Raw genomic sequence first — 122,068 nt, forward strand, 5'->3', positions numbered from 1 at the left:
AGCTTTCACAAGCTGTCACCACTACACCTATTCATCTACCTGCGATTTCTCCCCCACGTGTGCACTAGATTCTGTCCTATGTTTGATTTAAGGATGTCCCTCCAACATGTTGGTCTTTTCTTTCCTGCATCATCACTTTTTCTCTCTCTACTAGATCATCTCTGTCAGCATAGACACAAACCCAAACATACCAAAAATCTCTTTTGAGTCCCCCTTTTTCCCCTGCAGCTGTTGGCCTTAATCTCTTTTCTCCTTTACAAGAAAACTGCTTGAATTCACCTGTAAGATAATCACTCCCTCCATTCCAGAGAAACTGCCCTTGCAAGATTTCCCATGACTGTTGTAACTAAGCCAGTGGTCTTTTTCTCAGTGTTCAGCAGCATTTGGCACAGTTAACCATTGTCTTTTGGAAATTCGTTTTCTCAGTGCCACATTCTTCTGGTTTGTAGGGGCAGGAATGGGCACAGAGCAGGTTTTCTATGATTCCGGCAGAAGGGGTAAGGGAGGAGAGAGTCCTAAAGAGTCCTGTAAAGGCAGGACTGGATACAGTGCAGGTTTTCTAATCCCATGCAGATCGGGTAAAGGAGGAGTCAGAGTCCTCAGTAGTTTTGCAGGTTTTTTATTTGGGGTTCACCAGGCATATGACAGGTAGGGGTGCTGGCTGGGGGGCTGGGAGGCTGGCAGGCCTCCCAGCCCCCAGCAAGTCTTCACTCTATCTGGGCTCTCTAGCGTTCGTTCTGCTGCTTCTCGGCTTCTCTTTCGGGTTCTGCTGCTGCTGGCTGGGGCTGCTCCCGTCCCCCCCGTGACGCCGCCCTTAAAAGCACAGTCTTAGCTCAGCTGAATCCCATCTACCTATGCCCACACCCTACTCCAGGTGCCCGCCATCAGGCATGCATTCAGGACAAGGATCCATCATCTATCCTGATGGCGGAAGGGCAGAAAAGCCTGATATTTTCTTTACCCTACAGTCCACCCCCTCAGGGTTTTCTGCCATACAGTCTATACATACATATACAATTTTCTAAGCAAACAAACAATGCAGCCATGGCCCACAAAAGCAAATACATCAAATAACAAAATACAACATAACAAAATACAACAGAACACAAGTCCAGGCAGGGCACCAACCAAGTGCAAAAGACAATTATTGGTACCAGCAGATGAGCCACCAAATCTGCTGCCGAAGGCACTGCTCATACGAGGGAGGGGAAATCACACACGGCATCTGCTATAACACACCAGGAGCCGTCAGGCTTCCTGGCCTTCTCTGGCTGTAGTCTCGGCTACAAGGCACACACAGCATCCACCCCCAGGATGCACTAGCTCTGGGATTGGCAATTTTATTCTGTTGGGGGTAATCGCCAACCCTCAGGGTTTCTGTCTGCAGTCGCTCCAACACTCGGCCTTCATGGCCACCCATGCGACTCGCAGACCCCTGCACTCAAGCCAACCCACTGCACAATCACATGGGTCGGGATCCAAACTCTGCATTCGGCTTGGGCTCCACCCCAAGCCACGTTCCCCACCCGTCCCCCAAGGACAGGTTCCTCAGCTCCTCACCCTCACTCAAGAATGAGCAGGGCATCACCCACAGGTGATTTTACGAGACTCACAGGGCTTCAGCATACCCAGGCTGCTTAACAGCCGCTTTAGGGCTTCTCAACTTAGCATCAGTACCAGCTTTTGCCACCTTAGTTGGCTTTTCTCCTCCACCTGGCCACTGGGCATACACAGGCTGCTTTTGGCCATCTAGGCCCACTGGCCACCCCAGATTCTCAAAAATAAACATAACCTGCTAAGGTCCTCCGCCTTCTGGCGGGATTGTCAGTCCAAAATCATCAGTTAATCAGTCTATCAGTCCATTGGCCTCTCCCTGCTTCAGCAATGGCCTGCTGCCTCAGGGGTCATTGGCTGGTCCTTTCCGGTGTCGTTGGCTGGTCCTATCCGGTGTCGTTGGCTGGTCCTTTCCGGTGTCTTTGGCTGGTCCTTTCGGGCGTCTCCTTCACGCCAGGTCTCATCCTGTAGCTCGTGGACGTATCCATCTTCTATACCGCCATGGTGCCTCCAGCGTCGTCACAGGCAAAGTCTGTTCTCCTTAGTCCCTCCAGGTCTTCGGAGGGCTCCAATACCCGTCTGCATGGATCTTGCCGACTTACGCCAATTGTAAGGGACAGGACTGACCACAGTGCAGGTTTTCTGATCCCATGCAGATCGGGTAAAGGAGGAGTCAGAGTCCTCAGTAGTTTTGCAGGTTTTTTATTTGGGGTTCACCAGGCATATGACAGGTAGGGGTGCTGGCTGGGGGGCTGGGAGGCTGGCAGGCCTCCCAGCCCCCAGCAAGTCTTCACTCTATCTGGGCTCTCTAGCGTTCGTTCTGCTGCTTCTCGGCTTCTCTTTCGGGTTCTGCTGCTGCTGGCTGGGGCTGCTCCCGTCCCCCCCGTGACGCCGCCCTTAAAAGCACAGTCTTAGCTCAGCTGAATCCCATCTACCTATGCCCACACCCTACTCCAGGTGCCCGCCATCAGGCATGCATTCAGGACAAGGATCCATCATCTATCCTGATGGCGGAAGGGCAGAAAAGCCTGATATTTTCTTTACCCTACAAGTCCTCAGTGGCTTTTGCAGGCTTTTATTGGGACTTACCAGGTACACGGCTGACAGAGGTACTAGGGGGCCAGGAGACTGGCAGGCCTCCCAGCCCCCAGCAAGTCTTCACTCTGGGCTCTCCGGCTTTCTCTTGTGGCCATTTCTTCTCCGCTTCTTTCGTGGTTCTGCTCTCTGCTGGCGTCCCTGTGACGCCGCCCTTATAAGCCTGGCTCAGCCCAGGTGAATCCCATCTACCTATGCCCACACCCTACTCCAGGTGCCCACCATCAAGCATGCATTCAGGACCACAAGGATCCATCATCTATCCTGACGGCGGGAGGGCAGAAAAGCCTGATACTTTTTACCTTACCCTACATGGTTTAACATGTATCTCTCTCCCCACTAAATCAGTATAGCTCCATGGGAGTTTCTGCATCTGGACTCTGATATGCTAGACACATATGGCTATTAATTACTTAAAATGTGGCCAGTGTGACTGAGGAATTGAATTTTAGGTTTAACTTAAAATTTAATTTTAATAACCACATGTGGGTGGAGACTATTATACAGAACAGTGCAACCCTGGATATTAGGGTTCCCAGGACTTGGTTCTTCCTTTTCTGACTACATTCTTACACACTCTTGGTAAATTATCCAGTTCCATTGCTTTCCACACCATCCATATGCCAATAACCCCAAATTATAGAAATGTATTGCTCCAACCAGATCCTACCTCTAAGCTCCAAAAGAGAATATATAATTGTCTATTTGACAGTTTCACCTATATGTCTGGTAGAAATGCCAAACTTAGTATGTTCAAAAATGAGCTCCTGTTATCCATCACCCAGACTGAGAACTTTGAGTCCTTTTCAATCTTTCCTATCTTAATAACTCTGAATTTTCAGCTGCTCACAAGTCAAATATTTTGGAGTTATCTTTAACTGTTCTCTTCTCAATGCCCCATCTCCCCATCCAGTCTATCAGAAAATCCCATTTACTGTACCTTCAAAAGATATCTGGATTTTAACTACTTCTCAGCAGTTTCACTGTCAACATTCTAATTGATACCACCATCACTTCTCACCCAGATTATTTATTTATTTATTTATTTTTTTTTTTGCTTTTTTTTTTTTATAGAGGCATGTTTTATTTATTTATTTGTTTGTTTGTTTGTTTCGTTTATACATGCACTGGGTACAGTCAGAAGCACAGGAGGGTGAGAGAATTCACTAGAGCCAGAGCGGGGAGCAGAGCAGGCAGAAGGACCGAAGTACACTGCTGAGGGGAGCAGCGGGCGGCAGGAGAGGTCTGCGCACCATGTGGGACCCTCCTCTGGTGGCCGGGGAGCAGCCGGGGATCGAACCGGCGCCGCAGAGGCTGCGGGCAGCTTCGCAACCCAGCACTCAACCGCTGCGCCACCGGGGAGGCCCTCTCACCCAGATTATTGCAAACGCATTATAACAATTCCACGTTTGCACTGAACCTTTGTTTAGTTTGTTCCTAGAAAGGTAGCTGTAAGGTAAGTGGAAATTGCCAGGATTTTCTGCCCTCCCACGATCGAGCATCTAAGATCCACGCCTGTGGGCTTACACACGTGCCTGATGGTGGACGCCTGAGTTTTGTGGGTATGTGTAAGTGGGTGAACCTGGGCTAAGAGGCTGAGCATATAAGGGTGGAGTCATGGGGACACCAGCAGTAGAAGAAGCAGAGACAGCAGGTAGCAGCTGCAGTGGTAGCAAAGAAACAGAGGCCACAAGAGAACAGAGAGAGCCCAGAAATAGTGAAGATTTGCCAGGGGGCCTGCCAGCCTCCTGGTTCCCTGGCCCCCCTGACTGCTGTGTACCTGGTTGCTGCACTACAAATGATATAGAAAGCTCAACAAAAGCCTGAAAAAGCCACCGAGAGCTCCAGAACTCTCCTTTTCCCTTCTGTCCAGATCATAGAGATCCTGGTCTGTGCCTTGCTGGCACTACAGTAACCAAAATGGATGTAGAAAAAAAACAAAAACAGGGCCTCCCTGGTGGTGCAAAGGGTTAAGCACAGCATTGTGAAACTATCCACAGTCTCTGCAGCACGAGTTCGATTCCCGGCTGGCCAGGGAGCTACCCACATGGAGCAGCAGACCTCTCCTGTCTCGCCCGCTGCTCCCCTCAGCAGTGTACTTCAATCTGCCTGTTCTGTTCCCTGCTCTGTCTCTGGTGAATCCTCTCACCCCCCACACCTCTGGCCTATACCCCTGTAGGGGTCAGGAATGGACCACTGTGCAGGTTTTCTGATCCCATGCAGACCGGGTAAAGGAGGAGTCAGAGTCCTCAGTGGCTTTTGCAGGTCTTTTATTGGGATTTACCCAGTACATGGCAGGCAAGGGTGCTGGGGGGCCGGGAGGCTGGCAGGCCTCCCAGCCCCCAGCAAGTCCTCACTCTATCTGGGCTCTCCGGTGATCTCTGCTTCTGCTTCCTTTCTTCTCTCTCGGCTTCTCTTTCGGCTTCTGCTGGCGTCCCCGTGATGCCGCCCATAAAAGCCCAGTCTCAACCCAGGTGAATCCCATCTACGTATGCCCACACCCTACTCCAGGTGCCCGCCATCAGGCATGCATTCAGGACCGCAAGGATTCCGTCATCTATCCTAATGGCGGGAGGGCAGAAAAGCCTGATACCTTTTACCTTACCCTACAACCCTAGTTCTTGTATGCATGAATAAATAAATCTTTAAAAAAAGAAAAAAACAAAAACAGCAGAGTGCCAGAGTGCTTCCTGTGACCTAAGAGCCCCTACGTGATGTGTCCTGTTATCTTCAAAACTCATATCTTCCTGTCCCGCTCATCAATGTGCTCAAACTATCCACTGTTTTGCATCTGCACCAGACCTGTTCCCACCTGTGTGGTAAGCAAAATGGCCAGGTGTTTACACTGCTGGCCTCTCTGGATATCACCTGAGGCACTGATTGTGCTAATACAGGAGGTGCTTGCGAGTGTGGGTGCGGGGCACGAGTGCCTGATGGTGGATGCCTGCAGCATGGTGTGGGTCTGCGTATGTGGGCACACCTGAGCCTGGAGGCTGAGGTTATTAGGGCGGTGTCACACAGAATGTCAGTGGCATAACAGCTAAGAGGACATGTGACTACAGACAGGCAGGACCACGTGATGACACCAGAGAAAGCCTAAAGAGTAAAGATCCTGGGCCTCCCCGGTGGCGCAGCAGGTTGAGCACAGCACTATGAAGCCGTCCGCTTCAGCCCCTGCAGAGCGGGTTCGATTCCTGGCCTGCCAGGGACAGTCCCACATGGTGCATGTAGGGTAAGGTAAAAAATCAGGCTTTTCTGCCCTCCCGCCATCTGGATAGATGAGGGAACCCTGTGATCCTGAATGCATGCCTGATGGCGGGCACCTGAAGTGGGTACACCTGTGCTAAGACTGTGCTCTTTAAGGGTGGTGTCACGGGGACACCAGTAGAAGCCAAGAAGCCAAGAAAGAAGTAGCAGAAGCTGAGAACGCCAGAGAGCCCAGATGGAGTGAAGACTTGCTGGGGGCTGGGAGGACTGCCAGCCTCCCGGCCCCCCAGCACCCCTGCCTGCTGTGTACCTGGTAATCCCAGTAAAAAAAGCCTGAAAAAACCCCTGAGGACTCTGACTCTTCCTTTACCCGGTCTGCATGGGATCCTAGAAAACCTGCATCGTGTCCATTCTTGCCCTTTACAGTGCGGCAGACCTCTCCTGTCGTGCCTGCTGCTCCCCCGCAGCAGTGCTTTCTGTCCGTCTGCCTGTTCTGTTCCCTGCTCTGTCTCTGGTGAATCCTCTCACCTCCCACCCTCTGGCCTGTACCCCAGCTCTTGTATAAATAAAAAATAAAATCTTAAAAAAAAAAAAAAAGAGTAAAGATCCTGCCAACCTCCTGGCCCCCGGCCTCCCTGTGCCTGGTTGCTGCACTGCACCACCTTAAGGTCCTTGTTGCATTCCTTTTCTGGAGTGCTCTCTGGGATATCTTATAGCAAGTTCCCTCTTCTCCTTCAGGCCTTCCCTGGCCATTCAGTCTTCCTAAATTTCACACACAATCCCACCCTGACTATCCAAATCTCCCTTCCCTGCTTACTTTTCTCCTTGGTATTTATCACCACCTATCTAACACGATTTCATTATCTGTTGCCTTCCTTACCAGAATGCGAGCTTCACAAGGGCAGAGAATTTCTTTTGTTGGGTCCCCCCCCACCACCACCACTGCTATAATTTAGTGTCTAGAGCAGTGTCTGGCACAGAGTAGGCTCCACATGACTAAGAATTGAAAAATATGGAAGCAGAAGGAAGGGACAAAGACAGGACATCTATAGTGGGGTGTAGGGTAAGTATCAGGCTTTTCTGCCCTCCTGCCATTAAGTTAACAATGCAGTCCTGAATGCATGCCTGATGGCGGGCACCTGAGTAGGGTGTGGGCATACGTAGGTGAGTACCCCTGGGCTGAGAGACGGAGCTTATAAGGGCGACAGCGCAGAGCAGAACCACCGAAAGGGAAGAAGCGAGAGAGCAGCACTGGCAGAGAAGCAGAGACCATGAGAACGCCAGAGAGCGTGTTACAGATTGGCCGAGGCCTGGGAGGCCAGCCTCCTGGCCTCCTGGCACCCCTGCCCTTGTGTGCCTGATGAAATCCCAATAAAACCTGAAAAAGCCATCGAGGGCTCCAGGACTCCTCCTTCACTCGTCTGCTCAGGCCATAGAGATCATGCCCTGTGGGCTTCCTGCCACTACATGGGGTCTCTAGCAGCAGGATGGCACAGGGAAGGACCTTTATGACCTGAGCAGACGGGGTGAAGGAGAAGAGTTCTAGAGTCCTCGGTGGCTTTTGCATGCTTTTATTGGGACTTACCAGGTACACAGCAGGCAGGGATGCTGGGGGCCTGGGAGGTTGGCAGGCAAGTCTTATCTCTCTGGGCTCTCCAACGTTCTCTTCCAGTCGTTTTCTCTTTTGCTCTGCTGGAAGCTTTGCTGGTATCCCCATGATGCCGCCCTTATAACCCCAGTCTCAGCCCAGGTGAATCCCATCTACCTATGCCCACACCCTACTCCAGGTGCCCGCCATCATGCATGCATTCAGGACCACAGGGATCCATCATCTATCCTGATGGTGAGAGGGCAGAAAAGCCTGACACTTTACTCTCCCTGCAGGATCACACAGGCAATGTTTGTGTCATCAGATTTGTTTTCTAGGTGCTGCATCAGTGACACTGCTCTCCAGAGCCATATTGGAGTGTGAGGCCAAAAGGAAAAGTTAGTAGAACTGGTCCTATCTTTAAATTTTCCATATTTTGTTCATTATGGGTATTTTTGCATTCATTTTTGTTTTTTAAACTATTATTTATCTTGATTGCTGAAGATTGTGGATAAGTCCTTAAATTTTGCACTTGAGGCCAAGTGACACACCCTAGTCCTGGCTCTGGCATTTTTTTAAAAAATATCTATTTTGGCTGCTTATTCAAATTTTTTTTTTTAATATTAAATTTTATTTTTATATTCCCCCATACAATTGCAAACGCCCCATTCTGACCCCAATCCTTCCCCTCCCGCCCCCCACCCCCCAAAAAGTGTCTCTGGTTCATAGTTTTTGTTGATTTTGATTTTCACTTTCTTATATTCATTTTCCTGGTCCCTTATTTAAGTTTTCTAGATTCCTGCTATGAGTGAGACCATCCGGTATTTTTCTTTTTCTTTTTGGCTTATTTCGCTGAGCATGATCCCTTCCAGCGCCATCCATGTTGCTGCAAATTGCATGTGTTTATCTTTTTTGAATGCTGAGTAATATTCCATGGTATATATGTACCACATCTTCTTGATCCAGTCATCTATTTTTGGGCATTTGGGTTGTTTCCAAAGCTTAGCTATTGTAAACAGTGCTGCTATAAACATAGGGGTGCAGGTGCTCTTTGGAATTGATGTTTCTGTGTCCTTTGGGTAAATACCTAGGAGTGGAATTGCTGGATCATATGGAAGCTCTATGTTTAGTAGGTCCAGAAATCTCCACACAGCTCTCCATAGTGGTTGGACCAGTTTGCACTCCCACCAACAGTGCAGAAGAGTTCCTTTTTCTCCACATCCTCGCCAACATTTGTTGTTGCTAGTTTTTTTAATATGTGCCATTCTCACTGGTGTGAGATGGTATCTCATGGTAGTTTTGATTTGCATTTCCCTGATTACAAGTGATGTTGAACATTTTTTCATATGTCTGTTGGCCATTTGCATTTCCTCGTCAGAGAAGTTTCTTTTTAGCTCTTCTGCCCATTTTTTGACTGGATTATTTTCTTTGTTGTTGCTGAGTCTCATCAGCTCTTTGCAGATTTTTGTGATCAGTCCTTTATCATTAGTGTTGGGTGCAAAAATGTTCTCCCAGTTGGTGGGGTTTCTCTTTGTTTTTGTTATTGTCTCTTTTGCTGTGCAGAAGTTCTTTAATTTGATGTAGTCCCAGCTGTTTATCTTTGTCTTCACTATCACTGCTTTGGGTGATGTGTCTGTAAAGATGTCTTTGATGTGCAAATCCCATAGTGTTTCGCCTATATTTCCTTCTATGTATTTTATGGTTTCAGGTCTTATGTCTAGTTCTTTAATCCATTTTGAGTTGATTTTTGTGTATGGTGTGAGGTAGTGGTCAAGCTTCATTCTTTTGCATGTAGCGACCCAGTTTTCCCAGCACCATTTATTGAACAAACTTTCTTTGCTCCAATCCATAGTCTTTGCTCCTTTGTCAAAGATTAGTTGACCATAAATCTGTGGGTTTATTTCTGGATTTTCTATTCGATTCCATTGGTCTGTATGTCTGTTCTTGTTCCAATACCATGCAGTTTTGATGATTATGGCTTTGTAGTATAGTTTGAAGTCTGGGAGTGTGATGCCTCCATTTCCTTCTTTTTTTTTCAGTAGAGCTTTGGCTATTTGGGGTTTTTTGTGATTCCATATGAATTTCATCAATAATTGTTCTATTTCTTTGAAGAATGCCATTGAGATTTTGATTGGAATAGCATTGAATCTGTATATTGCTTTTGGTAGGATGGCCATTTTAATAATGTTTATTCTTCCAATCCATGAGCAGGGGATGTCTTTCCATTTCTTTGTGTCTTCTTCTATTTCTTTTAACAGTGTTTTATAGTTTTCTTTGTATAGGTCCTTTACCTCTTTTGTTAGATTTATTCCCAAATATTTGATTTTTTTTGTTTCGATAATAAAAGGGGTGGTTTTTTTGATTTCTTCTTCTTCAGATTTATTGTTTGTGTATAGGAAGGCTACTGACTTTTGCGTGTTGATTTTGTATCCTGCCACTTTACTGAATTGATTGATGAGTTGCATTAGTTTTTCTGTGGAGATTTTGGGGTTCTCTATGTATATTATCATATCATCTGCAAATAGTGATAGTTTGACTTCTTCTTTTCCTATTTGGATTCCTTGGATGTCTTTCTCTTGTCTTATTGCTCTGGCTAGGACTTCCAGTATTATATTGAAAAGCAGTGGTGAGAGTGGACATCCTTGTCTTGTTCCAGATCTTAATGGAATTGCTTTCAGCTTTTCACCATTGAGAATGATACTGGCTGTTGGCTTGTCATAGATGGCCTTTATGATGTTGAGGTATGTTCCTTGTATCCCAAGAATTTCAAGGGCTTTTATCATGAATGGGTGTTGCACTTTGTCGAAAGCTTTCTCAGCATCTATTGATATTATCATATGGTTTTTATATTTCTTTTTGTTGATGTGTTGGATAACGTTGATTGATTTTCGGATGTTAAACCATCCTTGTGCCCCTGGAATGAATCCAACTTGGTCGTGGTGAATTATCTTATGGATACATTGTTGGATTCTGATAGCTAAAATTTTATTGAGGATTTTTGCATCAGTGTTCATTAGGGAGATTGGCCTATAGTTTTCCTTTTTGTGTTGTCCTTATTCGGTTTTGGTATTAGTGTAATATTGGCTTCATAGAACGTGTTTGGTATTGTCCCTTCCTTCTCAATTTTTTGGAAGAGTTTGTGAAGGATAGGCACTAATTCGTCTCTGAATGTTTGGTAGAATTCATTTGTAAATCCATCAGGTCCTGGGCTTTTGTTTTTGGGGAGGTTTTTGATTACCATTTCAATTTCACTGCTTGTAATTGGTCTGTTTAGGTGTTCTATTTCTTCTTTATCTAGCTTTGGGTGATTGTAGAGTTGTAGGAATTTGTCCATCTCCTCTAGATTGTTGAACTTGTTTCCATATAACTGTTCATAGTAGTTACTGATTATTCTTTTGATTTCTGCTGTGTCCGTTGTGATTTCTCCTCTTTCATTTATGATCCTGTTTATTTGTGCTTTCTCCCTTTTTTCCTTTGTGAGCCTGGCTAGGGGTTTGTCTATTTTATTGATTTTTTCAAAGAACCAGCTCTTGGTTTCATTGATCTTTTGGATTGTTTTTTTAGTTTCAATTTCATTTATTTCTGCTTTGGTTTTTATTATTTCTTTTCTTCTACTGGTTTTGGGTTTTTTTTGTTGTTCTTTGTCTAGATCTTTGAGCTTCGAGATTAGGTTGTTTCTTTGAGTTCTTTCTTGTTTTTTGATGTGAGCTTCTATTGCTATATATTTTCCTCTTATTACTGCTTTTGCTGCATCCCATACATTTAGAATATTGGTGTCCTCCTTGTCATTCAATTCAAAGAATTTTTTAATTTCTTCTTTGATCTCCTCGTTAGTCCAGTGGTCTTCCAGTAGTGTGGCTTTTAATCTCCATGAGGTAGGATAGTTCCTTGCCTTCTTTTTATGATTTATTTCTAGTTTGATGCCTTCGTGGTCAGAAAAGATGGTTGGTATGATTTCAATCTTGGTGTATCTGTTGATGTTTGTCTTGTGCCCCAGTATGTGATCGATCCTGGAGAATGATCCGTGTGCGCTTGAGAAAAATGTGTACTCCGTTTTTTTTGGGTTTAGTGTTCTATAGATGTGTGTTAAGCCCAAATGCTCTAGGTCCTTATTTAGAGCTTTAGTTTCTTTACTTATTTTTTGTCTTGTTGATCTATCCATTGTTGATAGTGGTGTGTTGAAGTCTCCCACTACGTATGTGTTTTCTCTGATGTCTGTTTTCAGAGAGGACAACAGTTGTCTGATATATTTTGGTGCTCTTTCGTTTGGTGAGTATATGTTAATGAGTGTTATTTCTTCTTGAAGTATTGTCCCCTTAATCATAATGTAGTGACCATTGGGGTCTCTTTTTATTTTTTTGAGTTTGAAGTCTGTTTTATCTGATATAAGTATAGCTGTTCCTGCTTTCTTTTTTGGCCCATTTGCTTGTAGGATTGTTTTCCATCCTTTGACTTTGAGCCTATTTTTATCTTTTGTAGCTAAATGTGTTTCCTGGAGACAGCAAAAGGTTGGGTTTTGTTTCTTAATCCAGGCTGCAACTCTGTGTCTTTTTATTGAAGAGTTTAGTTCATTTACATTTAGAGTTAATATTGATATGTTAGCATCTGTATTTGCCATTATGTTTGTCTTTCCTTTGATTTTATTTATTCTTTTAATAACTTTTTTTTTTTTTTTTGGTCTTCTTTCGTTGTTATTCGTCCCTCTGAGGTTCTGGCTTTAGGACTCCTTGTAGTATTTTTTGGAGTGGGGGTTTAGCCGTAATGAAATTCCGGAGTTTCTCTTTGTCTGGGAAGGTCCATATTCTTTCTTCATGGAGGAAAGAGAGCTTTGCGGGATAGAGTATTCTTGGTTGGCATCTGTTTTCTTGGAGTCTGTTGACTATGTCCCTCCACTCTCTCCTTGCCCGTAGTGTTTCTTCAGAGAAGTCTGATGTCAGACTGATTGGTTTTCCTTTGAATGTTATCTGTTTCTTCCCTCTTGTCAGCTTCATTATTTTTTCCTTGTCCTGGATTCTTGGGAGCTTTACTATTATGTGTCTTGCTGTGTTTTTCCTTTCGTCGTGGAAGTTTGGTGTTCTTCTTGCTTCTTGTATATCAATTTTCAGCTCCTTCTTCGCATTTGGGAAGTTCTCTTCAATTATCTCCTGAATATTTTCTCTGTTCCTACATCTCTCTCCTCTCCTTCTGGAATTCCTATAACTCTTATATTTCCTTTCCTCATGGAGTCAGATAGTTCCCGAAGTCTTTCTTCATTCTTTTTCCTTCGTACTTCTCTTTCCTTTTCTGTTTTGGTTCTTTTTATTTCTGTGTCTTCAAGAGTACTTATTCGTTCTTCCATTTCATCTATTCTGCTTTCCTTGCTTTTCCCAGAGTTCTTTAGTTCCTCCATTAATTCTTTGATCTCCTGCATTTCTTTTACTTCCCTCTTTAGGGACTCAATTTCATTTTTCTGACCATTGTTTCCCTCTTTAGGGACTCAATTTCCTTCTTCTGATCTATCACTTTTTTAATCATGGCAATTTTAAATTCTCTTTCTGGAAGGCTCAGAAGTTCTTCCAAGTTGCTGTCGTTGCATTCTGGGGAGTGGTTTTCTTTTTGTGGTGTGCTTCTTTCCTGAGGAGTTGTTAGGTTGCGTGTGGTTCTTCTACTCCCTACTGTCTGTTTTCTAATTTGTCGTATGCGTTGGGACACTGTGTTGCTCGGACTGACTGACATCTTGGGTGAACTTCTCCGCTCCCCTCTGGCTCTTCCAGGAGCCATCTCTGTCTTCTGGGGGAGCTTTCTGCTGGTTTTAGGCAGTTTTTACTGAAGAAATGTCCCTGTTCTCAAATAGCAAAGCGGGATGCAGTCCCTGCGCCTCCGGTTTCAGGCACACTCTTCTGCGCACCCGGTCTGCCCCGGACGTGGGTGCCTGCTCCCTCTGTGGGCTCAGACTGCTGGTCGGAAGGGGCCTGGCGTGGAATAACTTCCCGGCTGGCCACTGGGTCCTCCAGAAGCCTTCTGCCCTTTTCAAGCAGTCTTAAGAAATTTCCTGTTTTATGGGGTGTTAGTGACTTTTTTTTCCTGGTCGCTAGGTGGCGCCAGAGATCTCTCCTATTGTCCTTGGGGGGCTGTTTTTCGCCTCCCCCCACCCCGTGGGACAGGGAACAGAGCGGGAATGGTAGGGTACACCTCAACAGCTTTGGGGTGCTGTGTCTGCCTTGTGCCCCACCGTCGTGGAGAACCCACGCCCCGAATTTTTGTGCCCCGGGTCTCAGTTCAAAGCCCTCAGTTCCAGGACGCGGGCTGTAGCCCAGTTCAGTGGCGCGGGAATGGCGCCTTTTTCACTGCTCCCGTGCCTGGGCGCCTGGTTCCTGCTTACTCAGGGGGGGACCTTCACCTCAGTGAGGACCTCCGCGCGTCTCCCCGCAAGCCTAGGTCGTCTCCCCGCAAGCCTAGGTCGCAGGTGCGGGGACCTGGGCAGCTGCGATCCCGGTCTGCACTTGCTTTTCAAGCGCGCCGAGCGCGCCGCTTTCTGCGCAAGCTTACCGGCAGCCCGGGCTGTGTGCGCGTCTCCCGGGGTCTTTGTTCTTCTCTAATGGCGCCCGGAGCCGTTCGCTCACCGCCACGGCGAATCCTGCAGGGTTCGCCTCAGCTCCCGTTCACGGGGTGTGGTGGCTGCAATAGTTCCTTTCCACTCCCAGTCCCGCTTGCTGCCTCGTTTGTTCTTGTTGGCCGTTTTGGTTTGTTGTTTTCCTCCTCTCTGCCGGTCGGAGAGTCAAAATTTTTTTTTTTTTGAGATTTATTTATACAAGAACTGGGGTACAGGCCAGATGTGCAGGAGGGTGAGAGGATTCACCAGAGACTGAGTGGGGAACAGAACAGGCAGACTAACTGAAATACACTGCTGAGGGGAGCAGTGGGTGAGATAGGCGAGATCAACTGCGCCATGTGGGTCAGCTTCCTGGTCTGGGATCAAACTCATGCCACAGTGGCTAGCAATATTGTAGAGTAAGGAAAAATATCAGGCTTTTCTGCCCTCCCGCCATCAGGATAGATGAGGGAACCCTGTGATCCTGAATGCATGCCTGATGGTGGGCACCTGAAGTGGGTACACCTGGGCTAAGACTGGGCTTTTAACGGCGGCATCACAGGTACGCCAGCAGCAGCAGCTGAAAGAGAAGCCGAAGAGAAGCCGAGAGAAGGCCGGAGAGCCCAGATAGAATGAAGACTTGCTGGGGGCTGGGAGGACTGCCAGCCTCCCGGCCCCCCAGCACCCCTGCCTGCCATATGCCTGGTGAACCCCAATAAAAAACCGGCAAAGCCACTAAGGACTCTGACTCCTCCTTTACCTGGTCTGCTGGATCTGAAAAACCTGCTCAGTGGCCATTCCTCCCTCTACAAATACTGTGATAGCTCTGAGACTTTAACCCCTGTGCCACCAGGGAGGCCCTAAAAATACATAACATATATATATATTTTTAAATAATACCAATGTTTTCTTTTTTTTTTTAATTTATTCATGCATGCAAGAACTGGAGTACAGCACAGATGTGCGGGAGGGTGAGAGGATTCACTAGAGACAGAGTGGGGAACAGAATAGGTAGTCTGACTGAAATACACTGCTGAGCAGCAGTAGCGACAGGAGAGGTCTGCCGCGCCATGTGGGTTGCTCCGTGGCTTGTAGGGATTGAACCCGCACTGCAGAGGCTGCGGACAGCTTCACAGCACTGTGCTCAACTGCCTGCACCACCAGGGAAGTCCCGCATTTTAAAAGGTGCATGAGACATGCAATCTTCTGATAGAATAAGTTATCATACAGGGCCTCCCTGGGAGGCACAAGGAGCTGTTCGCAGCCTCTGTAGCACGGATTTGATCCCAGCCAGCCAGCGAGAATCCCACATGGCAGACCTCTCCTGTCTCACACGCTGCTCCCCTCAGCAGTGTGTTTTGTCAGTCTGCCTGTTCTGTTCCCCGCTCTGTCTCTGGTGAATCCTCTCACCCTCCCACGCATCTGGCCTGTATTCCAGCACTTGTATAAAAATAAAATAAATCTTAAAAAAAAAAACCCAAAAAACAAAAAACAAAAACCTAAAAAAGAAATTGTTATACATAGTCTTTGTCACAGAGCACCTAAAACCCTTAATTTCCTGAGTGATAGGGCTGAAAGGAGTGTCTTTTGCTACTCAATAAGCTGCTTTTAAACATAGCTGAGTTTACAGTGATGAGGTGATTCTTGGTGGGCCCCAAGAGGGCTTAAGGATGCGGCTTGGTTACCAGAGGAGCCAGCCATGTGATTATAGAGTTGGGAATTTTCAGTCCCACCACTAATGACTAATGACATCACCACTGGTGCTTCCAGGTTGCTGAGGGCATCCACATGCCACAAGAGAGAGCATGCCGACTTCAGGGGGATGGAAGCTTCCGCGCAGAACCCTTCCTGACTTCATTCCACATACCGCTTCATCTGCCTGTTCATTTGGCTCCATAATAAATTGGTAGTATTAAGTGTTTTCATGATTTCTATGAGTTACTATAGAAAATTATTAAATCTAAGAAGAATGTGTCAGAAGTGTTGAAGGTCCAGGACTTCCAACTGGTATCTGAAGTGGGTTCACTTAGTGTCAAAACTTATTGGCAGTGTAGGATATACTCAGTAAGTCTGAAGAGTTGGAGAACAGATTGGGATGAAAAACACACATATATTTGAAGTTGGAAGTGTTGAGAGTAAAAATAAATGAGACACTGTAGCAATGTTAGCTGTTTTCTATGTCTTAATCTCATTCCATAAAATAAATTTTTGCTAATGATTTCATAACTTTGCCTGACACACATATAGTGTGAAAATGTCTGTTTTCTGGAAACAACTACAGGCAAAAAAGGGGGAAATTCCTCTAGAAAAGAGTGATTGTGCCATAGTGAAAAGAACTAAGCAGAGAAACTGAGTTCAAATCTTCACTGTCAATTATGCCTTTATGCTCGGGGGAGTTAAGGCCTTTCGCCTTCATTTCTAATGTAAGAGTTAAACCTCTAACTTGCAGAGTTGTAAATATTTGTAACATGTCATATAGCTGGTGCATAGTAAGTAGCTATTTTTTTTTACTGTGAGTCTATTGGAAAAGCAGAATAAATATTGTAGTCACTGCTTGTCCTCTCCGGAAACTAGAAGTGTGGTATGGTTTAGAGTTTCCTAATAGTCCAGCATTTCAAAATTTGGCTCAAAGGTTAATTGAGTTTGTTTTCACAACACTCTAATAAAATTGAAGCACTGCCTTTTGTCAGAAATAGCAGAGTCTCAAATGGACTTGCGTGTTTCCTAATACATAATCAGCACTCAGTTTCACACAAGGTTAATTTGGGGAGCTATTTTTGGAAAGTATCATACTCATTAAAAATTAGACAGTAGTACAAAAATATCAATACAGTATCCATTAAAGATGGTGTGCTGGTCTCCCAGGGGCCTTAGCAGGAAAGTCACATTGTTGAAAATGAAAAGAGTCTGTGAGACATTTTTGCTAATAGTGATCACTCTGAACTCTCACTAGATGGACAAAAACTGCAATCTGGTAATACTGATTGTTGAAAAAGATGTGAAGCAGTGGAGAATTATTATATATATATATATTTAACCTTAAATAGAAAAATATTAAATATTGAACCCTAGTTAAGGATCTGCTGGAGAGCTTAAGGGTAAAGTGCACACATGTCTACAACTTTTTTTCTTCTAGCTTATCATCAACAATTACTAAAAATTTTAATAGCCCAAATAGTCCTTTTCCATTAGTTTTTTTCCCACCACCTTCCCTTTGGTCCCCTTAGCCCTTTCTCTCCCCGTCTCACTTAAACTCAAAATCTCAGTTCAGTTATCGATGTCAGAGAAATTATTTTACATTAGCAGTTTTCTACCTTGTTTCCTTATATTATTGATGTATGTGAAATTGTCAGTTTGTGTCTTTCTGACTTCACTTTGCAGGGAATTCTCATATCTTGCTGAGAGTGTAAATTAGTACATTTGCTATAGAGAGAAATTTGGTAACACCTCAAATGTATACTGCAGGGGTAACAATTTTCATTCCCATATACATACTAAGATATATTCTTTCACATATGCTCAAGGAGACATATACAAGAATTGTATTATAGCATTTCTTGCATTGTACAAAAATACTGCAGCATTGCCTGCATTACACTTTCCTTTATATACACATACCACATATTTTTTGTTCTGAACTATTTCAGAATAAGCTGAAGATATCATGACCAAATAAGAAATTTGCAGTATTAACAATTATAAAAATAAGTCAAAATACACTATAAAGTTTAAACATTTGTATGTAAATAACAGAAAAGTAGGAAGGGGAATGATAAACACCAGATTTAGCTAAGTGCCACCTTGGAGATAGGGAAGGAAATATTATTTGTGGATGAGTGCTCAGAAGCCTTACCAACTACACTGATTTTCTTAAGTTATGTGTTGTGTACATATTATTAAACTTACCTTTTTGTATGACTAATATATTGTATAATATTAAAAAGCACCCATCTTAGTGAGAGTTTAAAAATATCAGGAGTGGATGTTCAATCTTACAAGTGTCTTTGTAAAATGCCATTTTACTTCAGAATCTGAGCATGGTTTCTGGTACATTTGACACACCCAATAAATGTTTATTAGATGAGTAAATAAATACTGTTCCTCTGTTAATCCTCCTATATCTAAGCCCTTTGACTTAAGTCAAGAAAAGTTCCCTTCGAAGTCTCCTTCTTCAGTGAACTGTACACACTGCCATAGTGTTTGGTATCACCATGAAGATGAAACCTAGGACTATTCTCTTCCTCTGTTTCAAAGATTCTCTTTATTTTCCGCATGTACTACAATTAGACTATTTATGTCCCGACAAGGAACTCATTTTATTCCCAGGATCTATTTCAGGAGCTGGTACATAGTAAGCTCTCTGGAAAAGCTTGCTGACTGACATTGAATGAGATGCCATTTACATATGTCTGATACAAATGAAAACAAACGGATTTTGAAAAGACTTTATTTTAGAATAGTTTTAGATTTACAGAAAAGTTGAAAAGATATTACCTTTCAGCAGTTTAACCTATTGTTAACATCTCACACTACTTTGGTACATTTGGCCCACAATAAAGAAACCAATATTGGTACATCATTATTTACAGAACTCCACACTTTATTTGGATTTCACTAGTTTTTCTCTGACATCCTTTTTCTCTTCCAGAATACTGATAGAGAGCAAACCTAGAGGAATCTGGTTGACCTGGTTGGTGAATCTACATCTGTACACTTAAGAATTCAGGACATGACCCAAAAACAGACACATGGGGAGAAACAGTAGAACAGGATTTATTTACATAGCAGGGAGTGGAAAAAAGAGGAGGGAGGGAGAGAGAGAGAATATGCATTTACAGGCTGACATGTGACTATATCTGTCCTACCCCAGATAGTATCTGCTGATGGGAGACTAATGTCCAAACTGAAGTCAAGTGTGGCAAGCTGGCAGCTTCTCCATAGACACTGTTCCTTACCAGTGGTTTAACTGCTAAAGTCAGCCCAAATGCCAGAAGCCTAGTAGCTTAATTGCCAAAAAAAAATTAATGGTTTAAATACCAAACCCCCAGCAGTTTTTAACTGTGAAAAGCCCCAGCTGCCTTTCAATTGCCCCAAACCCCAGCTCAGCCCTATTTCCCATCAGCCCCTGTTCAGGGGTGGAGTCTGGAAAGCTCCACTTTCTACCATTAATTTGACAGAAAGTTCTACCTTCTACTATGGAGTTGGCTATGAGTGCCACCCACTGGCTGGGAGGTTGCTCTTCATTGTTTCTCTTACACTTAGTCATGCCATTTCTCTAGTGTGTGACAGTTTTGCAGTTGCTCCTTGTTTTAAATGACATTGTCAATTTTGAGGAGTACTGGTCAGGTATTGTGCAGAATATTCACCAGGGTACAAGTGAGTTTTGGGTTTTGGGGAGGAAGACCATCTTTCTTATCATATCTCAAGGATAGTGTTATCAATGTGATTTATCATCGATGTTAACTTTGCTCATTTGATGATGTAGAGTTTACCAGGTTTCTTCACTGTTATGCTCCTCCCCAGGAGGTAGTAAGTATACAAATTATTATTATTCCTCTGTACTGGGCAATTTGTCTTTTCACTGCCATTTATTTATATTAAATGGTTTTTGAATACATGAATAACACGGCTCCAGAAACTTGAATTTTGTATTTTGAGGATTTCCTGAATCCCTGTTCACTTTCTCTCAAAGCTTAAATGGCAGCATAGCTCTGGGAGTTATTTGCCCACAAAGCCTGAACATTAACATGTCAATGATCATGGGGTAAGAAGAGGAAGTGACAGGCACCAAGGTGGTGGAGTGAGGGGCTTGTAGCAGAGGGTGCCGCACAAGTGGATGCTGGGGAGAGCTGAGGTGATCCCTGAAAACCCCCAGAACCCATGTACATTCTCCACCCCCAACCAGCTTTGAGATAGGAAGGTTCTCTGCACACAGCAGGACAGGACTCAAGGACAAAAATTTTGCAAGAACTATGCTGTTCCCATGGGCTGGTAAACAAGAGGATAAACCTGGTAATTCTAGGCTGAGACACCTGCTTCTATAAATTTCCTGGGCCCGCTGGTTTTCTTACTATTTTTCCCCAGCTTGGGCAACCCTGAACTATCTATTTACAGCTGATCAAATTGACTGTTAAGGAAAAAGTCATATACTTTGAGACCAGATTAGCTCAAACCCAAGCTGCTCACAGGCAGCCTCCACCATACCTTCACCTTGAAGATGGAAATGAGCACTGCACAACCACAGAGCTACATCTGACTGGTGCCCACAATCAACAACAATAAATGGATTTTAGTTAAGTCCACTCTCCTTCCTTTCTCAGCCTATAAATTTAATCCCTTTGTTCTCAAACCCCAGTCCTTCCCTAGGTCCAGACCCTCAAAGGGTGTCTCTCATGTAGAGAGGTCTCCCCAGGGCTCTTTTGGCTTGCTCTTTGCTAATCTGTATGAGCAGACTCCAGACTGCCCTCCCTGGTGTCTATGGAGTCCTCTTTTCAATCTTCTTTTTCTTTTCTTACTCTTTCAGTCTTCACCGGAGGCTCTTAAGATTCCTACTTTGATAAACTCATGCCATTCGCAGGAACGTGGATGGAGCTGGAAGGAATTATGCTCAGTGAAATAAACCAGAAGGAAAAAGAAAAATATTGGATGGTTTCACTTATAACAGGATTACAGGGGAACCAAATAAGACATCAATGTAAAAAAAAAATACTAACAGTACAAAACACAACAAAGCAAAAACAGACAATTGTAAATCAGAGACACCCTGCAGGGGAGGAGGAGGGAGAGGGATTAGAGGGAGGGAGGGAGGAGCACAGGGGACTGTGGTGATGGTGCACGGGTGCCTTGGGGAAGGAAATTCAATGGGGACTCAATCTGAGGGGGTGGAGGGTAGCAAATATTGTCTAAAAAACATTTAAAAATGATAAATGCTAAAAATTTAAAAATTAAAAAAATCAATAAAAAATAAATTTTAAAAAAAGGTTCCTATTTTGGATGCAAAGTGGGGCCCCTCAGTCCGTCCCTCTGATTCCCAAGGGGTGGCGCAGGGGAAAGTGGCTGGGTGGCCCCCGGCTTATCCGCCAGAGATGTTACAGGGTGCATTCGACTGCGAGCCCCGGGTCCTCCCCCTTGTCCAGCAGCTTCACAGACATCCCTTGGCCAATACACCTGGAAGACACAAATACACAAAAAAAGTTCTTGGCGTGGGCACTACCGTCCAGTCACCAGGTTTTGGCGAATTCCTTGCGCAACCCCCTGGAATAACAGGAGGAGCTAGTGGCAGCCGCCTCCAGCCTCCCGAGGGCGCGGAGATGTGATCCCTCGGGCGGTCAGCGCCGCGCGGGACAAACGATGGGCCGCAGGACGGGCCGCCCGCAGCTCCTGCCAGCCCCGGAAGCGGCTCCGCAGCCGGAGCCCAGGCCGCGCGCAGTCCGGCCGCCGAAGCCTCCCGGGGCCGAGGCGGCGGGGCGCGCGGCGTGGGCCTGGGCGTGGGCGTGGGCGGGGCCCTTGCGCGGGGCCGCGCGCGGGTGTCGGGAGCGCGGCGCGCCAGTGGCGGCGACGTCGGCGGCCCTGACGGAGGCGGTTGCTGCGCCCGGTGCTGGGGTCGCTGCCTGAGGCGCAGGCGCCGTGAACTCAGCCCTCCCCGGTGCTCCGCTCGCAGCGGGCTAGTCATGGCGACCGACAAGAGGCCGTTCCACCTGGTGGTGTTTGGCGCCTCGGGCTTCACCGGCCAGTTCGTGACGGAGGAGGTGGCCCGGGAGCAGGTGGACCCGGGGCGGAGCGCCCACCTGCCCTGGGCCGTGGCGGGCCGCAGCCGGGAGAAGCTGCAGCGAGTGCTGGATAGGGCTGCCTTGAAGCTGGGTAAAGGGGGCGGGTGGCGCGGTCCCCGGGGCCCCCTCCGCGGGGCTGACGGCTTCGAGTCGCGCGCGAGGAGCGTTTCCCCTCCAGGGGTGCTCCCCTAGGTGTCCCCAAGTCCCCAAGCCCGCCTCCCCTAGGAGGAGGAGAGCGACGCTTCCAAGGGTGGTGTGATGGCATTGTTTCTCCAACTAAATTAAGAGATGATATTTTAAAAATTTGAGTATCTCCTCCAGTTTGGCAGTCCCGCAGGCGAGAGTCCAGAACTTGAGTTTTTCATTGCTCCCTCCTAGACTAGAGCAAGGGTCCTTGGTATGATTGGAGATTTCTTGAAATTTGGGCGTATGAAAAAAGTAGAGCATTGGCTTGAGATTGTTTGCACGCTTTGTTTGCCTTGTGTTTTCAAGGTGGGAGAGAAAGCTTGAGAGGTTTACTGGTAAAGTCTTTGTGGTTTTTGTTTTGGGCTTCTGAGAATCCTGCAGTCTTTTTTTTTTAAGAGAGAAAAATTTACTTCTGAATGCCAAACTAAACCTTGCCAAATAGAACTACTCACTGACCCTCATGTGTGTCCCATATTTTTTGTATTGATACTTCTGGATCTGTGTTCTTCTGCTCCAAGAATTCTGAAATGACCTTTCACCCCTATCGCAATGTCAAGTGTTAACTATCCTTCAAAGTCTGGATCAAAGTCTATCCTTACGAATATTTACCCATATCCCAACCACTCCCTCTTCATCTATAAATTACTTCTCCCTCTTTGATATTTCCTCAAAGCACCAAGCTTCTGGAATTTAGTTTGTATTATCTGTCTGAGTCTCTCTAATTCATTCTCTCCTTTTTTTTTTTTAAATAATAAATTTTATTTTTATATTCACCATACAATTGCAACCCCCCCATTCTGACCCCAATCCTTCCCCTCCCGCCCCTCACCCCCAAAAAAGTGTCTCTGGTTCATAGTTTTTTGTTGATTTTGATTTTCGCTTTCTTATAGTTATTCATTTTTCTGGTCCCTTATTTAAGTTTTCTAGATTCCTGCTATGAGTGAGACCATCCGGTATTTTTCTTTTTCTTTTTGGCTTATTTCACTGAGCATGATCCCTTCCAGCGCCATCCATGTTGCTGCAAATTGCATGTGTTTATCCTTTTTGAATGCTGAGTAATATTCCATGGTATATATGTACCACATCTTCTTAATCCAGTCATCTATTTTTGGGCATTTGGGCTGTTTCCAAAGCTTAGCTATTGTAAACAGTGCTGCTATAAACTGCTTCATTCAGGAAAAAAAAAGTTTGTGTTTCTTTTTGAAGCCTCTACTAATTCTTTCAGCATTCGTCCAAACTTAATTTTTTTGAATGGTCTTTTCTGTGCTGTTCTAAGTGTTGGGGAGACACATTTTGAACATACATGCAGAAATCCTATGCTCATGTTGCGGGGAGACATCTTTAATTTAGCACTCAGTAGCCTGTAAATTTGGTTTTTAATTTTCCACCCCGGTCTCCTCTCATACAGACCAATGGCACCTGTTGGAGTTCTGGTTATACCACATTCTTTAATTTTCATATCATAATTCCACACAACTCTGTTTATGGTGGGAATATAGAATACTGTTTATAGTTATGTACAGAAGATACATGTAGGGTGGTGCCTCCTACAACTCCTTGTGCAGCTAATACCAAATAAGGAGTCTTGACCAAAAGCGTTTTGGCCTTTTTTATTTTTCCAAAAGAGAAAATTCACTGGACTAACTAGTACACCTTGTTACCTATTATTTGTAATGCCCTGATGGTTATTTCAGGGACTACCCCTTGACACATGGAAACCTGCATTACTCTGTTGATTCAGTTAATTGCAGTTATTTCTGGAGGAGCCTGAGTTTTCTTACCTAGACTATACTTTTGACCTCAGAGTCCTGTTCTCTTTATGTTACTGTTCAGGACAGCCCTTAACCCCCATAATTGCATCATATGTAATTGCTTAATAGTTGATGAGAAACTCCCTTTATAATTCTTGGCAGAGGAAGTCTGACTGTAATCTATTTAACATCCAACAGTAGTATCACAACCTACATTGTTATGTTAATTTTTAAAAAGATTGGTAACTCAATATTAACTCCATTTCCCCATAACCTTTTCCTGTTTTTTAATTATCTGGTTAAAAAATTTTATCTTTTGTTTCAGAGGGAGAGTTAGCTTTCAATATAATAAATTAGCTACCAGTGATTACTATAAAAAGATCTGGAAGATAATAACACTGTGTCAGGATTTGCTTAAAATAATGTATTTCTTATTTTAGGAAGACCATCACTGTCAACTGAAGTTGGAATAATAATTTGTGATATCAGTAATCCAGCCTCACTTGATGAAATGGCTAAACAGGCAGCAGTTGTCCTCAATTGTGTAGGACCAGTAAGTAATCAACCCTGCTTTGTGTCAGAACAAACAATCCATTCATTCAAGCTAAATCTGGAACACAAAGGCAGAGAACAGAAGAGTTGGTCAGGGCCTTAACCCCATATATATAGAGTATTTTCACCCCTTGAGGAGCATAAGGTATGAATATGGCCCAAGTCTCCTGAGGGGGGTGAAGAGAGAGAGAGAGACAGAGAGAGAGAGACACTTTCCATGGGAGTGTGTCTGGCTTGTTTGTTGCTTGCAGCTGTGGTTGCCATAGCTTTTTAACTGTAAACTCTAAAAAACAGTTGTGTGTGTACCCCTCATGTATTTTTATGTATTTATAAATTATATTTCTATAATTGCTGAAAACATGCAAAAATCGATATTAAAAAGGATTGATGATTAATTCCATAAATACTGAATATACAATGCTCTAATCTAGGTCTCTGGGACTTAAGGGTGAATACAGAAAATCCCTTGTGGAACTTATAGTCCAGTGGGGGAGATAGGAAAAAAAATTATAATGGTCAGAAGTGCTTTGAAGAAAAATAGAGCAGGGTAAAATGATTTAAGATGTTGGCACATCAGTCCCTATCCCTAAATGGATAGTCAGGGAAGGCTTCTGTGAGAAATTGACATTTGAGCAGAGACCTCAACGAAGTGGGAGTTAAATCATGTTGAGTATTTGAGGAGAAAGGGTATTTCATGGGTGTGGTGGGCAGGAAGAGACACTGAGCAGGTTTTCTAATCCAGCAGACTGAGTAAAGGAGAGTCCTGGAGTCCTCAGTGGTTTTTGCAGGCTTTTATTGGGATTTACTGGGTATATGGCAGGTAGAGGTACTGGGAGGCCGGTAGGCCTCCCAGCCCCCAGCAAGTCTTCACTCTTTCTGCACTCTCCGGTGTTCTCTCTGCTTCTCTGCTCTTGCTTCTCTTCTGCTGGCGTCCCCGTGATGCTGCCCTTAAAAGCCCAGGTGAATCCCATCTACGTATGCCCACACCCTATTCCAGGTGCCAGCCATCAGGCATGCATTCAGCATCACCGGGTTCTGTCATCTATCCTGATGGCGGGAGGGCAGAACAGCCTGATACTTTTTACCTTACCCTACAGTCCTCCCCCCCTCAGGGTTTTCTGCCAGTCTATACAAGTCATATACATTTCTCTTGGCAATAGAACACTGCAGCCATGGCCCACAAAAGCAAATGAAATATATCACAATATAACAGAACACAAATAAGTCCAGGCAGGGCACCAACCTAGTGGCAAAAGATAATTATTGGCACCAGCAGATGATCCACCACTTCTGCTGCCGAAGGCACTGCTCATGAGAAGGAGGGGAATCACTCACGGCATCTACCGTCACATGCCTAGGAGCCGTCAGGATTCCTGACCTTCTCTAACTCTGGTCTCTGCCACAAGCCACACACTGCATCCACCCCCAGGATGCACTCACTATTGGATTGGGGATTCTCTATTCTTTGGGGGTAATCGCCCAATCAGGTTTCTGTCTGCGGTCACTCCAACACTAGGCTTTCATAGCCACCAGTGCGACACACAGACCCCTGCACTCAGGCCAAACCCCACTGCACAAGCACATGGGTTGGGGATCCATGGATACAAGCTCCACACGCGGCCTCTCTTGGGTCCCCTTTTTGGCTGTGGGCTCCACCGCAAGCCATGCTCCCCACCCATCCCCCAAGGACAGGTTCCTCAGCTCCTCACCCTCACTCAGCCGTGAGCAGGGCATCACCCACAGGTGATTTTAAGAGACTCACTGGCCTTTAGCTTACTTAGTGCTTAAGCGCCGCTCAAGGCTTCTCAGTCTCAGCACCAGCTTTTGCCTTCTCAGTTGGCTTTTCTCCTCTGCCTCACTGCTGGGCAGTACACAGGCTGCTTTTGGCCACTGAGGCCCACTGGCCACCCCCAGATTCCCATCTCCTGGGGTTTATATACTATACCATCCACCCCCAGGATCCCCAAAACTTAACAACCTGCCAAGGTTCCTCCGCCTTCTGGCAGGATTGTCAGTCCAAGTCTATTAGTCCCAAGTCCATAGGCTTCTTCCTTTTTCCACATTGAGGAGCTCTGAATCGTGGTCCTTTTTTCCCCCAACGATTCTGCTCTGCTGCCTCAGGGGTCGTTGGCTGGTCCTCTTGGGCATCTTCTCCAGGCGAGGTCTCATCCCGTAGCTCCCGGACCTTGTCCACCTCCTGTGCCATGACGCCTCCAGCGTTGTCACAGGCTTTAGGTCTGCTACTCCTCAGTCCCTCCAGAGGTCTTTGAAGGGCTCTATACCCGTCTGCATGGATCATCTTGCCGACTTACACCAAACGTAGTGGGCAGGAAGGGCCACTGAGCAGGTTTTCTAATCCAGCAGACCGGGTAAAGGAGGAGAGTCCTGGAGTCCTCAGTGGCTTTTGCAGGCTTTTATTGGGATTTACCAGGTACATGGCAGGTAGGGGTGCCGGGGGGTCGGGGAGGCTGGTAGGCCTCCTGGCCCCCAGCAAGTCTTAACTCCTTCTGGGCTCTCTGGCGTTCTCTCGCATTCTCTCTGCTCTCCTGCTTCTCCTCTGCTGGCGTCCCCGTGACGCCGCCCTTAAAAGCCCAGTCTTAGCCCAGGTGAATCCCATCTACCTATGCCCACATCCTACTCCAGGTGCCCGCCATCAGGCATGCATTCAGTACCGCAAAGATCCATCATCTAACCTGATGGTGGGAGGGCAGAAAAGCCTGATACTTTTTACCTTACTCTACAATGGGAAAGCAAATACAAGGTCCTGCAAATACAAGTCTTGCTTCGCAAGACTGAGGAATGTGAGAGACCAGGGTGAGTAGCTCGTGTAACTGGGTCTTAAGGGCGAGAGGTAGAAGTTAGACTGTAGAAGTACTCAGGATCTAGGTCACATATGTTCTTACAGGTCAAGGCTAGGATTTGAGTTTTCTGCTAAATACAATGGTGTTATTGAATGGTTGAAAGCAAGGCATGATCTGATTTTGAAATTCCTTGGTAAGGAACAATAGGGAAAGGCCCAAGCAAGCCCAGCATGGGGTGATAGTGGAAGAAGGGAGAAGTGTTTGGATTCACAGTCTATTTTCAGAGTCGAAACACCAGCTTTTGTTATTGTGCTGATATGAAAGGGATACTTTGGCATGTATCACAAGGTGAATGTTGGTGACTTTTACGCATCTGAGAAAGCTGTCACAATTGGCAAAATGTTGGAAAGCTGAGCATTTAGAAAGTTGTTGTAAAGCATGTTTTTATTGAAAGCAAAAAGTTTTTTTATTAAGTAAAAATATTTAAATTGCTTAGCGTTATTCTTAACTAGCTTACATTCTATTGTTTGTTGATATAATCACTCTCATATATACTCTCAGCCTACTCACTTGTTCTTCCCTCTCCAGTACTCTGAAAATCCCCCTGTAACCTTGTTATTCTAGAACTGCCTACTCCTCGCTTGATAGGAGTAACCCAGTGCGACTGGAGAAAAATGCATCTCCATACTGCCAGTCCCACTTTGAATTTGTGGTTAACAAACCTCACATGGGATCTCAGCACCTCTAGCATTTCTGGTGCATTTCTCTGGGTTATTCTCTATTCTACTCCTGAAACAATAGTTTCACAACTTCTTTTTTGTCACATTTTTAGTATCCCACCCATCTTTCCTCATCCTTATCTGATGATTTAATTTCTTTCTTCTTTTTCTACGAAAATAGAAACTGCCAGAAGCTAATTTCTTCATATTGACCTCCCTGCACTGTACCCTAACTCTGCCTTACCTCTTGTTTTTTTTTTTTTATTATTATTTTTTATTTATTTATACAAGCACTGGGTACAGTCAGAAGCGCAGGAGGGTGAGAGAATTCACCAGAGCCAGAGCGGGGAGCAGAGCAGGCAGAAGGACCGAAGTACACTGCTGAGGGGAGCAGCGGGCGGCAGGAGAGGTCTGCGCGCCATGTGGGACCCTCCTCCTGTGGCCGGGGAGCAGCCGGGGATCGAACCGGCACCGCGGAGGCTGCGGGCAGCTTCGCAACCCAGCGCTCAACCGCTGCGCCACCGGGGAGGCCCATGCCTTACCTCTTGTTACAAGGAAAAACTGCCGTGCTTATATTGGGTGCAATATCACACACATTCTTCTTACCAAATTTTCCCTCTTGACTAGATTGCTTCTGTCATTATACAAGTAGGGGATTATATCTTCCATCTTTAAAAAAACTTCCCTTAATTCCACATGTCCCTCCAGTGAATCCATTTTTATGTGCCTCCTTCGTAAAATACCTTGGAAGAATTCTCTTACTTCCTTATGTCCTATTCTAACTTAAACTATTCTTAGACTTTTATCCTCACTACTTCAATGAAATGATTCTGTCAGTTTTAGTTGTCAATTCTCAGCCCTTCTCATACCTTTTGGTAATTTTTCCAGTCTCTCACTTTCTTTTCTTGGTTTCTGCATTCTTGTTCCCTCCTGGATTCCTCTTGTCCCCCAGCTTTATCTCAGTCTCCCTTGTTCAATTTCTTTATCCTCCAGAAAATGCTAGAGGCCTCTGAGCTCAAGCCTTAGAAACTCTCCTCTGTTTACACTCTCTGGGCCAGTTTTAAAAAATAATTGTTATGGTAAAAATATACATAACATAAAATTTACCTTGTTAACCTTTTTTAAGTATATTCTTCAGTGACATTAAGTATATTCACAGTTTGTGAATCTTCATTATCCCAAACAGAAACTGATTGGCCAGTATAGGGTGAAATCAATCTAGGCTGAGAATCAGCATTAAAAAGAAAAAAAAACTTGGGTCCTGTGGGGTGTGCAGTCCCGCAGAGTGAAGACTTAGATCTAAAGTCATGGCAAAGTGTCTGAAGTTCTTTGCTAGGGCTGTGATGGTGCAGGAAGGGAAAATTGAAGATAAATACAGACCTTAGAACCCTCACTATGGACGGGCTCATTGAGGACATTAAGCAACGGCAGTGCTATGAGAAACCTTGCCACTGGCAACAGTGAGAGTGCTATGAAACCTGAGAGCGTGTCTACAATATGGAAATGGCTCACAAAATCAACTTCTTGATGCGAAAGAATTAGGCAGATCCATTGCAGGGCTGCTAAGGCCTGTGAATAGGAGGCCCAGAATGAAACCCTTATACAGTGTGTCTTCCTGTTTTCAATCACTAATCCCATTTTCTCTTACCTCTCTTGCATTAAACTAAATCACTTACATGCAGGAAAACCTGCATATACAGAAGCAGTCCCCAGTCCCTAGTCAGCAATAGGCATTCTTTTATATTAAGTGGAAATAAGATAGTGAGGACTTTCATGAAGTCAACAAGTACTCTAGAGGTAGAATGGTTGGTTGCCAAGGACTGATTGGGAAGGAAAGTATTTCATGGGAACAGAGTTTCATTTGGGGGAAATGAAAAAATTCTGGAGATGAATGGTGGTAAATGTGCTTAATGCCACTGAACTGGATGCTTAAGCAGTTTTTTTGTTTTTTGTTTTTGTTTTTTTGTGGGACCCTCGCCAGCAGCCGGGGAATGAACCGGTGCTGCAGAGGCTAAGGGCAGCCCTGCAGCCCAGCACTCAACTGCTGTGCCACCAGGGAATGCCCCTGCTTAAGCAGTTTTAAATGGTAAATTGTTATGTATACTTTACTACAGTAAAAAATTAAATTAAAAAACATGAGACAGGGCCTCCCTGGTGGCGCAAGGGGTTAAGCACCGCACTATGAAGCAATCCGTAGCCTCTGCAGCACGAGTTTGATCCCCAGCTGGCCAGGGAGCTACCCACATGGCACAGCAGACCTCTCGTATCTCGCCCGCTGCTCCCCATAGCAGTGTGTTTCGGCCAGTCTGCCTGTTCTATTCCCCACTCTGTGGTGAATCCTCTCACCCCCACATCTCTGGCCTGTACCCCAGCTCTTGTATGCATAAATGGATAAATCTTTAAAAAACAAACAAACATGAGATACTTGGAATAGGAAGTAGGGTGAATTATATAATAATGGTAAGTACTGCTGGTTTGTAAATCTTTAATTTCAGTTAGATATATTTGTGTATGGTGCTGCTCTGGGAAATGAATTTCTTAGAAGCATGAATTATGATCAGAATGGGTTGGATGCCATGGTTAAATACTAACTGTATGTTGATAATACCTAATTTAATTTATCTCCAGTGAGGACCTCCCCTTAACCTCCAGACTGATGAATGTAACTACCTAATTCCGGATGTTTCCACTTGGCTTCTCAGTCTCCGGGTTTTTGCCCCCCAAATCTGCTCCTCCCTAATCTCTACTTAGATTGTCATTTTCACTTTGTAATAAGGGTGATTTAGAGAGAGAATTTATGCTCTCAAGGGTACAAGTATCTCCTGTGCCAGTTTGGACTCAAAACTTGTTTCTTTGCAAATTGGGGTCTTTGTTTTGTTTTTGTCTATTTTATGAGGGTTTATTTAGTTAAAGCCAAATAATAGTGGTTAAACTTATCAGTATATGTAAACAAAAATTAGGTCAAATGTCCCCAAAATGACTGAATGAATGAGGGTGTCATTATGACCCCTATGTATTGTGGAACTCCCCCCCATTGCCCTCAGGATATCTTTAGTATCTATATTCAGTATATGGCCACATGACCAAGGAACATTCTGCATTCAACGAATATATTAACTACTAACAAAACTTAACTTTTTTTCTAAAGATTATTCATACAAGAACTGGTGTGTAGGCCAGAGGTGCAGGGGGTGTGATTGTTCACCAGAGACAGAGTGGGGAGCAGAACAGGCAGATCTACTGAAATACACTGTTGAGGGGAGCAGTAGGTGAGACAGGAGAGGCCTGCTGTGCCATGTGGGTAGCTCCCTGGCTAGGGATTGAACTCATGCCGCAGTGGCTGACGTTAGCTTGATAGCACTAAGACTTTAATCTCTGTACCACCAGGGAGGCCCTAAAACTTAACTTTTCTCTTGTGTTTCCTGTAACACTTAGCATGAATAAAAATATTAATATTTATTTCTACATTCAAGGGATCATTCTGTACACACCTACTTGGGAGACCATTGGGTTAGAACATGAAGTTTTGAGAGCAGGATTGCAGTTTTGACCTATAAATTGACTTCACGAGGGGAACTTGTCTTCTTTGAGATCAAAGATTGCTATTCTAACTCTGTCCATTCATCTCATAAAAACACAAGAGTACTAAGAAAGAAATCATAATGGTTTAGGAATATTTGTGTGGAAGTCTCACCCTTAGATTACCCAAAGGGGTAGTAGTTCAGGTGAAAAGAATACGATATAAGGTGTGGGACACTTATAGTGGATAGGAAAGTGTGAACTCTTTCCAGAAGGAGTTATTATTTTCAGAAGCTCATTAATGTTTTACTGTAACTTGCCAATACTTGTACATAAACCGAATAGCTGAAAGACTTACAGCTTACTAGCTGAGGCATGAGAAGTGAACCTGAGGCTAAAATGCTAAACCTGGAGAAGTTGGGAGAAAGCCCGGAAGTCACAGAATGGGTAGAAGATGTTCCATATAGTAAAAGCAAAAACATATGAATGTGAAGAAACAGCATGTTAGGCAAAAACATACATAACATTGTTATGTTATGTTATTGCCTAACATTGTTATGTTAGGCAAAACATACATAATTGCCTAAGTATGTTTAGGCAATTATAGGGAATTTAGAATTGCTGAAATATGGGGATTAAAGGGCTCTGGTGTGACATGATGCTTGAAGACTTTTTCTGACATACATGCTAAGAAGTATGAATTTTATACTGTGTGATAGGCACTGGAGACGTAGTGAAGAATTTTAAGATGGATATGTGGGGGTGGGACCAAGGATGATAGCAGATTTTTATTTTAGAATGATTTCATATTTCTTGGGGCTGCATTGGCTGCAGTGAAGACAGTTACTGTTTGTATTAAGTTAGGTGAGGGGTCACGGGTGTGAACTAAGATTTGGAAGTGTAGAGGAGGGGGGAATGATTTGATTTAAAACTCGGTGACTTCCAGAATAGATAGAGCCAGAAACAACTTCCATGTTTTTCATCTGAGAATTGTGTGGAGAATGATGCCAATAATAAAAACAAAAAATAATAAAACTAGGGGCTTCCCTTGGAGGCGCAATGGTTGAGCGCTGGGCTGCGAAGCTGCCTGCAGCCTGTACAGCGCCGGTTTGATCCCCGGCCGCCGGCGAGAGTCCCACATGGTGCGCAGACCTCTCCTGCCGCGCCCGCCGCTCCCCTCAGCAGTGTATTTCATCAGTCTACCTGTTCTTTTCCCCACTCTGGCTCTGGTGAATTCTCTCACCCTGCTGCCTTCTGACTATACCCAGTGCTTGTATAAATAAATAAATAAATCTTTAAAAAAAAAAAAAAGAATAAAACTAACATTTACTGAGTCTAGTGCCCAGTACTTTGCTAAGCTCTTAGTATTACCTGATTTCATCTTCACTACAACCCAGTGAAGTACATGCTGTAACTATCCTTTTTTTTCCCCAAAGAAATTGAAGGTTGATAAAGTAACTTGTCCAGGATCACAGTGAGTATAGGGCCTGAATTTAAATCAGGCTTAACTTTAAACCCCATGTGCTAGACAAACCATGCTGTTCAGCCCATTTTTATGGTCTTGTCTCATTATCTTCTCTTTTGGGTTAGAAAAGAAAAGATAGCAGAAGTGAAACATAGGCAGTCTGAACTAGAGCCTACACTTGAATGTTCTAGTGCTAGGAAGTGTAGGAGGAAAAACAGGTTTTGGGAGAAGTGATGAATTTGATTTTGAACATGTTGAAACTGAGCTATCTGCAGTATATTCTTACATTAATTAAAATAGCACATGCATACAAGATGGTGGAATTTTTTTTTAAGTAAGACGAAATCAGGATGAAGAAAATAGAGGAGGAAAAATGAAGCTAAAATGAACAGTTTTATTCATAAAACATGCCATATATCTTGTGCTCTTGGTGGTCATCAACTTTCTAACAGAATACACAAATAAGGAAATCTTATCAGTAACACGCTCTGGAGATAGAGGTTGAATATCATCAGCATATATGTTGTAGTTGAAGTCAGGAAATGTAGATGAAATTTTCTAGGGAGAATGTCTAGATAGGCAATGCTCTAGCTCTAATGAACAAGAATTGCCTATGGGGCTTATTTTATATGCAGGTTACTGGGGTCTACCCCAAAAATCCTGATTCAGAAGGGACTTACAGTGGGAATAAATAACCAGCGTGTTTAACAAGTGACCCAGGTAATTCTAAGCAGGTGGAATGCTAGCCAACTTGAGAAACTGGGGTAAGATAACAAAAAGAAAGGCTAAAGAATTCTCTAAATGAGTTTCCAAGAGGATATGTGTAAATCTTAAGAATTACCCAGCGTGTTCCAGTTGATACAGAAAAAGAATTTTGACATCTATTTTAATCTCCACTTTTTTCTTTTATGTATGTTTAAAATGGATATTAATATAGTAATCCATGTAATTGTGAATCAATTTATATAGGTAATAGATAATGTATTTAGGGAGTGAACTTGAATCTTTCTGCCCTGAAAAAACCCTTCTTTGTCCCATTATACTACCTTGTCTGAGAAGTATGCACTTCAGCAATTTTATGAGGTTGATTAATGGCAGAGAAGGAACTAGAATTTAAATACACTTTACTAGTTCAGTAATTTTAATGTCATTTGTTATTCTTAAAGGGGAGGAGGAGGCTAGTTGGCTTTTTGGGTAAGTAAAAGAGGACAGCCATCTGACCTACTTGAAAAGGTCAATATTGCGTTGCCCTATCTTTTAAGTGTTGTTTTACCTGTTTCTTAAGGGCTAAAAGGAAAAGAGTATCTCTTTCCTACATCTTTTGCTGTCAGAATGAGAAAAGCAGAGAGGTTTGTGCTGTTCCTTATGCTGTCTTCATATAGGAAAAAAATAAATACTTTGAAATGGGACAGATCCTGATGTTATTAAGTGTTACACATTAACATTTTGTTTTCCTTTAGTTTGAGCAACAAATAATTTGGGACATCCAGTATGGTACAGGTTCAGAATATCTACTCTGTCCAATATTAAACTTATCCCCTCAACCTGTTTTTCTTTATTTTGCTTTATAGTATCACTAGCTGTTGGTCCCCCGTGTTCAGCAAATCAGGATGTCCAATAATTTTTGCCATGTTGTTATATCTCATCCTTTGTATATATTTCTGCTTAGTTTTGTCCTTCATTATTTCTTACTGATCATATGTCTTGTTTTCCCATGCTGCATGCAGAGTGAGATGTTTATACAATAAATCTCATACCACTGTACTATTTAAAATTCTCCAGGAGAGCTGAGAAATCCAAAAAAAAATAAAGTTCAGTGTTGGTAGCATGGCAACTCATGGCTCTTCCTAATCTGGCCCAAATGTTTCTTTCCAGACATTTACCATCCCCTCTCCATTAGTCTGTGCTTCTGGTATCCTGAATATCCCTGTCTTATAGCTTTACATACACTTCTTTAATCTGGATTTTTCTTTTTCCTGGTAAATCCTTACTCTTCATCTGTGAGGCTTCACCTATGCACATTACTGGAGTCTGCCTCAGAAAACCTGATTCAGAAGGGTCAACTCAAATGAATCACTTCTATAAAACTTCCCATTTTATCTTTAGTTGGGGGTAAGCCCTATCCTTTTTAATTCCATCATGGCTTTTCACTATGGGAGATTGTTTAGCGTAGCTACATTATTTTCTCGTTTTTATCTCTAGGTTATTTTATTAATATTTAGTTTCTTAATAACCAAGACTGTACTTTCAAAATGCAATGGTATTGCATTCATTTAAACTTGCCAAGTAAGAGTAAACTGTTGGTTTTCTCTATTTCTGCAGTATCGCTTTTATGGAGAACCTGTAGTAAAAGCATGTGTTGAAAATGGAACTAGCTGTGTTGACATCTGTGGAGAACCTCAGGTATGTAAAATAAAGAAGAAAGTGGAAAATAGTGTAATGTTGCGGACATAGTTTAGAAGTTGATGACATCTCTTTAGTTTTTAGAGCTGATATTCCACTGATAACTTGAAAGAGAGCATGATGGTAAAGTTGTACCTTTAGTTTTCTGGATTTTTTTTTCTTTGCTGCACCCTCATTTGTTTCAGGTTCATTGTATACAGGGTGTATTGATTTATGTATATATATGTATATGTATGTGCATATGTGTATGTACGTATATATGATGTACTGATTTTTATATGTATATAGGATGTACTGATTTTATTTTGATAAATGAAATTAATCAAAATAGTGTTCTGAGTACCTTTCTCTGAATCTTACGTTTAGAACTTTTTCATAATTCCCTTTTTAAAATTAGCACCTTTACATATTACAGAAATATAAGTGAAAAAATTCCTTTATTTGAAAAATTTTAAATGTTTGCATTTAATGAATACTTACCACATACCTAACATTATGCTAAGTATTTTATGTAACTTTTTCGACATTCCTATAAGATAGGTATCTTTTCCCATTTTTTTTTTTAAAGATTTATTTATGTATACAAGAGCTGGGGTACAGGCCAGAGATGCAGGGGGTGAGAGGACTCACCAGAGACGGAGTGGGGAATAGAGCAGGCAGACTGATGAAATAGACTGCTGAGGGGAGCAGCAGGCAAGACAGGAGAGGTCTGCTGTGCCATGTGGGTTGCTCCCTGGCGTGCCGGGGATCGAACTTGCGCTGCAGAGGCTGTGGATTGCTTCATAGTGTGGTGCTTAATCCCTTGCGCCACCAGGGAGGCCTTTTTCCACCTATTTTATAGATGAAGAAATTGAAGTTTAGGAAGGTTAAATAAATAACTCAGAATTATGCAACTAATAAGTAGAAGAACTAAGACCTCTTAGTTTACCCATTTGAATTGAGGGCCTCCCCAGTGGCGCAGCGCTGGGTTGCGAAGCTGCCCGCAGCCTCTGCAGCGCCAGTTCAATCCCCGGCTGCTCCCCGGCCACCGGAGGAGGGTCCCATATGGCGCGCAGACCTCTCCTGCCGCCCGCTGCTCCCCTCAGCAGTGTACTTCGGTCCTTCTGCCTGCTCTGCTCCCTGCTCTGGCTCTGGTGAGTTCTCTCACCCTCCCGCGCTTCTGACTGTACCCAGTGCTTGTATAAATAAATAAAATAAATAAATAAACAAATAAATAAATAAAATCTTTAAAAAAAAAAAAAGACTTGAATTGAGATTTGCTGGACTATAGGAAGCTCTAAGCTTTAAAACTGTATCCTCATTTATCCCTATAGTCTTTATTGATTATATCATCAGTGTGCCAAGATAGCATGTTTATTGATTAGTAATATAAATTGGAGATACTGGGCCTCCCCGGTGGCGCAGCGGTTGAGCGCTGGGTTGCGAAGCTGCCCGCAGCCTCTGCAGTGCCGGTTCAATCCCCGGCTGCTCGATCCCTGGCTGCTCCCCAGCCACCAGAGGAGGGTCCCACATGGCGCGCAGACCTCTCCTGCCGCCCGCTGCTCCCCTCAGCAGTGTACTTCGGTCCTTCTGCCTGTTCTGCATCCTGCTCTGACTCTGGTGAATTCTCTCACCCTCCCGCGCTTCTGACTATACCCAGTGCTTGTATAAATAAATAAATAAATAAATCTTAAAAAAAAAAAAAAAACATTTAAAAAAAATATATATATATATAAATTGGAGATACTAAGAAAGTATAAATTGTCAAAATTGATTCAAGAAAAGGTAGAAAATATAAATAAAAACAATTCCTATCTTAGTTAAATATTCCAGAGCAAAGAAAATAATGAATCACTTTTAAGTTACCATTATAAACTACCATAGAAGTGATATCAAAACCTAATAAAGATCCAGAATATATAGGAAATTTATAAGTCAATGATGCAAATTCAATTAATTAAAAAATGGGTAAAGGAAGAGGAAGAGACAAATCTTTACAGAAGAATTACAAATAATTTATGTAGATTTTTTGCCTCAAGGAGGGGAACATAAATTCCCCATTTCTTACATAAGGACAACATATAGCCAGTTCTCCCAAAGAGTACAGAATGGAAAAGAGGGGGACAAAGGTGACTTGACAGTGGAGAAACCTGATAAATATTTCTCAGCCAGATTTTCAAGGTCAACATCAGCAGTGAGAAATCATATTGCTAGTGTGTACCCTTGGTGGGATGTGACAAAATGACATGTTTTACCCCTGTTTCTTCCCCAAATCTTGTAACTCCAGTCATGAGAATATTATGAGATAAATTCCAGTAGAGGGGGAATCTACAGAATGCTTTACCAATTCTCTGAGAAACTGTTAAAGTCACCAATAAGGAAAGTCTAAGAAACTGTAACAGCCAAGAGGGACCTAAGGAGACATGACAATTAAATGTAATGCGGGGCCTCCCCGGCGTTGCCCAGCGATTGAGTGCTGGGTTGCGAAGCTGCCTGCAGCCTCAGCAGCCTCTGCAGCGCTGGTTCGATCCCCGGCCCATGGGGTAAGGGTCCCCCATGGTGCGCAAACCTCTCCTGCTGCCTGCTGCTCCCCTCAGCAGTGTACTTCGTCAGTCTGCCTGTTCTGCTCTCCACTCTGGCTCTGGTGAATTCTCTCACCCTCCCACGCCTCTGACTGTACCCCAGTGCTTGTATAAATAAATAAATCTTTTAAAAAATACGTAATGCATTATCCTGGTTGGAATTCTAGAACAGAGAAAGGACATTAGGTAAAAACTAAGTAAATATGAATAAAGTGTGGACTTCAGTTAATGATAATGTATCAATATTGGTTTGTTGAACAAATGTTACTTTAACAGATATAATAAGGAAATGGGTGCAGGGTACTTGGGAAACTTTACTGTTCAATTTTCAGCAAATATAAAACTGTTCTAAAAAATAATTTTTTAAAAAAAGACTAAGGATTAGAACAGTCATTATTTCCCTCTTGCATTCCCGACTTTCCTGCCATTCTATCTTTGTACTATTTATATGTCTATGATGTTCATCTGGGTAATGTGATTTGGAGTACCTTTTCTTGCTTTCTTTGTATTTTTGAGAATAGATACTACTTTTACATTCAAAAGTCTCTCTAAAAACTTGATAGTGTGATGTCAGATCAGCATTCTACTGCACCACCTGGAACATGGTAGATAGACAATAAATATTTGTTAACTAAGGAAAAAAACATTTTAACAGTTAACGTTTGGTCACAGTGCCATATTAGTTAGCTTTTCAAGTTTAATTCCATTGGTTTTAAAGGTAAATCTTATAGTACTGCTGTAGCAGTTACTATGTAGCTCTGGTTCATATTTTTTTGTCCTGAATTTTTTAGTTTCTGGAACTAATGTACTGGAAGTATCATGAGAAAGCTGCAGAAAAAGGAGTTTATATCATCGGAAGCTGTGGTTTTGACTGTATTCCAGCAGATCTGGGAGTATTATATACCAAAAGTAAAATGAATGGTAATTATTAACCCATAGACAATAATTTCATCTAAAATGGAATTTAACATGTTTGCAATTGTGATAAACTAAAATCTAGTTGGGAAAAGACACAACTGTAAATAACTAAATTTAAACTCATACCTTGTTATTAATATAACTACACTTGTTATAAAATTCTCTTGATGCTACATTTTTTTTTGACATGGATCATATGTATGTGTTCTGAAGTGAGGCTGTAGCAATAAAATTTCTGGAAAACTTTTTTGCCTTCCATTATAAATTCAAATTTATTTTATTTAGAGTGTAACATTTTAAAGTGCAATTTATATAGATATAGTTAAAAGGTTTTCATTTTTTTAACCAACAAAGCTAGAAAGTATTGATCAAAATTCTGGGCATCTTTTTTACCCGATTTTTAAAATGGAGACTAAGAATGGAAAAAATTATTAACAGTATAGTATAGAAGTTACTAATGTCTTGCATATTTTAAAAGTGCCCATTTAGAAAATGACCTGAAACTGTTAACTCCAGTGCCAATGTTAAACTTATTTAGAACTTTAAAAGCATGGAAATTGTTGCAGTTTACATTTAAAGTTTACTCTGAAACCAAAGCTCAATAAAGTAGCGCAAAAAAAGGAGAAAGCTGCTAATCAACCTTAATTATGAAATTAGTAGTAAAAAGAAAATACTAAATAAAGCTAATGAATTTTTAATGGCATTTTAAAATAATATATCAGGTCATTATTTATTAAGAAAAACAATCATCACATCAGAATATCAAAAGTGAAAAACTATGCCCATTTCCACAGATGATTTGAGAATTCATGCCATTTACTGATTTCAGATTTTGGGGAACAGAATATTTTCTTAACATAATAGCTATTAGAAGGCAATGACCATCACAGTATTTAATGCTAAAACACTGGGACAATTCCCAATTAAAAAAAAACATGAATTGAGCATCTTTGAGATATTTAATCTGGCCTCCCTGGTGGCGCAGCGGTTGAGCGCTGGGTTGTGAAGCTGCCCGCAGCCTCTGCAGCGCCGGTTCGATCCCCGGCTGCTCCCCGGCCACGGGAGGAGGGTCCCACATGGCGCGCAGATCTCTCCTGCCGCCCGCTGCTCCCCTCAGCAGTGTACTTTGGTCCTTCTGCCTGTTCTGTTCCCCGCTCTGGCTCTGGTGAATTCTCTCGCCCTCCCGCGCTTCTGACTGTACCCAGTGCTTACATAAATAAATAAAAAATAAATCTTTAAAAAAAAAAAAAAGATATTTAATCTTGTAATCCATGGACCCTGCTATGTGTCCATTTAATAAAAGAATTCTCTTAAGAGTGCAAAGTTTAAAAATTTTCTTCATGATAGTTTTCATATTTCTTATTTAGGTTGTTTCAATATATTGGTGGATGGATAGATAAGAGAGAGAGAAGTCTTTAGTTATTTTGAATAGGTTTTCTTTTCATGAAAGAATTATTACATTAATCTTTGTTTAAAAGCTTTTTTTTGAGGGCCTCCCCTGGTGGCGCAGGCCCTTGAGCACCGCACTGTGAAGCTGTCCACCGCCTCTGCTGCGCTGGTTCTATCCCAGCCGGCCGGCGAGTGTCCCACATGGCACGGCAGACCTCTCCTGTCTCGCCTGCTGCTCACGTCAGCAGTGTATTTCATCAGTCTGCCTGTTCTGTTCCCCACTATGTCTCTGGTGAATCCTCTCACCCTCCCAAGCATCTGGCCTGAACCCCGGTTCTTGTATAAATAAATAAATCTTAAAAACATAATAAATAAAAGCTTTTTTTGAGATATTGAAGCCTAGGAGTGAGCATTTTAATAAGCACCCCAGCTGATGTTTTATATAGGTGCTTCACATTTACACATTGCTTTAGGAGGTCCACATTCTTTCTTTGGATAGGCTTAGATCACAGGGACATATATGCAGACCATATTCTCCTAATCCTCAGAATCATCTCCACTAAATTGTGCTTTAATAATCTGTTCTTGGTTTTTCTCAGCAGTCAGAGTAGCAACATTAATGTGACTATAGTTCTCTTCTGCTGTAACATTATTGTTGATGATTTAGTTGTTATTCTGCTCATTGTCAACTTTCTAAAACCTCTGGTCTTAATTTTCTGTTGCAACTAATGTTGGAATACCATCTTTTAAGAAATGAATATAGTTCATTTTATCAGATTTTGAGAATCACCAGGCCATTATGTTTTTCTTTTGTTTAACCACTATCAAGAAACTCAGAACTTGATTAATTAATTATTTACTAGCCACTATACCTGTATATTAGTTTTCATGGTCAGTGTAGTTGATTTCCCCCCTTTTTTTTCTGGCTTAGATTTTCTGCTTTTCTATTTATATTTTTATTTCACCTTAGCAGCCCGTAAGTATATGACATCACAAGGCCATTTTAATAGTTTTCACTGTAAGTCACTAGTAATAAGCCTTCTTGAAAGCTGTCATATTGGGAAACAAAATAATTCCCATAAGTGTAATTTTGAGAAATGTGTCCTAATGGCCCTCTGGAATGAGCAATCTAAATTGTTGTCTTATTGGAGGTTGTCAGCTTGAACACTGGAAGAGATTATGTCAGTACTAGCAGTTAGAGTTCACACTAAACTACTATTTCTGACAATTTACCTGACTAGCTGCTTAAGTCTGCTTAACATAATAAAACTGTTTTCAATACAGATTTCCTGATTTTAGCAGTATAGTATGATAAAATGGTCCCTAGATGAATAGAAATAGTTTACTACTATTTGTCATGGCTAAGTAGATTTTTTTTTTATTTCTGCTCTCACCATTCTCTTTTAGGTACTTTGACTGCTGTGGAAAGTTTCCTGACTCTACATTCAGGTCCTGAGGTTAGTTTTTCTGTGTGTCAGGTGTTTTGAGTTAACATTAAAAACATTTTGCAAATGATATAAACCTCTTAAGATTTAGATTAATCAATTACATATGTGAATTTGTGTGCATGTTTAGTTTTTAGTGCATTAATCATTGTTTAATTTAAAAAAGTAAAGATGGGCCTCCCCTGGTGGCGCAGGCAGTTGAGCATCGCGCTGTGAAGCTGTCCGCAGCCTCAGCAGTACCAGTTCGATCCTGGCCTGCTGGCGATGGTCCCACAGACCTCTCCTGTCGTGCCTGCTGCTCCCCTCAGCAGTGTATTTTGTCAGTCTCCCTGTTCTTTTCTCTGCTCTGTCTCTGGTGAATCCTTTCACCCTCCCATGCATCTGGCCTGTACCCCAGTTCTTGTATAAATAAATAAAAAATAAATCTTTAAAAAAAAAATAAAAAAGTAAAGCTATTTGATTGCCAAGAATTACTTTGACTTAAAATGGAATTTATTTTTCAAACAGCTGCATGATTCATTAAATTAGAATTACTTTTATACCATGATCCTAATACTAAAATATATATCATTTGATGTTATTCAGTAAATAATGTCTGACAAGAAATCTATCACCTTAGTGCAAATTAGTGCAGTTTTATTTTATACCTATCATGGATTTATACTATCTTGGATTTAGATTTTATTACTGTAAAAGAAGTATATGATGTAAATGTAATCTTTCAGTTGCAGTTTTGAGAAGGACCACACTTTATGCTAGTAGTATGTAATTCTATATATATATTTTCAGATTTAGTTTGCTAGTATATTATTGGGGATTTTTGTGTTTATGTTCATAGGGAATATTTGTAATTTTCTTGTGATGTCTTTATTTTCATTTTTTTTAATCATTATTTTTGTACAATATTTGATTTCTCGTCCCAGGTGTAGTCCCCAAAATTTTTCCCACCACCACAGTACCAGTGAACCATCCTGTGATGTCATTTTTTTTTAAAGTTTTCTTCTACTTTATTTACTTAGGTATCATTAGTTTACAACACTGTTTAGGCTTCAGGATCATTTTTCACCTCAAGAACTGCACATACCTTACCGAGCCACCATCAAACATCCAGTTACCAGTTGATCTCCTCTCCCCATCCCCATACTTCCCTTCTCATAACTGCCATTCTGTTGTAAGAGTAAGGGTTTTTGTTTTTCATTTTATTCCAGAAATGAGTGAAAACATACTTCTTCTGACTTACCTTAACATAATCTCCTCAAAGGGGAATGTCATTGCAAATGCCAAGATTTTTCTTTTTTATGGCTGAAGAGTGTGTGTGTGTGTGTGTGTGTGTGTGTGTGTACACATATATATATAACATCTTTATTCATTTGTTATGGTACTTGGGCTATTGACATATCTTGGTTATTGTAAATTATACTATAATTAACATAGGGATGCATCTCTTTTTTTAATTAGTATTTTCATATTCTTCTGATAGATATCCAGACGTGGGATTAATTGGGTTGAATGATAGTTCTATTTTTAACTTCTTGATGAACCTCCATACTGTTTTCCATCGTGGCTCCACCAATTTACATTCACACCAACAGTGCTCAGGGGTTCCTTTTTCTCCACATCCTTGACAATGCTTATTTCTTAGCTTTTAATAATAGCTATTCTAACTGGTATGAAATGAAATCTCATTGTAATTTTGATTTGCATTTCCTAATGGTAAGCAATATAGAACATCTTTTCATGTGTCTTTTGGTCATCTGCATTTCTCCTTTGATGTAAATGTCTATGTAGATCCTCTATTTTTAAATTGGGCTTTATTTTTTTGTTTGTGTTGGTTCATATGAATTACATATTTTGTGTATTAACCCGTTGTCTGACATATGGTTTGCAAATATTTTCTCCCATTCATTAGACTGCATTTTTGTTTTAACTGTGGTTTCTTTCAATGTGTAGAAGTTTTTTTTTTTAATTTTTTTTTTAAAATAATAAATTTTATTTTTATATTCCCCCATACAACTGCACATGCCCCATTCTGACCCCAATCCCTCCCCTCCCGGCCCCCACCCCCCAAAAAGTGTCTCTGGTTCATAGTTTTTTGTTGATTTAGATTTTCACTTTCTTATAGTTATTCATTTTCCTGATCCCTTATTTAAGTTTTCTAGATTCCTGCTATGAGTGAGACCATCCGGTATTTTTCTTTTTCTTTTTGGCTTATTTTGCTGAGCATGATCCCTTCCAGCGCCATCCATGTTGCTGCAAATTGCATGTGTTTATCTTTTTTGAATGCTGAGTAATATTCCATGGTGTATATGTACCACATCTTCTTGATCCAGTCATCTATTTTTGGGCATTTGAGCTGTTTCCAAAGCTTAGCTATTGTAAATAGTGCTGCTATAAACATAGGGGTGCAGGTGTTCTTTGGAATTGATGTTTCTGTGTCCTTTGGGTAAATACCTAGGAGTGGAATTGCTGGATCATATGGAAGCTCTATGTTTAGTAGGTCCAGAAATCTCCACACAGCTCTCCATAGTGGTTGGACCAGTTTGCATTCCCACCAACAGTGCAGGAGAGTTCCTTTTTCTCCACACCCTCGCCAACATTTGTTGTTGCTAGTTTTTTTAATATGTGCCATTCTCACTGGTGTAAGATGGTATCTCATGGTAGTTTTGATTTGCATTTCCCTGATTACAAGTGATGTTGAACATTTTTTCATATGTCTGTTGGCCATTTGCATTTCCTCTTCAGAGAAGTTTCTTTTTAGCTCTTCTGCCCATTTTTTGACTGGGTTATTTTCTTTGTTGTTGTTGAGTCTCATCAGCTCTTTGCAGATTTTTGTGATCAGTCCTTTATCATTAGTGTTGGGTGCAAAAATGTTCTCCCAGTTGGTGGGGTTTCTCTTTGTTTTTGTTATTGTCTCTTTTGCTGTGCAGAAGCTCTTTAATTTGATGTAGTCCCAGCTGTTTATCTTTGCCTTCACTATCACTGCTTTGGGTGATGTGTCTGTAAAGATGTCTTTGGTATGCAGATCATGTAGTGTTTCACCTATATTTCCTTCTATGTATTTTATGGTTTCAGGTCTTATGTCTAGTTCTTTAATCCATTTTGAGTTGATTTTTGTGTATGGTGTGAGGTAGTGGTCAAGCTTCATTCTTTTGCATGTAGCAACCCAGTTTTCCCAGCACCATTTATTGAACAAACTCTCTTTGCTCCAATGCATAGTCTTTGCTCCTTTGTCAAAGATTAGTTGACCATAAATCTGTGGGTTTATTTCTGGATTTTCTATTCGATTCCATTGGTCTGTATGTCTGTTCTTGTTCCAATACCATGCAGTTTTGATGATTATGGCTTTGTAGTATAGTTTGAAGTCTGGGAGTGTGATGCCTCCATTTCCTTCTTTTTTTTTCAGGAGAGCTTTGGCTATTCGGGGTTTTTGGTGATTCCATATGAATTTCATCAATAATTGTTCTATTTCTTTGAAGAATGACATTGAAATTTTGATTGGAATAGCATTGAATCTGTATATTGCTTTTGGTAGGATGGCCATTTTAATAATGTTTATTCTTCCAATCCATGAGCAGGGGATGTCTTTCCATTTCTTTGTGTCTTCTTCTATTTCTTTTAACAGTGTTTTATAGTTTTCTTTGTATAGGTCCTTTACCTCTTTGTTAGATTTATTCCAAATATTTGATTTTTTTTTGTTTCGATAATAAAAGGGATGGTTTTATTGATTTCTTCTTCTTCAGATTTATTGTTTGTGTATAGGGAGGCTACTGACTTTTGCATGTTGATTTTGTATCCTGCCACTTTACTGAACTGATTGATGAGTTGAATTAGTTTTTCTGTGGAGTTTTTGGGGTTCTCTATGTATATTATCATATCATCTGCAAATAGTGATAGTTTGACTTCTTCTTTTCCTATTTGGATTCCTTGTTTGTCTTTCTCTTATTGCTCTGGCTAGGACTTCCAGTATTATATTGAAAAGCAGTGGTGAGAGTGGACATCCTTGTCTTGTTCCAGATCTTAATGGAATTGCTTTCAGCTTTTCACCATTGAGAATGATACTGGCTGTTGGCTTGTCATAGATGGCCTTTATGATGTTGAGGTATGTTCCTTGTATCCCAAGAATTTCAAGGGCTTTTATCATGAATGGGTGTTGCACTTTGTCAAAAGCTTTCTCAGCATCTATTGATATTATCATATGGTTTTTATATTTCTTTTTGTTGATGTGTTGGATAACGTTGATTGATTTTCGGATGTTAAACCATCCTTGTGTCCCTGGAATGAATCCTACTTGGTCGTGGTGAATTATCTTATGGATACATTGTTGGATTCTGATAGCTAAAATTTTATTGAGGATTTTTGCATCAGTGTTCATTAGGGAGATTGGCCTGTAGTTTTCCTTTTTTGTGTTGTCCTTGTTCGGTTTTGGTATTAGTGTAATGTTGGCTTCATAGAACGTGTTTGGTATTGTCCCTTCCTTCTCAATTTTTTGGAAGAGTTTGTGAAGGATAGGCACTAATTCGTCTCTGAATCTTGGTAGAATTCATTTGTAAATCCATCAGGTCCTGGCTTTTGTTTTGGGAAGGTTTTTGATTACCATTTCAATTTCGCTGCTTGTAATTGGTCTGTTTAGGTGTTCTATTTCTTCTTTATCTAGCTTTGGGTGATTGTAGAGTTGTAGGAATTTGTCCATCTCCTCTAGATTGTTGAACTTGTTTCCATATAACTGTTCATAGTAGTTACTGATTATTCTTTTGATTTCTGCTGTGTCCGTTGTGATTTCTCCTCTTTCATTTATGATCCTGTTTATTTGTGCTTTCTCCCTTTTTTCCTTTGTGAGCCTGGCTAGGGGTTTGTCTCTTTTATTGATTTTTTCAAAGAACCAGCTCTTGGTTTCATTGATCTTTTGGATTGTTTTTTTAGTTTCAATTTCATTTATTTCTGCTTTGGTTTTTATTATTTCTTTTCTTCTACTGGTTTTAGGGTTTTTTTTTTGTTCTTTTTCTAGATCTCTGAGCTTCGAGATTAGGTTGTTTCTTTGAGTTCTTCTTGTTTTTGATGTGAGCTTCTATTGCTATATATTTTCCTCTTATTACTGCTTTTGCTGCATCCCATACATTTAGGATATTAGTGTCCTCCTTGTCATTCAATTCAAAGAAATTTTTAATTTCTTCTTTGATCTCCTCGTTAGTCCAGTGGTCTTCCAGTAGTGTGGTTTTTAATCTCCATGAGGTAGGATAGTTCCTTGCCTTCTTTTTATGGTTTATTTCTAGTTTGATGCCTTCATGGTCAGAAAAAATGGTTGGTATGATTTCAATCTTGGTGTATCTGTTGATGTTTGTCTTGTGCCCCAGTATGTGATCGATCCTGGAGAATGATCCATGTGCGCTTGAGAAAAATGTGTACTCCGTTTTTTTTGGGTTTAGTGTTCTATAGATGTCTGTTAAGCCCAAATGCTCTAGGTCCTTATTTAGAGTTTTAGTTTCTTTACTTATTTTTTGTCTTGTTGATCTATCCATTGTTGATAGTGGTGTGTTGAAGTCTCCCACTACGTATGTGTTTTCTCTGATGTCTATTTTCAGAGAGGACAACAGTTGTCTGATATATTTTGGTGCTCCTTCGTTTGGTGAGTATATGTTAATGAGTGTTATTTCTTCTTGAAGTATTGTCCCCTTGATCATAATGTAGTGACCATTGGGGTCTCTTTTTATTTTTTTGAGTTTGAAGTCTGTTTTATCTGATATAAGTATAGCTGTTCCTGCTTTCTTTTTTGGTCCATTTGCTTGTAGGATTGTTTTCCATCCTTTGACTTTGAGCCTATTTTTATCTTTTGTAGCTAAATGTGTTTCCTGGAGACAGCAAAAGGTTGGGTTTTGTTTCTTAATCCAGGCTGCAACTCTGTGTCTTTTTATTGAAGAGTTTAGTCCATTTACATTTAGAGTTAATATTGATATGTTAGCATCTGTATTTGCCATTATGTTTGTCTTTCCTTTGATTTTATTTATTTATTCTTTTAATAACTTTTTTTTTTTTTGGTCTTCTTTCGTTGTTATTCGTCCCTCTGAGGTTCTGGCTTTAGGATTCCTTGTAGTATTTTTTGGAGTGGGGGTTTAGTCGCAATGAAATTCCGGAGTTTCTCTTTGTCTGGGAAGGTCCATATTCTTTCTTCATAGAGGAAAGAGAGCTTTGCGGGATAGAGTATTCTTGGTTGGCATCTGTTTTCTTGGAGTCTGTTGACTATGTCCCTCCACTCTCTCCTTGCCCGTAGTGTTTCTTCAGAGAAGTCTGATGTCAGCCTGATTGGTTTTCCTTTGAATGTTATCTGTTTCTTCCCTCTTGTCAGCTTCATTATTTTTTCCTTGTCCTGGATTCTTGGGAGCTTTACTATTATGTGTCTTGCTGTGTTTTTCCTTTCGTCGTGGAAGTTTGGTGTTCTTCTTGCTTCTTGTATATCAATTTTCATTGATATACCTCCTTCGCATTTGGGCAGTTCTCTTCAATTATCTCCTGGAATATTTTCTCTGTTCCTACATCTCTCTCCTCTCCTTCTGGAATTCCTATTACTCTTATATTTCCTTTCCTCATGGAGTCAGATAGTTCCCGAAGTCTTTCTTCGTTCTTTTTCCTTCGTACATCTCTTTCCTTTTCTGTTTTGGTTCTTTTTATTTCTGTGTCTTCAAGAGTACTTATTCGTTCTTCCATTTCATCTATTCTGCTTTCATTGCTTTTCCCAGAGTTCTTTAGCTCCTCCATTAATTCTTTGATCTCTTGCATTTCTTTTACTTCCCTTTTAGGGACTCATTTCATTCTCTGACTTGTTTTCCCTCTTTAGGGACTCAATTTCATTCTTCTGACCATTGTTTTCCCTCTTTAGGGACTCAATTTCCTTCTTCTGATTGTTGTTTTCCTTTATGACTTCTGCCACTTTTTTAATCAGGGCAATTTTATATTCTCTTTCTGGAAGGCTCAGAAGTTCTTCCAAGTTACTGTCGTTGCAATCTGGAGGGTGGTTTTCTTTTTGTGGTGTGCTTCTTTTCTGAGGCGTTGTTAGGTTGCGTGTGGTTCTTCTACTCCCTACTGTCTGTTTTCTAATTTGTCGTATGCATTGGGACACTGTGTTGCTCGGACTGGCCGTCATCTTGGGTGAACTTCTCCGCTCCCCTCTGGCTCCTCCAGGAACCATCTCTGGCTTCTGGGGGAGCTTTCTGCTGGTTTTAGGCAGTCTTTACTGAAGAAATGTCCCTGTTCTAAACTGGCGAAGCGGGACGCAGTCCCTGTGCATCCGGTCTCAGGCACACTCTTCTGCGTGCCCGGTCTGCCCTGGACGTGGGTGCCTGCTCCCTCTGTGGGCTCAGACTGCTGGTTGGAAGGGGCCTGGCGTGGGCTAACTTCCCAGCTGGCCACTGGGTCCTCCAGAAGCCTTCTGCCCTTTTCAAGAAGTCTTAAGAAATTTCCCTATGTTCTATGGGGTGTTAGTGACTTTTTTTCTGGTCGCTAGGTGGCGCCAGAGATCTCTCCTATTGTCCTTGGGGGGCTGTTTTTCAACCCCCCCACCCCCGTGGGACAGGGAACAGAGAGCGAGAATGGTAGGGTAAACCTCAACGGCTTTGGGGTGCTGTGTCTGCCTTGTGCCCCACCGTCATGGAGAACCCACGCCCAGAATTTCGTGCCCCGGATCTCAGTTCAAAGCCCTCAGGTCCAGGACGCGGGCTGTAGCCCAGTTCAGTGGCGCGGGAATGGCGCCTTTTGCACCCGCTCCCGTGCCTGGGCGCCTGGTTCCTGCTTACTCAGTTAGGGACTTTCACCCCCGTGAGGGCCTCATCGCGTCTCCCCGCAAGCCTAGGTCGCAGGCGCTGGGACCTGGGCAGCCGGGATCCTGGTCCGCGTTTGCTTTTCAAGTGCGCCAAGTGCGCTGCTTTTCTGCGCAAGCTTACCGGCAGCCCGGGCTGTGTGCGAGTCTCCCGGGGTCTTTGTTCTTCTCTAATGGCGCCCGGAGCCGTTCGCTCACCGCCGCGGCGAATCCTGCAGGGTTCTCCACAGCTCCTGCTCACGGGGTGTGGTGGCTGCAATAGTTCCTTTCCACTCACAGTCCCGCTTGCTGCGTCGTTTGTTCTTGTTGGTCGTTTTAGTTTGTTGTTTTCCTCCTCTCTGCCGGTTGGAGAGTGCCGCCTCTGTGGGCGGGGGAGGGGAGCAGGGTTCTGCGCTTTCCTCCCTTCTAGTCCTCTTTTATGGCAACTTTCTTCTTCGGGCAGTTTGCTGGCGTCACCCGTTTATCTTCCGTGTCCCAGTTCTCACTGGGACCTGCCGCTTTTCCTCCCTATTAACTTTTTTTAATGGGAGATCTTACTCGCAGCGTCTCCTCACCGCCATGTTGCTCCGCCCCCCAATGTGTAGAAGTTTTTTATTTTGATGTGGCCCCATATGTTTATATTCTTTTTTGTTTGTCTTAATGTTAGAGATGAATCCACAGAGATCCACATCACTAAGACTGATGTCAAAGAACTATACCTATGTTTTCTTATATATATTTTGTGGTTTCAGGTCTTATTTTCAAGTCTCTAATCCATTTTGAATTGATTTTAGCATATGATTTAAGATAGTGACCTAGTTTCATTCTTTTGTATGTGGCTGTCCAGTTTCCCAGCATCATTTATTTGTTTATTTTTTTAAGATTTATTTATTTCTACAAGCACTGGGGTACAGACCAGAGGCATGGAAGGGTAAGAGAATTCACCAGAGACAGAGAAGGGAGCAGACAGGCAGAAGGACCGAAATACACTACTGAGGGGAATAGCGGGCGAGACAGGAGAGAGGGCTGCCACACCGTGTGGGAATCTCCCTGGCCAACCAGGAATCGAACCAGCACTGCAGAGGCTGCGGACAGCTTCACAGCACTGTGCTCAGCCCGCTGTGCCACCAGGGAGGCCCTCCAGCATCATTTATTGAAGAGACTTTTCTTTCTCCATTGTATGTTCCTGGTTCCTTTATCATAAATTTGTTACCCATATATTTGTGGTTTTACTTCTGAGCTTTTGATTCTATTCCATCTATCTCTGTCTGTTTTTATTCCAGTACCATACTGTTTTGATTACTGTGCCTTCATATTGTAGTTTAAAGTTCATGAGCATTATACTGCCATTATTCTTGGCTATTTGAAGTCTTTTGTGATTCCATATACATTTTTAGGTATTTTTGTTCTGTTTCTATGAAGAATGCCATTAGGATCTTAATAGGGATTGTTGAATATGTATCTTGCTTTAGATAAAATGTCTTTGTCTAGTTTTGGTATTATGGTAATAATACTTTTGAGGAAGGGTTTGTAAAGAATTGGTTAATTCTTTAAATGTTTGGTCAAATTCATCAGTGAAGTCATCTGGATCTGGAATTTTCTTTGTGGAAAGTTTTTTTGATAACTAGTTTACTGTCTTTATTTCTAATAGATTTGTAAATCTATTAGATTTATTTTTTTCTGTGAGTCAGTCTTGGTTTGTCTGTATACACTAATACAGTTTGTCTTTATTGGTATCCTAGGACTGCCTTAACAAAGTGCCAAAAACTAGATTGCTTCAACTACAGAAATTCATTGTTTTCAAGGCTAGAATCTGAGATTAAAGTGTTTGTAGGGTTTGTTTTTCTAAAGGCTGTGAGGGAGAATCTGTTCCACGCTTTCCCCCTAGATTTTGATGGTTTGTTGGCAATCTTTGGCACTCCTTCGATTGTAAATACATCATTCAGATCTCAGCCTTCATCTTTATGTGGCATATGTTTGTGTCTATGTCTACATTTTTCCTTTTTATAAGAATACCAATCATTTTGGGTTGGGGCCTACCTAATCCAGTAACATAGTAACAGATTACATCTTCAGCAACCTATTCTGATAAGATCATGTTCTGGGGTACTAGCAATTAGAACTTCAGGGTATAAATTGTGGAGGGAGGGTTGATTTATTGATTTATTTATTTACAACTAAATCCATTATAGTATCTTTCTAGGAATTTCTCCATTTCATTTAAGTATCTAATTTGCTGGCATGCATTTGTTAATAGTATTCTCTTGTACTCCTTTTTGTTTCTGTAAGATTGGTAATAATGCCTCTTACTTTTTTTTTTAAGTGGTTTTTCTCTCTCCTCCCCCCCCCCCTTTTTTTTTTTTTTTTTTTTGGTTGGTCTAGATAAAGATTGGTCAATTTGTTTAATCTCTTCAAAGAACCAACCTTGGATTTCATTGACTTTTTTTCCTATTTTCTATTCTGCATTTTATTTTTTTAAAAGATTTATTTATTTGTGCATACAAGAACTGGGGTACAGGCCAGAGGTGTGGGGGGTGAGAGGATTCACCAGAGACAGAGTAGGGAACAAAACAGGCAGATTGACTGATATACACTGCTGAGGGGGCAGCATGCAAGACAGGAGAGGTCTGTTGCACCATGTGGGCAGCTCTCTAGCCGGGGATTGAACTCATGCTGCAGTGGCTGCAGATAGCTTTGTAGGTTGCATCTTAACCCTTTGCACCACCAGGGAGGCCCTATTCTGTATTTTATTTATTTCCACTAAAGTCTTTATTGTTAATGGATATAAAATTAATATAAAAGGTAGCTGCATTGCCAGTTTAACTTAGAAAATGATTTTTTTTAAAGAGACCATTTATAAAACATAGTGACCTAAGAATAACAAAACATGTGAGATTGCTACGAAGAAAACTTTAAAACATTATTGCGAGACCTTGAAGAACACAAATAAATGGTAGAATTCACCATATTCATGGATTGGAAGACTCAGTTTTATAAAGATGTTAGTTTTCCTTTAATTGATTTATAATCTCATGTAATTCCAATCAAGATTTCAAACAGGTTTTATTTGTTTTGGTGACATAAAAATGTATATGGAAAGTCAAAGCATCAAAATAATCAAAACATTCTTGAAGGAGAATAAGGTAGACAGATACTTTCAGATACCAAGTTTTATTATATGAAGTCAGTGTTTACATTGGCTGAGAGATATAAATATGCCAGTGGAACAGAATAGAGAGAGAGTAGTTCATACATATGAGGATATTTGATATATGACAAAGGGGCTTCTCAGGAGATGATGATGGGACAATATGGTATCAATGTAGAGAAAAAATGAAATTGGACTTATACTTTGCGGTATGTATAAAAGTAAATTTTAGGTGGATTATGGGCCTAAATGTAAACAGCAGAACTGTACAACTTTTAGAAGATGACCTGTTTCACTGACTCAAGGTCAAGTGACTTCTTATAAAGACAAAAAGCATTAAATATAAACAAAAACTGAAAATTTGCATACTTTTAAAATTGAGAGTGTTTATCAAGACACCCTTTAAAAAAAAAATGAAGAAACCAGCTGCAGAGTAGATATTACTTGCAATATATGACACTTTTTTTTTTAAGATTGATTGATTTATTTATACAAGCACTGGGTACAGTCAGAAGCGAGGGTAGGTGAGAGAATTCACCAGAGCAGGGAACAGAATAGGCAGACTGACAAAACACACTGCTGAGGGGGCAGCGGGTGCAGCAGGAGAGGTCTGCGCGCCATGTGGGACCCTCACCGGCAGCCAGGGATTGAACCTGCACTGCAGAGGCTGCTGGCAGCTTCACAGCCCAGCACTCAACCGCTGTGCTACCAGGGGAGGCCCTTTATGACAAATCTTAATGTGACAATTTGGTGGGGGGGGAAAGCAAAACTCAAAGGAAAATAAACACTGTGTGATTACATTTCTGTAAAGTTTAGAAACAGGCAAAACTCACTATACTGTTTAGGACTGAAAACTTAGGTGGTAAAACACTTAAGAAAAGCTAGGATTTTTCTTGATTACCATAAAAGCAGGACAGAGTCTTCTGGCTTACATGTATGTTTGCTTCCTAATTTCACTAAACTGTAGATTTATGTTCTGTGTACTTTTTGTTATACTTTTCAATGAAATTAATTTTTATTTTAGTGATTTTTGGCTTTTTTCGTGGCTTATTTGTGTAAGAAGATAATCTTAAGTTTTTAAAAGGCTGTTTTCTGGTCTTTGGAAATCTTACAAATAGATCAAGTTGGTGAGGCCCATATTTAGAGTAGTTTTCAAAAATTGAACCCTGTGACCTTTAGCTTTGTTTCAGTTTTAACAAAACAGCAAAAATTAATATGTACTAAAATGGAATTTAGGTTTGTCTCTCTGCCTTAAAATGGTCATCAAAACTATGATATAAAAACCTGACTTTTCTGTTGATTTTATTGTTTCTTTTATTTTACTTACTAATAATTATATTCACATCTGCTTTACTGATACTTCTTTTTCAAAGTCTTGTGATAAAGTTGGTTTTGAATAATTCTAAATGATATTGTTCATTCAAATAAGGTAAATAACATATAAGAAGTCCTAACAATTGTTTACAATCAAAATTATAAATGAAGTTCAAAATATTTATGTAATAAATAATTAAAATATTTGTGTGATAGAAGTTAGGTGAAAAAAGGATACATACTAAAAACATTCTGAGATTATGCTCTTTTTCTTGCCACTCATTTTTAATTGGATTTAGAGGTAAGGGTTGTGGAAGGTTTAATTATATTGAAAGTATGGAAATGACTGAGGGCTAAGAGTCTCATGAAAGAGATGAAAAAGAAGTAGACAGATGAAAGTAGGAATAAAATCTAACATGGAGTCCATTCTATGTTGAGTTCAGTACCAGAAAGAAATTTCAGAATTGAGAAAAAAAACTATAAATCAAATTAATTAAAAAGTTTCTTAAAAATGATTTTAACAATTCTTTCATGGAAGACTGTTAATAACTTTGGGTTAGAAACAGGATATTGGAAGCAGATAGGGCACTGAATACAACAAGGAAGGGATAGAGGGACAGTATGCTGTCTATGCATAAATTTGAACATATCATAAGAGATATGAATGTAACTTAAATTGTGAGGCATTAACACCTATGTTGTATAACAAGAGAGTTTAATTTGAAGGAATGCGGTCAGTTAGCTGAATGAAAATGAAGTGAAACTCAGTGACTCATTAAAAAGTCTAAGATAATGTTCGGAGGGAAAAAGAAAGGGCATATGTCAGTATAAATATTGAATATGACAAAGGTAATGTGTTATTGCTGCCTAGGGTTTTTGAAGATGTAAGTTTGTGAAAACCGAACTCAAGATCATTAAGTAGGGAGTATACCTTGCTTACTTAGAAGAGAACTGCTCTTTGTGACAATTGTAAGTGACTTGGTTTTACATTGTAATAATTGTCATGTGAGACATGTTTCATTAACTCTAGAAATATTTTATTAGGGTTTGTGTATTCATGATAGTACCTGGAAGTCAGCAGTTTATGGCTTTGGAGACCAGAGTAATTTGAAAAAACTACGAAAAAAGTCAAATCTGAAACCTGTTCCTATCATTGGTCCAAAATTGAAAAGAAGGTATGTTAACTTAAAATCCATTTTTCAGTATATCTACCCTAAGTATATTGTTGTTGAACTGATTATTAATAAAATATACTACTAATAAAAGCCTGGAGACTTTTTAAAAGTAGGTTCAGCATTGTTTGCAAACATCAATGAAATACACTTGGCACCTAAGCTTAAGTACTTCATATATAATTACACATTTGAAATCTGAGAAAAAGTAAATTTTACTGTCAATATCAAAATTAAATGTCAATCAAATTTCATGTGGTGAAACCACCATCTTCATGTGATGATTTTATGTAGATGAATTTGTTAATAGCATTTATGTGAGAACTCTAAACAGTTTGGCTATTGAAATGAATGTACTTTCTATCATTGTCTAGGAAATCAATGGGGTAAAACATAACTAGACTACATAAGTTAAATATTCATGTTATGAAGAGTACTACACTTTTCTACTTGTCACTTGTTGGAGAAAAGGTGTAGAGAATAAAAGACAAATAAATTTTAAGAGCACATCTACCATCTTCATTATTGTTACCGACCCAAGAAAAGTTAAAAATTTTATTCAGAAATGTACTAGCTAAATATACAGTCACTGTAAATGGAGAAAATGCAACATATTCATGGGGCTGTCTTGCAGGTGGCTAATTTCTTACTGCAGAGAACTCAACAGTTACTCCATTCCTTTTTTGGGAGCGGATGTGTCTGTTGTGAAGCGAACTCAGCGTTACTTACATGAAAATTCAGAGGAATCACCTGTAAGTATTTATGATTTTTGTTTTAATGGAGAACAGTCTTTGTTAGAGGTCCTCTCTCTGTCTAATGTAGGTTTTCTATGTTTATAAAGAAAAAAAAGAAAAAAAAAGAAAATATAGGTATAAAGTAGTAACTGTTTCCATTTCTGGAAGTACACAGAATTAATAACATAAGGCATCTTGCATTTTATGAGTGGCAATAACTTCTCCCCGTAATTCAAACCTGTCTTGCTGAATACTTTTTTAATGTAACACAGTGTTAATAATTCAGCTTAGGAAATCCCAATGTCTGAAGCACCCAACAGTCCCTGTTTAGCGTTTCAGCTGTTGGAATATTCTTTCTAATGCTTGTGAAGATGTCTGGGAATCCTCTCTTTTTCCTCCTGGCTATTTCTGGAGTACCATCCTTTCTCTTCTGAAATAATTGCTGTCATTGCTGAGATTTGAACAGGCAGCTTGCGATCTTAAGTTAAAAGATAAGATGTTTACATCTTATGTTACATCATATTCTGTGATTTATAACTGTTAAACCTCAGGTATATTATTGTGGACTAATAATTTTCTTTAAAATATGACCCCAATGTCTCCTTTGTAAATGGGCTTTCAGAACATAACACATTCATAAAGTGGAAGCCTTTTGTTTGATATTTATGACTACAGAGTAAATTTTAATTAACTAACTTTCTGATATTAATCTAAAAAAAAAGGGAGTAACATTCTGATTTTATCTCCTTCATCTAGGTTCAGTATGCTGCTTATTTAACTGTGGGAGGCATCACCTCTGTAATTAAGCTGATGTTTGCAGGACTTTTCTTTTTATTCTTTGCGAGGTTTGGCATTGGAAGGCAACTTCTCATAAAAGTAAGTATTGTTTTTATGAAACTAGATCTTTAGAAGTATTTTTCATGAGTGTTTAAAGACACCACTAAGGAGTTTTTTCTTTCCCCTTTAGTTCCCACGGCTCTTCTCATTTGGTTATTTTTCAAAACAAGGTCCAACACAAAAACAGGTAACTCTATTTTGTATCTAGGCCTTTGAAATAATATTTTTCTTTTATTTTTCTTTTACTTCTCTCAGTGCAGTTACAATAATAGCTAACACTTGATGGGGCACTAGGTTTCAGATAATCTTACATTCTTTTTTTTTTTTTTTGAATTAAAATTTTTTTTTAATTTTATTTTTATATTCCCCATACAATTACAACCCCCTTATTTTGACCCCAATCCCTCCTTTCCCTGCCCCCCATCCCCCATAGTGTGTCTCTGGTTCATAGTTGTTTGTTGATTTTGATTTTTTCTTTCTTATAGTTATTCTTTTTCCTGGTCCCTTATTTAGGTTTTCTAGATTCCTGTTATAAGTGAGACCATCCGGTATTTTTCTTTTTCTTTCTGGCTTATTTCACTGAGCATGATCCCTTCCAGCGCCATCCATGTTGCTGCAAATTGCATGTGTTTATCTTTTTTGAATGCTGAGTAATATTCCATGGTGTATATGTACCACATCTTCTTGATCCAGTCATCTATTTTTGGGCATTTGGGTTGTTTCCAAAGCTTAGCTATTGTAAATAGTGCTGCTATAAACATAGGGGTGCAGGTGCTCTTTGGAATTGATGTTTCTGTGTCCTTTGGGTAAATACCTAGGAGTGGAATTGCTGGATCATATGGGAGCTCTATCTTTAGTAGGTTGAGGAATCTCCACACAGTTTTCCATAGTGGTTGGACCAGTTTGCACTCCCACCAGCAGTGCAGGAGAGTTCCTTTTTCTCCACACCCTCGCCAACATTTGTTGTTGCTAGTTTTTTTAATATGTGCCATTCTCACTGGTGTGAGATGGTATCTCATTGTAGTTTTGATTTGCATTTCCCTGATTGCAAGTGATGTTGAACATTTTTTCATATGCCTGTTGGCCATTTGTATTTCCTCTTTGGAGAAGTTTCTTTTTAGCTCTTCTGCCCATTTTTGGACTGGATTATTTTCTTTGTTGTTGTTGAGTCTCATCAGCTCTTTGTAGATTTTTGTGATCAGTCCTTTATCATTAGTGTTGGGTGCAGAAATTTTCTCCCAGCCGGTGGGGTTTCTCTTTGTTTTGGTTATTGTCTCTTTTGCTGTGCAGAAGCTCTTTAATTTGATGTAGTCCCAGCTGTTTATCTTTGCCTTCAGATAGTCTTACCATTCTTTACTTAAATTTGATTGCTTAATCTTTTCAAACACCTTCTGAGGTAAGTAGTTTCTGCATTTTACAAATGAGGAAACAGACACAAAAAATATGCCTAAGGTCCTGCAGCAAGTAAATGACCAAATCGGACTTACCATTTGGTTTTAGAACTATTTGCTTTACTTCATAGAGATATCAAATATATTTACTCTTCATTTTTTGCTTCCTTTTTTTTCAGCCTCCTCTCTTCTGCCCTAACCTCCTCTCCCACTTCTTACTCACATCCCTAGGATTCCTATGGTAGATAAATTGAATTACCATCTGTCTTATATCCTCAACAGTTGCTACTTTTGATTAGATTCCCTCCTGACTTTGTTGTCGGATTATTCCTTATCGCTCCTGTAAATTCTGCCTCTTGCCTTTACAGGCTCTTTCTCCTCATGCTGTAAACATGCTAGTGTTTTTTTCAACCTAAAAAGAGTCCTCTCTTCTTCCTTCACTCTGCATGTTCCCTTGCTAAAGTTGGCATTGGCTTATAAAGGCTAAGTACATTAAATGCTTTGTTTATTATTTTCGACATTATTGTCCTTGAAATATTTGCTTCCCATGGTTGCTCTTCAAGTTCCTCTCTGTTCCTTTTCCCCCTTTACTCTGTTGTCACTTCTTTTTATTCCTTAAAAGCCGGTGATAGCCAGGGCTCCATCCCTGGCCCACTTCTAGCTGTTTCTCCTTATGTCATCTCAGAAGTGTTTTTAACTGGCACACTTAGATCGCCAGATTTACAAGGACGACTATTTACTAGACATTCTGACTTGAGTATCCTTAGCTACTTCAACATGTCAGAATATGAATTTATTTACCCCCAGATCTTCTTATTCTGTATTTCTCATCTCACTTGGTGACAGTATCATCTGCCAAGTCATAAACATAGGCATAATTTTACGTTTTTCTCCAAACTCATCAAAACTACTTTGGTTCAGACACTCTTCCTCTCTTTCTCTCTCTCTTTTTCCCTTCTCCCATCTCTTCTCCCCTTTTTCTTCCGTTCTCTCCTTTGTCTCTCCCTTTCCTGTGTTAAAATACACATAACATGTGATTTATCATTTTAACAATTTTTCAGTTCTCAATGGTATCAGATTCTACATTCATATTGTTAGACAACCATCACCACCATCCATTTCCACAATTCTTAATATCTTGAAAATGTGAAACTCTACCAGTAAAATAATAACTCCTTTCCCTCACCTCCTAGCCCCTGGCAACCACCATTTTAAATTACCTCCATATCACTGTAATCATAAGATATTTGTATTTCTGTGACTGGCTTATTTTTTTATAATTTGTTTAGTTTTATATATTTTACATCATTTTTCATTTTTGTACAATGTTTGCTTTCTTCTCTTAGCTGTAGTCCCCGTAAAATTCCCAATGCCAGTTCAGTGGTGCACCATTACCATAGTCCATTGTTTTTTCCCACCCCTGTTTTGATCCCTCTCTCTTTCCCTCCTGTACAGAATGTCTCTGATTTATAGTTGCCTGTCAGTTTTGCTTTTTTTATTTATTGTTGTTGTTATTTTTTCCTGATCCCTTATTTGTTTCCCCTATATTCCTCCTATAAGTGAAACCATCTGGTATTTTTCTTTTTCCCTCTGGCTTATTTCACTGAGCATAATCCCTTCTGTCTCCATGTTTCTGTGAATGGCATGAGTTTATCTTTTTTGATCTCTGATTAGTATTCCATTGTGTATATATACCATGTCTTCTTGATCCAGCCATCTATTTTTGGGCATTTGGGTTGTTTTCCTATCTTACCTGTTATAAATAGTGCTGCAAGAAACATAGGGGTGCAGGTATCCTTTTGAATTAATGTTTTTGGGTCGATTCCTGGGAGTAGAAATGCTGGGTCATATGGTAACTCCGTTTTTAGTAGTTTGAGGAACCTCCACACAGCTTTCCGTAGTGGTTGGACCAGCTTACATTCCCACCAGCAGTGTGGGGGAATTCCTTTTTCTCCACATCCTAGCCAACATTTATTGTTGCTAGTTGTTTGTTTGTTTGTTTGTTTGTTTTTTAAAGGTGCCAAGGTTTCCACATCCTTGCCAACACTTGTTATTTACTGTTTTTTTTTTTAAGTAGTCATTCTAATAAGTACGAAGTATGCATTTCATTGTTACTTTGAGTTGCATTTTTATTTATACAAGAACAGGGTATAGGCCAGATGAGCGGGAAAGTGAGAGGATTCACCTGAGACAAAGTGGGGAACAGAACAGGCAGACTGACTGAAATACACTGCTGAGGGGAGCAGCAGGCGAGACAGAAGAGGTCTGCTGCACCCTGTGGGTGTCTCTGCAGCCAGCCGGGATCAAACCCACGCTGCAGAGGCTGTGGACAGCTTCAAAGCACTGTGCTCAACCGCCTGCGCCAGGGAGGCCCTGTTCAAGAGATCTTAAACGCAAATCTGACATTGTCATCACCTTCTTTAAAAATGTTCCCTCACTTACTACTTTGGCAGTGATTCTTAACCTGGATTTAAATCACTCAGGGAGCTTTTTTCATATACATGTCTGACCCTATATCTCAACATTTTGATTCAGTAGGTTTGAAGTAGACTGGAAGCATAGCATAATGGTTTTAAACTTCAGATGAGATCCAAACTGATCACCAGAGATGTGGGTTTTTGGTTCATCTGGAATGTGGACAACGCATTGGGCTTTTTAAAGGCTCCCAAGTAAGGCTGATGTGCAGCCTGAATCACTAAGGTTTCAAGTCAGGTAGGGCAATTTTGGTTTATACCTAGAGAGTACCACTGTCTGGAAGTTTATCTCTGGAGCTGTGACGTCATCCCGGGCCCTTTGTGATCTATTCTGAAATGGTAGATAGGCTTCATTTTTCATGGTAACTCTCACTAATTGGTAGTAGCAGCCTAGAAACTGTTGAAAATTGTTCTAATGCTAAAGGTTTGCCTAGTCCAAGAGTATTATGATCATGTGGCACATGCATCTCACACAGGGTAGACAAGTCCTGGAATGTGTGTCTGAACTAGTCTGCACTTCTGATGTCTTAGTATAACCCCATTCTTCTTTTATGTTCTAGCCTGTTAGATTGTGACCAACCATGCTACCACATCCCTTCTTGCCGTTAAATAATGTTTTTCCTTTTTGGTACCCACCCTACTTTTCTGTGTAATAAGCTTTTCTGAGGATGTATGTGTGTACATATTTCAAATCCCTGCCCTCTGCTCTCAGTGGATTTAATAATGCCCTATTCTGAACTAGTCCTGCATCTTTTGAACTTATGTCTCATAGTGTTTCTAGATCTGTTTATATATATATATCCTCCACTAAACTTTCACCTTCAAGAAAGACAGGGGCCATATTTTATTTATGTCTCAAAACCTAATATAGTATCTGATCCTTAGTTGATACTTTATAAAAATGGGTTGAGCATGTCTGAATTCTGTTACCTTATTTCAGAATTTAGTAATTGTATAAGATACTTGGATAAGTCTTCTAGAATTTAATTTTTTAGTCAATTTTTCCATCGCTAAGTGGAGTGATTATATATCTGTGCCCCACATTTTTCCATTACTTGCTGGCTATTTTTTTTTCTCACCTTAATCAGATATCTAAAACAAGATTATCATATTCTACCACCACCGCTCCAAATTGAAATCTACCTCCAGTTTTTCCTTTGAAACTGCCTGTTTTAATGGTGCTGTCTTTCCTTAAGCCCCAACCTAAGAATCATCTTTATCTCATCCCTTTTCCTCACAGCCTTCTACTCTCAGCTTCGCACCAGTCATTAAAACTTGCATTTTTCAAAGAATTAAATTTTCAACCCATGCTTAAAAGATAACCAGTTATTCTGTTAGGTGTGTTTTATCTATTGCAAATGTCTCATGAAGTAGGTTTTATTGTATTCAGGGAGGAAATGACATCTTTATTTAAAAAAGCCCTTTGCTTTCTTCTTCTCAGATGGATGCCTCATCATTTACAATGACATTCTTTGGTCAAGGATACAACCAAGGTTTTGGTGCCGATAAGAGCAAACCAAATATCAAAATTTGTACTCAGGTGAAAGGACCAGGTATTTCACATATCACTTAAGAATGAGAGCTTTACATTGTCTTAACATTGTCTTACATGGTTATATGCCTTACATCACACTGTCATCTTTTTATTTTATTTTTAAGATTTATTTATTTATATATACAAGCACTGGGTACAGTCAAAAGCGCGGGAGGGTGAGAGAATTCACCAGAGCCAGAGTGGGGAACAGAACAGGCAGACTGACGAAATACACTGCTGAGGGGATCAGCAGGTGCAGTAGGAGAGGTCTGTCGCGCCATGTGGACCCTTGCTGGCGGCAGGGATCGAACCGGCACTGCAGAGGCAGCGGGCAGCCTCGCAGCCCAGCGCTCAACTGCTGCGCCACCAGGGGAGGCCCGGCCCTGTCTTCTTTTTATTTTTATTTTTATTTTTTTTTGAAGATTTATTTATTTATTTATACAAGCTCTGGGTATAGTCAGAAGTGCAGGAGGGTGAGAGGATTCACCAGAGCCAGAGTGGGGAACAGACCGACAAAATACACTGCTGAAGGGAGCAGCGTGTGCAGCAGGAGAGGTCTGTTGCACCATGTGGGACCCTCCCGGCAGCCAGGGATTGAACCGGCACTGCAAAGGCTGTGGGCAGCCTCACAACCCAGCACTCAACCACTGCGCCACCAGGGGAGGCCCCCTTGTCTTCTTTTTATTTATTTATTTATTTAAAGATTGATTGATTGATTGATTGATTGATACATACATACATACAAGCACTGGGTACAGTCAGAAGTGCGGGAGGGTGAGAGAATTCACCAGAGCCAGAGCGGGGAGCAGAGCAGGCAGAAGGACAGAAGTGCACTGCTGGGGGGAGCAGGGGGCGGCAGGAGAGGTCTGCGCGCCATGTGGGACCCTCCTTCAGTGGCCGGGGAGCAGCCGAAGATCGAACCAGTGCTGCAGTGGCTGCGGGCAGCTTCGCAACCCAGCGCTCAACCGCTGCGCCACCGGGGAGGCCCTGTATCAATAATTTAAATCCTTCCTTTGACAGAATCATTTTAAATTACTACATAGATAATGTTAAATTGATTCTGTCAACTGGAAGGTTTAAAATTAAGATACAGGGCCTCCCCGGTGGCGCAGCGGTTGAGCGCTGGGTTGCGAAGCTGCCCGCAGCCTCTGCAGCGCCGTTTCAATTCCCACTGTTCCCCGGCCACCGGAGGAGGGTCCCACATGGCGCGCAGACCTCTCCTGCTGCCCGCTGCTCCCCTCAGCAGTGTACTTCGGTCCTTCTGCCTGTTCTGCTCCCCGCTCTGGCTCTGGTGAATTCTCTCACCCGCCCGCGCTTCTGACTGTACCCAATGCTTGTTTAAATAAATAAAAATAAATCTTAATAAATAAATAAATAAATAAATAATTCATACAATCCAATAAATTCTTCTGGTTTTCTTTCTCAGTGTGATTCAGTAATTCTGAATGACAAATTTTAATATTATTAAGAAAAGGGGCTGGTTGGTGATTATGTTTTTTCTCATATTCAAGGACCTCTTTAGAGCAGAGTAATTATTTTTTTTTAAGATTTATTTATGCATACAAGAACTGGGGTATAGGTCAGAGGTGCGGGGAGTGAGAGGATTCACCAGAGACAGAGTGGGGAACAGAACAGGCAGACTGACGAAATACACTGCTGAGGGGAGCAGCAGGTGTGACAGGAGAGGTCTGCGTGACAGGAGAGGTCTGCCGCGCCATGTGGGAACCCTTGTTGGCCAGCCGGAATCGAACCGGTGCTGCAAAGGCTGCGGACAGCTTCACAATGCGGTGCTCAACCGCCTGTGCCACCCGGAGAGGCCCTAGAGCAGAGTAATTATAACATCAATCAAAACTGTGCTGTGGTTCAGTGTTACTTAGGAATCTATAAATACCCTGACATTGTAAAATGTGTGTGCACATGTTCGTTTTTCTAAGGAAGGTAAAACAACTTTTGATAGATGTTAAAAAAAATTTCTGCCACCCAAAAAAGTTCAAGAACTATTGGCTGTAAATTTCAGAGAACTATACAGAACAGAAACTGTCCCTCTTGTGCATTACTGTATAAGATTAATAAAGACCATCATTCTGATAGAGCACAGAACCACTGTTTTGCAGTTTTAATCAAGCCACATAGTAAAAATATCTTTGCATCTTCCTTTGTTTTCAAATTCCCACCTGACTTTTTAAGATAAGTGACCATCATTTGACAAAAATATTAATGGTCTACTTCTTTATAGACTTGTTTTGAATTTAACAAGTTCTTAAAGTTGGACTTCTTTTCTCAGTTGTTTCTGTGTAAGATACTGAGTCTTTTTAAAGTGAAGGTTATTCATGGAGAAACAGGAGACCTGGAACCCTTGTGTTCAGTTGTGGTGGAGGAGGAGCACGTTTTATGGGTAGGAGTGACCTTGAGCCTGCTGCCTGAATGTCATTGTGGCTCAGCTGGACAAGTCACTTCACTTCTTTGTGTCTCAGTTTCCTCATCTGTAAAATAGGGGTGAAAATAATACTAACATCATATCATTTTTAGGAGAATTAAATGAATTTAATGATTTAAAGCATTTACTACAAGTCTTGAATATTTAATTATTTTTTTTGTTAAGAAGTGAACAGAATGTTCAGAAAATTTTGTAAACATTGAGTTAAATATAAAATCTACCATTTGAGTTTCGGATGTTGTTGAATGCATACTTCATGAGTACTTTCTCTTAATTAACTATTTTCTGCAGAGGCTGGCTATGTGGCTACCCCCATAGCCATGGTACAGGCAGCCATGACCCTTCTAAATGATGCCTCTTCTCTTCCTAAGGGGTAAGACTCTGCTTTTCTTGTTATTCAAAGATTTTTTTTTTCAGCTGTGTTATATTTTAGCTATTTTAATTAGATTTTGAAGCATTGGTTCTGCACATAAACACTTCCATTTCCATTGACCAAGAGATAAAGGTAAATTAAAATTATGAGAAAGACAATTCTTCACAGGCCTCTGGGAAGAATGCAGAGGTAAATGAGATCAGACAGAAAAGTTTGAGAGCTATGTAAGTTGACTGTGATTCCTTATAAAAATAGTGGAAGTACAGAGTGAGCTACTCAAGAAAGGTCCCTCTTGTTAAGGTAGTACTAACAGGAGCCTTTAATCAGTACTGGATGAAACCAAGCCGTCACTGGGAACCCTGACACCAAATGTGAATTGAGTCATGGTATCCTAGCTAGAAGATTAGCAAGTAGACTATCTCACTGGACCATTTGGTCACTACACTAAAACTAAGCCAGCTTTACAAATGAGCATAGGCCTGCAGGCTTAGAAATAAATAAATTTAGGTATGACCTGAACTATTATTATTAAGTAATGAACATAATTATATAAAGTGAAACCTAATTAAATTTTTTTCAGTTATTTACATAGCCTTTGAGAATATTTGGCATTTTATAAATGTCATCCATTACATTTAAAGAACTTTCTTAGCCACTTTGTCTTGTTTAAGCTTTAATAATAATTGATTACCTAAATTTATTTCACTCAACTCTATTTCATCCTCTTGAATCTGAGGAATGTCTTTACAAACAACAGTGATTGCTTGTGTTGATCCTCAGTGTGCCCCTTGAACAACAGTGTTGTGGAAACTATCTCACTGTTTGATCAAATCTAGATGGGTTTTGCTGTGGCACTAGTTTCCTTTGAGTAATAACTACTTGCTTATTTGACTGATTTTAGGAGTGAAGCCTGTAAGACCATGATAGAATCAAGAATCAGGTTTTCATGAGTTCTGCAGTGATAGACAGCTAATCCTGTAGCAAATTATGATAGCAGAGCAAGGGGCTGGAGATTGACTTTGTGTACTGTTTTGTTGCCTTTCAGGGGCGGGGTCTTCACACCGGGAGCGGCTTTCTCCAGAACAAAGTTGATTGACAGACTCAGCCAACGTGGCATTGAATTTAGTGTCATTAGCAGCTCTGAAGTCTAAACTCATTTGAAGAATTAACTGGTTATGAAATGCCTGAATTAACAGCATTTTTTATTTGATATTTGAAATTCTTCTGTAAGTCTGTTTGACTACAGGTGGAAAAGATTGTCAAATCTAAATATGTATACATTAAAAGCAGGAAATTGTATTAGCTTACCTAAATTTCAAATCTTAGCTGATTTTGTGATTTTATTGATTGTGAGAGAGAACTAATACTTGATTGACTTTTTCATTGAAGACTTCATGGTCAATTTTTATAATGGTGATAGAGGGAGGGGTTGGTATCTCTATCTGTGTTGCTAACAGATTCCTTGATGAGGTACTCAGGCTGGTGTTCCTGTAAGGCAGTTACTGCTGCTTTCCTTGCCATGATATTGAGTGGGATTTTACTTTCTGATGAGTCTATGTATTGTGTGGGTCTTTGCTAAATGAAACTGCACTTTTTGCCATTTTTTTAGTTTTTAACCCATCTACACTGACTGATTTTGGATTGTTACCTGAGTTGAATAATAAAGTATTGTCAATTGAATGGTGTTTTGTGTATAGACCTATTGAAATATTTGAGTAGTGGTAGAAATGTGCTTCCTAAATGATCTGTCCTATTTGCTGCTAGTCAGTGGGCTTGTCTTTCATTTTCCCTGGTTGTGTACCTGTCGTTAGTTTTTAAGGATACAGTTCATGTGTTTCTATTGATTTTCACTTCCTAAGCAGAATTTTTCTCTAATTTAATTTTTTATTTTAACTGAATTTTCCACTAAAGCCCTAGATAAGGCAAAGGACTTTCTGTTTTGTATAAAACCTGTAAGAAGCGCACACACAGAGTTCTGTGACATTCATTACATAAAGAAGACAGCACTACCTGTATGGGATTTCTTCTCTACAGTGGGAAGTATGGTACAGGAATGTTACTCGTGTTGGGAGACCTCCCTTGCTGCTAATACAGAAGAAAGAGAATGTCTGCCTTAGAGAGAAAGAGATCTTTCTAGGTAGTATTATCATCCTAACTGCTTCATCTTGCCAGGATTTGGTCTCAACTGTACCATTTGTGGGATATTTAAAAAGTTTTTATCATCTCTAAAATCAGGAAAGCTGTACAGAAGCAACAGGTCTCATGACTAGCTGCTTATTGGGATCACAGAGCAGAGTCAGCCCATTGCTTACAGTGGCCTGGCCAAGCCTCTCTTTTTTTTTTTGTGGGACCTTCGCTGGCGAACCGGCGCTGCAGCGGCTGCGGGAAGCCTCGCAGCCCAGCGCTCAACCGCTGCGCCACCAGGGGAGGCCCCCAAGCCTCTCTTATTTAGCCTTTAAAATGGAAGGAAGTGCTGAGTGCATAGAATTATGTTGAGAGTTAAGTGAATTAACATGTATGGCACTTAGACGAGTGCCTGGCACTTACATAAGTTCTCAATGAAAGTCAATATTGTCACTACTGCTGCTGTGAGGAGTCTCTAGCCCACGAATCAATTCTTTGTGGAATCAAGCCTGGCTTTGAGACTGTCTAACTCCCGTGAGATCTTTCAACAATCTTAATCTCTGCCACCTGCAGGATAGGCACGAATGCTGCTTAGTGCATTGAACATATTTCAAATGAACCTATAAAGCAGAGATGAAAGGTAAAATAACACGTTTATTCAGAGCAAGGATACAAAATGAAGGGTATGAAATGACCATTGCCTTTAGGTCTGACAGCAAGAAACATCAAAAGAGCTTTACTTGAAACTGTTTAAAAGTACTAACAGCAAATGCTTACCAGTTGCTTCTGTATCCACCTACAGTAAGTACTGCGTACCCCAGAAATTACTGTTATTTCCATATAACATAAGGGAAGAGGCTTAGTGAGGTTAAATCATGTGTCCCAATCACACAATTGCTATGATGGATTAAACCAGGATTTAACCTTAGCAATTCAATCCCAGCACTCAGAGTGCTCACCATTCACTGCAGATGTCTCCCCTCTTCACGCTGGGGAGAGATTCACTTTTATTAATCGTAAATTGAAGGTGGGTTTTGCTTAAAAACAGCAGTTACATGGGAAATGGGTTGAATATGTAGAGTCTACAGCTCATCTGATAGCAAAGTTAAGTTCATTGGATGCAAAAATAATCATCAGCACCCAAAGTTCGAAAGTTTTCAGTTGGTGTATCCTCATTATTGGATATGCTGTAAGTATTCTCTCTTCTTTTTCACTATAAGAGCAACATCATTTTTCAGTTTCCACAAGCTGGATTCTAATAGATCCCCAAAGTCCTTTAACATTTGTGACTGTTGGTGTACAAATGGTCGAAGCATTTGATCATCTTCCTAAAAATAAAGGGAAGGAAAAAAATGTGAGTAGACACATAATCAGAGTAAAAATACTGTGTGTACAAGGGTGGGGGCCCCACTGTGTTCTCCCTTTGGGTTAGAAAGCTGCATTTGAAAGTTGCTAACAGAGGCGGTAAGTTTTAGGAAGGCACCCAAAAGACCTTTTAGTTAATGCCAATAGGGAAAATTGATGAGCTAATCTAAAATTAAAGGTTAGAGTGGTGTATATTCTAATGGTATATATTCTTTCAATACTATATAAGTTTTGAGGTTAAAAAAAAAAATAGCCATGGGGGGGTGGGGATTCTCCCATCGGTTGGGTGTTGCCAATACATCCCCTGCCGCACAAGAGCAGGGATCCCAGAGAAGGGCTGCGCGATGCCTGTGACCAGCGCTGGTGACAATGGCAGTCGCTCACTGAGGGGGCCTGGCCAAGAGCAGAGTGTAGGTCTCGCCATATCCTTTTAGTTCCTGTTTCCCAAAGTGCCTGATCAGGTATTTTGCCCATTTTTTCCAATGTGTTTTCCAACATGTCTGATTTTTTTAAGAGTAGTTATTGATATATTCTGAACACTGATCTTTGATGACAAATAATACAAATAGATCCCCCTAGGTTATGACTTATTTTAACTTTGTTTATATCTAACTAGTTCTTTCTTCCTTTTTCTATTGTGAGATGCATATACAAAAGAGGCCCCAGAATGGACACATAGGTGCAGTTAAGGTGAACACACCCGCTCGAAAAAGACTCTGCCTCTAAGCTCTTCCTGCTCTCCCCTCCCCATTCCTAAAAGCACCACTACCCTGACATCTAGAACTAGCCCTATGCAATGCAGCCTGTTCACTGTTTATGGAATCACATGGGAGGTGTCTTTTTTTTTTTTAAAAAAGATTTATTCATTTATACAAGAACCGGGGAACAGGCCAGATGCATGGGAGGGTAAGAGGATTCACCAGAGACAGAGCGGGGAACAGAACAGGCAGACTGACTGAAATACACTGCTAGGGAAGCAGCGGGTGAGACAGGAGGGAGAGGTCTGTTTTGTTATGTGGGATTCTCGCCGGCCGGCCAGGCCGGGATCAAACCGGCGCTGCAGAGATTGCGGACAGCCTAACAGTGTGGCGCTTAACCACCTGCGCCACGAGGGAGGCCCAGGAGATGTCTTTTCTGACTTGAAGGTTTTCATCACTACTCTTGGTGACAAGAATCATCCTGTTCATGTAGCTGTTGTTCATTTTCTAGACAGCAATATAGTGTTCCACAGTATAGAAGGTGCTAGGCTTTACCCGCCTCCTGTGGGTGTGCACAAGGATACTATGTACAGTTTGGGACTCTTTGGAAGATGATGTTAATGTTAAGACCAATCAGTACACATATGCAAGTGTTTCTGCAGAATTTTCAGCTATCCCATCTGAACCACAGGACAGAAAATGATTTGACTTTTCTCAATTCTCTCAAGAATGGTGTATAACTAGTACCATTCTAGATGTACAGAAAAGAATCATTAATTCATTACATAATTGGGTGCTTTAGTGTGATAGTTCTCAGACTTCAGTTGAAGGCAGAGTCATCTGGAGGGCTTATTAAAAGCACTGATTCCGGGCCTCACCCAAAGATTCCAATTCCGTAATTCTGGGCTGCTACCCTGTAAGAGGCATTTTCAGCAAGATCTCTGATGCTAATGAAACTGCTGGTGGGAAATCTCTGCTTCAGGGCATTAGAGTCAATTCTCTGCAGAAGCATTTTACTGGTGAAGGAGTTGAATTCAGGTCTTCTGGGGTAGATGCATGTTTAATTTTTTTAGGTTAATGGCGAACATTTTTTAAAGTAGTACTGGGGGGTTGCAATTGTATGGGGAATATAAAAATAAAATTTATTATAAAAAAAATAAAGTAGTACTAATTTATACTCCAGCACTGCATAAGCATTTTTTTTTTAAAGATGTATTTTATTTATACAAGCACTGGGTACAGTCAGAAGCGCGGGAGGGTGAGAGAATTCACCAGAGCCAGAGCAGGGAACAGAACAGGCAGTCAGACGGAGGACACTGCTGAGGGGATCAGCGGACGGGAGGTCTGTCATGCCATGTGGGAACCTCTCTGGGGGCCGGGGATCGAATTGGTGCTGCAGAGGCTGCGGGCAGCTTCACAGCCCAGTGTTAACCGCTGTGCCACCAGGGGAGGCCCACTGCATAAGCATTTCTAATGCTTCATATCTACACCAAAACTTGGTATTTTCAGACTTTAAAGGTTTTGCCAGTATGGTGGGATTGTAATTTATTGTCATTTCAATTACTATTTTCTGAACTTCTGAGCACTTTTTCACATATTTATTGGACTTTTTGATTTCCAAACCTTTGACCATTTTTTTCTATTGGGTTATCTATATTTTTCTTACTGGTTTTTAAAGTAGTTTTTAATTTCAGATATTCATTATGTTAAATATTTCACAAATAACTTTTCCCATCCCTTTGACTTCATGTTAGCATCTGGACCAAAGTTTAAAATTGTAATATAGGTGAATCTATCAATCTTTTTCTTGAAAGACAGGTGTTTTTCATGTCATGTTTAAGAAATCTTTTTCTTAGACATTCTCCTACAGTTTCTGCTAAAAGCATCAGATTTGGGGGGAAATAGTTTTAGATAAGACTCCAAATTCATTCTTTCTCACATATATTCTTAGTTCTCCTAGCACAGTTTATTTAAAAATCCATCCTTGCCACGGTAATCGGCAGTCTCACTTCAGTCATTTGTCAATTCTTTTTTTTTTTTTTTTAATTTTTTTTAAGATTTATTTATTTATTTATTTATTCATACAAGCACTGGGTACAGTCAGAAGTGCGGGAGGGTGAGAGAATTCACCAGAGTCAGAGCAGGATGCAGAACAGGCAGAAGGACCGAAGTACACTGCTGAGGGGAGCAGCGGGCGGCAGGAGAGGTCTGCGCGCCATGTGGGACCCTCCTCTGGTGGCCGGGGAGCAGCCGGGGATCGAACCGGCACTGCAGAGGCTGCGGGCAGCTTCGCAACCCCGCGCTCAACCACTGCGCCACCGGGGAAGCCCCATTTGTCAATTCTTTAACCCCGAGTGAATCTTCTTTTCCTCTGATTATTATGTAATTTGGGGTCAGTACCTTAATATTGTCTCTTATAAAAGCATTAAAATAAACCTTGGTAACAGGGTTAATACACTGTTTGGGGGCTCCTAGTCCTGTCTTTGCCATTTTTGCTTTTGTAATTCTATCTAAATTATAGAATCATCTTGTCAGATTCCATTACGCTTAATTGGGATGACGCTGAATGGCAGGAAGACTTGACAGATTTAAAATAGCAAATCTTCCATGCCATGGAGACAGGACATGTTTCTCCACTTACTTAGGTCTTCCCTAACAGCTGTCTAACACATTTTAAATGTTTCTTCAGAGACGTCCACGGTTTCATGTTAGCTATAGACTTTAAAAACTTAATGTATTTGATGCAATTATAAAAATTTTCTCCTAATTTTTTTCCTGTTTGTTGCTATTATAGTCAAATGCAGTTCATTTTTAAATAGCAATTTTGTGTCCAGCAACTTTATAATTCTATTAATTTTAGAAATTATTTTGGACTGTCTGTTTACATAAACATGTCATCTGAGAATAATAGCAGAGGCAGTGTAGTGTAGTAGGGGAGTATGTAGACTGTGGCTGGGTTTGGCTCTTGGTCCTGCCATTTACTAGTTGTGGATCCTTGTACAAGATACTGTGTCTCTCATCTGCTGTCAACTACAGATGGCTAATAACAGTACCTACATCCTTAGGTTGTGTGAGAATTGGACAGTATATGTAAGGTATTAGTAAGTATTATATAAATGTAGGTTATTATTGCTTTTATTTTTCCCCTCCCAATCTTTATATCTTGCTTTTCTTCCCTTGCTGCACTGGCTAGAACCTAAAGTACAGTGTCAATACTGTACATTCTGTCTGTCATCAGGTGGATGCATATCAACCCTGCAATGACCATGGCGACCTAGAACCAGCCAGATGGACATTAAGATATAAAAGCAAGAACAAAGCTGGACGGTGGCCTGAGAGAGCTCTACACTCACACTGTTACAGGCTCTTCTGCTTAAGCACACACATGGCCAAGCTCAGGAAATGCAGTTAAATAAAATACCTATATGTATTAGAAAATAAAATTCCTTTTTCTCCCAGGATCCTGGTTACTTACGGGAAGTTTATAATGCCTCAATCTGAGGAACTGTCCTCTCGCCATACTCATGCTTTGGTAGAACACTTTAAGAGCTTTGGCAAATTCTCTGTCACAGCTGACTTGCTGAGTGTACATTTGATTCATCTCTTTGGCTGCTGGCAGTTGGGCTGTCATTCCAGTTATCTTCAGGATACTGGAAGGCTTGTGTACTGAGGTAAAAAGAAAAGATAACACTTATTCATCGATTTATCCGGGTGTCTGAATATTTTATTTATCTTGATGGCATTCCACTAAATCAGTATTTACCAGGCACCAGTTTGGATCCATCCAAAGAAATCTTGTAAGGGGGAAGAGATAAAAAAAAAGCAATGCCTCTTTTTAATGAAACAAAATATGAATTAATTCATTAAAAAGGTCATTTCTTAGACAAATACACATCCAAAATGTAGGTTTAGAGAAAAGTTACACAACCAAGACGAGTAGCCTCTCACCTTGTTGACTAGAACCAGTTTTCCCAAGTGATTCTTTGAGAAGTACATTTTCCTCTCTGAGGGCTCTGTTAATGTTTCGAAGCAGTTCTGTTTCCTGTTCTAACTTGAGCAGCTTCAGATTGAGTTCTGATACCTGGTTTGATGTCATCTACAAAAAGCATGTCAGTTTATCCTTTTGCTGCATTATTTGCATATCCTTTGAGAGACTGGCAACTTTTATTACCACATGAAAACTAGATGGCAATGTTATGGCCAAGCTCAGGAAATGCAGTTAAATAAAATACCTATATGTATTAGACATTAAAATTGCTTTTTCTCCCAGGATCTTGGTTACTTACAGGAATGTGGTGAGCAAGGTTTAAACCCCTCAAGAGACACAGGAGTAAAGTAAGAAAAAGTTTGTTCAGGGGAAGGTACATTGATGATCCTGAAACAGTTATCATGCATATTATTTAATATCACATAAATGTACACACCTGGCCTGCATCCATCACAGTGGAAATTTTCTTGGTGTCCACCATGATGTGGCCTTCACCCGTGACCATGAAGTCAGCCTGAGAGCAGCTCAGCTCAACACAGCCTTCTGTAGTGTAGGGGAGAAGGGAAGACACCATCAGAGAAAGAAACCTCTGTTGTCCAGCCCAGTGTTGTATAAGGAGACTGAAACCACATGTGGGCTAGGACCCAGGGGAAGGGATCCAGGGGGGAGATGGCTCTTGGCCATTGCTGTTAAGTCCTTGAGCTCCTCCCCACTCTGCAGCCCTAGGTAAACTGACATGACATCTGATGAAGAATTCATGCAAAAGAGGAAGTAAACAGAGTACCTTGGAGGCCCCACAAATCAACAATAAGAGCATTTGTCTGTAAATAATTCAGAAAATCCTGAGATACATTTAAGGCTGTAAATTGGACAGTCTCTTCGATTTGGGGGTTCACCATTTTCCATACAGGTTTGGTATATAAATTGTTTGGAAGATCATAAATTCTGTATCTGAGAAAAGATAAGTAAAACATCATTTAAAAGCAGAAAGGACACATTTGCGAAGAAAAGAATCAGACAAGTGAAATAAATATGGCCTATATCGGTTAGCTGATAAAAAATGATATGTAATTGATTCTCCTGATTACCACCTCCAATGTGTCAGCAATTCACTATGGACATCATCACTACGTGGGTAATATTAAATGTCTGTGAAAAAAGGAAAAGAACTTTGATACTTTCTACACAGATAATCTAAAATTGTTCATTCTCCTTCCGAAATGGTTATTTGGTTTTTGTTCTTCCTCAACACCTCTCTTTCTTAATTGTTTTATTTTTAGCGTTCGTTAAGCCTAGTAAGTTTAGGCATAACTAGTGCTTCTGCCATATTGTAATATAATATGGCATAGACTTAAAAAATTCTATGTAAATGATACAATTTTCTGGAAATTATTTGTGATAATTAAAATTTCTGACTGTACTGCTTCAATTACTTAGAAGGATCACTACTCATTGCTCACAGCCCAGCCACCTGGAGGAACATGTGTTTCCTCCCTATTAAACAGATGGGGGATAAATCATTTTTGGGTGAAACTAAAGAAAGGAATCCCTTTGTAATATTTGCGAGGAGACCAGCCTCCCACCAGGCCCATAAGGTGGGTGGTTTGTGCACAGCAGCAGTGCAGGGTGATCTGTACCCCATCTGAACACCCCGAACTGCATCTTCCTTTAGCCACTTGGTGCCAAGGCACTGCACAATGTGAATCTGGAAATCCATCCTCTTGCCCAGCAGGTCCAAGGGGTCAATAACCACATCTTCCTCGCCACATGCCCTATAAACAGAAGAGGTGAATACCAATCACAGGCTACACTGGGTCTAAGCAAGTCAGGGTTGTGAAGTCATAGGGAATTGTACAGGCTTAAGAGATGACCAGTTTCACTGAAGGAAGGCTAGATAATGTTGCCAACCATGGAACTCATTCATTCAAGAGATACTTAACAGATCCTGTATTGCCACAAAGGTCAGCAGGCAGCACAGATTGAACTAGAGAAGCAAACAAAGACATCTCAATTCCTACCTTGAGACTAAGGGCAAAGAAACTATCAGAGCCTGTATAGAGGACAGAGAAAGAGGGAGCTCAGAAATCAGCTTTCTGCTTCTGGCCCTTGGGCCTCTTCAGCAGGAATGGGCCTGCAGCAGGGGATAGAACTGCACGTGGCAGGTGCCAGGGAGTGTGGGTGGAAGGTGCCACAAAACACCTGCTTCTCTATTCTGAGGGTAGATTTTTGGGAACCATCCCAGGTCTCCTAGCTCTTGTTCAAGGATCCTTCTACTCCTGCCTCATTCCCTTGGTTCCCAGAGCAGTGCTCAGCTGGACTTGAGATTTTTAGCAGATTTGGCTGCCATGGCAAAGATCAGATTTGACGTGGCCAAATCATGAATGAATGAGCTCGTTTATTAGCACCATGAATGACATCTTTAGAGTCCCAAGTAGACCACCTCCTCCAGGAGTTTGCTATGTGTGACTGACCCAGAACTAGGCAGAGAGATAAGGAGACACCCACTGTCCTGTCGGGGAGCAGGGCATTATATGGATACACAGCACTGCCTCATCCAGTCCATCGCAGTTCAGAAACTCCACTTGTTCTTCTAGCTTCATGCAGTAAGCAAGCGCCTGAAGCCAGATGTGAGCCGAGCCCAAGGGGATGGCCTCAATGGGATCCCAGAAAGGGTCATCCTGCTGCGCCACACCGCTGTCTTCTCCATCTAGAAAACGCTGGTAGACTTCCTCCATTAGGAATCTCCTGTTGATAAACTTGGCCTTTGACCAGATCCACACCTGGAAACACAAAGGCAGGTCACTAATACTTGATTTCATCCATGTTGTTGCCCTAACAATTCCTTTTAATGTTTTTTTTCCCCCCAAGCACGCTGCTCTGATAAGGTGGGTCTTGGGACCCTAAGGCCACGTAACATATCATACCGGCTATGTGCGGTCCTTTAAGAGCCCCATACTCATTCCTGGAGCTATTATTTCAGCATTCTTCACTTGCCGGAGGCCAGGAAGTGACTCAGAGGAGGTAGTGGAGGAGACAGAAATCACACCCTCCCAGGAGAAATGAAGGTTTGGGACTGAGGTGCAAGAAGAATGACCCTCAAAGATGTCCACGTCCTAGTCTCCGGGACCTGGGGCGAAAGGGAACTAAGTTTGCCTATCGGCTGATATGACAATAAGTAGGTTAACTTGGTTTATCCAGGTGGGCACAAAAAGATGGCCACAAGTAACAGAATATTGGAGGCCTCAAAAGGTGAGAAATCAAGCAAACAGAATCTGCCCCAACTCCCCCCAACCCAGAAAGCCAAGCAAGCCTCCCAACGCCTTGCCATTAGCCCAGTGAGGTCCACCTCAGACCCTTCCCCTACAGAGCTGTGACAATAAACGGGCGCACACACCCTGTGAGCAGAAACTCCAGGACAGGGAGGGGCAGGGTCTCTTTATCAGCACTGGCTGCTGGGAGAAGCCAGAGCACAGGGGATTCAAGTTACACGGAAAGTGTCCTGACCATTGACACCACGTCAGAAGTGATCACCATGGAAAACCAGCAACTCCTCTGAGCAACTTGGGGAAAAACAAAACAAAACAAAACAAACAGGCAAATCATTTGTTTTCTGAGTGTTAGTGAATCTTCATAAAAAGGACATCCTCCAGATGCTAAAAAGATTTCATTCTTTTTTTTTTTTAAGATTTATTTATTTATGCATCAAGAGCTGGGGTACAGGCCAGAGATGCGGGGTGTGAGAGGATTCACCAGAGATGGAGTGGGGAGCAGAACAGGCAGACTGACTGAAATACACTGCTGAGGGGAGCAGCAGGCGAGACAGGAGACGTCTGCTGCGGCATGTGGGTTGCTCCTGGCCGGCTGGGGATCAAACTCGTACTGCAGAGGCTGCAGGTAACCTCATAGTGTGGTGCTTCACCCCTTGCGCCAGCAGGGAGGCCCAAAAGATTTCATTCTTGTTTATTTGCCTCAAGTAAGGAGCACATCATTCCTCTCCTAGAAGAGTCAAAGACTAAGAACCAGATGGGACACAAGAATGGGCTGCAGAGTCCAAGAGGAATCCTAGTGAGTTTTTTCACTTTTTATAAGGCCCCCAGGTGAGGGAACTAAGATAGTGGGAATCAAGATCATGAAACCAGTCCTCGGTCTCATTACTTATCATAGGCCACAGGCCCCTCTAAGTAAATGTGCTGCCACCCTTGCAGGTCAGGAGGAGGCTGTGTGGGACAGGCGGGGCGCAGGATCAATTCCCTGGCTGGAATGCTTTCATCTGAGTGACAGCTTTGGGCAAGGACTGCTGAAGTGTACCCAGGACTCAGTGGTAAAGGGGTTGTGGGGAGGCAGCGAGTGTGTGTGTGTGTGTGTGTGAGAGAGAGAGACAGACAGACAGACAGACAGACAGACAGAGAGAGACAGAGGGAGACAGAGAGACAGAAACAGAGATTTGGGAGGGAGCAGCCCTCCCAGGGTAATGAGGGAATTAAGGAACATCCCCTGAGGAGGGGCTAAGGAGCGAGCACTTGGCTGGTGTGGAAGTCTGGGGCTGCTCCAAAGGAACAATATGAATTTGGGACATCAAAATATAAGCCTACTCTTTTCTGTCAAAGGAAAGGTGTCTTAAGTTCCCAAGCAGGACCTTCCCGATTGGGAGTCATGTCAAACATGGGAGTGCATCAGCTAGTGTAGCTCGCAAAACGGCCTTTGTAGGAATCTTAATGCAAGTGTGGATTTTCTTATTGTGCAGAGTGGCAGATCTCGCTGGCATGCACGTGCACAAGGACACCATTGCCACTTGGATACACTTTCAGGGTCCCTTCCGGTACTAAAACCTCTGAGTCATGTTAAGAGGAAACTGAAAGTGCTCGATGCTGGTGGTTAGGCAGGAGCTGAGAACTGGGTGGGGGAGGCCCAGGAAGGGGCCCATGGGGAACATCCTCCTCTACATAAAGTCTGTCCCCAGAATCCCAGCTCACACTTGGAACATCGCACCCCTTTGCTGGGTTTCCACGGGACAATTAACCTGTGTGCTCAAGAAAACTGAGGACCCCTTGGAGAGGCTCATGCCCACTCAGAGAAAGCCTCACCTCGTGAGTCATTTGGTTGGTCACCTTCACCATGACCTCTTTTTGTAGGTCACAGCCCCTGGAATCTGATGATGCTAAATTCTTCACTTTCAATTCCATTTTAAGTCCCTGGAAGAGAAACATTTATCACTAAATAATCCTCCATTTATCAGTTTCTACCATTTTGGCATTTTTGTTTTCATTCTCTCCAAACGCTTTCTAAAAGAAGATGGAACATACAATCCAGCAATTCCACTCCGAGGTTTCTACTATAAGATCAGAAACACTAAAACTAATTTGACGGGACATCTGCATGCCCTTGTTGATTGCAGCACTATTTCCAATAGTCAACCCATGAAAACAAACTAAGTGCTTAAGGACAGATGAGTGGATTAAGTGATGTGTCATGTATACATAACGAAATACTACTCGGCTATAAAAAAGATGAACTCTTGCCATTTGTGACAACATGAATGGAGCTAGAAGTGATTACGCTAAAAGTGAGAAGGAGAAAGAAAAATACCAGAAAATTTTAGTCATATGTGGCATATAAATAAACAAAACAAAGTAACAGACATAGCTAAACAAAAATAAACCCTAGAAGCCTGACTGTAGAATTGAGGCTACCAAAGGGGTGTCGCAGGGGTGAGGAGCACAGGGGAGAGAGAGCCCGATGGACTACGGTGGAAGATTATTGGTGCTTTAGTGGTGGGTGTGGCATGGTAATGGATCAGAGACTAAATAGTTAACTTTCTTTCAGACCTTAAAGAACACAAAAGAAAAAGAAATTGTCTGAATTTCCTCTTTAAGGTTTGTACTTACAGATGCAGTTTATCTGACATCCTGAGCAAATGAAGACCGCATTGAGCTGTGTTCTCATGCCTGCTGGGAACTGAAAATGCAGAAAAAGAAGGGGCTACCCAGAAGAGGAGGAGGGACAGGACACCCTGAAAAAACACTGAATCCTGGCCTTGAATTCCTATTATAAAGAAAGTCTTTTCTAATTGGTTTGAATGGCTGGGCCGTGGTTGCTATAATAAGCTTAATGCTATTGGCCTTTGGGCCTTGTCTCCTGAATTAGACCCCTTAGTCTCCAAAAGGCTGGAGACATTAAAACTTATGAATAATTGTAACTCGAAGGTATAAATAATTGGAATATAACCCTGCAACAACCAGTTATAGCTGAAGTTAGCTAGGGGAAGATTCTGCTCTTCTATGGGCACCCCAAACTCCTGCCCCTTCAAGCAGGAAGCAGTTACAAAAGACAAACCTTTGTCCATCACCCCTCAAGAATGAGGAGCAGATACAGAGGAGGGGATTGTTACTGGCCTAATAATCATGTGTTTCTCATCCTTGCATTGCTCATTCTTGCTCTGCAGCTGTTTATCATTTTGCAGACAAAACCAGAGAAAAACAGGCAAGACTGGCTGAGACCAAGATGGAGGTAGAAGTAAGACCAGGGTTAAGCCAAACCTCATGACCATAGTGCAAAGCACACCCACCAGCACCGCGGCAGATCTGGTCAAGACCAAACTTGGAAGAAAAGGGGCCTGAATATAGTCCCTGGAGACCCTCAACTATTTTCCTGAAATCCTGGCAATACAGACACGTTCGCCTTTCCCTTTACTTATTACTACCCCATATAAGGCCTTGCTTCTCCCCAGTTAGGGAGATGGCTGTAGAGACAAGGGTTCATCGGCTCCCCGGGTATCCCGAGTTTTGGCTTATGAGCAGTAAGTAGCTAGACCCAGATTCCTATGACAGTAACATACATCTGAAGAGGTGTGAACCTACACCCCTAAATCATATCATGTTGTAAACCAATGAAAAAATTATATATTTTTTTTAAGAAAAAAGATGGTCCAATTCTTGCTCCTTGGAATTCCCCCAAAGGAAATGATAAAGCATCAGCATTTTATTTATCAATATCCCAGAAATTACATGTATAGTTCTTACTAAAGTGACCAAGTCTCTTACAAGGTTCCAGGGAGCCAAACCCAGCCCAGGACTGACCCAAAGAGACCCCTTTGGAGAGTTGTCTGGGATGGGTGATTATGGGGAGCAAGTGATGGTCTGGAGTCTTAGGGATTGGGGGGGGGGTGTCTTAGTGACCACAGTGGACCCAAAATGGCTGGAACTGGAAAGGTTGGGTGTCAGACAAGGTCTGTCACAACTGATTCTCAAGGTTCTTTCCAGACCTGGCATCATACCATTTTTCAGCTTTTACCTTCTTTAGCTCCTCACTCATTTGATTTGCTTCTGCAACCAGCGGCATCAGTTTGATGTAGTCCTGGAATGCAGCCAAGACACTGGGGTCTGCTTTCCCATCGCCTTTGCTCACAGCACCTGGGGAAAAATCAGACTGAAGTCAGTCACTTGCACTGGGGTGTTACCAAGATTTGTGGGTTGACCAAATGCCCAAAAATAGATGACTGGATCAAGAAGATGTGATATAGATACACAATGGAATACTATTCAGCAATCAAAAAAGATAAACTCATGTCATTTGCAGCAACATGGATGGAGCTAGAAGGAATTATGCTCAGTGAAATAAGCCAGAAGGAAAAAGAAAAATATCAGATGGTTTCACTTACAACAGAAATATAGGGTAACCAAATAAGACATCAGCATAAAAAAAATAACAACAGTACAAAACACAACAAAGCAAAAACAGACAATTATAAATGAGAGACATCCTGCAGGGGAGGAGGAGGGAAAGGGATTAGAGAGACGGAGGGAGGGAGGAGCACAGGGGACTGAGGTGATGGTGCGTGGGTGTCTTGGGGAAGGAAATTCTATGGGGACTCAACCTGAAGGGGTTGGGGGAAGCAAATATTGTTTAAAAAAATAAAAAAATCTAAAAACAGAAAAGAAAGATTTGTGGGTTGAGATGATCAACTACTGAAGTAAAAGTCAGGAAGTGTGTTTTTTCTCCACCTACTTAGCTTTTTTCTTTTAATTACATGCTTATGACTTTAAAATGTAGTTATTTGATGAGTAATTCAATGAATGATGAATAGAAGAAAACTTCTTATAATAGAATTTCTTCAAATAAATGTAGCAGAAACGATGGAGCTAGAAATTCACCATTTGACAAGAATTATCATAATAATTAATCCAAGTAAGAACGATCAAGGGATGATAAATGAGTGGCTAAAAATGTGACATATAGATATCAACATGTTACAGGTAGATACCAACATGCCACCATCTCTCCCTGCAAAATGTTTATTCGTTTAAAAGACAGGACTTCTGGGCCTCCCCGGTGGTGCAGCGGTTGAGCGCGGGGTTGCAAGGCTGCCCGCAGCCTCTGCAGCACTGGTTCAATCCCCGGCTGCCTGGCGAGGGTCCCACATGGCGTGCCGACCTCTCTTGCCGCGCCCACTGCTCCTCTCAGCAGTGTGTTTCGTCAGTCTGCCTGCTCTGCTCCCTGCTCTGGCTCTGGTGAATTCTCTCACCCTCCCGCGCTTCTGACTGTACCCAGTGCTTGTATAAATAAATAAATAAATAAATAAATCTTTAAAAAAAAAGAAATCATCCAAAACATAGAAACAAGATGGAAGGATAGGGGCCTCCCTGGTGGTGCAGGGGTTAAGTCTCAGCACTGTAAAGCTATCCGAAGCCACTGCAGCACCAGTTCGATCCCTGGCCAGGAAGGTGACCCACATGGCGCAGCAGACCTCTCCGGACTTGCCCGCTGCTCCCCTCAGCCACGTATTTTGGTCAATCTGCCTGTTTTGCTCCCTGCTCTGTCTCTGGTAAATCCTCTCACCTCCTGCACTTCTGCCCTACACCCCAGTTCTTCTACATAAAAATAAATAAAATCTTAAAAAAAAAAAGTGCAAGGATAACTGTTTTTTACTGCCATGGCCCAGCCGTGAAAGGAAGGAGTCTAGAATTTCCTGAGAGAATGACCATTGTCTACTTACTGTTAACCAGGCCTGCACTCCCAGCTCTGAGATGTTAATTTGTAAAAGATTAGGAATTTACAGTGGCCTTTGCCTGGTCAATCACTGGCCACTCACTCGCTTTTCCGGACGCAGCAATAATCCCATTTCTTGCCTCCGTGGGCGACCGGCCAGTATCCCCTAGGCCCGAGGCCATCTTTACCGTGACTGGGGGAAACAGCCTAGTGAATCAAACTGTTTGGCACGTGTCCCTCTGTGTTTAGAGATCACATTTCAACTTCCTGGATGTGCTTTGACACAATAAAAGATCATTTTTAAGGCAACAGGAGAGCACCCAGGGAAAGCAGTTGCTTTCACGTCTGCACACGAGGACAGCCGAGTCGGGAGCCCGGAGCTGCTTACCGAGCTTGTCCACACTCACGCCCTCTGCGGCCGCCCTCTCCTGCTGGAAGAAGTCGTAGTCGAACCTGCTCAAGTCCTCGCTGCCGCGTTCTGAAGGAAACCCAACGTAGAGGTAGGCACTGCTGGGCCCCAAGATGATGCGGTCCTAGGAGCAGACGGTGGACTCAGGATGCGCCCCTCATAGGACTCCCCCGAGCACGAGTGCTGGGAAAGAACCATGGTGAGGACGGGCTGGGTCTTGCTTCTGTGCACCTGCTTTCACTTATTTCTCCCTGCGGTCAACAGGAGCACTGACTCCTCAGGACACTAGGGAGCAGTGGGGACCAGAGACCCAATCCTCTCCTCCAGGAGGTGGATTAAGGAGGCAACCATCGCTTGGAGAGACACCAGCAGGACAAAGGTGCTGCCTCTGCAGAGGACAGGGGGCCTGGGTGACGCAGGGACTAGAGAGGTCTCCCGCAGAGGTGCACTCTTGAGGTGAAACTTCAAGTGAGGAAAACTCTAGAGAGGCAGAGAAGGCTGCTTCCCAACAAAGCTTGGATGCTTCAAGCAACTAAGAGATCAGTGTGACCAGGAGAAATGTGAGGAGCAGTGAGGTGGGTGTTCTGAAAGGGAGGCCACTGAGGACTTGAAGGAGGGAGCGAGCTGGTCAGTTTGCTTATCTAGAATACCCTGGGGACCTCAGCAGTGTATTTCAGTAGATCTGCCTGTTCTGCTCCCCACTCTCTCTGGTAAATCTTCTCACCCCCCACACCTCTGGCCTGTACCCCGGTTCTTGTACGCATAAATAAATAAATCTTTTTTTAAAAAAAAAAAGACTCTGGAGAGAGGATAGGACTGCAGGAGGCTGGAAGGAGCCCCTGCGGTGCTGGGTCCCAGCTGAGGTGGCAGGGAGGGGGTGGCAGGAGGTCCGTGTTTGCAAGGTGCTGTGACATGAAATGTCATAAAATGGTAGAGGTGGATGGGATCTTGGGGATCACCTAGCTCACCCTTTCTATAAGTGAGGTCCCAAGAAAGGAAATGATTTGCCCAAGAACACACATGAGGTCATTAATACCAGACCTCCCCTGGCTGCACAGCTGTGACCCTGTCATTAGAACGTCACCGCAGCAGGGGACACGGGGTGGTAGCACCCAGCCCTGCCCAGCCTTCACTCTAGCTCTCTCCTAGGTCAGACAGGAAATTCTAAGATCCAGCAGGAAAGTTTACCAAATGCTGCAGCTTCGTCGTGGTGGTGATGGGCACTCCGTTAACGGCAACCCTGCATTTGCTGTGCGGAGTGACTGTCACTTTACCATCTGAATTTGTGAAGGAAGCGTGTTTATCTGAAATTCTAAAAAGACAACTTATCTGCATGACCAGTTAAATTACCATTTCGGTGAACAGTTTAGGTTGTTTTTTCTCATTCACCTAATTAAGTTAGACCCGCAGCTGCTGAGAAGTGGCAAGAAGCCTTTGCACAGGGCTGGGGCGTGGCTCAGAGGGGGTGGCCCTGCATGTGACATTGGGAGACATAAAGTCATTATTTCATTAATAGACCCAGCACCTACCAGGTGCTGAGAGCTGCAAGGAGCCAGGAGATGCAGGGGTCATAGTGAGAGACCTCAAAGCCCACAGACCAGTGGGACTGAGTGGAAGGGAAATGAAGAAAATTTAAAAAGATATTTCAGAAGAGGCATTTGGGAATGGGACTTGGTAATGAGCTTTATGTATTTCAGAGAGGTTTGCATCTGTTTCTGGGTCTTTAGTACACAAATCGAAACTTTAGATAAGATTTAGGGCCAGATGTGAGAGGTAGCAGCCTGACTGTTCCCTATACATCATCTGTATGGCATGAATGGCCAGGTCCATAACTGTTCTAGAATGTTCCAGGACTCTGATTGTTATGGAATGTTCTGGATGTTGAAACACATGTTCACCCATATCCCTTGTTTGCATGAGGTCTAGGATTCCCATGGCATTAGTTTTAATCTCAATTTATCTGGAGCTCAGCCATTTACAGACCCATGTGTTGGAGTGAGGGTCTTCGCAGGAAGTGGTCCAGAAATGCAGGGGAGGGGAAAGAAGCAAGAGGTCCAGGAGCCTGGAAGCTGGCAGTGCAGGGTACCAGCAGACCCTAAGTCAGCTCTACCCCCTCCCCTCCCCCTGCCACAACTCCAGGAGCCTTGACTTGGGAGGCTTGGGAACAGCGGAGACACTCTGGGCTAACTGGTCTGACATTGCTCACATCTGGCCCTGAATCTTTTATTTGTTTGGATTTGTATACTAAAGACCACTCTCTGTAAGAGCTGGGCAAGCCTATTGGCTGGAAATCTGTGGCTAGTCAAGACACAGTGGTCCTGGAGGCAGGAGGGAGAACCCTGAGGAGGGGCCGCCAAGGTGTGGAGACAGCTCTGGGGCTACGAAGCAGCCTGCCCACGGAGCACCCGCCCGGCTTTCCAGTTGAGTGCATCCACCCCCAGATGGAGGCCACTCTCTTCACTTCCCGGTCAGAGGCTGCTACATCTTGTGAAGAATTATGCAGAGTCTAGCAACTGACTTTCCTTCCTGTACCAAGATCAGAGCCAACGAGGCAAAGTGAGCGCTGCAGAAGGGATTTCAGAGAGAGAAGGAAAGCCCTTCCCGAACTTCCCTCCGAGTGTGCCAGCCTGGGCCGCTGAGGAAGGCGTGCGCTTGGCTGTGCAGCAGCGTCCGCAGCCTGGCCTGATGTGACCAGGTGAATTTTGAGAATATCCCCTGATTACGTGATCATGCTCCTCTCATACTGGACAAAGACTCACCCTAAACCTTGAAGGGTGATGGCATTCGAAGAAGCCTGACCAGCATCGCTTGAGCCTGGAAAAAAATTATGATCATTTCTTTTCAATTCTTTTCAGGATTGGACCTTAGAAACCTAACAGGTCTGGTGTTTGGGAAGTGCTCTTTCTTCTTCAACAGGATGATGGGAAGGGATCTTCCCACTGAGGTGTCAGTCTTAGCGGTGCTCGAGCCTGCCTTGTTTTACTTTCTGCCTTTCGTGTGCGAGTCCTAACTTTTCTAAAGTTCCACCTTTCTTCATGGGAATTCTGGAGGGAGGAAGTATTGAGTTTTGGCCATAGGGGGGTGCCCTGAAGCCTGGACGATGAAGGAATTGGTGTGGGAATCTGTTTCTGAGCCGTGACTGTCCCTGAGGACATGGCAGAGCAGCCCCCCAGCCCCACTGCAGCGGCTGAGCCATGTGTTGGGTGTGCCCAGGGTTATTAATCAGCCTTTAAAGTGAAGGAAATTCTGACACATGCTGCAACATGTGTGAAACGTGAGGACATGATGCTAAGACAGCTGTTGTAGGATCCACTTACATGAGGTGCCCAGAGCAGTCAAGTCCCTAGAGCGAGCTGGTAGGATGGTGGGTGCCAGGCACCAGGTGAGGAGACGCGGGGTTACTGTCTGATGAGTACAGGGCTCAGTTTGGGAGATGAGAAACGCTGGAGATGCAGCGGGGCACAGCAGCCCAGTACGTGAATGTAGTTCATGTCCCTGCACTGCACGCTTAGAAGTGGCTAATGTGGTATATTGCATGCTGTGTATGTTTCACCCCACCTAAAATAAATTAAAAAGAGGGGCCTCCCTGATGGCGAGGGGTTAAGCACAGCACTGTGGAGCTGTCCGCAGCCTCTGCAGCACGATCTCGATCCCCCGCCAGGGAGCCGACCCACATGTGGCACAGCAGACTCTGCTGTCTCGCCCACTGCTCCCCTCAGCAGTGGATTTAGTCAGTCTGCCTGTTCTGTTCCCCACTCTGACTCGGGTGCATCCTCTCACCGCCCCCCCCACACCTCTGGCCTGTACCCTGTTTCTTGTATGCGTAAATAAATGAATCTTAAAAAAAATTTAAGAAACAGGTTCGTGGGCAGGAAGGGTGAGTACCAGCGTGGATGATGTACTTGAGAACCCCGGTGAGCTGCGGGTCCTCGTTAACGTTGAGCAGGTGAGGGAAGGCCTTCATCAGCCGCCGCTCCTGGAGGGGAGACCAGAGGTTCATGTCCCAGTCAGCAGCACATTTGAGAGCAAAGTTCCTTTCCCACGACTTCTCATCAAAACCATTTATCTGTCCCACTTGTCAAACCGACTAGTGAAGCAAACCCAGGGCAGGAAAGTCGAGCGGGACAGGGGCTTCGCCCTTGGCAGGAGCAAAATCTAGGGCCGATCAGCCGTCAGGGGCCTGCGTGCCTCTGGACAGGACCTTCCCAAAGCCCTGCCAGTTCCGACGCTGCTCCTCCTTCTCAGCTGCCCTTGTTTTATGCCTCCCTTCCGACTTCTCCCCTAACATTTTCTTCATGTTCCTGGTGTATCCGGCAGTCTGGATTCCCTACTCTGGTGCTTCCCCCCGGGTCTCCATTCCGTTAATCCTGCAACCCTGCATCTCACTGTCCCCAAGCCCGGCTGGCTAGCTCATTGGCAAGCAGATGTTGGTAGCGAAAGGCGGCGCGTTGCAGCGCCCTCTCCTGGTCACCCAAGTGCACACATCCTTTAATGCACAGGTACTGCTCACAGAGGGTTGAGAGTCAAACAGAACCAGAATAAACTACTTAGACACAAGGAAAGCATTTAAAGTTTGAAGTTCTGATAAAGAAGAAAGGGCATAACACGCCTTCCAGTAGCTGTTGCTCATATGGAACACAAAATCCTGTGCTCATGTGTTTGTCTGACTCCTACTTGACCCCTGCTGCTAAGCAGCCCAGCCCAGCTACCCCTTGCATAGAAAGGTTTACTTGAATGGCATTTCTGGCTGCTGCATGAGCCCCTGTTATGCCCTCCACACCTCTGGAATGCCTGGTCCCTAATGTCATCCAGTCTCCTGCTGCCGCACTCCCTCCCGCTCCACCGCCACTGCCTGGGCTCGCATCTATTCCAGGCTCACTGAGCTTTTCAGAACCCAGACTGGACCTCTCCCACCACTCCCCATGAGCGCCGCGTCTACCCATGACTTTGGGGACTGTCCAGAGTCTTTTGACTCGTGGAGTAAGACCACGGTGGGGGTGTGGCTGGCAGCAGCAGAGAGAGGAATGAAAGTCCCATCACAGCCCATTTATGATCTGGGGTTGGCGGTGAACGCCAGGATACCACGGCTCCGGGCCACACTGCACAGTCCTCAGAAGGAAACCTGGGTGCCTTACATACTCCCTAGATCCTAATGATCAAGGCCTTGAATTCTGTCCTCTGGTCTGCCCGACGAGACACACCAAGCCCTCTCGGCTTCCTGCCCCCATGTGCCCTGCTGTTCTCTCCTGACTCTGCCAGTAATTGTACTGTCCGTCCTATGTCACATGCCATATTTCACATATCACACATTAACCGCACAAACACCTCATCCTGACTACCCCCCTGCCAGCGGCGCCGTGTCTGGTTGAGTGAGGCGGCCTACCAGGCGGCCGGCCTGCGCGGGTGCAGGGAGAGCAGCTCACCTGAGCAATGGCCACGCACTGAGCCTGCCACTCTCTCCACGCCTGCTCCAGCTGGTGCCCCCAGGTCATCTCATGAGAGTGAGGCCCCAGCCCGCGAGGTGCCAGCAGACAGCCTGGGTGCTCTAGAAGGAGGGAGGCATTTCAAGCCACAGGTCTGCAAGGTGAGGCCCAGGATAAATGCTCCTCTTGGTCTAACTGCAATGACTCAGCCACAAGGGATTCCCATGGGCGTGGGAGCTAGAACTGCTCTTATGTGTGAAAAAGACAGGATGGGATAAGCTTTCAAAGAAGAGCGCTGCTTTTAATTTATAAGAAACTAAAGCAAGTGATGTTTTATAGGAGACATGAAGCTCAGTATTTATTTTTGTGTGTAGGCATGTGAGGGTGTTTGGATTTATAACATTGTTATAGAGAATGGGATTTGGGAGGAATCAAAGATTTATCCTACATTATTTTTCATTTAGTCTGTGTCTGTGCTTATGAACAATGGGGACGAGATACAATATTTTGACCCACACCTGCACGTCCAGTTTTTCACCTGACAGAGATTGGTGACCGGCCAGAGCCACGTCTGGACTGGCACAGGCTCCTACTCTACTCAGGAAGTGCCCTGTTGAGGCTGATGCCTTAGCGAGCCAGGATGTGGTGGCCTGAGCTAGGCCTGGTGGAGTCCACCCGGAGCCGGACATCCATCCGGGCAGCTCCTGTCTGTGCACACGCATGCGTGGCTGCCTGTGTTGCCCGCGCTTCTGTGTCCCTCTGGAGCGAGATGCCTCCTGGGGAGGGCAGGCAGGTGACAGCTGTTAAAGCACACTGAGCACAAGAGGTTTGGAGCCTTTTGGTATTATTGTTTGGATACTGAATACCGTTATCAGTCTTACTTCAGCTACTTTTTATAGCTTTCATCCATCCCATTCTAATTTATGAATGGGCATAGAATCATATCCCTCATGCCCGTATGAAATCTGAGGCCTTAGCTCAAAGTACTGGGTCTTGGTCAGTAGAATTTCCTGAAACTTTAAGAACCGTCACTCCCCAGTGGTTGATGCAGTTGGTCTGGTGGTGCCCAGTCACTAGGGCCCGGCCCCAGCCCTGTGCCAGCCATTCCCCCGCCTTCTTGCAGCTGGCTGGGACTCAGTGCTGACTCCCGACTCAGTTTACCTGCAATTCTGGAGTGTCCGCTTCCAGGTAGCCGCTTGTTGTTCTCTTCCTTTGACTGTCTCCTCAGCGTGGAGGTGTTGACCACGGCTTTGTTCTGGATCTTTTTAGCCCTTTCATGTGCAGAGATGAACACGCACTCAGGCTCTGTGTGGCTGTGGAAACCTCACCACAGCACGGACCAGAAACCAGGCCTGTTCTGACCTCAAAAGGTCAAAGTGGGGACCTTTCATTCAGGTGACTCCAGATTCCACCACATCAGGTTCCACGAAGCCATTAAGGCCAAAAGGGACTTTGTGACTTCTGTAGCCCAGAAGCTGGAATCCAGCCCCTGATATGCTTGTTCTTTATCTGAAATTCAAATGTAACTGGACAGCCTATATTTTTATTTGCTAAATCTGTCGACATTGCTTTTTTCATCTTACAAAGTGGAGACTAATGGAACAAGACTTGCCCCAAGTCACACAGCCCATGGCAAGTCTGGGACTTCAGGTACCATTTTCTCTTTCTTCTGTATCACACAGTGGGAGTGCTAGCATTTTACAGATTTGCACAAGCTGAAAAAAAACAAATTTCTAGATATCACTAAAGAAAAACTCAACACAAAGATCTGGACTGTGGAGAAGATGGTGGAGGAAAACATCTAATGGTGTGAAAAGTGGTCTTGAGGCTGCACAGTGAAGAACAAGAAAGCAAGTATCTGCCACTGAAATGCAGCAGCTTCCCTCCCTGAGAACAAAAAAGGACAAGCCAGGTGAGCACTGGGAGGCAAGATAACTGCCACTTCTGAGCATCAACTATAATCCAGGCAGAACTTTACCAGGAGTGGCTTGTGACCCCACATGGTCTTCACCCCAGCTCTGAATGAGGTACTGTCTCTTCGTGTGTGAGTAACTGGTGGTTAGGGGGTGCAGGGCACACAGCTGGTAGCAGATCCTGACCAAAGCAGAGCTGACAATACACCTGACAAATGGTGTATCAGATAGTAATATAGTTTTGTGGGACAAGTCATGTCCTGGAAAACAGGTCCCCAATTTCTTGTCTGGCCCTAAAGGGGGTGCTGCAGAGGCAACTTCTCAATGTCTGCCCTGCAAGTAGGAGGGAGGGGTGGCATGTGGTTTCTACCCCTGGTTAGAGTGGATCTGCCACTCTTCACACCCTTCCCTTCTTAAAAGGGTCAGGAGAAGCAGCTTGGGTCGGGCTGCCGATGCCCATGTTGAAAGGACAGATCGTGCGGGCACAGTGACTCACTTCCCTGCCAGCCCGAAGGGAAGGTGCCTGAGAGCCCCTCCCTGGGAAGAGACACCGATGACTCTCTGGCCTTCTCCTGCTGTGTGGGGCTTAGCACAGGGGAAGCTCTAGAGCTGGTGAATGGCTGCCCACCCCGGGGGGTCGCCTCCTACACACTCATCTTCATTACCCAGAACTCTTGCTTGCGCTATTCTCTACCTATGACCCATGTGACATAAGGGGGGAGCTGTGAATGGCCACGCTACTTGGCAGGAACATACAGGGATTACAGTTATTAACCACATCAGGAGTGGCATTGGGTCTTCCTACCCATGGATTGGAGTCCATGTTCCTCTCCCATCCAGGACTGCAGCTACAGAATGGCAGCTCAGGAGGACCCTGAGTCCTCAGTTCTTGCTCCTCTTACTTGTCTCATGCCTCCTCACTCCTCTCTTACAAATCATTTTCTTCTGCCTTCCCTTGGAGCCCTCCCCAAAATGCCAACCCACCAAGTATAGGGCTAGAAGACTAGAAGAGTTTGCCAGGTTTAGAATTTAGAACATTGTGGATGATAAATATTCATTAATGTACCTTTCAGCATATCTTAATGTTGATAATGTTTCCTCGTAGCAGATGTCAGCTGGGCTTATGGCCACTATCTGTAAAAAAAAAAAATCCCTTTCAGATTTTGTTTTTTATATAGGGGCTTAATATTGCTGTTGATATTACACAAGTAACATTCATGGAAAATCTTGTATTTTACAGTATTATGCAAACTTTATAACTCAGACAGAACTCCAAGACTTAAAAAAACAGTAGGTCAGGGGCCCTCCCTGGTGGCACAGGGGTTAAGTCTAGGTACTATGAAGCTATCAGCAGCCACTGCAGCACAAGATCAATCCCCGGCCAGGGAGCTACCCACATGGCACAGCAGACCTTACCTGTCTCACCCACTGCTTCCCTCTGCAGTGTATTTCAGGAGATCTGTTTGTTCTGCTCCCCACTCTGTCTCTGGTGAATCTTCTCACACACCCCCACACACCTCTGGCCTACACCCCAGCTCTTGTACGCATAAATGAATAAAATAAATTTTTAAAAAATATAAATAGGCCAGATACTAGCTCGCAGAGCTGGGATTTGAACTGAGTCCTGACAGACTCTTCACACCTGTGCTGCTGGCCTGTGTTGCACTGCCCAAGGATGGAGCCCCCCGCAGATTTACTCGGGGATTTAAATGAAAGACAAATGCTAGCATTGCAGAGACCAATTAAAGTTACTTGTGACTGGTAGCTACTGGTTTTAGGTCTGGTTATTGATTTTGGATTATTGTTCTCAAGTTCAAATGAGAAAACAAACTTCTCGGTGAATGCAGGGGTGGGCAGGCTCCCTGAGGGTCAACCTGAGGGAATGGCACTGCCGTGTGGCAGTTAGTGGCCTATGGGCCAGAGGTCATAGTCCAGAGCACAAAAGCCCGGTGGACAATCCTTTATCTCTGTTTACCTGACAGCTTCTAAAGCTTGTTCATGTGTATCAACTCATCTAACTACCACAGCAATATTTCCCAGCGGGTATTGTTATACTCTCCACTTTAGAAGGGAGGAAATGTGGTTTTAAGAAAATTGTGCTGAACCTGGAACTGGAGTCAGAGAGGCTAGAGTTTGGAAGTTAATCTTGAGAATTCTCTTTGTTATTTGCCTCTTGAAGTGATTCAATGGCCACCTTCCCGACACTCCTAAACACCAGATATTTCCTGTCAAACCATTGTAATGCCTCGGGTACGGCCCTGCCAGGAGACCCAAGTCTGCCTCCCTTGGGTGACTTTGCACACATATGCTCAGACCCGTGAGCTCTGACTCTGGTCTCACATGCAGAGGGCACCTTAGGGCACCTATTTCCTCCATGTTCTGGGGGATTATCCCACTGAGGCCCAAAAGTACTGACAACCAAAAAACTTTAAAGTGAAATATTTAAAAATAGGCAGATGAAATGACAAAGAGCGAGACTGTATTTGTTGATTTAGGAGAGAGGTGCATATAACAGGTCTCAAATTACATCCAAACGTTGAGATGCGTCGAGCATGTGTCTCCTAACTGGGATAGCAGGCTAGAGGTTCTTGGCTTTGTTCCTTCCTGCACCTGAAACTAAAGAGCAGAACTCCCTGCTTTTAACACGTTTCACATGGTACCCCCTCGGCAGCTATTTAGAAATAAGAGTCTGAGATAACAGGACTCAGTTACTCTCCAGGCTGATTTCCAGTCCTGTCAGGCAATGACTGCTGATTTAGAGTAACATGACATTGTGAGTGTTACTTTTCAAATTGCTTTTGTTTGCTTCTGACAATAAAAGTAACTTATCTTCCTTGTAGAGATCCTGAAAAGTACAGAATTTTTCAAAATTAAAATTAACAATATCGAAACTTTGAACACTGTAATAGAACAGGCTTCAGGAGCCCTCAGATAATATATATAAGAATGTGCTGTGTAAATGCAGTGGTATACTGAGAATGATTTTATTAATAATAAAATAATGGTAGTTGAATTAGTTTAAAATGTTGCAAGAAAGTCACTTTACCAAAGCAGTTCTGCTGTTCCCGCCCAGAGCCGACTGGAGCAGCTTGGTCAAGACAGAGTCTCTGTAAGGAATGTGCAAGACTTTCTTCCCCATGGCTGCATCAGCCAGAGCACTGAGTGAGAAAGAAAATACAAATGAAAATTTAAGAGAATGTACCAAGAAGAAATCTGCTTCCCTGAGGATAAGTCAGAAACACCTCCTCTAGTCCCCTCTTTGACCCCATAAACCTGATATAACTCTAAATTACAGCCAAAAGTTGAGAGCCCTTCTGTATAAAGATGCCAAAACAAGACAGCTAACCACAGGGCTGCTGGCTCTTTCCTGAAATCAACCCAGGGAAAATGATAATGGAAAGAAGGGAGCCCAGATCTGAGTAACTAACACATTAAAATCTGTAAGGAAACCCTGAAGAGCTGAAGGCTGTTGTAAATTTGTGTCTAGGGCTATGATCTGAGAGGTGTGGCAGGCTAGAGAGTGAAGATAGGTATGAGCAATGAGTTTTAGTTCCTGCCTTTCTCTCATACTGCCTTCAGAAGAACCCATAAAATTAGGAGCTCATCTGATTACAGCATTAGAGTAGGTGAGAGATAAAGATCTCAGCCCACCCACTCCAGGGGATCACAAAGAAGACATTGGCCTTAAAGAGAATGGGGAAGAGGAGGAAATCATATCTTTGAGAAATTATAATCAGAGAAATCTATCAAATTAATTTATTAATTTGAAAAAGAAACAAAACAATCTTTTAGAAAGGAATAAACAGTTAAAAACCACAGAGAGGTTTAACAGCAAATTAGACACTGCTGTAACTGCAGTTGTGAACTAGATAGTTCAAAAGCAGTCATCCAGATTGCAACCTGGAGACATACAGATGAGAAACAAGAAAGGAAGGTTAGACATAAACAACAGAGTGAGATCCAAGTAGTCAAACTGAAGTTCTAGGAGAGGAAGGAGAGTGGAGGTGGGCAGAGAATGGGCAGAAGCAACAGTGGAGATAATCACTGAAAATTTTCAGTGTTGATGAAACTCTAATCACAGAGCTGTGGAGGTCAAGAGATTGGAAGCAGTATAAATAAAAGCAAAAAACCATTCAAATGCAACATAATGAAATTAAGGAACATTAAAAGAAAGAAGGTGGGCCTCCCCGGTGGCGCAGTGGTTGAGCGCTGGGTTGCGAAGCTGCCCGCAGCCTCTGCAGCACCAGTTCGAGCAGCACCCTGGCTGCTCCCCGGCCACCGGCAAGGGTCCCACATGGCGCGTAGACCTCTCCTGCCGCCCGCTGCTCCCCTCAGCAGTGTCCTTCGGTCCTTCTGCCTGCTCTGCTCCCCGCTCTGGCTCTGGTGAATTCTCTCACCCTCCCACGCTTCTGACTGTACCCAGTGCTTGTATAAATAAATAAATAAATCTTAAAAATTAAAAATTAAAAAAAAAAAGGAAAGAAGGTGAAGGAGAAGGAGGGAGAGGGAAGAAAGAGAAGGAAGAGGGAGAGAGGTAGAGAGGGAAAAGGGAGAGTTTAAAATCAGCTAGGACCAAACAACCAATTATTTCAAGAGAATAGCAATTTGAACAACAGTTGACAGCTGGAGAATGGTATCTTCAATGAGCTGAAATAAAATATTGCCCATGTAAAATTACATACTCAGCAAAATTATCTTTTAAGAATGAGATGAGGGACCTCCCTGGTAGCACTAGGGGTTAAGTTGCAACCTATGCTCTCCACAGCCTCTGCAGCACAAGTTCCATCCCCAGCCAGGGAGCTACCCACATGGCTCAGCAGACCTCTCCTGTCTTGCCTGCTGTGCCCCTCAGCAGTGTTTTTTGGTCCTTCTGCCTGTTCTGCTCCCCACTCTGTCTCTGGTGAATCCTCTCATCCCCCACACCTCTGGCCTGAACACAAGCTCTTGTATCCATGAATAAATAAATCTTAAAAAAAAAGGAATGAGATGAAATAAAAATATTTCACCAAAACAAAAACTGAGAATTTGCCATCAGCAGATTATTACTAAAGAAAATTCTAGAGAATATATTAAACCAGAAGGAAATTGCTCTTAGATAACAACTCTGAGGTTTAGAAAAGAATAAACAATAACCAAAAAAAGAGATATGGATGAACTCTGACATAAAATAGCAGTAATAATGTCTTTTTTTTTTAAGATTTATTTATTATTTATTTATACAAGCACTGGGTACAGTCAGAAGCGCGGAGGGTGAGAGAATTCACCAGAGCCAGAGTGGGAAGCAAAACAGGCAGAGGGATTGAAGTACACTGCTGAGGGGAGCAGCGGGCAGCAGGAGGGGTCTGTGCGCCATGTGGGACCCTCACCCGTCGGCCGGGGATCGAACCGGTGATGCAGAGGCTGCGGGCAGCTTTGCAACCCAGCGCTCAACTGCTGCGCCACTGGGGAGGCCCAGTAATAATGTCTTTTAGGGTTAGAGAATAATAGAATTAAAATGCATATCAACAATTACATAGGTAGGATACAGATCCTTGGATTATCCAGGAAAAAGGTATTTTCTATGAAAGAAAATACAGGAAGGGAAATAATGAAAAACACGCCTACCTTATGTTACACACAGAAATCAGACACTTCTATAATATAAGTAGATATTTTTCTGACTGGTTTTCTTAAATGAGACACATACAAAAATGTACAAAACAAACCATATCTCTGCTCATAAATAGCTTCCTTAAAGAAGTTGAAAAGATAAGACACTGGTAAAAGATGTTTATAATACATATACCTGAAAAAAGAGTAATAATAAAAATATGTAAAAAATGTCTAAAAATTAATATAAAGGAAAATTACTCAATAAAGTAATGGAAAAAATATAAGCAGGTACTTCCAGAGGAAATACTGATGGTTAGTATATCAAATGGTACTCAAACTTGCTAGTAACCAAGAATATCAAGGCCATATTAAAATAATTTACAGTCCTTTAATTAGTAGAAATCAAGAAATCTAATAATACCAAACCTTAGAAAGAATAAGGATCAATAGGCTATGTTATACAATGTTGCTAAAAATGTAAATTGGTACAACCACAGAAAAAATAAACACCAAAAAACTTGGAAACAAAATGCCAATCCCAGGGAATATTGAATAAATTGCAATGCATTCCCATAATGGAATATATTCAGTCATGCATCACTCAGTGAGAGGGATATGTTCTGAGAAATGCATCTTCATGTGCTTTCACTGTTGTGCTAACATCATAGAGTATAATTAAACAAACCTAAGTGATATAACCTATTATAAACCTTGACTACTTGGTAGAGCCTATAGGAATCACCATTATATCTACCAGTTGTCATCATTAAGTGATGCATGACTGTACTACATAACAACAAAAAGGAAGTAACAACTGCTGCAACAACATGGAAAAATATCATAGAACAATGTTTAGTGAAAGAACAGAAAGTAAATTAATTGTAGTCACACATAACATGGATAGATATTGTTAATAATTTTGAGTCTAAAAGCATATCCCAGCAATTCTACTCCTGGGCATACATATATTCAAAAATGAGTAATTAGTGTCCCCCAATGTGTATATATAAGAATGTTCATAGTACAAGTTATATGACTTGATTTATAATAGTCCGAAGCCAGAAACAAGTTAAATGTCTATCAATAGGAGAATGGACAACTTATGGTATATTCCTTTAATGGAATACTACAAAGCAATGAAAAAGAACTGCCAGTTGCTACAAGAAATAACATGGATTACTATCATAGTGCTAATGCTTAGTGAAAGAAACCAGATGCAAAAGACAATGACTCATATAAGTGATTGCAGTTATATGAAAAATTCCTACAAGGTAGGCAGAACCAATATTTGGTGACAAAGTCAATTTTGTCTGATGAAAGTAAAAGCTAGGAGAGGGGGATAAGGGAGCTTTCTGGATTTTAGAAATGTTCTATATTCTGATCTGGGGACAATTACATATATATATATATATATATATACACACATATATATAAAAATTCATTGAGCTGAGCATTTAAGATTTATGCACTTCAATATATGTAATTTATACTTTAATAACTTAAAAAATAAGATCCAGAAGACAATATAATATTTTACAGTTTTTATAAAATTAAAAAATGAGTGCCACTAAATTGTAATACTAACATGCAATAACACAAGAAAGGATGAAAGAAAGAATAAAAGAAAGGAGGGAGACAGACAGAAAGAAGGGAGGGAAAGAGACAGAGACAGAGAATAAATATAAAGTACAACATGGCAGTTACCTCCAAGAGGAGACTAGGTCATGAATGGCACAAATATCTATCCACTGATTACTTACCTGATAACATTTCCTAAATTGGTTAAACTCAAGTTAACTCGTGATCCTTCCCGCAGTCTGTCTCCTTCAGATCCTGAAGATTTCTGCCTCTCACTTCCTGCTAAATCCACCAAATTAATAACGGACTGTTTGGTGAAGTCTCTGTCGAGGAAAACCTGTAGGAAAGCACCCAGGTCATGTGATTAGAAAGGTAGTAGATTACACATGAAATTCTCCTGGTTACATTTTAAAATTTTTCTTCTAATGTATTTCACACACAAAGAGATGGAATTAAAATCTGCAAATTAAAATGTCGTCCTCTCTACAACAACATTTACAACGATGTGTCACCAGGTCCAAACGTCTCACTTGCCCTTCCCCAATGCTGCAAAACTATTTTCCAAGTTTTACTCCAGTATTTCTATGTCAATAAACTTTTACAACATAAAATCTGCAAAATAAGTAATAGTCCAAGATGGTGTGGTCATGTAGTAAAAAGAACATGATTTTAGAGAGCTATAAATGTCGTTGTGGGCTACATGACTGTGAGCAAATAACTTTCGAGTTTCAACTTTTCAATTATAAAACATGGATAATATAGCATCATGTTGAGATGTTATAAGGAGGGTAAAATACAACTGAATAATGGTTCTCACCATGCTTGGCATACAATAACAGGCGTTAGTATTATTACTGACATCAATAAAAAAATATTGATGTTAAATCTCTGCACTCATTTTTTCCCAATGGTTTCTTCTCTTGCCTCTAAAATATCAAGAAAAATAGGAGGGCAAACCATTTATAAAGCCTCTAAATGACTAACATTATAAAACCAAGTGAAATGTACTTAAAAGTTCTCTAAAATACAGTGTTTATTTGGGCCTCCCTGGTAACGCAGGCGGTTGATCGCAGCGCTGTGAGGCTATCCGCAGCCTCTGAAGTGCCGGTTAGATCCTGGCCACCCAGGAGAATCCCACATGGCACAGCAGACATCTGTCTCGCCCGCTGCTCCCCTCAGCAGTATATTTCGTCAGTCTGCCTGTTCTGCTCCCCACTGTGTGTCTGGTGAATCCTCTCACCCTCCCACACATCTGGTCTGTACCCCAGCACTTGTTTAAATAAAATAAATCTTTTTTTAAAAAATGTAGTGCTTATTTAAGCCTTCCTTCTTGTGAGGAAAGCAATTACCTCATTTTACTGAAGAGAAAACCGAGGTGGAAGAAGAGTAAGTTATTTCCCAAAGTCTCACAGCTAGTAAACAGAGTCATATGTGGTCCAGTGTTTATTCCACCCTTTCTGGTTAGACAATCTTCATTTATCACTATTTTATCATTCATGCTGTGGCTTAGGGGACAAAGGTAATAAAACAGTAGTTGCTTACACACGCTTTGTGAATAACCATTTCTGAGTTATACCACTCTCTGGTATCCTCCGAGGAATATCAACGAGAAAAGTTAAATCAAAGAGTCTAGTTAGTGGAGAGTTATGGGATTACTTGGCTTCAAAGACTTCACATTTGTCTGGAGGGCCCATAGTGGTGGCTCATGATTCAGAAAACTGGTCACACCACACAGAAGGACAATGATAGAATTCTCCTTGACAACCCCCCTTGTGTCTCTACAATTTGCTTCTGAATCAACTTAGGGTCAAAATTCACACCTAAGGGCATGGAACTTACTGGAGGAAAGCAGCCTGTAGTACCATGGGCACTTTGGGGGATCTGGTAGCACTTCCTACGGGCGCACCATGAGCAAAGCAATCACTTTTTCCTGCTTCTGACTTTATAATCTGTGGTTAATCCATAGGTCAAGTCAGAAAAGATTCTTAATATTCACCAACCTGTTGCATCGCTGGAGTCCTTCTCATAGACCACTTTTGAGGGGAGATCAGGAAAATGGCCTTCACTTGAATCTCACCTGCTTGAACTGAATGGTGATAACCATATGCGATCTGCTGCTGCTGGTGTTCATATTGGTGGAAGCTGTGGTCCTTGTTCTTGTCCCTTGTTCCATCAGCCTTTCAATTTGTGCATAGTTCTCACATGGCACTGACTTCAGACCCTCCACGTAAAAACCCAGCTGCTGATCTTCCCTTACTTTGAGTCCTCCGGGTTTCTTGGTTCTGGACAGCAAGTCTCTTACCTATGGAACAAAGAATAAAAAATGTTAACTTCAGGAAGGCAGGGATTTTTGCTTACTTCACTGTTATAGCTCTGCCTGGAATATATTAGGTGATCCATAAATATTTTTGGATGAATGAATAAATGCTAAATTTCCATAGGTACCAGACAACCTCATTACTTTAAGAATTAGGGCTCTTTTCTGCCTGTGGATGCCACGAAGTAAGTATTGTAAACGTCTCCCCTTCCACTGCTATCATGTCCAAGTCATTCTCCCAGGGAGCTAGAAAATCTGCTTCATCAGAGGTTTAAGCTTTTAAACAATTGATGAGAGTCTAAGAAGCCATTTTGAGCAACTGGAAATGCCCACAGATTCTGTGGTAACGGGAGATCCAAACACCAAGTGAGCCAGAGGCTTTGGGTTTGCCACATATGCCACATGGAGGAGGTGGCTGCAGCCATGAATGCACAGCCCCGCAAGGTGGAAGAAACTAATGGAACCAGAGGCTATGTCAAGGGAAGATTGTCAAGGAACTGGTGTCCATGCAACTGTGAAAAAGATTTCTGTTGGTTGCATTAAATAAGACACTGAAGAACATCATCAAAGAGATTTTGAGCTGTAAGGGAAATTGAAGTGACTGAATGACTGCATGAGGCAGTGGTGAGAGCTGAGGCTTTACTTTTGTAACCTTTGATGACCATGATTCTTTCATGGTCAGAAATCCCACGTTGTGAATGGCCACCACTCTGAAGTCAGGAAAACCCTGTCTAAGCAAGAGATGGCCAGTGATTCACCCAGCCAAAGGCATCCAAGTGATTCTGGAAACTTTGGTGGTGGTCGTGGAGGTGGTTTTGGTGGGAATGACAACTTTGGTCATGGAGGAAATGTCAGTGGTCGAGGTGGCTTTGGTGGCAGCCGTGGTGGTAGATATGGAGGTAGTGGGGATGGCTATAGTGGATTCAGTAATGATGGAAGCACTTTTAGAGGTGGCAGAAGCTACAACGCTTTTAGCAATTAGGACAATCAATCTTCAAATTTTGGACCTGTGAAGGGGAGGAAACTTTGGAGGCAGAAGCTCTGGTCTCGAGGTTGGTGGAAGCCAATATTTCACCCATCTATGAAATCAAGCTGGCTATGGTGGTTCTGGCAGCAGCAGTAGGCATGGAAGGGGCAGGAAGTTTAAATTAACTGCGGAAACAAAGCTTAGCAGGAGAGCAGGGCCAGAGAAGACGGGAAGAGGCAGGTTGCAATAATTTGTGAACTTGGCCGAGCACAGTGGTGGCAACGCCCAGCTGCTACAAAGAAAATATGTTTAAGATAATGCTCGTGTATGGGGGGGCCTCTCTGGTGGCACAGGGGTTAAAGACAGCTCTTTCAAGCTATTGCCAGCCACTGCAGAGCGAGTTTGATTCCCCAGCTAGCCAGGGAGGAAGCAGACCTCTCCTGTCTCACCTGCTGCTCCCCTCAGCAGTGTATTGCAATAGATCCACCTGTTCTGCTCCCCACTTTGTCTCTGGTGAATCCTCTCATCCCGTGCACCTCTGGCCTATACCCCAGTTCTTGCATACATAAATAAATAAATCTTTTTAAAAAAATACTCGTGTATGGGCAAAAAGCTCAAGGACTGTACTTATGATTAATTGTATAACAGATTGTTTTAGTTTCTGTTCTGTGGAAAGTGGAAAGTATTCCAAAAAAGGCTTTAATATAGTGGATTAAAAAAAAAATTGGCACTCACACTGTTGATCGCTAAATGTAATAGCCTGATGATGACACTGAATAAATGTGTCTTTTAAATATATATTTACATAAATATATGTATATATATGGAAATGGCAAGCAAGAAAATAGAGGAACCTGTTGTAATTATGAAGTCAGAAGTATAATTTATTTTAGAAACTCAGTTTTATTTTCAAATCCTTATTTATTTTATTTTCAAACACTCCAACCAGACAGGAACTCCCTTAGCAGGACTTGATTTCTTACTAGAAGATGGCAACGTAATCCCTGACAATCAGTTCTTGGTTGAGAGAACAGTCTAACCGGAACTAGCTTGGCAAATGTTTAGTAACTGCACGCAGAGCAGTGCGGCATCACCCGCCCGTTCTTCCCCACAAGAACTTGGTAATAAAGGAAGTAAAGTCCTCCTAAAGTTATTCTCTGAAATAAAAGAGTCATCCCATCATCCAAGCCCATGAATGTGAAAGAAAAAGAAACGTAATCAGTGACCCACTTAAATCTACAATCAACCTGCCCCAGTAACAACTGACTCATGGAAGCATCCAAGGAACAAAATGGACATTTTCTCTCCTTGATGTAAAAGGATAAATAATGACAGATTTATTCCTCTAATAATATTAACAATTAAGTGCAAGGCTTTGGATCGTGGTGGGAGTTACACAAAAGCTATTAGGATATGATCACTGCCCCTAAGAAATTTACAATGACAGAAAACCTTCGTCAATTCATCCTCTCAGCAAGCACCAGGGGCACCCATTCTAAACTAAGTATCTCACTCAGTGCTGCAGCTAGGATGGTGCTCACGAGGAGACCATGATGTGTTTTGGAGACACAAACATGTAAATGGGCTTTTAAAGGATAATCTGACCTGTAAAAAAATGTAATCACCTCACCTGTTCATTGTAAATTTCCAAATTTTCCTTGACCCTGGTCAAGGAAAAAAGCCCTTGCTGAATTTCTAGTCTTCTTTAGCACTGTGTAAGCAATTTAGAATTTAGTACGTCTTAATGTGCTGTATCTCATTTTAAATTCCCTGCTTTACACATGAGCAAACTCAACTCTGAGACGAAGTGATTTTCCAAAGTGACACAGCTCGTGCCCGAGAGAGCTGGGGTTTGAACTCTCTTTTCTACCTACCCAGGAGTAGGCCTGGGTGCCAAGTTCAGCCTGCCTCCTTGAGACAAAGATATTTTTCACATTTTTATATGAGTGAAAAAAATTCCAAAAAATTATGTGGTGGTACACGAAAAGATGTGAAATCCAAGTTTCGGGGTCCATAGTTTCACTGGGGCTCAGCCACATCCATTTACTTCATTTACTTACATGCGGCCTATGGGTGCTGTCATGCTACAAAGTCAAGTAGTCGCAACGGGGACTTTATGACCCTGAAAGCGTAAAATGTTTACTCTCTGATCCTTTGAGCAACACCACGCTGACTGAGGCCAACTGCCTCTGCATGTCTAGAGGAAATGACGAAGTTTAGTGGTTTCTTTAAGGGCAAAGAAAGCAGGAAGGGCATTCTGGAGAGAGAAAGGGCAGATGTAGCAGAAAATGCATGATCTCCATGGCCGAAGCATGGAGTGTAGAGAAAAAGGGACATTTAATGAAGCTGAATCTACCTAAAAAGAAGTAAAGTAGATTGTCAATGCCAGGCTGAACAGTTTGGATTTTAAGCGTGGGATAAATGAGGGGGCACCCCTAATGTTCATGAAGTGGCAGAGAGACCCTCTGATTTGTTCATCAGAAAATATAATCACCTTACCTGTTCATTGTAAATTTCCAGCATACTGAATGTAACCTGTATAAAAAAGAGCATAAATATTCTTTTGAAACAGTGAAAAAATATGGAATCAACATATATGTGCATAAAGGGAAAAGCTAATGTTAGATGTAGTAAAACTCTTTCTCATGCAATATGAGACTCAGATTTTTTTTTTAGGATTTATTTATTTATGCATACAAGAACTGGGGTACAGGCCAGAGGTGTGGGGGGTGAGGTGAGAGGATTCACCAGAGACAGAGTTGGAAACAGAACAGGCAGACTGACTGAAATACACTGCTGAGGGGGGCAGTGGGCGAGACAGGAGAGGTCTGCTGCTCCATGTGGATAGCTCCTTGGCTGGCTGGGGATTGAACTCGTGCTGCAGAGGCTGCAGGCAGCTTCATAGTGCTGTGCTTAGCCCCTTGCGCCACCAGGGAGGCACCAAAACTCAGATAATTTTAATGATGAGGAGGGAATTCTTAATATAATATAAATTCAAAAACAGATAATAACTCTGCGGGTGTGTATTTGTATTGCTCACCCACCAACCTGAACATAGGCAGAGAAAAAAAAATGGTCTTCACACTTCTGGAATATTGCTAGCAAAGCTTGCACCTCTTAGCAGGAGAGGGAGGAGTCTGAATGGCTCTAACTGAAAGAAAAGGCTCTAAGATACTGACATTTCACCCCCACTACTTCCCATCCACAGACAGGCTGGTGTAAGTGTCAGTCACCTGGGGTAAATCTTGCCAGTCTAACCTCATGTCTATAGAACTTCCAACTAACCAGAATGTCTCATGTTTTAAAATGAACAAATGGCTAAGGATTAGCAGGCAAGGACAACCTCCAACAAGAGTCAAAACAAACAATAGAAAAACATATAATAGAGAAACAGAACTCAGAGAAAAAGACAATGCATAGAGTAGAAGAAAACATTTTCAAAAGCCTGTAGTGAATAGCTCTAGAGAGATAAAGAATTATATCCATGAAAATACATGTTGGCGGGCCTCCCCTGGTGGTGCAGCAGTTGAGCGCTGGGCTACGAAGCTGCCCCCAGCCTCTGCAGCGCCGGTTGAATCCCCGGCCACCGGCGAGGGTCCCACATGGCACGCAGACCTCTCCTGTCATGCCCGCTGCTCCCCTCTGCAGTGTACTTCATCAGTCTGCCTGTTCTGTTCCCCACTCTGACTCTGGTGAATTCTCTCACCCTCCTGCGCTTCACCCAGTGCTTGTATAAATAAATAAATAAACCTTTAAAAAAAAAAAAGACATGTTGGCATTAAAAAGATGCAGAGTTCAAGTGTATAAATTAAACTTATAAATTATAAACTCATAATTTATGCAAAACTAGTTTATAAACTTATAATTTATGCAAAAAGACTCCAAAATGGAAAATAGGAAGTAAAAGGTAAAATTAGAACTTTAGTACAAGAAGTCCAAAATCCAATTAATATGCATTCCAGAAAGAAAAAAATGAGAGAAACACAGGGGAGAAGGGTATAAGGAAGTAAGAGTAGAAAAGTTTCTCTGGATTGAAGGACAGGAATCTCCAGATTGAAAAATCCATCAAGTGCCTGGGATGATGAATGAAATAAAAGGCTCAGACTCAGGCACATCAGAACTTTGGGCATGGGGCCTTCCTGGTGGCACAGAGGGTTGAGCACAGCGTTGTGAATCTGTCCGCAGCCTCTGCAGTTCGATACCCTGCCAGGGCGCTGACCCACATGGTGCAGCAGACCTCTCCTGTCTTGCCCGCTGCTCCCCTCAGCAGTGTATTTTTGTCAGTCTGCCTGTTCTGTTCCTGCTCTGTCTCTGGTGAATCCTCTCACCCCCCGTACCTCTGGCCTATACCCCGGTTCTTGTATGCATAAATAAATAAATAGTTTTAAAAAACACACACAAGAACTTGTTTTCAAGTTTCATCCATGATGTAGCATGTATCAGATGCTATGTTCTGTTTTAATCTTGAATAATAATCCGTTACATGGATGCATTTTATTCATGAGTTGATGGATATTCAGGTCGTTTCCACTTTGTGATATGTTGCTATGTATATCCATGTAGATGTTTTTGCTTCCTTTCTCTTGGGTTTTTGAATTTTTAAATATTTTATTGTATTGATGTGGAAAATTTTTGGTTAAAAATTTAAAAAAATGTACTGAAATATGAATGCTTTTTAGTGAGGTAATGGGGTTTTAGTCATTTTTCTCTCTAACTTGAACATATTTTTAAATCAGTTGATGATTAAGATTTTAAAAGATGGTGCACTGTTGAATTTTCATAAAACACTTTAATCACTTTTGTCATTTGGAGGAAGCAGAAATACAAGACTGCTTACTGTCATGTTCTAAAGCTAATTATGTTAATGGCTACTCTCCATTTTGAAAATGTCACTAAGCTTTAATGATTGTAAAATTTAGTTTTGAGGGTTTTATGCTAGAGCAAGTAGGGAACTATACTGGGTTAGTTAAGAAACAAAATAATGTTCTTTATTCTTTTCTTAAAATTAAAACCAATAAGCTAAGATAAGCACACACCCACAGATTTGTAGAAGAGAGAAACAAAGGAAAGGGTAGACTTGAGTCAGCAAAGGTTTTATGGTGTAAGCTTCAATGATAAAAAACGTACTATTGTTAGCATTTAGGATGTCTGTTTCTTTGATACTCAAAATGCCTTTTAAAAAATTTCTTTGACTTTTACTCCATAGAACCAGAAAAAATTCAACACTTCATTTAGTGGCAATATGATTTTGTATTCATGTAAAAATTTTGGTATGGAAAATTAACATTATCCTAATAATAAAGATGCTGATAATTTTTCATTTGGGGTGAGGGATTTCCAAAATGAAAAAAAAAATTCCCTAATGAAGGGATTCTAGGGCTTCCCCTGGTGGCACAGGCAGTTGAGTGCTGCGCTGTGAAGCTGTCCACAGCCTCTGCAGCGCTAGTTGGATTCTGGCCGGCTGGCGAGGGTCCCACATGGTGAGGCAGACCTCTCCTGTCGTGCCCGCTGCTCCCCTTAGCAGTATATTTCACCAGTCTGCCTGTTCTGCTCCCCACTCTGTCTCTGGTGAGTCCACTCACCCTCCTGCGCATCTGGCCTGTGCCCCAGTTCTTGTATAAATCAATCAATCAATCAATCAATCAATCAATCTTTAAAAAACAATGAAGGGATTCTAGGAATTATCACATTCCTCAACTGCAAACTATTCTACAAAGCATTAGTAATGAAAGCATTATGATATCGATTACAAAATAGCCACACAGATCAATGAAATAGAATTCAGAGTTCATAAATAAACCCACACATACATGGACCACTCATTTATGACAAAGAAGCTAGGAGTATACAATGAAGAAAGGAAAGTCTCTTCAACAAATGATGCTGGAAAAGCTGGACAGTCATATGCAAAAGAATGAAACTAGACAACTATGTAACACCATATACAAAATTAATTCAAAATGAATTAAAGACTTGGATGTTTAGACCTGAAGCCACAAAACACATAGAAGGGAACAGGGTATAGACACCAACACATTGACCTTGGAGATGTCCTGGGGACTCAACTCCAATAGCAAGGGTAATTAAACCAAAAGCAAGCAAATGGGACTACATGAAAACCACCTCCCCCCCTAAAAAAAAAAAAACAACTCTACACACAAAAGAAACTATCATTAAAGTGAAAAGAATGAATCGGAGAAAAAATTGCACATAATACAAGAAGCTAATATTCAAGTCATAGAAAGAATTCACATGATAACAACAACAAAATTTCACATGATACCCTAAAAATGGACAAAAGACCTGAAAAGACACGTCTCCAAAGAAGACATACAAATGGCCAACAGGCACATGAAAAAAATTCTCATCATCAATTATTATTAGGAAAATACAAATCAAAACCATAAATCAATATCACCTCACAACTGTGAGAATGGCCTAAGTGTTGGTGAGGGTATGGAGAAAAAAAACCCCTTGCACACTTTTGGTGTGGATTGCAAATTGGTGCAGCCCTTATGGAAGATGGTGTGGAGGTTCTTCAAATCATATACACATGCTATGTTCATTGCAGCACTGTTTATAGCAGCAAAGATATGGAAACATTTGTTTATTTTAAGATTTATTTATTTATTTATACAAGCACTGGGTACAGTCAGAAGCACAGGAGGGTGAGAGAATTCACCAGAGCCAGAGCGGGAAACAGAACAGGCAGAAGGACCAAAGTACACTGCTGAGGGGAGCAGCGGGTGGCAGGAGAGGTCTGTGCACCATGTGGCACCCTCACCTGCCGCCAGCAATCGAACCAGTGCTGCAGAGGCTGAGGGCAGCTTCGCAGCCCAGTGCTCAACCACTGTGCCACCGGGGAGGCCCAGATATGGAAACATCTTAACGATGACAGATGAGTGCATAAAGAAGTTATGGCATATAAACACAATGTAAAATTGCTGTTATTAAAAAAAGGATGAACTCTTGCTATTTGCAGCAACATGGATAGACGTGGAGGGGGTTATGCTAAGTGAAATAAGTCAGAAGGGGAAAGACAAATACTGGATAATTTCAGTCATATGTAGAATATAAATAAACAAAGCAAAGGGAGAGACAAAAACAAAACAAAATGAACCCTTGGAGTTTGACCACAGAACGGGTTGGGAGCAAAAGATGGAAGTGGTGCCCAATGAACTAAGGTGGAAAGTTCCTGGTACTTTGGTGCTGGGTGTGGTGTGGTAACATACACTTGAGGAGCTGTGAACCTATATTCTCAAACATTTACAGTGGTGTAAATCAATGTGATCTCAAAAAAAAAAAAAGTCATTCCGGAATAACACATGCCTGGTATTCTTTGTCTCTCTCTCGGTTCTCAATCTCTTGAAAGAGCTCTTCACACACATTTGGAATGAGCCCCTTGTTTGCACCAAATCCAATCATGGAATAGCTTTTTCCAGAGCCGGTTTGGCCATAGGCCAGGAGGGTAGAGTTATAGCCTTGCCACGCGCTGTCCAGAATCCCTCTGCCGAGGTCGTGGAAAATCTCCCTCTGGAAAGATCACAGGCATGATGTTCAGCACAGGCATTTCACGATACTCTTAAAATAGAACATATATTCTGGTTTGATAAATTCCACCTTAATTCAGATTAAATGACCTAGTTGAAGGCTAACTCAAATGCTGTCTTAGAACCAACAGAATGAAACTGGAAACCAAAGAGGTATTTGTCAGTTTAGAAAAAACTTATCACCATGGACCACAAGGTGTATCTTCAACTCACTAGTATCCATCAATCATGAATTTGTGCCTTTTACATCTTTGCCCAAATATGGACTAAGTTTTTTTTTAAGATTTATTTATTTATTTGTATAAGAACCAAGGTACAGGCCAGATGCACGGGAGGGTGAGAGGATTCACCAGAGAGAGTGGGGAACAGAACAGGCAGACTGACGAAATACACTGCTGAGGGGAGCAGCAGGCGCGACAGGAGAGGTCTGCCCCGCATGTAGGATTTTCACTGGCTGGCCGGCAGGCAGGAATCAAACTGGCACTGCAGAGGCTGTGGGCAGCTTCACAGCGTGGCGCTCAACCACCTGTGCCACCAGGGGAGGTCCATGGACTAAGTTGTTTTTTTTTTTTTAAAGATTTTTTTTTTAATAGAGGCATGTTTTATTTATTTATTTTATTTGTTTATTTTATTTGTTTGTTTGCTTTGTTTATACAAGCACTGGGTACAGTCAGAAGCGTGGGAGGGTGAGAGAATTCACCAGAGCCAGAGCGGGGAGCAGAGCAGTCAGAGGGACCGAAGTACACTGCTGAGGGGAGCAGCGGGTGGCAGGAGAGGTCTACGCGCCATGTGGGACCCTTCTCCGATGGCTGGGGAGCAGCCGGGGATCGAACCGGCGCCGCAGAGGCTGCGGGCAGCTTCGCAACCCAACGCTCAACCGCTGCGCCACCGGGGAGACCCCATGGACTAAGTTTTTAAAACTCAGAAAAATTCTTCTGGTGAACTCTCTTCTTTTTCACAAGACCTAGTGGTTCTGAGCATTTCTCCAACATACACATACAATTGTGCCCCCCTTTTTCCATTAAGTGGGAGACACAGACACTTGTGCCCACAATTGCTTGAAAAGGAGGCTGTGGTCTGACTGCTACAGGGGCCATTGGTTTTTCTTACTTAGGCTGTTTCAAAGAGTGCATTCGCTTCTGCTCACTAATTTCATAATACAGTAAGAAAGCATTAAGGGTTCCATTTGTTGCAACATATACATTTGCATATTTTCTGGGAAAAATACACGTATCAATTTAGTGTGATTTATATAGATACAACAAACAATAACCAAATTTTATACTGTTTCTAATGAGAAAGAAACAAAACTTATACTTGAAGAAAAGGAGAGATCCAGGTCTAAAATGCAGAATTTGACCTATGGTTTCCCTGAACATTGTAATCATATTTTTACCAGAGAAAAATGTGTTTATATAATGGATATATGTTCTGCCATAGGAGTTATTAGCTAGATTTAAGTGCTTACCAAGCTTAGCCAAGTAACTAGTTTTGCTGTCTTCCCTGTACTAATTGGGAAAAGACACTTGGGAAAATGATTTTATTGTCAATTTCTATATATTGAAAACCTTAAACAAGTAGTATAGAATGTTGTTAAATAAAACCTTAAAGAATAGAATTGTTCAGGGGCCTCCCTAGTGGCGCAGGCGGTTGAGTGCAGTGCTATGAAGTTGTCCGCATCCTCTGCAGTGCCAGTTCGATCCCCACCAGCCTTGGAGCAACCCACATGGCGAGGCAGACCTCTCCTGTCTCGCCTGCTGCTCCCCTCAGCAGTGTATTTCTTCAGTCTGCCTATTCTGTTCCCTTCTCTGTCTCTGGTGAATCCTCTCACCCTCCCACGCATCTGGCCTGTACCCCGGCTCTTCTATAAATAAAATAAATCTTAAAAAAAAAATAGAATTGTTCTATGAATTTTGTTAGATGTGTAGTTTTCTCATACAGTTTTCTGTTGAAATATCTTTTGGGTATCGGTTGTAGATTGGATTTACCAAGAAGTCATAGCTACATTTCCAATTTCTTCCCACACCATCCTATAATCAACTACACAAAACATTTTCTGCATTGTAATATGTGAAGCAATGATTCTGCAATATAGTCTAGGTTTTTCTAATAATAATAGCTGTATTGTAACAGGCAGGTGTTCATTCTCACTTGGGAATGAGAGGAAAGGTTGTTGGCAAAGTTGATCAGACTTCATACAGCATAATTCTTACATATTTTTAAAAAATTGAAATGATAGACATATAACTTTTTATTAGTTTCAATTGTACCACATATTATCTAGTATATTAGAAAATGATCTATATATTAGAAAATGATTATATTAGATATATTCTAATATATTAGAAAATGATCATATTCTAATATATATTAGAAAATGATTTCCAGAATATTATACCTCTTGATGACCTTTACCCATTTCACCCATGCACCCACCCCTCACCTCTGGCCACTGCCAATCTTTTAAAATTTTAACATGTATTCAGCCATGTGGCAATCACCACAATCAATATTTTTAAAATTATAATTATTTCTGTAAGTTCTCTTGTGCCACTTTATACTCAAGTCCCTCTTCCCAACTTTGGCCCCAGGTCACTTTGTATACATGTGTTTGTGAGTACATACCCATTTATATTTTTCTTGGAATTGCTGGATTGTCATATTAGTTGCATGCTTAAATTTTAAAGAAACTATCTGTTTTCCAAAATAACTGAAACTTTCTGCATTGCTGTAAACACTATATGAGAGTTCTAGTTGTTCCATATGCTTGGTAACACTTGGTATTGTCAGTTTTAAATGTTTGTCATTCTCTTGAATGTGCAGTATTTTCTCATTGTAGTATTAATTTGCATTTCCCTAATGACTAAAGGAGTTTTGCATTTGGTTTTAGGTAAATTATATATCTTCTTTGGTGAAGCCTCTGATTCTATTTTTGCCATTTAAAAATTTGATTTTTTTTTTCCTTTTAAAAATTAAGTTGTGAGAGTTCATTTTATATTTGGACACTTTATTGGATATGTTTTGCAAAAATTATTTCCTTTCTTGGTTGTTTGTCTCTTTATGTTCTTATTGGTATCTTTCAAAGGGAAAAAATTTTTTAAATGAGTTCCATTTTTCCAATTTTTTTAGTTTTGTCCTCAGACATTTTTGCAAAATCTGAGATCACAGTTTTCTCCTATTTTTCTTTTTTTGTTTGTTTTTTTAAAGATTTATTTTATTTATGCATACAAGACCTGGGGTGCAGGCCAGAGATGTGGAGGTGAGAGGATCCAGCAGAGACAGAGTGGTGAGCAGAACAGGCAGATGTACTGAAATACAGCAGGCGAGGAGACAGGAGAGGCCTGCTGCACCATGTGGGTTACTCCCTGGCCGGGCATTAAACTTGTGCTGCAGTGGCTGCGGAATGTTTCATAGTGCTCAACCCCTTGCACCACCAGGGAGGCCCTTCTCCTATTTTTCTTTTAGAGGTTTTATAATTTTAGCTCTAGCAAGTCTATGGTCCACTTTTGATTAATTTTATATATAGTAGAATAAATTTTTGTTCTTTTCAGTTTGTGGTAATTTTTATGGCAACCCTAGCAGGCTAATACAGGTGATAATGTTCTTCAAGATGAACTTCTCTCCACAAATGGTGCTGGAGATATTGGATATCCATATGGAAAGACAGGAACTTTGATAATTTCCGCACACTGTTCTGCTCCCCACTTTGTCTCCGCAGCCACTGAAGCACAAGTTTGATCCCCAGCCAGGGAGGTGACCTACATGGCACAGAGGCCTCCCCTGACTCTCCTGCTGCTCCCCCCAGCAGTGTGTTTCAATCAGTCTGCCTGTTCTGTTCCCCACTCTGTCTCTGGTGAATCCTCTCACCACCCCCCCACACCACTGGCCTGCACCCCAGCTCTTGCATGCATAAATAAATCTTTAAAAAAATAAATGCCCCCTTTTCCTACCATGTTTTGCATTGTTTCATAATTCCATTTCCTTATAATTGATTCATTAGGTACACTTCTGTTTGATTTTTTAATTGGTGCTCTAGGACAGTGGTTCTCAAACCATTCCAGGGCCTGGAAGTTCCTTTCAGTGAGCTTGTTAAGTCAGAACAATTTGAAAGAGGGTATTTTTTTTAAGGGTGGTTTAATAAGGACTTTTGAAAGTGGGTAGACAAGAACAGAGAGTAAAGGCTAGGGGGAAATGAACAGTCTCAGTGACCTGTGGGACAATCTCAAGTATACATGTAATTGCAGTCACAGAAGGAAAAAGGGGAACAAAAACACTTGAAGAAATGATGGCTGAAATATTTCCAAATTTAATGCAAACTTTAAACCCACAGATCTAAGCAACTCATGAGTCTTGACCACATTGAAACGACTGCTTGTACTCGGTGCTGTATTGTAGCTCGTAACTACTCTTATCGCAGAACCTGTAAGACTTGAATGCACTTATTTGCTTGTCTCCCTTTACCAAATTGTGAGCCACTTTAAGGTGAAATAGTACATCTCATACTTACATGCAATGCAACAAAAGATCTCAAATGCTAAGTGTATCACAAGTTTTGCTGATTTTGCTTGTCTTATAGAAGCAAAATAAAATTGACTTAGATAAAATTCCTTTTTCAAAATATGCCAATAAGTTGGGAAACCAACTGATTTGACTACCTACAAATTATTTAGGCAATGACTGTATTTTTGGAGCTCATGTTTACCTTGAAAAAGGAGTAACTTTAAAATCAAACATTATTTGCCCAAACATTATTGTACTGTTCTACTGTTAATACTTCAGTTTCAAAAAAGCTCCCACTGCCGTTGTATGTAATTTACCTGGCCTGCAAATTTACTGCCAGGATCAGCTGAAATAAACACACCATCTTTATCCGTTTCAAATCCATTGTGAGACCAATATGCCAGGTCAAAAGTAAATGTCTTCAGATGTTCTGGATTTTTAGGATCTTGTATAGTGGTAGTGGTTCTGGAATGCATGGAAATCACACATTTGCTCCCAGAATTCTTCTCTCTCTACAGTCAAATCACAAATACAGAGTCAATCATTACAGTTTTTCTTTGTCATCCATTATATTTCACAAAAACTATCCCTATTAAGAAATTAGGCCAGGAACTTACTGTTCCTTCATTTTGTTCTCTAATTATGTTATTCTTAGCAGCTATTATGACAAGCAGTTGCACGTATGCTCCTTCAGAATCTCTACTAGTAGCAACAACTACAGCATCAGAAATACCCATTTTCAGCATGACAATATAATGCATTCTATTGTCAACCTCCCCAGTGTAAATACTGAAAATTATTAATTAAAAAAAAGCAACAATTTACAGCTGCTGGAAATAATCCTAAGAGCAAACTGCCAATGAAAAAATTCTATAAGAAAAGAGTGTGTTATTTGAAGCAAGACCATCCTTTCCCTTTCCCCTTCCAGCCCAGCCAGGTGGAGACTCTGCTCCAGGCTTCTAGAGCCAGGAACACAGGGCTCTGTCCTCCTGGATTGCAGTGGGAGGGCTTTCTTGCTGGGAGTGCAGGATTGTAGGCTTTCCTCATCCTGCCCCCATCTCCATCTGCCTGCTTGTTGCTGAGGTGAAGTCTTGGGAGAAAGTGGACTAGACGTGGGGGTTCTCTCCCTTACCCAGCTCTCACTCAGGGAACAGAGGCTCAACTTTGGTTGTGGCATGTTAAAAATTCTTGCCTTGGCCCCCAAGGTGGTGGTTTCATGCCAGGAGAGACAAATTGTGGGGATGTCAGGCCTCTGGTCCACATTTGACAAGTGCTGGGTTTTGAGAGCAGGGATGTCACTCAAGAGAGCAGGTTGCCATTGTCCCCACCCCCAAATCCAGAGCTCTAGTTTAGTGATCTTGCCTGGAAGGTTAGCACCCACTCTCTTCCCACAGAAACTGATGTCATTTGCCCCATGGAGCAGTTCCTCAGGTCCTAAGCGCACTGTCAAGAACAGAGGAGGTTGTGATAAAAGGCAACTGGGAAGAGATACACATCAAATCGTAAGCCCTCTACTTTACAGGGGGTACTGGGGAATAAACAGATAGGAGGAACCCAACTGGGAACAGAGCGACATTGATCAAACATTGATCTTACAAACTATTCCTTTCAAATAAACTAGAATTTCATTGAATTAGTTTGTAGAGCAATTTATGCACTGGGACATTGCTGAAAACAACAGAAAAAAATCAGCCAGTGATTAGTGGAGTTTAATAGGTTGGTGAGGTCATGATAGGAAGGTTGTCAAAACCATTGTTATCTCGGGGTGACCAAGCATAAGAAGAGCATGTCTTCCTGAGGCGTAACAACAAAGGTTGGGGGAAAGGGGATGTACTTCACTAAAAGAATCCAATTAGTCACTAAACAAACAAGCAGATAACAATTATAAGCCACAGAAGGGTGGCAGAACCAGTACCCAGATTTTTATATATATATATATATATATATATATATATATATATATATATATATATATATAAATAAAATACCTAGCTAGCGGTAAAAGAAAAATGAGGCATGCAAATAAAGAGGAAAATGAGTCACACACTAGGGAAAAAAGGCAGGCAACAAACTATCCATGAGAGTGAGCAGATGTTGTGTTTAAGAAACTGTGAAACAATGTTTAAGATGTCATGTTATAAGAAACCATTATAAACATTTTACAGAACTAAAGGAAACCAAGATCAAAGAGTTAAAAAAAACTTGAGTACCAAAAAACTAAATAATTTGGATGAAATGGCAAGATAACAAATTACTGCAGCTGACTTAAGAGACCATCTGAATAGACCATAACTAGAGAAGACATTGAAATAGTAATATTTCAATGGGGGGGGGGGAGAAGAAGAGGGATTAGGGTCAAAATAAAGGGGGTGGGAACTGTATGGGGAATATAACCAAAATGAAAATGCATACATTGTGCAAAAATGAAAAATGATGTAAGAATTATATAAAATAATAATAAAAAAGAAGAAATGCAAATGTGCATGTAAGGTATTCCTAAAACAATAACAAGAAAAAACTACTAAAACTACTCAACCAAAATGGAGAAGAGGGCATATTCCCCAACTTATACTAAACCAGATTTGACATCACATGAAAATAAGACAAACTACTATCTCTTATGAATGTGGATACAAGAATCCTCAACAAAACATTAGCAAACCATATCCAGTAACATATAAAAAGAATTATGTATAATGACCAAACAGGCTTTATGTTAGGGATGTAAAATTGGTTCAACATCCAAATATGATTATTGATCATATTTGTTATTTTCTGTATTTTATGATGATTTGACAGCCCGGGGCCTAGAGACACTGTCCTTCTCAGGGTTAACAAATTCCTGAAGGTCGTAAGAAACTTGCTTTTCATGCAATGAATCCAAAGCCCACATCTCAAACACCTCCTTTACTGTCACACAAAGCCAATTATTTCCCCTCCCTAAATCACCCCCAACATACCTGGTAACCAGAAACTATCCCTATAGTGCAGAATCCACTGAAATTACTCCTTATCCAACCCTAAGATTGCTCAAACTTGTCTACCATGCCTTGGCCACTCCTTTCTGAGAATATAAGGCTGTGGATCATGAATTTCTTGCTATCTTCTGACTGATCTTGACACCTGCCCCGGTGGCTGGTGTGTGACATGTTCCCTTCTCTCTCTTTTTTTAAAATATTTATTTATTTATACAATCACTGGGTACAGTCAGAAGCGTGGGAGGGTGAGAGAATTCACCAGAGACAGAGAGGGAACAGAACAGGCAAACTGATGAAGTACACTGCTGAGGGGAGCAGCGGGCGCAACAGGAGAGGTCTGCGCACCATGTGGGACCCTCGCCGGTGGCCCGCGCTGCAGAGTCTGCAGGCAGCTTCGCAGCCCAGGCTCAACAGCTGTGCCTCCAGGGGAGGCCCATGTTCCCTTCTCTTGGGGGTTATAAGGCAGATATGTCACCTTATTGTATCTGATTAAAACAATTTTGGGGTACACATTAAAGTAATGCTTTATACCAGAGAGGCCCAGCATTGCTAATCTTTTGTGAACTTCCAGTCATCTCATCATATATATTTTTATATATGCATATGCATGCTTGTAGTTTTGTTTAAAGAATCACATTTTATAGTGTTTTGTAAACTGATCCTTTCATTTTGTGACACACTGTAGACACCTTTCACATCTATAAAGTTAGATTTGTTTTCGGCTTTCTAAATGGATGCAGAACATCACATGCTAATACCATAATTTAATCAGCCAATCACATATTGTTGAATATTTAGATTGTTCCCAAGGTTTTCCTTTAATTAATAATGCCATGGTGAATATTCCTGTCATATTTTGGTCTTCATTTTATTTATTTGTTAGCTACTTAATTAACTTAAACATGGCTCTAAGTCCCCATTCAAAAAAAATAAAATGCTTTAATGTAGTATATCAACATAATAAAAAACCAAAAATCACATCTCTATAGATGCAGGAAATATACGTATATTTTTAATTTTCTATATTTTTTACAGATTTTTCATTTTTGTACAATGTATGCATTTTCATCTAGGTTATTGTCTCCATACAATTCCCACCCCCACCCTTGTTTTGATCCTACTCCCTTCTCCCCACCCCCCCATAGTGTGTCTCTGGTTTATAGCTGCCTGTTTATCTTGATTTTCACTTTATTATAATTAGTCTTTTTCCTGATCCCTTATTTAGGTTTTCTAAATTCCGATGCAGGAAATATATTTGACAATATCCAACACCGTTTCATAAGCACACTCAACAAATTAGGAATATAATTAAAATTCCCCAATCTGATAAAGGTTATATGTGGAAAAACCCAAAATTAAATCATCATACCTAATGGTTAAGACTCAGTGTTACCCCCAAAGATCAAGCCTAAGACAGGGATTTCTATTATCGAAACCTCTACTCAATACTGTATCAGAGGTTATACCAGGGCAACTAGGCAAGAAAAAGAAATGAGGCATCTGGATGGGAAAGGAAGGAAAATAATCTCTATTTGAAGATGACATGCTCTTGCATATAGAAAATCCTAAGGAATCCATTAAAAAAAACTTGTAAATGAATTCAGCAAGGCTATAGGATACAAGACCAACATTCAAAAACCTAAAAATTAAAAACAATTCCATTTCTAATAGCATCAAAAAGAATACTTATGAATAAATTTAACCATATACTCTAAACACTAAAAAAAAAAAAAAATTGTTGAAACTGAAGAAAACATAAAAATTGGTAAGACATCCCATTATCACAGATTGGAAGACTTAGCATTGTTAAAATGGTAATACTCCTCAAATTGAAATACAGATTTAGTACAATCTCTGTCAGATTGTACAAAAGATACTTCTGGGTTCTTTGTAGGACTTGACAAACTGATCTAAAATTCATATGGCATTGCAAGGCACTTAGAATAGGCAAACCTATCTTAAAAAAGAACAAAAAAATTAAGAGTCACACTTCACAACATAGTACAAACCAACAGTGATCCAGTGTGGTTCTAGCCAAATGACAGACATATGATGTAATGCAACTCAGAGTCCAGAAATAAACCCAGACATCTGTGGTCAACAGATTTTCTTTCAGGCTGTCAAAATGGACAGAAAAATAACATTGGTAAGAAATGGTGCTTAGGAAAACTAGATAGTCACATGAAAAAAAATTAACTTGGACTCATACTTTGTACAAAGTACAAAAAACAAACAAAAAACAAAAGTGGGCCAAAGACCCAACTTTAGAGTTGAAACTATGAAAAGGAAATATAGTAGTAAATCATCATGACCTTCAATTCAGCAAAGAATTCTTAGACATGACACCAAAAGCATAACATAAAACAAAACTGGACTTCATCAAAATTTAAAACTTATACTTTAGAGGACATCATTAAGGAAGTGAAGAGACAACCCAAAGAATGGGAGAAAATTTACCAGTCATATAGCTAAGAGTTGAATTCAGAATACAAAAAGAACAGCCTCAATATAAAAAGACATAATCCAATTTAAAAATGAGATCTGAATCGACATATTGCCCAGGAAGAAATACTAATTGGCAATAAACACATAAAAAGATGCTGTTGACATCATTAGTCACCAGGGAAATGCAAATCAAAAATAACATTTCACATTAACTAGAATGGCTATGATTTACAAAAAAAAGTCAAATAACAAGGTCATAATAGAAGAAACTGGAACTGTGTAGGTGCTTTGGAAAAGTATGGTAGTTCTTCAAATGATTAGACATAGTTACTATGTGACTACACAATTCCATGTCAAGTATATGAACAAGAGAAATGAAAACATTTCTTCACACAAAAACTTGTATGCTCAAAAGATAAATGGACCAATGAACAGAATGAAAAGTCCAGAAATAAGGCCATGTACATGCCAGCAGCTAGTGTATGATAAAGCATCCATGACCATAAAATGGATAAAGACAGTCTCTTTAATAAAGTGTTTGGAAGAGTGGAAAGCCACACATAAAATGATGAAGTTGAATCACTAACACCATACACAAAAAATAATCTACAAATGGATTAACTATTGAGATACAGAGAATTATGTGCAACAAAGTCAGAATGATAAAACCAAATGAAAATTAAAGACAAATACCAGACATTGACAGGGCAGGCAATTCAATAACACGAGACACTTTAAAAAAAAAAAAAAAAAACCCTAGTAGACATTAATAAACATCCTGAGTGCCTCTGGTAGCACAAGAGGTTAAGATGCAACCCATAAAGCTATCCGCAGCCACTGCAGCATGAGTTCGAACCCTGGCCAGGGAGCTACCCACGTGGTAGTAGACCTCTCCTGACTCACCCACGGGTCCCCTCAGCAGTGTATTTCAGTCAATCCTCCTGTTTCTGCTCCCCACTCTGTCTCTGGTGAATCCTCTCATTCCCCCACACCTCTGGCCTGTACCCCAGTTCTTGTATGCATAAATCAATACATCTTCAAAAAAAAACAAAACATCCTGAGGACTCAAGAGGTAGAGGGGAGGAACAGGACAAGGGAACACAAAGGTGGTTGTGGGGAAAGACTGGTTCCCATTATTATCTCTATTAGAAAGAAACATATACACAAATGTTTATAGCAGAATTATTCATAATAGCCTACAGGTGACTAACTGAATCAAATATCCACTGAGGAATGGATAAAGAAAATGGGTGTGTACCCACACAAAGGAATATGATTCAGTCATAGAATTTACATTTTGTATATGCTACAACACAGACAGTCCTTGAAAACATAATGCTCAGTGGCCTCACTCCTGAGATCACCTGTTAACTGGAAGGACACTGCACCCAGACAATCTCATGACTCGGGGCAAAATTGGAACACCTCTGACATCAACGACCAGCACAGACCGCACCAGAGGGACATGGAGGAGATTCTGTACTTCACTGAGTTGGAGGTGGGTGTAGAGAGGGGCCTGGGAATGGTGGTTTGGAGGAGACATATACAGTGGGGCAGCTGCTCAGCCAGAGGCCCTGGGGAGGGGAGAGTTAAACCATGAGGCACACACATTTGAGGGGAAATACGTGAGAAGGGGCTGCGATTTAAATAAGAAAATAAGATTCAAGATGTAAAAACATCAATAAAAAAATTCTAGAAAGAACTATGGAATGCTAGGCCAAAAGGATTGAATTAATGACCTCAAAAATAATGCACAAAGGGGCCTCCCCTGGTGGCGCAGCGGTTGAGCGCTGGGTTGCGAAGCTGCCCACAGCCTCTGCAGCGCCAGTTCGATCCCCGGCCAACGGGTGAGGATCCCACACTGCGCGCAGACCTCTCCTGCCGCCCGCTGCTCCCCTCAGCAGTGTATTTTGTCGGTCTGCCTGTTCTGCTCTCCGCTCTGGCTCTGGTGAATTCTCTCACCCTCCCGCGCTTCTGACTGTACCCAGTGCTTTTATAAATGAATAAATAAAATCTTTAAAAAAAAAAAGGTGGAAAGTTTAAGAGGGAAAAAAAGAGATGGATCCTTTTAAAGAAAAAAAAAAAATAATGCACAAAGGACCCAGGTGGAAGAGAGAAATACAAAGAAAAAAAAAAAAAACAAAACACTTTGAGAAGTATCTGACTCCATCAGGAAAGGTAACAAAGGATAACGGGTATCCGGGTATCTAAGAGGAAGAAAAGGGAATAGAGAGTTTATTCAAAGAAATACAGGAAAACATCCCAAATCTGGAGATTCAACTACCCATACAACTCCATTGCAGCTACACCATACCCACATGGACGGTTAACTTATAACAAAGAAGTCTGCATATACAATGAAAAAAGAAAAGTCTCTTCACCCAATGGTGCTGGGAAAGCTGGACAGTCACATACCGAAGAATGAAACTAGACCACTACCTCATACTGTGCACAAGAAATTAACATAAAATGGATGAAGGACCTGAAACCATAAAACACATAGGCAACAGAGGCAAAGCACTCTGTTTAACACTGGCTTCAGGGATGTCGTTGGTGTCAACTCCAAAGACAAGGGAAGCAAAAGCAAAAATAAACAAATGGGTCAACATCAAACAGAAATGCTTCAGCACAGCAGAAGAAACCATCAGTAAAACACCCCACCAAGTGGGAAAAAATATTTACACATCATACATCTGACAAAGGGCCAATCTCCAAGATCTACAAAGAACTCATACAAATCAACAAAAGGTAGTCAAAAAACACAATTTAAAAAATGGACACAGCTGGGCCTCCCTGGTGGCCCAAGGGGTTAAGCACAGCACTATGTAGCAATCTGCAGCCCCTACAGCACGTGTTCGATCCCCAGCCGGCCAGGGAGCAACCCACATGGCGAAGTAGGCCTCTCCTGTTTCACCTTCTGCTCCCCTCAGCAGCGTATTTCAGTCAGTCTGCCTGTTCTGTTCCCCACTGTCTACGGCGAATCCGCTCACCCCCCACATCTCTGGCCTGTACCCCAGCTCTTGCATGAATAAATAAACATATCTTTTAAGAAAAAAATGGACAGAGCTAGACACCTCTCCAAAGATACACAGATGGCCAAGATACCTGAAAAAATTTTTCATCATCATTTATCAGAGCAATGCAAATCAAAAAAACTGCAATGAGATATCACCTCACATCTGAGAGAATGGCCCCTATCAAAAAGACCACAAACAAGTGTTGGTGAGGGTGTTGAGAAAGCAGAACCCTCATGCATTTAGTTGGAATGTAGACTGGTCGGGTACCAATGGCAAACAGTACAGACATTTCTCAAAATATAAAAAATATGAGCCAGCAGTTCCACTGCTAGACAACTTCCCTAAGGACAAAACACTAACTCCAAGGGATATATGTACTCCTATATTCACTGCAGCTCTATTTACAAGTTATGGAACAATTTTAAGTGACCAACACAGGTCCCTAAAATGTAGTACATTTACACAATGAATACGCAGCAGTAAAAGTATTGCCATTGGCAACAACATGAATGGAACTGGAGGGGATTATGCTAAGTGAATTAAGTGAGGAGAAAGAAACACAGGACGATTTCACACATATGTGGGAGAGAGAAACAAAGACAAAACTAAACCAAAAACAAACCCCAGAGGGCCTCCCATGGTGGCGCAGGGGGTTGAGCGCCGCACTGTGACGCTGTCTGCAGCCTCTGCATTGCCGGTTCGATCCCGGCCAGCCGGTGAGAGTCCAACATCACGTGGCAGACCTCTCCTGTCGTGCCTGCTGCTCCCCTCAGCAGTGTATTTCGTCAGTCGGCCTGTTCTGTTCCCCGCTCTGTCTCTGGTGAATCTTCTCACCCTCCCTTGCATCTGGCCTGTACCCCGGGTTCTTGTATAAATAAATAAGTCAATCTTAAAAAAAACCCCAAAACCCCAGATATCTGACAGTAGAATCAAGTGTACTAGAAGGGGCGGGTGGCCAGAACTAAGGGGGTAGGGTGGCCATGGACAATACAAGTCTTGGTGGGGGGTGTGATATGGTAATATAATCTAAAGGGGTGTGAATTTATAACTCTGAATCATATAACGTGTTGTAAACCAATGTTAGGGGGGAAAGCAAGACAGATTGTTTAAATTAGGACCAATGAGGACAACCAAAGGGCATACATTCTTCAATGAGCTGATAAAAATGTTCTAAGACTGCCACACATGGGAATATATGTGGAAAAAGACTGGTTCTATAAAATTTAAAAATTAGGTAGGTTCTATGTCACCTGGGAGGTATTACATTTGCTCAGGTGTGAGTCATACCATTCATTCTTACATCAACTCAAATGCATCCTCTTTTCTTTCTCCTTGCTACTGTTCTAATCAATTTTTGATGGTGACTAGAATCCAATGCTATCTTTTTTGAAGAGGGGGCCTAAAGGCTATGTAAATACACAGCTGCTGTAGTGCCTACTCATCCACATCCTTATTAACTTCAAAATTTGCAGTTACTTACTCTAGTGATATTAAAGGCCAGTGAAAAATATCCCTGAAATAACTAC

The 122,068-nt window shown here is 41.8% G+C and overlaps 2 protein-coding genes and 1 pseudogene across 2 annotated transcripts; 2 read left to right on the forward strand and 1 right to left on the reverse strand.

The window, feature by feature from the left end:
* The first annotated feature begins 21,591 nt into the window (after positions 1 to 21,591).
* SCCPDH (saccharopine dehydrogenase (putative)) lies at positions 21,592 to 66,396 on the forward strand. Its single transcript, XM_037510326.2, has 12 exons — positions 21,592 to 21,875; positions 24,162 to 24,274; positions 35,100 to 35,180; positions 38,533 to 38,662; positions 41,456 to 41,505; positions 54,786 to 54,916; positions 55,548 to 55,665; positions 56,404 to 56,523; positions 56,615 to 56,671; positions 61,791 to 61,902; positions 64,612 to 64,693; positions 65,739 to 66,396. The coding sequence occupies exons 1-12, from the start codon at positions 21,686 to 21,688 to the stop codon at positions 65,842 to 65,844; spliced, it is 1,290 nt and encodes a 429-aa protein (XP_037366223.1). The 5' UTR covers positions 21,592 to 21,685; the 3' UTR covers positions 65,845 to 66,396.
* Positions 28,331 to 29,359, forward strand: LOC119244548 (28S ribosomal protein S21, mitochondrial-like; annotated as a pseudogene).
* An 886-nt stretch (positions 66,397 to 67,282) lies between the features above and the next one.
* LOC119244134 (kinesin-like protein KIF28P) lies at positions 67,283 to 112,608 on the reverse strand. Its single transcript, XM_054694964.1, has 23 exons — positions 112,420 to 112,608; positions 107,382 to 107,585; positions 102,547 to 102,587; positions 98,846 to 99,065; positions 96,951 to 97,105; positions 92,645 to 92,756; positions 90,665 to 90,732; positions 88,847 to 88,956; positions 87,686 to 87,807; positions 86,148 to 86,238; positions 85,022 to 85,076; positions 83,451 to 83,574; positions 82,242 to 82,386; positions 80,159 to 80,277; positions 77,953 to 78,060; positions 75,374 to 75,648; positions 74,506 to 74,640; positions 73,653 to 73,819; positions 73,305 to 73,411; positions 72,829 to 72,976; positions 72,356 to 72,546; positions 67,777 to 68,145; positions 67,283 to 67,384 (listed from the first exon to the last, which is right to left on the reverse strand). The coding sequence occupies exons 1-22, from the start codon at positions 112,576 to 112,578 to the stop codon at positions 67,993 to 67,995; spliced, it is 3,009 nt and encodes a 1,002-aa protein (XP_054550939.1). The 5' UTR covers positions 112,579 to 112,608; the 3' UTR covers positions 67,283 to 67,384; positions 67,777 to 67,992.
* Between the last annotated feature and the right edge of the window lie 9,460 nt (positions 112,609 to 122,068).

This window comes from Talpa occidentalis, unplaced genomic scaffold (assembly GCF_014898055.3).
Source record: "Talpa occidentalis isolate TD23 unplaced genomic scaffold, MPIMG_talOcc4v2.1 talOcc4.14, whole genome shotgun sequence".
Taxonomy (NCBI): domain Eukaryota; kingdom Metazoa; phylum Chordata; class Mammalia; order Eulipotyphla; family Talpidae; genus Talpa; species Talpa occidentalis.

Bases quoted from the DNA above. Each gene is read 5' to 3' on its own strand.
- SCCPDH (XM_037510326.2), top strand. From the start codon at position 21,686: ATGGCGACCGACAAGAGGCCGTTCCACCTGGTGGTGTTTGGCGCCTCG. The intron at 41,506-54,785 runs GTTAGTTTTTCT...ATATTTTATTAG, and splicing joins CTCTACATTCAGGTCCTGAG to GGTTTGTGTATTCATGATAG. The intron at 56,524-56,614 runs GTAAGTATTGTT...TTTCCCCTTTAG, and splicing joins GAAGGCAACTTCTCATAAAA to TTCCCACGGCTCTTCTCATT.
- LOC119244134 (XM_054694964.1), bottom strand. From the start codon at position 112,578: ATGCATTCCAGAACCACTACCACTATACAAGATCCTAAAAATCCAGAA. The intron at 86,239-87,685 runs GTGAGCTGCTCT...TCTCCCCTCCAG, and splicing joins AGTGCGTGGCCATTGCTCAG to GAGCGGCGGCTGATGAAGGC. The intron at 72,977-73,304 runs GTGTGTACATTT...TGCTTTTTGTAG, and splicing joins CTGTGATGGATGCAGGCCAG to ATGACATCAAACCAGGTATC.